The 120,160-nt window shown below is 50.2% G+C and overlaps 3 protein-coding genes and 3 long non-coding RNA genes across 12 annotated transcripts; 5 read left to right on the top strand and 1 right to left on the bottom strand.

Moving 5' to 3' along the window:
• Positions 1–9,707: 9,707 nt before the first annotated feature.
• LOC132655979 (uncharacterized) lies at positions 9,708–11,265 on the top strand. The gene is made up of 3 exons (XR_009593933.1): positions 9,708–9,923; positions 10,452–10,569; positions 10,917–11,265. It is a non-coding gene; the product is annotated as an uncharacterized LOC132655979 (long non-coding RNA).
• A 2,369-nt stretch (positions 11,266–13,634) lies between these two features.
• Positions 13,635–21,351, top strand: LOC132655743 (N6-adenosine-methyltransferase TMT1A-like). The gene is made up of 2 exons (XM_060388610.1): positions 13,635–14,166; positions 20,841–21,351. Exons 1-2 carry the CDS (start codon positions 13,657–13,659, stop codon positions 21,075–21,077), a joined length of 747 nt encoding a protein of 248 aa, XP_060244593.1. The 5' UTR covers positions 13,635–13,656; the 3' UTR covers positions 21,078–21,351.
• Positions 21,352–32,965: 11,614 nt separating this feature from the next.
• Positions 32,966–34,580, top strand: LOC132655978 (uncharacterized). The gene is made up of 3 exons (XR_009593932.1): positions 32,966–33,186; positions 33,715–33,832; positions 34,180–34,580. It is a non-coding gene; the product is annotated as an uncharacterized LOC132655978 (long non-coding RNA).
• Positions 34,581–36,897: 2,317 nt separating this feature from the next.
• On the top strand, positions 36,898–44,614 carry LOC110561546 (N6-adenosine-methyltransferase TMT1A-like). The gene is made up of 2 exons (XM_021658006.2): positions 36,898–37,429; positions 44,104–44,614. The coding sequence occupies exons 1-2, from the start codon at positions 36,920–36,922 to the stop codon at positions 44,338–44,340; spliced, it is 747 nt and encodes a 248-aa protein (XP_021513681.1). The 5' UTR covers positions 36,898–36,919; the 3' UTR covers positions 44,341–44,614.
• A 13,102-nt stretch (positions 44,615–57,716) lies between these two features.
• Slc11a2 (solute carrier family 11 member 2) lies at positions 57,717–96,886 on the bottom strand. 5 transcript variants are annotated; one of them, XR_009593534.1, is made up of 19 exons: positions 96,754–96,886; positions 85,941–86,012; positions 83,910–84,058; positions 83,066–83,191; positions 81,547–81,666; positions 79,811–79,917; positions 79,267–79,337; positions 79,101–79,168; positions 77,461–77,616; positions 76,848–77,006; positions 75,645–75,731; positions 74,928–75,047; positions 74,645–74,794; positions 73,163–73,236; positions 71,787–71,940; positions 70,262–70,315; positions 63,136–63,293; positions 61,239–61,326; positions 57,717–58,016 (listed from the first exon to the last, which is right to left on the bottom strand). XR_009593534.1 is itself a non-coding variant. In XM_021658007.2 (17 exons), exons 1-17 carry the CDS (start codon positions 96,800–96,802, stop codon positions 63,216–63,218), a joined length of 1,794 nt encoding a protein of 597 aa, XP_021513682.1. In that variant the 5' UTR covers positions 96,803–96,886; the 3' UTR covers positions 62,883–63,215. The 5 variants fall into 5 exon arrangements, 3 of the variants coding, with proteins under 3 accessions (XP_021513682.1, XP_021513683.1, XP_060244591.1); XR_002477186.2 differs by lacking the exon at positions 61,239–61,326; XM_021658007.2 differs by lacking the exons at positions 57,717–58,016; positions 61,239–61,326 and having other exon boundaries at positions 62,883–63,293.
• Positions 67,538–73,969, top strand: LOC132655742 (uncharacterized). Of its 3 annotated transcripts, none has more exons than XR_009593536.1 (3): positions 67,538–69,990; positions 71,752–71,966; positions 72,583–73,969. It is a non-coding gene; the product is annotated as an uncharacterized LOC132655742 (long non-coding RNA). The 3 variants fall into 3 exon arrangements; XR_009593535.1 differs by having other exon boundaries at positions 71,724–71,966; XR_009593537.1 differs by lacking the exon at positions 71,752–71,966.
• Positions 96,887–120,160: the final 23,274 nt, after the last annotated feature.

Here is a 120,160-nt window from a genome sequence, read left to right as displayed (position 1 = left end):
AGAGACTGTTTCTGTGGAGAAAGAAAGGAGAGAATGTCCTCCTCATCTCACCCTTAGTAATGTGAAACATTGACTCTCCAGGTGTCCACAGTTAGGCTGGGTCCTAGCAGTGGGCCAGTTGGGGCAGTCTTGCCCAGGGGTTAGCATACCATAATCCAGAGTTGCATTGTGCCCAAATCTTCTTGGAGACCTTGGGGAGTTACTGTCAGGATTTTGGGGCTCTGTCATAATAAGCTTACACATGTTAAAATGCCATATTCATCAGAATTCTGACAAGTTTGAGGGCCAGCAAATCTTGCTCATCCTATCATATTGCATTAAAACTGAACAGCAAAAAAGCATAAAGGACAAAAAAAATTTTAAGTACTAAACGGAGAACTAAACACAGCTGGCAACCTTAGCAGAGATAGACAATTCTGGCCATTTCAAACCTATCAGCCAGAAAGAAACAGCATTAAATCATTTATATAGGAACTGGCAACCAGGCATATATTTTTATAATAATTAGCAATAACTTAAATAGAACCCTGTGTGAACCTGGGCTAACACGGAGCTGCAATGAAGAACAAAAAACATTTTGTATTGAAGTAACATCAGCCTTTTAAATGAAGAGCAACGTATCTTACAGTTCTTTGTCAAATCATGCTTGCAGGTGTGAAAAAAAAAGCAAATATAGTTTATACCTTCTATAACATTCTATATACCTTCAGGTTAGGCTTTTCCCAGCTCTGTTCTTTAGATTTAACCAGACATTTTTTTCTTGATTTTCAGATCATATCAATATTTTATCATTCTGACATAATACATTATAAAAACTGCAATTTTCTTAATTGGCTCAAATAGTATGGCTTGGTTTCTTTTGGTAAAATTGACAAAATAAATACCAAAGTCTTTTGTCCTTCCCCAAAGGATTGCAAAACTGTTTCAACTTTCCTCTTAGAATGCCCATGCTCATTGTCTACAATGCCTGATAAGCTTTAAAATCTTTTATAGCCATAAACATATTTTTAAACCCGTTTTATGCACTTCAGCAGTAGCATCAATCTTAAGGTTGGATACTACAGGGGCTGGCATCCCATATATAGTCTCAAAGGGAGTTAAACCTAGCTGGTAAGGGGAATTCCTGACCCTATAAAGGGCAAAGGGGAGGAGCATCACCCAGTCAGCACCAGTTTCCAAGGTTAATTTAGTTAAGGTCTCTTTAAATGTTTTATTTATTTTCTCTGTCTGTCCTGAACTTTGGTGCCTATATCTCCAATCTGCTCCAATAAACTTAGCTACATTCTGACTTATCTTTGACACAAATGCTGGTCCCGGCTTAAAGTCTTAATTTCTTTTTCTATGTCTGGAGCGGACTGGTTAATGAAAGCCGAACAACCGTACCTGTTCTTTCAAGGAAGGCAGCTGGACTTTCATCCGTTCCCTGCCTGACATCATACATCTTGGCCAAATACACCTGGGCCGTCTTGCGGCCACCTTGAGACCTGCCAACAGAGCCTAGAGGTAGACTAGGAAACACTCCTTACCTGAAGCTGTGATATAATCCCAATTGGTCCTCTTGTAGGGAAAGTATGTATGTATGTATGAAAGTATGTATCATCAGTATGTGCTTGATCTGTGGTTGGGACTCCTGCAGTGTCTGGGACATTTTTGCACACTTCTGAAATAATGCATCCACTCTCCTCTATGGCAGATAAAACCTTTAAAAGGTGCTGACGGTCATCCCAGGTGGGATGAACAGTTTCAAAGAGATCAATCAAATCTCTAGAATTGTCAGAGAACATGGCATTCTGAGTTCTCCAGATATCTGCTTCCCCAGAGGGAGAGGCTGCCCGGAGTCTTGGGTCCTTGGTGCTGGGCCAGATGGTGGCTCCAACCTGGATAAAGGAACCAGAGCTGGCTGAGGAGTGGGAGGAGGTCTGTATGGCAGGGTGGAAAAATCGTCTCCATGGGAGTCCCATCCTGCAAACAGAGTGGGAGGGAGCAAGGGAGCCAGGGTAGTGGCCTCTGGTTTCAGAGAGCCTGTGGAAGGAGGATTGTTAGTGGGGGCCAGAAAGAGCTTAATCTATGAAGATGGATGAGTCACTAGATCCTTCCAAACTACAATATAGGACACTTGGTCTGGGTGTCCACCTGTTTTCTGAAAGATTCTGTTTCCTAATGCAAGGATGGTGGGAAGGTGGAAAGTTCCTTCTGGCAACCAGCCCACATGGAAGGTGGGCCATTCTGGGCCAAAAAAAGTCATCATTTTTCCTTTCCTCACATCAACTGAAAGATTGTGAGCTCTAGTCTTAACCTCCCTAAAATGAGTCAGAACGAAGTCAAGGGGTCTGTCCCATATTGTCAGTCAGTCTTTTCATCAAAAAGAAACCAGAGAAATGAAATGGACACTTTCAACAAACAGTAAATCATACAGAGATGGAACCCGCTGTCTCAGGCAAAAGTGAAACTAAAGATAATAAATCACAGCCTGTACCTGGGCTAGTATCCCAGAACAAAACTGTGGCTCTTTTTGAGCCACAAACATGAGACCACAAACAATCACAGAAATGAAACAATAACTCCTGGCATAATACCAAGCAAGAGACAATTAATCATGCACAGAAACGAAGTAAAACCAAAAAACCTGGACTTCTCTGCCACAAAAGTTCCAGAAGGGCTAAAACTGAACCCCACACCAGCTTCCCTGCCATAGAAATTCTGGAGGAGTTTAAACTGACTCCATTCTGGCTTCCCTGCCACAGAAGTTTCAGGTGGGTAAACTGATCACTGATGAGAGGAAGAGACGTCTCTGATGCCCCCTCGAGCAGTGGCTCCCTGGGCATCCTAAAACCATATTCTGCTCCCGGACTGAAGGTTAACCAAAACCATATAACAAAAAACTTGAGACAGACACCCAGCACAAAACATTTACCCAAGGGACTAAACTCGAGGGTTCCCAGTCAGGGAACCAATGTAATACCAGGATCATGGGACCCTCAGAGACCACCAGGAGATGACTCAATGCAAGAGCAAGAGAGCTTTATTACAAGAGGGAGCAAACTCTGGATCCCAGTCTCACTGACGCAGCAGTAGAGAAGTGGGACCCTGAGCCCTGAGTGAGCAGGGTTCTTAAAGGGAAAGACTGCAAGCAGGGGGTTTCCATGACAGCAAGCAGAGGGGTATGTTTTCCATGAGAGAAAGCAGGGGGGTTCATACCTTGACATTACAGAATTGGGTAAAAGCCATAGGGGAGAGGTGACCATTTACATAATCACAATTGCCAGGGAGATTGTCTCTATTTTTTACTAAACATTTATTCTGTGATATTTCCTGGAGGCCGTTGCTTGGAGAGCTAACTTTGTTTTCTGCCAGGTGCACATTCTGTAATATCTCCTGGTACCTGAGTTCAGCTCCTGGTCAAGATGGCTCCTTATTTCAAAATGGAGTCACCCAGGCTAACTTAAACTCTTCACTATCCTTGTTATGACATGTTTAAAAAGTATGTTTGTTACACATAGGACAGATCTGGTATGAAAGATATTTGTGGGAAGGGAAGCAGAAGAGAGTTAGGCCTGAGTGAGCCTTGAAGGCAGAGACAGAGAGAGACAGAGGGACAGAAATGGGGGTAGGTGTCACCCTGACAGAGAAACAAATCAGAAAGCAAGAGAGCAGGTAGTAAGAGAGAGAGGGGTAAGAGGCAGGGGTCCTTCTGTGCCATGCTCCTGTGAGTGGCGACCAATGATGACATCACAGTTGCCTAAGTAACCTGGAGTGGGCCAGTGCATCAAGATTTATGAACCAGCATTCCTCCATTTTCCTATAATTTGAAACAAATAGAGAGGGCTGGAGAGGTGGCTCAGAGGTTAGGAGCACTGGCTGCTCTTCCAGAGGTCCTGAGTTCAATACCCAGCAACCACATGGTGGCTCACAGCCATCAATAGTGAGATCTGCTGCCCTCTTCTGGTGTGCAGGCACACATGCAGACGGAATATTTCATACATAGCAAGTGCATAAATAAATCTTTTTTTTTTTTAAAGAAACAAATAGAGAGAGAGGAGCTGGGGAGGTGTGCTGAGGCATGAGGGTGTTGGACTGCTTCTCATATAAGGCAAGTTAAAGTATAGAAATGTAGGTTTACTACAGGCAGCTCTTGGTCGCCATGCAAGAGAGACACACACACACACACACACACACACACACACACACACACACACAGAGAGAGAGAGAGAGAGAGAGAGGAGCACCAAAATGTCCAGCTTACACAGTGAGGAGAAGGAACGCCCTGGCCTGGTATGTTTAGGGTGGAGTGAGGTTGCCATGCCCAGCAGGAGATAGGACTGAGGAATGCTGGGAGAGCCTGGAGCTGTTGGTGCTGGGCCTGGAGCAAACCATTGTAGCCTTTTGTTGATAATAAGTAAATAATAGGGAAAGAAAGCATTTTCTTTAGCTACTTTCTGCCGACAATGGGGCAGCAACAGGGAGTCCAAAAGCCTGAAAGTTTGGCCAGGTCCAGGAAGAGCAGGCTGTCGAATTTGCTGTCCAGGATCTGAGGATATCTGCAGCTGGGGGGAAAGTGCAGGTCCGACTTGACAAAGTCTGACAGGTTAGACTGAGCACTCTGGGTAGCTGCTTTGCCACTGTTGTGGATATAGGAAACACCTGGCAGGGTACTGGAGCATAGATGTGGGCAGAAGACAAAGTCAAGGAGGCTAAGGAGCACATTTCTTTTAGGTGTGCATTTGAAACTCTTGGGAGAGTAAGCAGAAACAGAAAAAAAAAGAGAGAGAGAGAGAGAGAAAAAAAAACTAGAACATAGGGACCCTCCATTTTCCTGATCCCTGGCAGTTATGAAAAGGTCTCCTTTTGGATTTGCCATCTAAGCCATGCTAAGGCCACGTTTGTTTGCAGAGGCCTGTGAACTGAGAGCCCCTTAAAGCAGGTGCTAAATGAAGGCATCTCAAATTATCTAGGAGAGAGCCTAGAGTAGAGCCTGGGGGTACAGTGGAAGATGTGATTCCATGGGCAAGGAGAAAAGTAAATCAGATCTGCTAGACTTTGGGGTGTCCCCACAAGGTCCAGGGGAACTGGAGATGAGATGGCACAAGCTGGCAGAGCAGGTTGTCGCGAGCTGTGCCAGGGGCCATGGGGGAGACACCAGGAGACTGAGCCTCACCTTGTACTCAGCTTTTGTACTTAGACTCTCGAACATTTTCTTGAATCACCTTGGACATTTCAACCTTCAAAACTCGATCTCTCAACCATAAAACACCTTCTTAGACCCTCAGATGCGTTCTTCAAAACTTCCTAACTTAAACTTCTGTATCCTTAGGCCTTGTATCCCATTTACCACGAGACAGAGGCGAGACTGCTCAGAGCAGTGACTGGAACATCAGCTCTTCTAGTAAAGGAACAGTAAAATCTTACCGCTGAGACCTGATTTTGAGTCTGGTGACAGAGTAGACTGTGTCTAGACCTGACAGGAACAGCTTTAGGAGGAATGCTTACAGCCTGGCCTCCTGCATATGAGGGCTGAGAAGGCAGCTGATGCCTCCCACAACAGAGATTGGCGACATGAGTGTGGGACCCAAGTGTGAGTTAAAGGAGACCTGCAGCCCGGGGCTCCGTGAGGCTGGTGGAGGTCTCTGAATCTGGGAGTCTTCCGTCCCCTGGGAACCCGAGGGGCTCGAAGGCTGAAGGGTCTGCAGCGCTGGCACTGGTTAGGCCTCCGTGTCTGTGCACAGAGGGCTGACCTGCTTGGGAGCGTTTCTGCTTCCAGAGGCCAGTCTGTGAGCAACAGGGTATGGCTGGATGAGGCAGCTGCGGGACGGGTGTCCTTTGTGGCTGCTTTTGAAACAGGTCCCTGGCAGAGTTGACCTAGGCAGGAACCCTGTGGGATGGGGCATCGAGAACCTTCTGTTTCCTCTGCAGAAATGCCTACAGCCTCAGAGCAGCAGCCAAGGTCTGGAGGATAGGTTTGTGCTGGAGCTGAGCCTGTCGGGAAGGCTCCTCTCGGATTTAAAACCATCTCCACCAACTCGTGTGTGGAGGTCAGGGACCACCCTCAGCTGTTTAGGAAAAATGGCAGTGGGCTGTGTCTGCATCTGTAGGACTATAAATATATTCTGGACACCTAAAAGGGCTTGATCATCTACAAGACGACCGACTACTAACTTGTCATTTGTTAAACACTAGACTTTAGATTTCATCCCTTTAAGCTGGCTCACTGCTCTGCCTCTTGAAGAAAAAGTCAGCCTTGTTGGGGCTCCGTCGCCTCCCTCTTCAGCTCTGGAAGGTGAGGCTCCTCCTCTCCTCAACTTCAGACCTTCCTTCACCCACACCTTTACCACTGGCTTCTGTTGGTCTGATGACTGAGAGGTTGGCCAAGTTACGGGCATACCTCATAAAGTGGACTTGTTGCATTGGAAAGCAACGGTCCGTGCAGAGAGGACCAGCCAGGTCCTTGTCTGAATGGCGGGTCAGTTGGCCTCACTTCTGCTATAGAACATCCAGAGAAACACAGCCCGCAGCCTCTTACAGTTGCCTCGTGTTACTGAGAAAGTTCCAGAAGCCCCAACTTCCGAGACTGCAAACTCTTGAGTGACAACCGTGTCAGCCATATTATACATTTTCTCCTCAGTCTCAGAGAACGCCCACTCAAAGCCACTGGGAGCAGGGCTGGAGAGATGGCTCAGCAGTTGAGAGCACTGGCTGCCCTTGCAGACAGACACCTGGGTCAGGGTCCCCACGCCCCCGTGGTAGCTCACAACCTCGTGAGGACTGACACCCTTTTGTGGCTTCCAAGGCCCCTGCCCTTGTGTCTCCCCCGCCACAGGCCTGTGGTAAAGCTGTGGCCCAGGCAGTTCTGGGCTGAAATTTAAACTCAGCTCCTGGTTCTTTCACCATCTCCAGCCCTGGTCTGAACTTCAGTCGGTTGCTCCTTCCATTTCATTTAAAGCCTGAATTATGCTTTTCGTTTATTAATCTCTGGTGTATCAGCTTAATCCTGAGCTTCCTCTGGGACCTTAGGAGGATGTAGGTGGAATTTTCAACCGCTAAATTGGTTTTGTTGAGTATGGTCTTGGGTGAGCTACTTCTAAATCCCCAAACTCACCTGCCTCCCTGTGCTGGGATTGAAGGCTTGCACCAGCACACAGCAGCAGTGATTCGGTTTTATAAAGACCCCAAGTCTACGGCTGGCCAGGAAGAAGCAACTCAGCAGACAGCGCCTGGGGTACAAACCAGTGTCTTCCTGGCCAGGCCCCAGGCTCTGACCCAGCTGGTCTCTGATGGGAAAGTGCTCTGAGGGCTGTAGGTGACAGACACCTCACAGCTGCTGGCGACGGCCTGCCACGCCCACACGCCCACCACAGTGTTTGCCCACACCTGTGCCAGGAGCAGATTCCTAAAGGATTGACTTGTTAGGCCCTCGCTGGCCCCAGACCCAGGGCTTCGACTTTCTTGTGGTGCTCTGTAGACTAGAGAACAGCGCTCAGGGATGGCTCTCTCCTGTCACCTTGTGGGGCCTGTGGCTGGAAGACAGGCTTGAACACAATTGCCTCTATGGGCTGAGCCATCCCCAAGGCTCTTGCACAAGTCTCTCACTTGGCTGTTTCTACACTCAAAATTACAAAGATACGATCTCATCCCTCGTAACAATGAATTTAAGCTGCTTATCTCGGCATTTAGGGCCTTCTGTCCACTGATTGTTCAACAGTTTTCCCTGCTTTGTGGGTGTGGCAGTGTGTGGGTGTGTGGGCAGCACCTGAACTCAAATCCAGTCTCTCTGTCTGTCTCTGTCTCTCATTCTGTCTGTCTCTCTCTCCTGAGAAGGGTTTTCTCTGGCCTTGGCTGTCCTGGACTCACTCTGTAGACCAGGCCTCAAGCTCAGAGATCCCCCTGCCTCTGCCTCCCGAGTGCTGGGATTGCAGGTGTGCACAATTGTTACTGGCTCAATTGTTACTTCTATTAGTTTAGCTCTTTGTCTGCCTGACTATCTACCTATCTGTCTATCTACTGTCTATCTATCATCTATCTATCTATCTTCAATACAGGGTTTCTCTGTGTAGCCCTGGCTGTCCTGGAACTCACTGTGTAGACCAGGCTGGCCCTGAACTCACAGACTCACCTGCCCCCGCCTCCAGAGTGCTGGCATTAAAGGTGTGCCCCACCATTGGCCGGCTCCGACCTTATTTTAGAGACAGCATCTCTCGCTGACCTTGTAGCTCACCGTTTCAGCTAGACTGATGGCCATGGCACTGGGATTGCAGGAGTGTGTCATCTGCTTGGCTCTGACCAGCAGGTTCTAGATTAGTAAAATGTTCTCACCGTCTGCTGGAGAGGACGTGAGAGTGAAATGAGACAGTGCCAAGAGCGCTTTGTAAACCACCCGTGCTGAGGACCAACGGGGCTCCCGGGTCACCTGCCCACCTTCACCCCTCAAGCACACAGGCCAAGAATAGGACGACAGTGGTTTTCCCGCCAGAAAAACATTCTTCTCTAACTGTAGCTTAGGAATCCAAACATGTGAGTCATGCATTAGGGTCCGGTTTTTACTTGAGCATTTTATTTCCTTTGGAGCACGCTTTGACTCCTCACTGAAGTACAGCAACTGTGGACATGTATGAAGCAGTGTGGCATTCAGCACGTGGCACAATGTGGACTGCTAGTGCATTTAGCATCTATTCTCTATGCGTGCATGCGTGCCTGCATGTGTGTAGTGGGAAGAGGGCCTGGGGTCCCTGGAACTGGAGTTAGAGATGGCGCTGAGCCTCCAAGTCGGTGAACCCGGGTCCTCCGAGAGAGCACCCAGTGCTCTTACCACAGTGCTTAACCACTGAGCCATCCCCAGCTCAGGGATAGACTCTCCACGAACACAGAGCGCTGGAGCGCCGTCGGCCTTCGTGGCTGAGGTGGGAGGGGATGCTGGACAGAGCCCATGACCGACACACTGGGGAAACCCCAGACCTGTCACAGGCCTTTAGTATCACTGCAGAGGCAGAGGCAGGGGGATCTCTGGAGTTGGAGGCCAGCCTGGTCTACACAGCGAGTTTTGGGACAGTCAGGGCTACATAGTGAGACCCTGCCTCAAAAATAATAAATGAATGAATAAATTGATAAATAGATTAAGCAACACAGTGATTGGTAAACTGTCAGTCCACGTGTTTTCTGTGTTGCCCTCATTTTCTTCTTTTCATATTCTGGGGAAGATTTAGAGGATTCTAGACTTCTAGGAAACGCTCTAAGAAGAAACATTTGCCATGTGTTGCCATATGATCACACAGAGACAGCAAGCGTGCAGGAAGGCGTCGGACTTTTGCTAAAAGGGTAAAAACTGGGTCCAATCCTTAACTTTCATGGAGAGAACAGATAACCTCGGGAATTTGAAAAAAAAAATCACCTGTGTTTCCTGTTGGTATTTAGTACTAGCTTACACAGACAGGAGAAACCGTGTTTCAGAGAAGAAAGAAGAAAACATGAAGACAGCGCCAGAGCCATGCAGCTAAGAGCACGGGGAAGGCATGGAGGGAGCAGAGGCCATAAATAACCACAGGAAGAGAATATCAAACTGTTTTGGACAAGGAAGGAAGGAAGGAACCAAGGAAGGACGGGAGGGAAGGGAGGGAAAGGAGGGAAGAGAGGAAGAGGGAGGGAGGGAGGGGGAAGGAAGGAGGGGGAAGGATGGCATTGAGGTTTCTGGCAGAGGGCTGGGTCAGTTGACAGGTATGAGGACTAAGACAGCAGGACGACTATGGACAGAAAACGGTTTTCTAGGTTTGCACAGGGCAGCCTCCTGCTCTCGGTAGTTGACAAGCCAGTGGAGGCTTCACAGCTGACTTTGAGGCCGTTTGCACAGAAGCCTGGAAGTCTGGAAGCTGCACCCAGTGTGTCATTCATCTGGGAGGTACCACAACCCTACTCCAAAGTGAAAGTACTACCTGCCAGTAAGTGCCTTTAGAATATTTACGGTACCTCTAGGAAACCAGAAAGAGCCCATGGGAAGGAGGGGAGAGGAGGTTTTGATACCAGTGACAGCGTAAATGGACAAAGTGACAGCCAGGCGTCCTGCCGTGGTGAGCAACCTTCAACCCAGCACTCCCGGAGAAGAGAGCAGGGTGGGTCTCCAAAAGTCCGAGGCCAGCCTGGTCCACACAGCGCCTGCTGCACAATGGGAGGTGGAGAGCACAGCAGCTCTGAGGCCAGCTAGCCTGGAAAGTGCAGAACATTAGCAAGGTGGAATGAGAAAACAGATCCCAAACACACCCCAGCTCAATCTCTCCCCTCCCCCTTCTTTACTCCATACGTTCAGAAACACAAACACACGCTCGCTCCTGTGCACAGTAAACTACGTCAAATTTTAGAGTGTTTATTGTTCAGCGACAGCGATAGTTACAGCTGAAAAGGAAGCGCTTTGACGTGAATCTATGCCTCCATTCTACTTATTTTAGTGTTTCACTCTAACCTTTTTGCAGCCTCTGCCTCAGCTTACTCTCATGTGGACTCATAAGAATTCAAAGAGCCTTTACTCTCCGTGCACCCTAGGAAGACAGCAGTGCGCAGTCTTGAGGAGGTGAAGGATTCAGACACCAGGTACCTGACGCTTGACAAGGGAGAGGGGGCAGCCATGGGAAACAGCTGAGTCTTGACGCCCCTTGCTGGTGAATGTCAGGATTTACCAACATGCCAAGGATTCACAGACCTCCTCTCTCCCGCCTGTCAGCTTCCCTCTTTCAACTCAGCCCCAGGACCTTGTAGAAGCCACAGCAGCATCTGCCTCCTCTGACAGCTAATCCCCTCTGGCTGAACTCCCCAGAGCAGGGATTCTGTCAGCCACGTGTGTCCGCAGAATCTGTCCAGGTGCCCGGTTAGGAAAGATGCCCGGATCTGGTCAAACTTGCCAGGCATTTCCCAAGACTTGTTTCGTTTTCTCGAGGCAGGATTTCACGCAGCTCAGGTCGGCCTCCAAGGATGGTGCAGCCGAAGGCCACACTGAACTCTGACCCTCCTGTCCTGCTCACCAGGTGCTACAACTGCTGTCATGCGTCACCGACTCCAGCTTGAACTCAGCCGACCGAGGTGATGCACATCTTTAATCCCAGCACCCAGTGGGCAGAGGCAGGAGTATCTCTAGTTCAAAGCCAGCTTGCCCTATCTACATGGTGAGTTTCAGGACAGCCGAGGCTATGTAGGGAGACCCTGTCTCAAAGAGCCAACAACAGAAACTTAAACTTGAGGACAGCATTGTAATGGCCCAAGTTCAGAATATGGTTTTTAAATAAAAACTGTTTGTACAGAATTTGCATTTTTATGGAAGTGTTTGTGTTGGTGTGTGCACATGCTCGGCCTGTAAATACTGACCTAAAAGATTCATCATCCCTTGATTCTACGGCTGCTGCATGAACCCCAGCTGCTGGGAGGGTTCCTCTGTCCCTTCATGTTGCAATGCTGTGACAGTCTCAGGAACACACGAGGACCAATGTCAGGGCGTGCTTCTCGTGGGCACTGCTGGCGTGTGGCTGCCTGTCTGTTGCAGGTGTTCGCTCCTCTATGGACGAGGATTGCGTTAGACCTGGGTTCTGCAGTGTACCCAGAAGACAAAGTCAGAAGCTGGAAGCAAAGCCAGCTGCCTGTGAGTGCTGGCCGTCAGAAAAAGGGCCTCTCCCTGTGTCCCCAACCACACTGCACTAATGTTGCCCACCCAGAATCCTTGTAAGTCTGTGTGTTCCGTCTCAAGGGTTGTGAAGAAGTTGCTTCCTAAATCCATGAGCAGTTGGCTGAAACCTTCCCTGCTGTTGTCTTTCTCTGACGTAACCCTGGAGTCAGGACCTTGTGCACACAGGCAGCAGCTCTGCTCGTGTGGTTCTGAGTTCTGCTCTGTCCCTCGGGGTGTCCCTTTGAGTCTGAGGTCAGCCTGGTCTCAGGGAGAGTTCCAGGACAGCCAGGGCTATGCAGAGAGACTCGGTCTCAAATACCAAAGACCAAATAGAAACTGAATACTAGCTGCCCCTGCTCTCACAGCCGTTGGTTCACTGAGCTGCATGGAGACAGTGCTGAGCAAAGCCGGAGCTGACGGCACCCAGGGTGACCCTGGGCCTCACAGAGGGAACAATTAAACGCGGGCAAAGAAGCCGAGAGGACAATGTCCTCCTCTGCACCGCTGTGCAGCCTTGCTGTGAGGAGCGCAGGGAGGAGTGGCCAGGTGTCTCTGCTCCTCAGCTCCTCAGCTGCCCAGCATCCTGGGAGAGAGCTCAGAGCGGTCCGGACCATGACTACTGAAGAACAGGGGGAGTTTGAAGACATGGCAGAGGCTGACAAGTCTCGCTATGGGAGAGAAATGAAAACCTAGAGGGGAGGAAATGGGGAGACCAGAAAGAAGGACCCCAAGGCACCCAAGAGGGCTCCTTCCTCCTTCCTCTTGTTCTGAGTTTCACCCCCGGATCAATGATCATCACCCGGCTTATCCCCTGGTGATGTTGCAAGGACACGAAGAGCCGTGGAGCAGCACTGCTGAGGACAAGCAGCCTGAGGAGTGGAGGCTGCCCCATGGGAGCAGAAGGACAGAAGGACCCTGATGCCACAGAGTGAAGAAAAACCTGATGCAGAAAAACAGGAAAGGACAAGAAAATAAGAAAGAGGGAGGACAGGAGGAGGAGGAAGAGGGTGAGGAAGAGATTAAGGGAGACGAGGAAGGCAAAGATGATAAGTTGGTTCTAAAACACTTTATTTCTTGTCTATAAAGCATTTAACCCCATACACAATTCACTCCTTTTACAGAAGAGAATTGAAATATAAGGCTGTGTAAGTTTTATTTAAAGGAACAGTGTCTTTTTCTGTGTGGTGACCACAGTCCCAAATGTGCCATCAGATAGGCCTGTCTGGTGGATTTGTCTTTTCTTTTCTATTCTTAACAAAAAAAGAAACAAAGAAACAAGAAACAGGGCTTGGGATGTGGTGTGGTGCGGAGAGGAAAGGGGGAGATTTAAGTGTGATAAAGGGGTCCACACTGCCATCTTCCCTGGTGTCTGACCCACTCCTCAGAATGCCTTTTCCTAGAAAAAGCCTTGGAGGGTGGCGTGAAAGGGCACACTGCAGGCTGGGGAGATGGCGCAGAGGTTGGGAGCACTGTTTCTGCTTCCAGAGGTCCTGAGTTCAATTCCCAGCACCCACACGATGGCTCACAACAATCTATAGTGAGATCTGCTGCCCTCTTCTGGTGCGCAGGTCTACCTGCCCTCGGAACCCGGTTTATACAACAAATAAATAAATCTTAAGAAAAGAAAAAGAAAGAAAGGAAAAAGAGAGTACACACTGCACACAAGCAACCCCAGCAAGAAACTAGCTGCAGCCTCCAGACCTGGCCCCGGCCAGGTAGGACCAGAGTCAAACTCAGACTGTGACCCTGTGAAGAAATGTGGGGCACAGCCTTGGGCCATTGCTTCTGAGCTGGGCCAACTTCTGTGCCAACTTCTGCCAGAGGAGGTAGAGGTCAGGGTGTGGGTAGGGGATTCAGAACCCTGTATGGGTCTGGGTTTTTGGCTCAGTCAGGGCCTCCTTCCTCCCTGATTGGCACTGGAGCATTGCCAGGAGCCTGCGCCTGGCTTCTTCAAGAGCCTGCACCCTGCTTGTCCAGGACCCGGTGCCCTGTTTGTCCTGGCTCTCATTGTGGCTCTTCCTCCTATGCCGGCAAAGATGACCCTCGCCATCCAGGTCCTCCGGCTGGTGGTTGGCATGCTGCTTTTTCCCATGTTCCTGCTGAACCTTCTAGGCCTGTGGAGAGAGAGATGCAGAAAGTGGTTTCCCTCCTTCATGTGGAGGGCGACCAGGATATACAATAAGTACACACTGAGAACAAAGCGTGAGCTCTTCAGCAATCTGCAGGAGTTCTCAGGCCCCTCGGGGAAGCTGTCCCTGCTGGAGGTGGGCTGTGGCACGGGGGCCAACTTCAAGTTCTATCCCCCTGGGTGCAGAGTGACCTGTGTCGACCCCAATCCCAACTTTGAGAAGTTCCTGTTCAAGAGCGTCGCAGAGAACCGGCACCTGCAGTTCGAGCGCTTCGTGGTGGCGGCCGGGGAGGACATGTCCCAGGTGGACGAGGGCTCAGTGGATGTGGTGGTCTGCACCCTGGTGCTGTGCTCCGTGCAGAGCCAGGAGAAGTTTCTGCGTGAGGTGCGCCGCGTGCTGAGGCCGGTGAGTGACAGATGTGAGAACAGGCTAGTGGAGGCTAGCAGGAGCAAGGATGGTCCTGCCAGGTTCAGGGGAACTGTAAACCAAAAGGCAAAAGCCTGGAGAAGAACCTATAGAAGGAAAATAGTGGCAGAGAACTACGAAGGGAAGCGAGGGCCAAGAAATCAGAAAATAGAGAATTCCAGGCTGCTCCAGAGTGAAGAGCCTGCTGACAATTCCCATGTCCGACTTGGTAACCGAGGCTCCCAGGGACAGCTGAAGGCTTCATGCCACTCCTTTCAATAAGTTACAAGTCCCAGCACTGGGGAGGCAGAAGCAGGCACATCTCTGAGTGCCAGGCCAGCCTGGTCCACACAGTGAGAGGTCCAGGCCTGACAGGGCCGCACAGCGAGACCCTGTCTCAAAGCACAAAGCATTTACAGGCCCCTAAGAACAAGGCTGTTTCCTAGAGCTGGTGAGAGAGAACGATAGCAAAGATGAGCAACGGGGCGGTGACAGGATATAAGTTAAAGCAGACAACGCATAAAGACGTATAGATCACAGCCTGTGACACTGCCAGAGGCTTACGTCTATAGGTTCTTGGGAGGACCTGGGAAGGACCCCTCACCCAGGAAGAGGTTTTGAAGGCTCATTTACTAACATCAAAGTGTCCAGTGAACATGCTTTCTCTATCGGAAACGCATCTACAGCTACTCGTGTGCCAAACCTCGTCTCTGGAGAAAAGGTTCCTTAGAGCACACCTGCCGACTGGAAAGGACCCGTCTGCATGAAAGCTTGTCACAGAGTCAGGAGCTCTGGAGCCATTTCAGAGAGCAAGAGCTGGGTGTGGCGGTCCAGACATCCAAACCCAGCTCTGTCTCAGTGTCTCAGAGGCTGAGAAGGATGGGAAGGCAAGCCTCAGCTATGTGGCAAGCTCAAGGCCAGCCTGAATCATAGAGTCAAAATCTATCAAACAACAAAACTAAACAAACCCCAACAACCCACCGGGTGAGTGGGCACACACACTTAATCCCAGCACTCAGAGGGCAGAGGCAGGTGGAGCTCTGTGAGGCCAGCCTTGTCTATAAACGGAGTCCCTGACTGCCAGGGCTACACAGAGACTCTGTCTTGTAAAACAAACAAACAAACAAACAAACAAACAAACAAAACAACAACAAAATCCAGCCAACCAAAATGAAGAAAAAACTTCCAGAAGTGTGATCTCTGCTATATAGGAAAGAGAAGATGGTCAAGAATATGTTAATGTGTTCATGCAAAGGTAGAATAGTCCAGGAGTTACCTCTGGGGAACAGCAGGCAAGAGCAGCCGTCACTTGTGCCTTTCTGAAAGTCAGAAGAAATTCTTTTGACTGGTTCTTCCTCTGTGCCAGGCAGGTAATGCCCTTGGCTTTCTTCCTTAGCCTGTCTGATCACCAACTCACCACTTGATGGAGCCAGCTTCAGGACAGCCTCGGTTGTCCTCACCAGAAGCCTCTGAAGTGGACATTTATGACCGTCGTGTTCTAGAAAGGGTCGAAGACTCAAAGACGTTAGGAAATGTACCCAAGCTTACACAACCATGGCTCTAACCTTATTTTATTTTGTAAAGACCAGGTCTCATTCTCAGTAACTAATGCTTGGCTAGACTGACACTTTGTATGTAGATCAGGCTGGCCTGGACCTCACAGAACTCTGCCTGCTGCTGCTGCTGGATTAAAGACGTGCACCCACAGCCGGCCAGGTCTAGTGTTCAGGGAGAATATTGCTGCCAATTGGTGCTTGTCATCTTCCTCACCTCAGCATTCCTTAACCTTTAATTGTGAGGGTGCTAATCATCACTAGGCCCAAGAAGAGTCTCCAGGCTAAAGCTGCTGGAGTTACTATTCCATTTCTGCCACAATACAATGTTTATATTTCATATACCTGTAGAATTTACTTATATGTCTAATCTTGGTGTTTTATTTCCTTCAGTTTAATAACACCACAGTGGCTCTGTATGAGTCAACTTTTCCCAAGAAAGAGAGGTCTTAATATTTTATTCTTTTGTCATTTGTCCTCACCATTCTTCATCCATCTGTAGCAGGAAGAGACTTTTAATGTGATCTGCTGCCAGCTTCTCTAGCCTACCGAATATTGTTTGCCTTTTAAAGGTTACTTTGCTCTGATTATCCTGTTCCTGAGTAAGTGAAGGGAAAGATGTGCCAGGAGTGTCTTTGAGTCAGGGCCTCACAAGGAGGTCTCTGGCACAGTGGTTTGAATCACAACCTCCAGGTCATGAGGAAGGCCTAGAATTAGCCCCAGAAAAGGACATTCCCCTAAAAGAAGGAGGGATGGTGTGGTCAGGACATCCCTGGGGAAACTTAGAAGCAGTACTCCTGGGAGGAGGTGTAAATGATTCATTAGAAATTTTCCATCCATCCAAAATTCCCCAAGTTTACAAATAATAAAAGTCCCTAAAGCATGTGGTTGTAGAAATCAGGATCAAAAGAGTGGGAGACCGCACCACAGAGATTGCGTCACTCGGCTCAGCTTTGCTGGAGCTTTGAAAAGCAGCTGTGCTAAGTTTATGACTTTCACTGTTCCCATTAGATATGGCTGTGCCAGTTTACCCTGCAGCCAGTGCCTGGGAACAAGTTGTTTGTGAATTAGAGGTTTTCTTTTTTCAAAAAAAAAAAAAAAAAATGTTGCGAGGAGAGACCAGATGTGATAGAACAACATAAAATGCCAACACGAGGGAGGTGGATGCAGGGGCATGAGGAGCAGCTGGCTACACAGTGTGTTTGCCAAGTACCGAGTTTCAGAGCAACGTGGGTGCTGTGACTGTTTCAAAAGTCAAGCAGCAACAACAAAAAGGTAAAAGGAGGTGGACGAGCGAGCTAGCTCAGACAGTCAAGACATCTGCCGTCAACTCTGCTAACGTTAGGTCCGCGTGACTGAAGGAAAGAACATGCTCACACAAACATGCATACAGTTGTGTAATCACACTCACACTAAATTAGTTAAATGCAGTGAACGTTTTCAACAGAAAGAGGGACAGAGTAGTAGTAATTCAGTAGTAAAGCATTTACAGCAGACATGAGAGCTGGAGTCAGAATCGCGAACCCCCCCAAAACCCAGCAACAAAAGGCTAGGTTGTTAAGAAGAGATCACAGATATAAAAGTAACAGACCACACCCCAAGAGGAGATACTGTGTAGACTCTCTCTCTCTCTGAGAAAGGATCTTATGTAGCCCAGGCTGGTCCTCCACTTCTGCATTCTATTTCTTCCTCCTCCTCAGTCCCTGTGCTGGACATGGAAGACACCTGACCCTGTAGCTCCCTGGGCCTAGAAGATACTGTGTCCACTGGCTGACCTCAGTCCTCCCGCCTCTGACAGCCCGAGGGCTGGGATTACACGTGGGACTCACCACACCACTGATATAATCCTATTAGAATAAACTTCCTACTGATCAGTAAGGGAAACAGCAGTTATTTCCATGAACGATGGAATAATGGATATCCACAGGCAAGTACACAAACTTCCTAGTAAAAGACCTTGTATCTGTGAAGAATCTTTTTTTTTTTTTAAGATTTTCCTTTTTACTACGAATACAGTGTTCTGGCTACATGTAGATCTGCACAAGAGAAAAGGGAAGGAGATCTCATGATAGATGATGGTGAGCCTCCATGAGCTTGCTGGGACTTGAACTGGAGCCTCTGGAAGAACAGCCACTGTTCTTAACCTCTGATACTTCTCTCCCAGGATCCTGTATTTTCCCATCCCACACCGAGGATTACAATCATGCACCATTACACGCCGGCTAATAAATGAATGAATGAATAAATAAATAAACAAACAAACAAACATATTTAAAAGAATGTGGGTCCAGGCATGGAACTTGAGACTATTTACTGTACAAACTGATTTGCCTCCCCAACCTCCAGGATACACGTATTTTTAAAGACAAAAATACCACCTAGCCAAGCAATTGAGAGATTTTGTGTTCTTTAAAAAAAGTGTTAAGACAGGTATGTTGGTCCATGCTGCTATTCCAGCACTCAGGATGTGGAGGCAGGAGGATCAGGACTCCAGGGCCATATTGTAAGATGTATTTTATTGTCTTATGGGCACGGATGTTTTGCCTGCACAAATGTGTGCCCCACGTAGTGGCTGTAACAGAGATGGAGCAGAAGGGGGTGTTGAGTCCCAAGTAGCTAAATTTGCAAAAAGTTGAGAGCTACCGAATGGGTGCTGGGAGTTGAACCTGGGTCCTTTGGAAGAGCAGACTGTGTTGTTCACTGATGAGCCATCTCTCCAGCCTCTTGAGGTCCTTTCCAGCTATTCAGTGAGTTGGAGGGCTCTGGTACAGTCTTGTAATCTCAACACTGAGGACTCTGAGGTAGGAGGATGGCAAGTTTGATGCCAACCTGGGCTATAATTGTAAGACAGTTTGTCAAAAACATTGTGGTGTGTGTGTGTGTGTCTGTGTGTGTGTGTGTGTGTGTAGAAAGTGTTGGCACGCCTTCATTGGAAATGCACGCTTTCGTAGTCATTTCTAGTTAAGGACAATTTGAAAACTTCTGCCAAGGTGTTTTAAAAGGCACCTAGCCCTGACTCAACTCTGGTTTTTTTTTTTTTTTAAATATAGGATTTTAGCCTTGCTTATATCAGGGCTGATATGAAATAAAATGATATGGGGTGGGGATACCATGGGTGGCCCAGGCTGAAGTGTGCTCCCTGAGAAATTACGCCACGAAACAGATCTGGTGTAAGGTTTATTTGGCAGAGAGAAGAGGGCCTAGAGAAAGGGTAGAGGCAGAGAGCGAGCCATGCGGGCAGGCAGACTGACAGGAACCGAGCCACGAGGACAGAGAGCAGAGAAGTGAAGGTGGGGCGCAGAGAATGATAGAAAGGGAGAGATAAGAAAGGAGAGAGGGGGTGTCTGGGTGTGGGGTGTGGACGGTCCTTTTATGGGCAGCATACCTTTTGCACCTGGTTGTGGGCAGGTGATGATGAAAGCGATTGCTAGGTCCCTGAGGTCAGGCCAGCAGAGTCCCCTGTATGCTAACAATACCAATTTGGCAGTAATTACAGGTGCTCCCAAGAGTGGTGGATGCTAATCCTTGTTATGCTAAAACACAGTAGAACCTAGCAATTACAAAATAACATAAAGACAGTTACAAGTACTGTGTGTTACAGTAAAACACTGGAAAGAGCCTAAGAGATACAAAGTAACATGAAGACGGTTACTAGCATTGTGTGTTACAGTAAAACACTGGGAACTGCCTAACAGAAACAAAGTAACGTGAAGACAGTTACAAGCACTGTGTGTTACAGTAAAACACAGGGAAGAGCCTAACAGATACAAAGTAACAGAAAGATGGTTACAAGCACTGTGTGTTGCAGACTTAATTTTAGGAAAAGCCGCAAATTTTCATATAGTAGTACAGGGTCTGGTTTTCTCTCTTCCATCTGTTTTTTTGAAAAAATGTGTTTATGGTCGTGCGTACCTGCATGAGTTATATGCACAGTATGTGTGCAGGTCCATGGAGGTCAGGGAACACTGGATCCCTGAACCGGCAGTAATGGGTGGCTGAGAACGACCTGATGTGGGTAGTAGGAACCGAACCTGGGTCCTCTGTAGAGCAGGCAGCTCTCTTAACCTTGGAACATCTCTCCAGCCATTTTTTTGTCTTTTTTAAGACGGGGTCTTATGTTGCACAAACTGGCCTCAAACTCACGGTATTGCTGAAGAAATGACTTTGACCTTCTTATGCTGCTGCCTCTGCCTCCTAAGTGATGTCCTTACAGACAGGTGCCACCATGATTTGGCTGTCAAACATTTCTGTATTTTCTAAACTTTCTAAGATAAGCATGTGGCTGAGAAGGTTCTGGAACCACATAGAGAGGTTTAGAATCTCCTTCTGACGTTTACAAACTGCCAGCTGGGGCTCAGTTCCCTCAGTAAAAGCAGTGATGTGCTGGGCTTGGCTGCATATTTCCTTGAATCCCAGCAGTCAGGAGGCAGAGGCAGGCAGATCTCTGAGTTTAAGGCCAGTCTGAGCTGTATCAAGTTGCTGGCCGGGCAAGTTGCACAGTGTGATCCTGTCTCCAAAATCAAACAGAAGCCGTGGCCGTAAGAAAACGTGTGTAACAATGATTGTGCTGTGTTGTTTGTCCAAGACAGTGTCCATGTAGCCCAGGCTGGCCCTGAACTAACTCTCACAACCCAGGCTGGCCTCACGCTTGCACCAGCTTCCTGAGTGCTGGGATTGTTGGTTTGTTCCACTGCAAATAACCCTGTTGGGAAGATGAAGGACCGTGATGTGCTGTGAGCGAGCTCCGCACTTGGCTCTGTAGGCTCAGTAACTACGAGTTCTCGATCCACAAACATGTCTGTTGCTTAGATTGGCAGCTCCGTTTAAAGGTTTGTTTTAGGAGAGGGTCCCACTGTGGCTGGGCTTGTAATTCATGATCATCCTCCCTTAGCCTCCCTGGTGTGGAGATTCCAGGCATGGGCTATCAAGCTCAGCGAGCTCTGTATCAAATGTGACAGAAATTCAAACTGCCTCACCCAGATAATGCCTTACTCCATTTCAACCCACCTGGGTCTTCTCAGAGTTGGCTTCAGGCCACTGAAAGTTTTAACTTTAAGCATCTTGTAGAGCTGCTTCCCCAAAGCCAGCATCTTTGAAAGATGTGTGTGTTTTCTTTCTCAGGGAGGGGCTTATTTCTTCTTGGAGCACGTGGCAGATGAAAGATCCACCTGGAATTTCTTCTGGCAGCAGGTCCTGGATCCTGCCTGGAACCTTTTGTTTGCTGGATGCAACATCACAAGAGAGAGCTGGAAGAGCCTGGAGCAGGCCGGCTTCTCCAAGCTGAGGCTGCAGCATATCCAGGGAACTCTACCCTGTCCTTTACTGAAGCCCCATATTTATGGGTATGCTGTGAAATAGGGTGAGGCAGCGGGAGCGCTCTGAATGGCTCCAGCGGTTCAAAATTTCAGGTTTAGATGTAAGAGACCCTGGGAGAGGTGAAGTCAAATTCATCCTTACAGGTTTCTGTTTGCCTATTTCTATCTCCTCTCCCATCAAATCAAAACCAAATGAAAGTATCTTTGGCCTCTCCCTCCAAAGGAACCAGTGGTGTCTCATGAGCCTTTGATAATGAAGCAGTACAGGAGACTGACAGCTTGCCAAGCGAATAAATAAATACTTGACGAGTGAAAAATCCATGCCTGACTAACACAGAACACCCCCCAAAGCCACCTGCTCCCACCTCTGAAAAAAAAGAAGTATGAACCCACTTGCTATTGTAATACCAGGATCACAGGACCCTCAGACACCACCAGGAGATGACTCAATGCAAGAGCAAGACAGCTTTATTATGAGAGCGATTGAACTCAGGACACAAGTCTCACTGACACAGCAGTAGAGAAGTGGGACCCTGAGCCCTGAGTTAGCAGGGTTCTTAAAGGGAAAGACTGCAAGCAGGGGTATCCATGACAGCAAGCAGAGGGGTATATTTTCTATGAGAGAAAGCAGGGGGGTTCATACCTTGACATTACAGAATTGGGTAAAAGCCATAGGGGAGAGGTGACCATTTACATAATCACAATTGCCAGGGAGATTGTCTCTATTTTTTACTAAACATTTATTCTATGATATTTCCTGGAGGCCGTTGCTTGGAGAGCTAACTTTGTTTTCTGCCAGGTGCATAATCTGTGATATCTCCTGGTACCTGAATTCAGCTCCTGGTCAAGATGGCTCCTTATTTCAAAATGGAGTCACCCAGCCTAACTTAAATTCTTCCTTTCCCCTGTTTTTGTTAATAAAGAGGCCAATCTTGGGCTCATACAGTCCATGGCCAGCCTCAAACTGATAGTACTGGATTCTCATTACCATCAACTGTATAATCCCTAATCTTTGTCTAATATATCCTAACAACTTGTTAAGCAAGCATGATCCAAAAATGACCAAAGACAAAAGATTCTGCCTTTGAGCCGTTATAATTCTGGCTCTGTACATCCAGTATTACAATACTAGATTCTGCTTCAGCTAAGCAGGTCCCCAAAATAATAGCTAATGTCAGGGAGCCCCTTTGACTTAGCATTTCAGCCTGTAGGTGGGACTTTGGTCCAGTGGTCTCTTTTTCTGACATTGCTTCCATTCTGACAATAGGACCATTGGCATCAGGGGCTAGGAAGGCTGAAATGTCAGCCAAAGGCTGGGCAATGGGGCAGTCCTCAGAAGCGTCTGCCTAGCTGATCCATCTGAGGAGGCAGTGAGCAATCATGTCAGCTTCCAGCAAGTTCAGGTCTCAGCTTGCAGTCTCAACCAGGTGAAAATCTGCTGAGACAAATTCAAACTAGAAACAGAAGTTAAAATTTGTCTAATCAATGGTAAAAGTCAGAACTTCCAAAACCAAGGAAATAACTCATCTGGGGTCCGTTTGAGCTATGTCAGATTCAGGTCTCATGACTTTTTGATTCCCTGAAACTCATATAAATTTTTAGTTTGCAAAAGGAAATATATAAAAAAGACTCGGAAAAATAATATATCAATAACTTTTGTGACTAACAGGTAAACCTGCATCCAACAGAATGAGTGTCAATTCTTAGTGGTTTGTTTTGAAACCTTCGTAAGTAATTTAAATGTGTCCATGGTCTGACCCTTTAACATTTGACTGTGGGTACAGCTGTTGGTGATCAGCCATCATGCCATTTCTTATCTGCTGAAAAGTTAGGCAGAAGTACATTAACAGCTTTAGTGCTAAATGCTACATACTTGAATTTTCCTTAGCAAAGCAATTAAATAAGGCAAACCTTTTTGCCTTTTAAATAGAAGACTTAGTACTTAATAATTTTAATTAACTAGTATATCAACCAATAAACTAACAATAAATCGAATTATCTGCTCTTTAGCTGTAAGGCTACCATTAGCTTAGCTTAGCCATCAATGTGATCAGAGACCTAAGAAGGATAAATTATGAGCCAAATAAATGTACTGATCCATGTATCAATCAAAATGACAGTGACAACTAGTCAGTCCCTCACCCTAGGCATCTGTCCCTGGCTCCTGTGGTCTCCTGGCATCATGAGCAGGGGTGGTCCAGTGACCAGGCACAGGAGATGAGAGACTGTTTCTGTGGAGAAAGAAAGGAGAGAATGTCCTCCTCATCTCACCCTTAGTAATGTGAAACATTGACTCTCCAGGTGTCCACAGTTAGGCTGGGTCCTAGCAGTGGGCCAGTTGGGGCAGTCTTGCCCAGGGGTTAGCATACCATAATCCAGAGTTGCATTGTGCCCAAATCTTCTTGGAGACCTTGGGGAGTTACTGTCAGGATTTTGGGGCTCTGTCATAATAAGCTTACACATGTTAAAATGCCATATTCATCAGAATTCTGACAAGTTTGAGGGCCAGCAAATCTTGCTCATCCTATCATATTGCATTAAAACTGAACAGCAAAAAAGCATAAAGGACAAAAAAAATTTTAAGAACTAAACGGAGAACTAAACACAGCTGGCAACCTTAGCAGAGATAGACAATTCTGGCCATTTCAAACCTATCAGCCAGAAAGAAACAGCATTAAATCATTTATATAGGAACTGGCAACCAGGCATATATTTTTATAATAATTAGCAATAACTTAAATAGAACCCTGTGTGAACCTGGGCTAACACGGAGCTGCAATGAAGAACAAAAAACATTTTGTATTGAAGTAACATCAGCCTTTTAAATGAAGAGCAACGTATCTTACAGTTCTTTGTCAAATCATGCTTGCAGGTGTGAAAAAAAAAGCAAATATAGTTTATACCTTCTATAACATTCTATATACCTTCAGGTTAGGCTTTTCCCAGCTCTGTTCTTTAGATTTAACCAGACATTTTTTTCTTGATTTTCAGATCATATCAATATTTTATCATTCTGACATAATACATTATAAAAACTGCAATTTTCTTAATTGGCTCAAATAGTATGGCTTGGTTTCTTTTGGTAAAATTGACAAAATAAATACCAAAGTCTTTTGTCCTTCCCCAAAGGATTGCAAAACTGTTTCAACTTTCCTCTTAGAATGCCCATGCTCATTGTCTACAATGCCTGATAAGCTTTAAAATCTTTTATAGCCATAAACATATTTTTAAACCCGTTTTATGCACTTCAGCAGTAGCATCAATCTTAAGGTTGGATACTACAGGGGCTGGCATCCCATATATAGTCTCAAAGGGAGTTAAACCTAGCTGGTAAGGGGAATTCCTGACCCTATAAAGGGCAAAGGGGAGGAGCATCACCCAGTCAGCACCAGTTTCCAAGGTTAATTTAGTTAAGGTCTCTTTAAATGTTTTATTTATTTTCTCTGTCTGTCCTGAACTTTGGTGCCTATATCTCCAATCTGCTCCAATAAACTTAGCTACATTCTGACTTATCTTTGACACAAATGCTGGTCCCGGCTTAAAGTCTTAATTTCTTTTTCTATGTCTGGAGCGGACTGGTTAATGAAAGCCGAACAACCGTACCTGTTCTTTCAAGGAAGGCAGCTGGACTTTCATCCGTTCCCTGCCTGACATCATACATCTTGGCCAAATACACCTGGGCCGTCTTGCGGCCACCTTGAGACCTGCCAACAGAGCCTAGAGGTAGACTAGGAAACACTCCTTACCTGAAGCTGTGATATAATCCCAATTGGTCCTCTTGTAGGGAAAGTATGTATGTATGTATGAAAGTATGTATCATCAGTATGTGCTTGATCTGTGGTTGGGACTCCTGCAGTGTCTGGGACATTTTTGCACACTTCTGAAATAATGCATCCACTCTCCTCTATGGCAGATAAAACCTTTAAAAGGTGCTGACGGTCATCCCAGGTGGGATGAACAGTTTCAAAGAGATCAATCAAATCTCTAGAATTGTCAGAGAACATGGCATTCTGAGTTCTCCAGATATCTGCTTCCCCAGAGGGAGAGGCTGCCCGGAGTCTTGGGTCCTTGGTGCTGGGCCAGATGGTGGCTCCAACCTGGATAAAGGAACCAGAGCTGGCTGAGGAGTGGGAGGAGGTCTGTATGGCAGGGTGGAAAAATCGTCTCCATGGGAGTCCCATCCTGCAAACAGAGTGGGAGGGAGCAAGGGAGCCAGGGTAGTGGCCTCTGGTTTCAGAGAGCCTGTGGAAGGAGGATTGTTAGTGGGGGCCAGAAAGAGCTTAATCTATGAAGATGGATGAGTCACTAGATCCTTCCAAACTACAATATAGGACACTTGGTCTGGGTGTCCACCTGTTTTCTGAAAGATTCTGTTTCCTAATGCAAGGATGGTGGGAAGGTGGAAAGTTCCTTCTGGCAACCAGCCCACATGGAAGGTGGGCCATTCTGGGCCAAAAAAAGTCATCATTTTTCCTTTCCTCACATCAACTGAAAGATTGTGAGCTCTAGTCTTAACCTCCCTAAAATGAGTCAGAACGAAGTCAAGGGGTCTGTCCCATATTGTCAGTCAGTCTTTTCATCAAAAAGAAACCAGAGAAATGAAATGGACACTTTCAACAAACAGTAAATCATACAGAGATGGAACCCGCTGTCTCAGGCAAAAGTGAAACTAAAGATAATAAATCACAGCCTGTACCTGGGCTAGTATCCCAGAACAAAACTGTGGCTCTTTTTGAGCCACAAACATGAGACCACAAACAATCACAGAAATGAAACAATAACTCCTGGCATAATACCAAGCAAGAGACAATCATGCACAGAAACGAAGTAAAACCAAAAAACCTGGACTTCTCTGCCACAAAAGTTCCAGAAGGGCTAAAACTGAACCCCACACCAGCTTCCCTGCCATAGAAATTCTGGAGGAGTTTAAACTGACTCCATTCTGGCTTCCCTGCCACAGAAGTTTCAGGTGGGTAAACTGATCACTGATGAGAGGAAGAGACGTCTCTGATGCCCCCTCGAGCAGTGGCTCCCTGGGCATCCTAAAACCATATTCTGCTCCCGGACTGAAGGTTAACCAAAACCATATAACAAAAAACTTGAGACAGACACCCAGCACAAAACATTTACCCAAGGGACTAAACTCGAGGGTTCCCAGTCAGGGAACCAATGTAATACCAGGATCATGGGACCCTCAGAGACCACCAGGAGATGACTCAATGCAAGAGCAAGAGAGCTTTATTACAAGAGGGAGCAAACTCTGGATCCCAGTCTCACTGACGCAGCAGTAGAGAAGTGGGACCCTGAGCCCTGAGTGAGCAGGGTTCTTAAAGGGAAAGACTGCAAGCAGGGGGTTTCCATGACAGCAAGCAGAGGGGTATGTTTTCCATGAGAGAAAGCAGGGGGGTTCATACCTTGACATTACAGAATTGGGTAAAAGCCATAGGGGAGAGGTGACCATTTACATAATCACAATTGCCAGGGAGATTGTCTCTATTTTTTACTAAACATTTATTCTGTGATATTTCCTGGAGGCCGTTGCTTGGAGAGCTAACTTTGTTTTCTGCCAGGTGCACATTCTGTAATATCTCCTGGTACCTGAGTTCAGCTCCTGGTCAAGATGGCTCCTTATTTCAAAATGGAGTCACCCAGGCTAACTTAAACTCTTCACTATCCTTGTTATGACATGTTTAAAAAGTATGTTTGTTACACATAGGACAGATCTGGTATGAAAGATATTTGTGGGAAGGGAAGCAGAAGAGAGTTAGGCCTGAGTGAGCCTTGAAGGCAGAGACAGAGAGAGACAGAGGGACAGAAATGGGGGTAGGTGTCACCCTGACAGAGAAACAAATCAGAAAGCAAGAGAGCAGGTAGTAAGAGAGAGAGGGGTAAGAGGCAGGGGTCCTTCTGTGCCATGCTCCTGTGAGTGGCGACCAATGATGACATCACAGTTGCCTAAGTAACCTGGAGTGGGCCAGTGCATCAAGATTTATGAACCAGCATTCCTCCATTTTCCTATAATTTGAAACAAATAGAGAGGGCTGGAGAGGTGGCTCAGAGGTTAGGAGCACTGGCTGCTCTTCCAGAGGTCCTGAGTTCAATACCCAGCAACCACATGGTGGCTCACAGCCATCAATAGTGAGATCTGCTGCCCTCTTCTGGTGTGCAGGCACACATGCAGACGGAATATTTCATACATAGCAAGTGCATAAATAAATCTTTTTTTTTTTTTAAAGAAACAAATAGAGAGAGAGGAGCTGGGGAGGTGTGCTGAGGCATGAGGGTGTTGGACTGCTTCTCATATAAGGCAAGTTAAAGTATAGAAATGTAGGTTTACTACAGGCAGCTCTTGGTCGCCATGCAAGAGAGACACACACACACACACACACACACACACACACACACACACACAGAGAGAGAGAGAGAGAGAGAGAGAGGAGCACCAAAATGTCCAGCTTACACAGTGAGGAGAAGGAACGCCCTGGCCTGGTATGTTTAGGGTGGAGTGAGGTTGCCATGCCCAGCAGGAGATAGGACTGAGGAATGCTGGGAGAGCCTGGAGCTGTTGGTGCTGGGCCTGGAGCAAACCATTGTAGCCTTTTGTTGATAATAAGTAAATAATAGGGAAAGAAAGCATTTTCTTTAGCTACTTTCTGCCGACAATGGGGCAGCAACAGGGAGTCCAAAAGCCTGAAAGTTTGGCCAGGTCCAGGAAGAGCAGGCTGTCGAATTTGCTGTCCAGGATCTGAGGATATCTGCAGCTGGGGGGAAAGTGCAGGTCCGACTTGACAAAGTCTGACAGGTTAGACTGAGCACTCTGGGTAGCTGCTTTGCCACTGTTGTGGATATAGGAAACACCTGGCAGGGTACTGGAGCATAGATGTGGGCAGAAGACAAAGTCAAGGAGGCTAAGGAGCACATTTCTTTTAGGTGTGCATTTGAAACTCTTGGGAGAGTAAGCAGAAACAGAAAAAAAAAGAGAGAGAGAGAGAGAGAAAAAAAAACTAGAACATAGGGACCCTCCATTTTCCTGATCCCTGGCAGTTATGAAAAGGTCTCCTTTTGGATTTGCCATCTAAGCCATGCTAAGGCCACGTTTGTTTGCAGAGGCCTGTGAACTGAGAGCCCCTTAAAGCAGGTGCTAAATGAAGGCATCTCAAATTATCTAGGAGAGAGCCTAGAGTAGAGCCTGGGGGTACAGTGGAAGATGTGATTCCATGGGCAAGGAGAAAAGTAAATCAGATCTGCTAGACTTTGGGGTGTCCCCACAAGGTCCAGGGGAACTGGAGATGAGATGGCACAAGCTGGCAGAGCAGGTTGTCGCGAGCTGTGCCAGGGGCCATGGGGGAGACACCAGGAGACTGAGCCTCACCTTGTACTCAGCTTTTGTACTTAGACTCTCGAACATTTTCTTGAATCACCTTGGACATTTCAACCTTCAAAACTCGATCTCTCAACCATAAAACACCTTCTTAGACCCTCAGATGCGTTCTTCAAAACTTCCTAACTTAAACTTCTGTATCCTTAGGCCTTGTATCCCATTTACCACGAGACAGAGGCGAGACTGCTCAGAGCAGTGACTGGAACATCAGCTCTTCTAGTAAAGGAACAGTAAAATCTTACCGCTGAGACCTGATTTTGAGTCTGGTGACAGAGTAGACTGTGTCTAGACCTGACAGGAACAGCTTTAGGAGGAATGCTTACAGCCTGGCCTCCTGCATATGAGGGCTGAGAAGGCAGCTGATGCCTCCCACAACAGAGATTGGCGACATGAGTGTGGGACCCAAGTGTGAGTTAAAGGAGACCTGCAGCCCGGGGCTCCGTGAGGCTGGTGGAGGTCTCTGAATCTGGGAGTCTTCCGTCCCCTGGGAACCCGAGGGGCTCGAAGGCTGAAGGGTCTGCAGCGCTGGCACTGGTTAGGCCTCCGTGTCTGTGCACAGAGGGCTGACCTGCTTGGGAGCGTTTCTGCTTCCAGAGGCCAGTCTGTGAGCAACAGGGTATGGCTGGATGAGGCAGCTGCGGGACGGGTGTCCTTTGTGGCTGCTTTTGAAACAGGTCCCTGGCAGAGTTGACCTAGGCAGGAACCCTGTGGGATGGGGCATCGAGAACCTTCTGTTTCCTCTGCAGAAATGCCTACAGCCTCAGAGCAGCAGCCAAGGTCTGGAGGATAGGTTTGTGCTGGAGCTGAGCCTGTCGGGAAGGCTCCTCTCGGATTTAAAACCATCTCCACCAACTCGTGTGTGGAGGTCAGGGACCACCCTCAGCTGTTTAGGAAAAATGGCAGTGGGCTGTGTCTGCATCTGTAGGACTATAAATATATTCTGGACACCTAAAAGGGCTTGATCATCTACAAGACGACCGACTACTAACTTGTCATTTGTTAAACACTAGACTTTAGATTTCATCCCTTTAAGCTGGCTCACTGCTCTGCCTCTTGAAGAAAAAGTCAGCCTTGTTGGGGCTCCGTCGCCTCCCTCTTCAGCTCTGGAAGGTGAGGCTCCTCCTCTCCTCAACTTCAGACCTTCCTTCACCCACACCTTTACCACTGGCTTCTGTTGGTCTGATGACTGAGAGGTTGGCCAAGTTACGGGCATACCTCATAAAGTGGACTTGTTGCATTGGAAAGCAACGGTCCGTGCAGAGAGGACCAGCCAGGTCCTTGTCTGAATGGCGGGTCAGTTGGCCTCACTTCTGCTATAGAACATCCAGAGAAACACAGCCCGCAGCCTCTTACAGTTGCCTCGTGTTACTGAGAAAGTTCCAGAAGCCCCAACTTCCGAGACTGCAAACTCTTGAGTGACAACCGTGTCAGCCATATTATACATTTTCTCCTCAGTCTCAGAGAACGCCCACTCAAAGCCACTGGGAGCAGGGCTGGAGAGATGGCTCAGCAGTTGAGAGCACTGGCTGCCCTTGCAGACAGACACCTGGGTCAGGGTCCCCACGCCCCCGTGGTAGCTCACAACCTCGTGAGGACTGACACCCTTTTGTGGCTTCCAAGGCCCCTGCCCTTGTGTCTCCCCCGCCACAGGCCTGTGGTAAAGCTGTGGCCCAGGCAGTTCTGGGCTGAAATTTAAACTCAGCTCCTGGTTCTTTCACCATCTCCAGCCCTGGTCTGAACTTCAGTCGGTTGCTCCTTCCATTTCATTTAAAGCCTGAATTATGCTTTTCGTTTATTAATCTCTGGTGTATCAGCTTAATCCTGAGCTTCCTCTGGGACCTTAGGAGGATGTAGGTGGAATTTTCAACCGCTAAATTGGTTTTGTTGAGTATGGTCTTGGGTGAGCTACTTCTAAATCCCCAAACTCACCTGCCTCCCTGTGCTGGGATTGAAGGCTTGCACCAGCACACAGCAGCAGTGATTCGGTTTTATAAAGACCCCAAGTCTACGGCTGGCCAGGAAGAAGCAACTCAGCAGACAGCGCCTGGGGTACAAACCAGTGTCTTCCTGGCCAGGCCCCAGGCTCTGACCCAGCTGGTCTCTGATGGGAAAGTGCTCTGAGGGCTGTAGGTGACAGACACCTCACAGCTGCTGGCGACGGCCTGCCACGCCCACACGCCCACCACAGTGTTTGCCCACACCTGTGCCAGGAGCAGATTCCTAAAGGATTGACTTGTTAGGCCCTCGCTGGCCCCAGACCCAGGGCTTCGACTTTCTTGTGGTGCTCTGTAGACTAGAGAACAGCGCTCAGGGATGGCTCTCTCCTGTCACCTTGTGGGGCCTGTGGCTGGAAGACAGGCTTGAACACAATTGCCTCTATGGGCTGAGCCATCCCCAAGGCTCTTGCACAAGTCTCTCACTTGGCTGTTTCTACACTCAAAATTACAAAGATACGATCTCATCCCTCCTAACAATGAATTTAAGCTGCTTATCTCGGCATTTAGGGCCTTCTGTCCACTGATTGTTCAACAGTTTTCCCTGCTTTGTGGGTGTGGCAGTGTGTGGGTGTGTGGGCAGCACCTGAACTCAAATCCAGTCTCTCTGTCTGTCTCTGTCTCTCATTCTGTCTGTCTCTCTCTCCTGAGAAGGGTTTTCTCTGGCCTTGGCTGTCCTGGACTCACTCTGTAGACCAGGCCTCAAGCTCAGAGATCCCCCTGCCTCTGCCTCCCGAGTGCTGGGATTGCAGGTGTGCACAATTGTTACTGGCTCAATTGTTACTTCTATTAGTTTAGCTCTTTGTCTGCCTGACTATCTACCTATCTGTCTATCTACTGTCTATCTATCATCTATCTATCTATCTTCAATACAGGGTTTCTCTGTGTAGCCCTGGCTGTCCTGGAACTCACTGGGTAGACCAGGCTGGCCCTGAACTCACAGACTCACCTGCCCCCGCCTCCAGAGTGCTGGCATTAAAGGTGTGCCCCACCATTGGCCGGCTCCGACCTTATTTTAGAGACAGCATCTCTCGCTGACCTTGCAGCTCACCGTTTCAGCTAGACTGATGGCCATGGCACTGGGATTGCAGGAGTGTGTCATCTGCTTGGCTCTGACCAGCAGGTTCTAGATTAGTAAAATGTTCTCACCGTCTGCTGGAGAGGACGTGAGAGTGAAATGAGACAGTGCCAAGAGCGCTTTGTAAACCACCCGTGCTGAGGACCAACGGGGCTCCCGGGTCACCTGCCCACCTTCACCCCTCAAGCACACAGGCCAAGAATAGGACGACAGTGATTTTCCCGCCAGAAAAACATTCTTCTCTAACTGTAGCTTAGGAATCCAAACATGTGAGTCATGCATTAGGGTCCGGTTTTTACTTGAGCATTTTATTTCCTTTGGAGCACGCTTTGACTCCTCACTGAAGTACAGCAACTGTGGACATGTATGAAGCAGTGTGGCATTCAGCACGTGGCACAATGTGGACTGCTAGTGCATTTAGCATCTATTCTCTATGCGTGCATGCGTGCCTGCATGTGTGTAGTGGGAAGAGGGCCTGGGGTCCCTGGAACTGGAGTTAGAGATGGCGCTGAGCCTCCAAGTCGGTGAAGCCGGGTCCTCCGAGAGAGCACCCAGTGCTCTTACCACAGTGCTTAACCACTGAGCCATCCCCAGCTCAGGGATAGACTCTCCACGAACACAGAGCGCTGGAGCGCCGTCGGCCTTCGTGGCTGAGGTGGGAGGGGATGCTGGACAGAGCCCATGACCGACACACTGGGGAAACCCCAGACCTGTCACAGGCCTTTAGTATCACTGCAGAGGCAGAGGCAGGGGGATCTCTGGAGTTGGAGGCCAGCCTGGTCTACACAGCGAGTTTTGGGACAGTCAGGGCTACATAGTGAGGCCCTGCCTCAAAAATAATAAATGAATGAATAAATAAATAAATAAATAAATAAATAGATTAAGCAACACAGTGATTGGTAAACTGTCAGTCCACGTGTTTTCTGTGTTGCCCTCATTTTCTTCTTTTCATATTCTGGGGAAGATTTAGAGGATTCTAGACTTCTAGGAAACGCTCTAAGAAGAAACATTTGCCATGTGTTGCCATATGATCACACAGAGACAGCAAGCGTGCAGGAAGGCGTCGGACTTTTGCTAAAAGGGTAAAAACTGGGTCCAATCCTTAACTTTCATGGAGAGAACAGATAACCTCGGGAATTTGAAAAAAAAAATCACCTGTGTTTCCTGTTGGTATTTAGTACTAGCTTACACAGACAGGAGAAACCGTGTTTCAGAGAAGAAAGAAGAAAACATGAAGACAGCGCCAGAGCCATGCAGCTAAGAGCACGGGGAAGGCATGGAGGGAGCAGAGGCCATAAATAACCACAGGAAGAGAATATCAAACTGTTTTGGACAAGGAAGGAAGGAAGGAACCAAGGAAGGACGGGAGGGAAGGGAGGGAAAGGAGGGAAGAGAGGAAGAGGGAGGGAGGGAGGGGGAAGGAAGGAGGGGGAAGGATGGCATTGAGGTTTCTGGCAGAGGGCTGGGTCAGTTGACAGGTATGAGGACTAAGACAGCAGGACGACTATGGACAGAAAACGGTTTTCTAGGTTTGCACAGGGCAGCCTCCTGCTCTCGGTAGTTGACAAGCCAGTGGAGGCTTCACAGCTGACTTTGAGGCCGTTTGCACAGAAGCCTGGAAGTCTGGAAGCTGCACCCAGTGTGTCATTCATCTGGGAGGTACCACAACCCTACTCCAAAGTGAAAGTACTACCTGCCAGTAAGTGCCTTTAGAATATTTACGGTACCTCTAGGAAACCAGAAAGAGCCCATGGGAAGGAGGGGAGAGGAGGTTTTGATACCAGTGACAGCGTAAATGGACAAAGTGACAGCCAGGCGTCCTGCCGTGGTGAGCAACCTTCAACCCAGCACTCCCGGAGAAGAGAGCAGGGTGGGTCTCCAAAAGTCCGAGGCCAGCCTGGTCCACACAGCGCCTGCTGCACAATGGGAGGTGGAGAGCACAGCAGCTCTGAGGCCAGCTAGCCTGGAAAGTGCAGAACATTAGCAAGGTGGAATGAGAAAACAGATCCCAAACACACCCCAGCTCAATCTCTCCCCTCCCCCTTCTTTACTCCATACGTTCAGAAACACAAACACACGCTCGCTCCTGTGCACAGTAAACTACGTCAAATTTTAGAGTGTTTATTGTTCAGCGACAGCGATAGTTACAGCTGAAAAGGAAGCGCTTTGACGTGAATCTATGCCTCCATTCTACTTATTTTAGTGTTTCACTCTAACCTTTTTGCAGCCTCTGCCTCAGCTTACTCTCATGTGGACTCATAAGAATTCAAAGAGCCTTTACTCTCCGTGCACCCTAGGAAGACAGCAGTGCGCAGTCTTGAGGAGGTGAAGGATTCAGACACCAGGTACCTGACGCTTGACAAGGGAGAGGGGGCAGCCATGGGAAACAGCTGAGTCTTGACGCCCCTTGCTGGTGAATGTCAGGATTTACCAACATGCCAAGGATTCACAGACCTCCTCTCTCCCGCCTGTCAGCTTCCCTCTTTCAACTCAGCCCCAGGATCTTGTAGAAGCCACAGCAGCATCTGCCTCCTCTGACAGCTAATCCCCTCTGGCTGAACTCCCCAGAGCAGGGATTCTGTCAGCCACGTGTGTCCGCAGAATCTGTCCAGGTGCCCGGTTAGGAAAGATGCCCGGATCTGGTCAAACTTGCCAGGCATTTCCCAAGACTTGTTTCGTTTTCTCGAGGCAGGATTTCACGCAGCTCAGGTCGGCCTCCAAGGATGGTGCAGCCGAAGGCCACACTGAACTCTGACCCTCCTGTCCTGCTCACCAGGTGCTACAACTGCTGTCATGCGTCACCGACTCCAGCTTGAACTCAGCCGACCGAGGTGATGCACATCTTTAATCCCAGCACCCAGTGGGCAGAGGCAGGAGTATCTCTAGTTCAAAGCCAGCTTGCCCTATCTACATGGTGAGTTTCAGGACAGCCGAGGCTATGTAGGGAGACCCTGTCTCAAAGAGCCAACAACAGAAACTTAAACTTGAGGACAGCATTGTAATGGCCCAAGTTCAGAATATGGTTTTTAAATAAAAACTGTTTGTACAGAATTTGCATTTTTATGGAAGTGTTTGTGTTGGTGTGTGCACATGCTCGGCCTGTAAATACTGACCTAAAAGATTCATCATCCCTTGATTCTACGGCTGCTGCATGAACCCCAGCTGCTGGGAGGGTTCCTCTGTCCCTTCATGTTGCAATGCTGTGACAGTCTCAGGAACACACGAGGACCAATGTCAGGGCGTGCTTCTCGTGGGCACTGCTGGCGTGTGGCTGCCTGTCTGTTGCAGGTGTTCGCTCCTCTATGGACGAGGATTGCGTTAGACCTGGGTTCTGCAGTGTACCCAGAAGACAAAGTCAGAAGCTGGAAGCAAAGCCAGCTGCCTGTGAGTGCTGGCCGTCAGAAAAAGGGCCTCTCCCTGTGTCCCCAACCACACTGCACTAATGTTGCCCACCCAGAATCCTTGTAAGTCTGTGTGTTCCGTCTCAAGGGTTGTGAAGAAGTTGCTTCCTAAATCCATGAGCAGTTGGCTGAAACCTTCCCTGCTGTTGTCTTTCTCTGACGTAACCCTGGAGTCAGGACCTTGTGCACACAGGCAGCAGCTCTGCTCGTGTGGTTCTGAGTTCTGCTCTGTCCCTCGGGGTGTCCCTTTGAGTCTGAGGTCAGCCTGGTCTCAGGGAGAGTTCCAGGACAGCCAGGGCTATGCAGAGAGACTCGGTCTCAAATACCAAAGACCAAATAGAAACTGAATACTAGCTGCCCCTGCTCTCACAGCCGTTGGTTCACTGAGCTGCATGGAGACAGTGCTGAGCAAAGCCGGAGCTGACGGCACCCAGGGTGACCCTGGGCCTCACAGAGGGAACAATTAAACGCGGGCAAAGAAGCCGAGAGGACAATGTCCTCCTCTGCACCGCTGTGCAGCCTTGCTGTGAGGAGCGCAGGGAGGAGTGGCCAGGTGTCTCTGCTCCTCAGCTCCTCAGCTGCCCAGCATCCTGGGAGAGAGCTCAGAGCGGTCCGGACCATGACTGCTGAAGAACAGGGGGAGTTTGAAGACATGGCAGAGGCTGACAAGTCTCGCTATGGGAGAGAAATGAAAACCTAGAGGGGAGGAAATGGGGAGACCAGAAAGAAGGACCCCAAGGCACCCAAGAGGGCTCCTTCCTCCTTCCTCTTGTTCTGAGTTTCACCCCCGGATCAATGATCATCACCCGGCTTATCCCCTGGTGATGTTGCAAGGACACGAAGAGCCGTGGAGCAGCACTGCTGAGGACAAGCAGCCTGAGGAGTGGAGGCTGCCCCATGGGAGCAGAAGGACAGAAGGACCCTGATGCCACAGAGTGAAGAAAAACCTGATGCAGAAAAACAGGAAAGGACAAGAAAATAAGAAAGAGGGAGGACAGGAGGAGGAGGAAGAGGGTGAGGAAGAGATTAAGGGAGACGAGGAAGGCAAAGATGATAAGTTGGTTCTAAAACACTTTATTTCTTGTCTATAAAGCATTTAACCCCATACACAATTCACTCCTTTTACAGAAGAGAATTGAAATATAAGGCTGTGTAAGTTTTATTTAAAGGAACAGTGTCTTTTTCTGTGTGGTGACCACAGTCCCAAATGTGCCATCAGATAGGCCTGTCTGGTGGATTTGTCTTTTCTTTTCTATTCTTAACAAAAAAAGAAACAAAGAAACAAGAAACAGGGCTTGGGATGTGGTGTGGTGCGGAGAGGAAAGGGGGAGATTTAAGTGTGATAAAGGGGTCCACACTGCCATCTTCCCTGGTGTCTGACCCACTCCTCAGAATGCCTTTTCCTAGAAAAAGCCTTGGAGGGTGGCGTGAAAGGGCACACTGCAGGCTGGGGAGATGGCGCAGAGGTTGGGAGCACTGTTTCTGCTTCCAGAGGACCTGAGTTCAATTCCCAGCACCCACACGATGGCTCACAACAATCTATAGTGAGATCTGCTGCCCTCTTCTGGTGCGCAGGTCTACCTGCCCTCGGAACCCGGTTTATACAACAAATAAATAAATCTTAAGAAAAGAAAAAGAAAGAAAGGAAAAAGAGAGTACACACTGCACACAAGCAACCCCAGCAAGAAACTAGCTGCAGCCTCCAGACCTGGCCCCGGCCAGGTAGGACCAGAGTCAAACTCAGACTGTGACCCTGTGAAGAAATGTGGGGCACAGCCTTGGGCCATTGCTTCTGAGCTGGGCCAACTTCTGTGCCAACTTCTGCCAGAGGAGGTAGAGGTCAGGGTGTGGGTAGGGGATTCAGAACCCTGTATGGGTCTGGGTTTTTGGCTCAGTCAGGGCCTCCTTCCTCCCTGATTGGCACTGGAGCATTGCCAGGAGCCTGCGCCTGGCTTCTTCAAGAGCCTGCACCCTGCTTGTCCAGGACCCGGTGCCCTGTTTGTCCTGGCTCTCATTGTGGCTCTTCCTCCTATGCCGGCAAAGATGACCCTCGCCATCCAGGTCCTCCGGCTGGTGGTTGGCATGCTGCTTTTTCCCATGTTCCTGCTGAACCTTCTAGGCCTGTGGAGAGAGAGATGCAGAAAGTGGTTTCCCTCCTTCATGTGGAGGGCGACCAGGATATACAATAAGTACACACTGAGAACAAAGCGTGAGCTCTTCAGCAATCTGCAGGAGTTCTCAGGCCCCTCGGGGAAGCTGTCCCTGCTGGAGGTGGGCTGTGGCACGGGGGCCAACTTCAAGTTCTATCCCCCTGGGTGCAGAGTGACCTGTGTCGACCCCAATCCCAACTTTGAGAAGTTCCTGTTCAAGAGCGTCGCAGAGAACCGGCACCTGCAGTTCGAGCGCTTCGTGGTGGCGGCCGGGGAGGACATGTCCCAGGTGGACGAGGGCTCAGTGGATGTGGTGGTCTGCACCCTGGTGCTGTGCTCCGTGCAGAGCCAGGAGAAGTTTCTGCGTGAGGTGCGCCGCGTGCTGAGGCCGGTGAGTGACAGATGTGAGAACAGGCTAGTGGAGGCTAGCAGGAGCAAGGATGGTCCTGCCAGGTTCAGGGGAACTGTAAACCAAAAGGCAAAAGCCTGGAGAAGAACCTATAGAAGGAAAATAGTGGCAGAGAACTACGAAGGGAAGCGAGGGCCAAGAAATCAGAAAATAGAGAATTCCAGGCTGCTCCAGAGTGAAGAGCCTGCTGACAATTCCCATGTCCGACTTGGTAACCGAGGCTCCCAGGGACAGCTGAAGGCTTCATGCCACTCCTTTCAATAAGTTACAAGTCCCAGCACTGGGGAGGCAGAAGCAGGCACATCTCTGAGTGCCAGGCCAGCCTGGTCCACACAGTGAGAGGTCCAGGCCTGACAGGGCCGCACACCGAGACCCTGTCTCAAAGCACAAAGCATTTACAGGCCCCTAAGAACAAGGCTGTTTCCTAGAGCTGGTGAGAGAGAACGATAGCAAAGATGAGCAACGGGGCGGTGACAGGATATAAGTTAAAGCAGACAACGCATAAAGACGTATAGATCACAGCCTGTGACACTGCCAGAGGCTTACGTCTATAGGTTCTTGGGAGGACCTGGGAAGGACCCCTCACCCAGGAAGAGGTTTTGAAGGCTCATTTACTAACATCAAAGTGTCCAGTGAACATGCTTTCTCTATCGGAAACGCATCTACAGCTACTCGTGTGCCAAACCTCGTCTCTGGAGAAAAGGTTCCTTAGAGCACACCTGCCGACTGGAAAGGACCCGTCTGCATGAAAGCTTGTCACAGAGTCAGGAGCTCTGGAGCCATTTCAGAGAGCAAGAGCTGGGTGTGGTGGTCCAGACATCCAAACCCAGCTCTGTCTCAGTGTCTCAGAGGCTGAGAAGGATGGGAAGGCAAGCCTCAGCTATGTGGCAAGCTCAAGGCCAGCCTGAATCATAGAGTCAAAATCTATCAAACAACAAAACTAAACAAACCCCAACAACCCACCGGGTGAGTGGGCACACACACTTAATCCCAGCACTCAGAGGGCAGAGGCAGGTGGAGCTCTGTGAGGCCAGCCTTGTCTATAAACGGAGTCCCTGACTGCCAGGGCTACACAGAGACTCTGTCTTGTAAAACAAACAAACAAACAAACAAACAAACAAACAAAACAACAACAAAATCCAGCCAACCAAAATGAAGAAAAAACTTCCAGAAGTGTGATCTCTGCTATATAGGAAAGAGAAGATGGTCAAGAATATGTTAATGTGTTCATGCAAAGGTAGAATAGTCCAGGAGTTACCTCTGGGGAACAGCAGGCAAGAGCAGCCGTCACTTGTGCCTTTCTGAAAGTCAGAAGAAATTCTTTTGACTGGTTCTTCCTCTGTGCCAGGCAGGTAATGCCCTTGGCTTTCTTCCTTAGCCTGTCTGATCACCAACTCACCACTTGATGGAGCCAGCTTCAGGACAGCCTCGGTTGTCCTCACCAGAAGCCTCTGAAGTGGACATTTATGACCGTCGTGTTCTAGAAAGGGTCGAAGACTCAAAGACGTTAGGAAATGTACCCAAGCTTACACAACCATGGCTCTAACCTTATTTTATTTTGTAAAGACCAGGTCTCATTCTCAGTAACTAATGCTTGGCTAGACTGACACTTTGTATGTAGATCAGGCTGGCCTGGACCTCACAGAACTCTGCCTGCTGCTGCTGCTGGATTAAAGACGTGCACCCACAGCCGGCCAGGTCTAGTGTTCAGGGAGAATATTGCTGCCAATTGGTGCTTGTCATCTTCCTCACCTCAGCATTCCTTAACCTTTAATTGTGAGGGTGCTAATCATCACTAGGCCCAAGAAGAGTCTCCAGGCTAAAGCTGCTGGAGTTACTATTCCATTTCTGCCACAATACAATGTTTATATTTCATATACCTGTAGAATTTACTTATATGTCTAATCTTGGTGTTTTATTTCCTTCAGTTTAATAACACCACAGTGGCTCTGTATGAGTCAACTTTTCCCAAGAAAGAGAGGTCTTAATATTTTATTCTTTTGTCATTTGTCCTCACCATTCTTCATCCATCTGTAGCAGGAAGAGACTTTTAATGTGATCTGCTGCCAGCTTCTCTAGCCTACCGAATATTGTTTGCCTTTTAAAGGTTACTTTGCTCTGATTATCCTGTTCCTGAGTAAGTGAAGGGAAAGATGTGCCAGGAGTGTCTTTGAGTCAGGGCCTCACAAGGAGGTCTCTGGCACAGTGGTTTGAATCACAACCTCCAGGTCATGAGGAAGGCCTAGAATTAGCCCCAGAAAAGGACATTCCCCTAAAAGAAGGAGGGATGGTGTGGTCAGGACATCCCTGGGGAAACTTAGAAGCAGTACTCCTGGGAGGAGGTGTAAATGATTCATTAGAAATTTTCCATCCATCCAAAATTCCCCAAGTTTACAAATAATAAAAGTCCCTAAAGCATGTGGTTGTAGAAATCAGGATCAAAAGAGTGGGAGACCGCACCACAGAGATTGCGTCACTCGGCTCAGCTTTGCTGGAGCTTTGAAAAGCAGCTGTGCTAAGTTTATGACTTTCACTGTTCCCATTAGATATGGCTGTGCCAGTTTACCCTGCAGCCAGTGCCTGGGAACAAGTTGTTTGTGAATTAGAGGTTTTCTTTTTTCAAAAAAAAAAAAAAAAATGTTGCGAGGAGAGACCAGATGTGATAGAACAACATAAAATGCCAACACGAGGGAGGTGGATGCAGGGGCATGAGGAGCAGCTGGCTACACAGTGTGTTTGCCAAGTACCGAGTTTCAGAGCAACGTGGGTGCTGTGACTGTTTCAAAAGTCAAGCAGCAACAACAAAAAGGTAAAAGGAGGTGGACGAGCGAGCTAGCTCAGACAGTCAAGACATCTGCCGTCAACTCTGCTAACGTTAGGTCCGCGTGACTGAAGGAAAGAACATGCTCACACAAACATGCATACAGTTGTGTAATCACACTCACACTAAATTAGTTAAATGCAGTGAACGTTTTCAACAGAAAGAGGGACAGAGTAGTAGTAATTCAGTAGTAAAGCATTTACAGCAGACATGAGAGCTGGAGTCAGAATCGCGAACCCCCCCAAAACCCAGCAACAAAAGGCTAGGTTGTTAAGAAGAGATCACAGATATAAAAGTAACAGACCACACCCCAAGAGGAGATACTGTGTAGACTCTCTCTCTCTCTGAGAAAGGATCTTATGTAGCCCAGGCTGGTCCTCCACTTCTGCATTCTATTTCTTCCTCCTCCTCAGTCCCTGTGCTGGACATGGAAGACACCTGACCCTGTAGCTCCCTGGGCCTAGAAGATACTGTGTCCACTGGCTGACCTCAGTCCTCCCGCCTCTGACAGCCCGAGGGCTGGGATTACACGTGGGACTCACCACACCACTGATATAATCCTATTAGAATAAACTTCCTACTGATCAGTAAGGGAAACAGCAGTTATTTCCATGAACGATGGAATAATGGATATCCACAGGCAAGTACACAAACTTCCTAGTAAAAGACCTTGTATCTGTGAAGAATCTTTTTTTTTTTTTAAGATTTTCCTTTTTACTACGAATACAGTGTTCTGGCTACATGTAGATCTGCACAAGAGAAAAGGGAAGGAGATCTCATGATAGATGATGGTGAGCCTCCATGAGCTTGCTGGGACTTGAACTGGAGCCTCTGGAAGAACAGCCACTGTTCTTAACCTCTGATACTTCTCTCCCAGGATCCTGTATTTTCCCATCCCACACCGAGGATTACAATCATGCACCATTACACGCCGGCTAATAAATGAATGAATGAATAAATAAATAAACAAACAAACAAACATATTTAAAAGAATGTGGGTCCAGGCATGGAACTTGAGACTATTTACTGTACAAACTGATTTGCCTCCCCAACCTCCAGGATACACGTATTTTTAAAGACAAAAATACCACCTAGCCAAGCAATTGAGAGATTTTGTGTTCTTTAAAAAAAGTGTTAAGACAGGTATGTTGGTCCATGCTGCTATTCCAGCACTCAGGATGTGGAGGCAGGAGGATCAGGACTCCAGGGCCATATTGTAAGATGTATTTTATTGTCTTATGGGCACGGATGTTTTGCCTGCACAAATGTGTGCCCCACGTAGTGGCTGTAACAGAGATGGAGCAGAAGGGGGTGTTGAGTCCCAAGTAGCTAAATTTGCAAAAAGTTGAGAGCTACCGAATGGGTGCTGGGAGTTGAACCTGGGTCCTTTGGAAGAGCAGACTGTGTTGTTCACTGATGAGCCATCTCTCCAGCCTCTTGAGGTCCTTTCCAGCTATTCAGTGAGTTGGAGGGCTCTGGTACAGTCTTGTAATCTCAACACTGAGGACTCTGAGGTAGGAGGATGGCAAGTTTGATGCCAACCTGGGCTATAATTGTAAGACAGTTTGTCAAAAACATTGTGGTGTGTGTGTGTGTGTCTGTGTGTGTGTGTGTGTGTGTAGAAAGTGTTGGCACGCCTTCATTGGAAATGCACGCTTTCGTAGTCATTTCTAGTTAAGGACAATTTGAAAACTTCTGCCAAGGTGTTTTAAAAGGCACCTAGCCCTGACTCAACTCTGGTTTTTTTTTTTTTTTTAAATATAGGATTTTAGCCTTGCTTATATCAGGGCTGATATGAAATAAAATGATATGGGGTGGGGATACCATGGGTGGCCCAGGCTGAAGTGTGCTCCCTGAGAAATTACGCCACGAAACAGATCTGGTGTAAGGTTTATTTGGCAGAGAGAAGAGGGCCTAGAGAAAGGGTAGAGGCAGAGAGCGAGCCATGCGGGCAGGCAGACTGACAGGAACCGAGCCACGAGGACAGAGAGCAGAGAAGTGAAGGTGGGGCGCAGAGAATGATAGAAAGGGAGAGATAAGAAAGGAGAGAGGGGGTGTCTGGGTGTGGGGTGTGGACGGTCCTTTTATGGGCAGCATACCTTTTGCACCTGGTTGTGGGCAGGTGATGATGAAAGCGATTGCTAGGTCCCTGAGGTCAGGCCAGCAGAGTCCCCTGTATGCTAACAATACCAATTTGGCAGTAATTACAGGTGCTCCCAAGAGTGGTGGATGCTAATCCTTGTTATGCTAAAACACAGTAGAACCTAGCAATTACAAAATAACATAAAGACAGTTACAAGTACTGTGTGTTACAGTAAAACACTGGAAAGAGCCTAAGAGATACAAAGTAACATGAAGACGGTTACTAGCATTGTGTGTTACAGTAAAACACTGGGAACTGCCTAACAGAAACAAAGTAACGTGAAGACAGTTACAAGCACTGTGTGTTACAGTAAAACACAGGGAAGAGCCTAACAGATACAAAGTAACAGAAAGATGGTTACAAGCACTGTGTGTTGCAGACTTAATTTTAGGAAAAGCCGCAAATTTTCATATAGTAGTACAGGGTCTGGTTTTCTCTCTTCCATCTGTTTTTTTGAAAAAATGTGTTTATGGTCGTGCGTACCTGCATGAGTTATATGCACAGTATGTGTGCAGGTCCATGGAGGTCAGGGAACACTGGATCCCTGAACCGGCAGTAATGGGTGGCTGAGAACGACCTGATGTGGGTAGTAGGAACCGAACCTGGGTCCTCTGTAGAGCAGGCAGCTCTCTTAACCTTGGAACATCTCTCCAGCCATTTTTTTGTCTTTTTTAAGACGGGGTCTTATGTTGCACAAACTGGCCTCAAACTCACGGTATTGCTGAAGAAATGACTTTGACCTTCTTATGCTGCTGCCTCTGCCTCCTAAGTGATGTCCTTACAGACAGGTGCCACCATGATTTGGCTGTCAAACATTTCTGTATTTTCTAAACTTTCTAAGATAAGCATGTGGCTGAGAAGGTTCTGGAACCACATAGAGAGGTTTAGAATCTCCTTCTGACGTTTACAAACTGCCAGCTGGGGCTCAGTTCCCTCAGTAAAAGCAGTGATGTGCTGGGCTTGGCTGCATATTTCCTTGAATCCCAGCAGTCAGGAGGCAGAGGCAGGCAGATCTCTGAGTTTAAGGCCAGTCTGAGCTGTATCAAGTTGCTGGCCGGGCAAGTTGCACAGTGTGATCCTGTCTCCAAAATCAAACAGAAGCCGTGGCCGTAAGAAAACGTGTGTAACAATGATTGTGCTGTGTTGTTTGTCCAAGACAGTGTCCATGTAGCCCAGGCTGGCCCTGAACTAACTCTCACAACCCAGGCTGGCCTCACGCTTGCACCAGCTTCCTGAGTGCTGGGATTGTTGGTTTGTTCCACTGCAAATAACCCTGTTGGGAAGATGAAGGACCGTGATGTGCTGTGAGCGAGCTCCGCACTTGGCTCTGTAGGCTCAGTAACTACGAGTTCTCGATCCACAAACATGTCTGTTGCTTAGATTGGCAGCTCCGTTTAAAGGTTTGTTTTAGGAGAGGGTCCCACTGTGGCTGGGCTTGTAATTCATGATCATCCTCCCTTAGCCTCCCTGGTGTGGAGATTCCAGGCATGGGCTATCAAGCTCAGCGAGCTCTGTATCAAATGTGACAGAAATTCAAACTGCCTCACCCAGATAATGCCTTACTCCATTTCAACCCACCTGGGTCTTCTCAGAGTTGGCTTCAGGCCACTGAAAGTTTTAACTTTAAGCATCTTGTAGAGCTGCTTCCCCAAAGCCAGCATCTTTGAAAGATGTGTGTGTTTTCTTTCTCAGGGAGGGGCTTATTTCTTCTTGGAGCACGTGGCAGATGAAAGATCCACCTGGAATTTCTTCTGGCAGCAGGTCCTGGATCCTGCCTGGAACCTTTTGTTTGCTGGATGCAACATCACAAGAGAGAGCTGGAAGAGCCTGGAGCAGGCCGGCTTCTCCAAGCTGAGGCTGCAGCATATCCAGGGAACTCTACCCTGTCCTTTACTGAAGCCCCATATTTATGGGTATGCTGTGAAATAGGGTGAGGCAGCGGGAGCGCTCTGAATGGCTCCAGCGGTTCAAAATTTCAGGTTTAGATGTAAGAGACCCTGGGAGAGGTGAAGTCAAATTCATCCTTACAGGTTTCTGTTTGCCTATTTCTATCTCCTCTCCCATCAAATCAAAACCAAATGAAAGTATCTTTGGCCTCTCCCTCCAAAGGAACCAGTGGTGTCTCATGAGCCTTTGATAATGAAGCAGTACAGGAGACTGACAGCTTGCCAAGCGAATAAATAAATACTTGACGAGTGAAAAATCCATGCCTGACTAACACAGAAACACCCCCCAAAGCCACCTGCTCCCACCTCTGAAAAAAAAGAAGTATGAACCCACTTGCTATTGTAATACCAGGATCACAGGACCCTCAGACACCACCAGGAGATGACTCAATGCAAGAGCAAGACAGCTTTATTATGAGAGCGATTGAACTCAGGACACAAGTCTCACTGACACAGCAGTAGAGAAGTGGGACCCTGAGCCCTGAGTTAGCAGGGTTCTTAAAGGGAAAGACTGCAAGCAGGGGTATCCATGACAGCAAGCAGAGGGGTATATTTTCTATGAGAGAAAGCAGGGGGGTTCATACCTTGACATTACAGAATTGGGTAAAAGCCATAGGGGAGAGGTGACCATTTACATAATCACAATTGCCAGGGAGATTGTCTCTATTTTTTACTAAACATTTATTCTATGATATTTCCTGGAGGCCGTTGCTTGGAGAGCTAACTTTGTTTTCTGCCAGGTGCACAATCTGTGATATCTCCTGGTACCTGAATTCAGCTCCTGGTCAAGATGGCTCCTTATTTCAAAATGGAGTCACCCAGCCTAACTTAAATTCTTCCTTTCCCCTGTTTTTGTTAATAAAGAGGCCAATCTTGGGCTCATACAGTCCATGGCCAGCCTCAAACTGATAGTACTGGATTCTCATTACCATCAACTGTATAATCCCTAATCTTTGTCTAATATATCCTAACAACTTGTTAAGCAAGCATGATCCAAAAATGACCAAAGGCAAAAGATTCTGCCTTTGAGCCGTTATAATTCTGGCTCTGTACATCCAGTATTACAATACTAGATTCTGCTCCAGCTAAGCAGGTCCCCAAAATAATAGCTAATGTCAGGGAGCCCCTTTGACTTAGCATTTCAGCCTGTAGGTGGGACTTTGGTCCAGTGGTCTCTTTTTCTGACATTGCTTCCATTCTGACAATAGGACCATTGGCATCAGGGGCTAGGAAGGCTGAAATGTCAGCCAAAGGCTGGGCAATGGGGCAGTCCTCAGAAGCGTCTGCCTAGCTGATCCATCTGAGGAGGCAGTGAGCAATCATGTCAGCTTCCAGCAAGTTCAGGTCTCAGCTTGCAGTCTCAACCAGGTGAAAATCTGCTGAGACAAATTCAAACTAGAAACAGAAGTTAAAATTTGTCTAATCAATGGTAAAAGTCAGAACTTCCAAAACCAAGGAAATAACTCATCTGGGGTCCGTTTGAGCTATGTCAGATTCAGGTCTCATGACTTTTTGATTCCCTGAAACTCATATAAATTTTTAGTTTGCAAAAGGAAATATATAAAAAAGACTCGGAAAAATAATATATCAATAACTTTTGTGACTAACAGGTAAACCTGCATCCAACAGAATGAGTGTCAATTCTTAGTGGTTTGTTTTGAAACCTTCGTAAGTAATTTAAATGTGTCCATGGTCTGACCCTTTAACATTTGACTGTGGGTACAGCTGTTGGTGATCAGCCATCATGCCATTTCTTATCTGCTGAAAAGTTAGGCAGAAGTACATTAACAGCTTTAGTGCTAAATGCTACATACTTGAATTTTCCTTAGCAAAGCAATTAAATAAGGCAAACCTTTTTGCCTTTTAAATAGAAGACTTAGTACTTAATAATTTTAATTAACTAGTATATCAACCAATAAACTAACAATAAATCGAATTATCTGCTCTTTAGCTGTAAGGCTACCATTAGCTTAGCTTAGCCATCAATGTGATCAGAGACCTAAGAAGGATAAATTATGAGCCAAATAAATGTACTGATCCATGTATCAATCAAAATGACAGTGACAACTAGTCAGTCCCTCACCCTAGGCATCTGTCCCTGGCTCCTGTGGTCTCCTGGCATCATGAGCAGGGGTGGTCCAGTGACCAGGCACAGGAGATGAGAGACTGTTTCTGTGGAGAAAGAAAGGAGAGAATGTCCTCCTCATCTCACCCTTAGTAATGTGAAACATTGACTCTCCAGGTGTCCACAGTTAGGCTGGGTCCTAGCAGTCTTGCCCAGGGGTTAGCATACCATAATCCAGAGTTGCATTGTGCCCAAATCTTCTTGGAGACCTTGGGGAGTTACTGTCAGGATTTTGGGGCTCTGTCATAATAAGCTTACACATGTTAAAATGCCACATTCATCAGAATTCTGACAAGTTTGAGGGCCAGCAAATCTTGCTCATCCTATCATATTGCATTAAAACTGAACAGCAAAAAAGCATAAAGGACAAAAAAAATTTTAAGTACTAAACAGAGAACTAAACACAGCTGGCAACCTTAGCAGAGATAGCCAATTCTGGCCATTTCAAACCTATCAGCCAGAAAGAAACAGCATTAAATCATTTATATAGGAACTGGCAACCAGGCATATATTTTTATAATAATTAGCAATAACTTAAATAGAACCCTGTGTGAACCTGGGCTAACACAGAGATGCAATGAAGAACAAAAAACAATTTGTATTGAAGTAACATCAGCCTTTTAAATGAAGAGCAACGTATCTTACAGTTCTTTGTCAAATCATGCTTGCAGGTGTGAAAAAAAAAAGCAAATATAGTTTATACCTTCTATAACATTCTATATACCTTCAGGTTAGGCTTTTCCCAGCTCTGTTCTTTAGATTTAACCAGACATTTTTTTCTTGATTTTCAGATCATATCAATATTTTATCATTCTGACATAATACATTATAAAAACTGCAATTTTCTTAATTGGCTCAAATAGTATGGCTTGGTTTCTTTTGGTAAAATTGACAAAATAAATACCAAAGTCTTTTGTCCTTCCCCAAAGGATTGCAAAACTGTTTCAACTTTCCTCTTAGAATGCCCATGCTCATTGTCTACAATGCCTGATAAGCTTTAAAATCTTTTATAGCCATAAACATATTTTTAAACCCGTTTTATGCACTTCAGCAGTAGCATCAATCTTAAGGTTGGATACTACAGGGGCTGGCATCCCATATATAGTCTCAAAGGGAGTTAAACCTAGCTGGTAAGGGGAATTCCTGACCCTATAAAGGGCAAAGGGGAGGAGCATCACCCAGTCAGCACCAGTTTCCAAGGTCAATTTAGTTAAGGTCTCTTTAAATGTTTTATTTATTTTCTCTGTCTGTCCTGAACTTTGGTGCCTATATCTCCAATCTGCCCCAATAAACTTAGCTACATTCTGACTTATCTTTGACACAAATGCTGGTCCTGGCTTAAAGTCTTAATTTCTTTTTCTATGTCTGGAGCGGACTGGTTAATGAAAGCCGAACAACTGTACCTGTTCTTTCAAGGAAGGCAGCTGGACTTTCATCCGTTCCCTGCCTGACATCATACACCTTGGCCAAATACACCTGGGCCGTCTTGCGGCCACCTTGAGACCTGCCAACAGAGTCTAGAGGTAGACTAGGAAACACTCCTTACCTGAAGCTGTGATGTAATCCCAATTGGTCCTCTTGTAGGGAAAGTATGTATGTATGTATGAAAGTATGTATCATCAGTATGTGCTTGATCTGTGGTTGGGACTCCTGCAGTGTCTGGGACATTTTTGCACACTTCTGAAATAATGCATCCACTCTCCTCTATGGCAGATAAAACCTTTAAAAGGTGCTGACGGTCATCCCAGGTGGGATGAACAGTTTCAAAGAGATCAATCAAATCTCTAGAATTGTCAGAGAACATGGCATTCTGAGTTCTCCAGATATCTGCTTCCCCAGAGGGAGAGGCTGCCCGGAGTCTTGGGTCCTTGGTGCTGGGCCAGATGGTGGCTCCAACCTGGATAAAGGAACCAGAGCTGGCTGAGGAGTGGGAGGAGGTCTGTATGGCAGGGTGGAAAAATCGTCTCCATGGGAGTCCCATCCTGCAAACAGAGTGGGAGGGAGCAAGGGAGCCAGGGTAGTGGCCTCTGGTTTCAGAGAGCCTGTGGAAGGAGGATTGTTAGTGGGGGCCAGAAAGAGCTTAATCTATGAAGATGGATGAGTCACTAGATCCTTCCAAACTACAATATAGGACACTTGGTCTGGGTGTCCACCTGTTTTCTGAAAGATTCTGTTTCCTAATGCAAGGATGGTGGGAAGGTGGAAAGTTCCTTCTGGCAACCAGCCCACATGGAAGGTGGGCCATTCTGGGCCAAAAAAAGTCATCATTTTTCCTTTCCTCACATCAACTGAAAGATTGTGAGCTCTAGTCTTAACCTCCCTAAAATGAGTCAGAACGAAGTCAAGGGGTCTGTCCCATATTGTCAGTCAGTCTTTTCATCAAAAAGAAACCAGAGAAATGAAATGGACACTTTCAACAAACAGTAAATCATACAGAGATGGAACCCGCTGTCTCAGGCAAAAGTGAAACTAAAGATAATAAATCACAGCCTGTACCTGGGCTAGTATCCCAGAACAAAACTGTGGCTCTTTTTGAGCCACAAACATGAGACCACAAACAATCACAGAAATGAAACAATAACTCCTGGCATAATACCAAGCAAGAGACAATCATGCACAGAAACGAAGTAAAACCAAAAAACCTGGACTTCTCTGCCACAAAAGTTCCAGAAGGGCTAAAACTGAACCCCACACCAGCTTCCCTGCCATAGAAATTCTGGAGGAGTTTAAACTGACTCCATTCTGGCTTCCCTGCTACAGAAGTTTCAGGTGGGTAAACTGATCACTGATGAGAGGAAGAGACGTCTCTGATGCCCCCTCGAGCAGTGGCTCCCTGGGCATCCTAAAACCATATTCTGCTCCCGGACTGAAGGTTAACCAAAACCATATAACAAAAAACTTGAGACAGACAGACAGCACAAAACATTTACCCAAGGGACTAAACTCGAGGGTTCCCAGTCAGGGAACCAATGTAATACCAGGATCATGGGACCCTCAGAGACCACCAGGAGATGACTCAATGCAAGAGCAAGAGAGCTTTATTACAAGAGGGAGCAAACTCTGGATCCAAGTCTCACTGACGCAGCAGTAGAGAAGTGGGACCCTGAGCCATGAGTGAGCAGGGTTCTTAAAGGGAAAGACTGCAAGCAGGGGGTTTCCATGACAGCAAGCAGAGGGGTATGTTTTCCATGTTAGAAAGCAGGGGGGTTCATACCTTGACATTACAGAATTGGGTAAAAGCCATAGGGGAGAGGTGACCATTTACATAATCACAATTGCCAGGGAGATTGTCTCTATTTTTTACTAAACATTTATTCTGTGATATTTCCTGGAGGCCGTTGCTTGGAGAGCTAACTTTGTTTTCTGCCAGGTGCACAATCTGTGATATCTCCTGGTACCTGAGTTCAGCTCCTGGTCAAGATGGCTCCTTATTTCAAAATGGAGTCACCCAGGCTAACTTAAACTCTTCACTATCCTTGTTATGACATGTTTAAAAAGTATGTTTGTTACACATAGGACAGATCTGGTATGAAAGATATTTGTGGGAAGGGAAGCAGAAGAGAGTTAGGGCCTGAGTGAGCCTTGAGGGCAGAGACAGAGAGAGACAGAGGGACAGAAATGGGGGTAGGTGTCACCCTGACAGAGAAACAAATCAGAAAGCAAGAGAGCAGGTAGTAAGAGAGAGAGGGGTAAGAGGCAGGGGTCCTTCTGTGCCATGCTCCTGTGAGTGGCGACCAATGATGACATCACAGTTGCCTAAGTAACCTGGAGTGGGCCAGTGCATCAAGATTTATGAACCAGCATTCCTCCATTTTCCTATAATTTGAAACAAATAGAGAGGGCTGGAGAGGTGGCTCAGAGGTTAGGAGCACTGGCTGCTCTTCCAGAGGTCCTGAGTTCAGTACCCAGCAACCACATGGTGGCTCACAGCCATCAATAGTGAGATCTGCTGCCCTCTTCTGGTGTGCAGGCACACATGCAGACGGAATATTTCATACATAGCAAGTGCATAAATAAATTTTTTTTTTTAAAAAGAAACAAATAGAGAGAGAGGAGCTGGGGAGGTGTGCTGAGGCATGAGGGTGTTGGACTGCTTCTCATATAAGGCAAGTTAAAGTATAGAAATGTAGGTTTACTACAGGCAGCTCTTGGTCGCCATGCAAGAGAGAGAGAGAGACACACAGAGAGAGAGAGAGAGAGAGAGAGAGAGAGAGAGAGAGAGAGAGGAGCACCAAAATGTCCAGCTTACACAGTGAGGAGAAGGAACGCCCTGGCCTGGTATGTTTAGGGTGGAGTGAGGTTGCCATGCCCAGCAGGAGATAGGACTGAGGAATGCTGGGAGAGCCTGGAGCTGTTGGTGCTGGGCCTGGAGCAAACCATTGTAGCCTTTTGTTGATAATAAGTAAATAATAGGGAAAGAAAGCATTTTCTTTAGCTACTTTCTGCCGACAATAGGGCAGCAATAGGGAGTCCAAAAGCCTGAAAGTTTGGCCAGGTCCAGGAAGAGCAGGCTGTCGAATTTGCTGTCCAGGATCTGAGGATATCTGCAGCTGGGGGGAAAGTGCAGGTCCGACTTGACAAAGTCTGACAGGTTAGACTGAGCACTCTGGGTAGCTGCTTTGCCACTGTTGTGGATATAGGAAACACCTGGCAGGGTACTGGAGCATAGATGTGGGCAGAAGACAAAGTCAAGGAGGCTAAGGAGCACATTTCTTTTAGGTGTGCATTTGAAACTCTTGGGAGAGTAAGCAGAAACAGAAAAAAAAAAAAGAGAGAGAGAGAGAGAAAAAAAACTAGAACATAGGGACCCTCCATTTTCCTGATCCCTGGCAGTTATGAAAAGGTCTCCTTTTGGATTTGCCATCTAAGCCATGCTAAGGCCACGTTTGTTTGCAGAGGCCTGTGAACTGAGAGCCCCTTAAAGCAGGTGCTAAATGAAGGCATCTCAAATTATCTAGGAGAGAGCCCAGAGGAGAGCCTGGGGGTACAGTGGAAGATGTGATTCCATGGGCAAGGAGAAAAGTAAATCAGATCTGCTAGACTTTGGGGTGTCCCCACAAGGTCCAGGGGAACTGGAGATGAGATGGCACAAGCTGGCAGAGCAGGTTGTCGCGAGCTGTGCCAGGGGCTATGGGGGAGACACCAGGAGACTGAGCCTCACCTTGTACTCAGCTTTTGTACTTAGACTCTCGAACATTTTCTTGAATCACCTTGGACATTTCAACCTTCAAAACTCGATCTCTCAACCATAAAACACCTTCTTAGACCCTCAGATGCGTTCTTCAAAACTTCCTAACTTAAACTTCTGTATCCTTAGGCCTTGTATCCCATTTACCACGAGACAGAGGCGAGACTGCTCAGAGCAGTGACTGGAACATCAGCTCTTCTAGTAAAGGAACAGTAAAATCTTACCGCTGAGACCTGATTTTGAGTCTGGTGACAGAGTAGACTGTGTCTAGACCTGACAGGAACAGCTTTAGGAGGAATGCTTACAGCCTGGCCTCCTGTATATGAGGGCTGAGAAGGCAGCTGATGCCTCCCACAACAGAGATTGGCGACATGAGTGTGGGACCCAAGTGTGAGTTAAAGGAGACCTGCAGCCCGGGGCTCCGTGAGGCTGGTGGAGGTCTCTGAATCTGGGAGTCTTCCGTCCCCTGGGAACCCGAGGGGCTCGAAGGCTGAAGGGTCTGCAGCGCTGGCACTGATTAGGCCTCCGTGTCTGTGCACAGAGGGCTGACCTGCTTGGGAGCGTTTCTGCTTCCAGAGGCCAGTCTGTGAGCATCAGGGTATGGCTGGCTGAGGCAGCTGCGGGACGGGTGTCCTTTGTGGCTGCTTTTGAAACAGGTCCCTGGCGAGTTGACCTAGGCAGGAACCCTGTGGGATGGGGCATCGAGAACCTTCTGTTTCCTCTGCAGAAATGCCTACAGCCTCAGAGCAGCAGCCAAGGTCTGGAGGATAGGTTTGTGCTGGAGCTGAGCCTGTCGGGAAGGCTCCTCTCGGCTTTAAAACCATCTCCACCAACTCGTGTATGGAGGTCAGAGACCACCCTCAGCTGTTTAGGAAAGATGGCAGTGGGCTGTGTCTGCATCTGTAGGACTATAAATATATTCTGGACACCTAAAAGGGCTTGATCATCTACAAGACGACCGACTACTAACTTGCCATTTGTTAAACACTAGACTTTAGATTTCATCCCTTTAAGCTGGCTCACTGCTCTGTCTCTTGAAGAAAAAGTCAGCCTTGTTGGGGCTCCGTCGCCTCCCTCTTCAGCTCTGGAAGGTGAGGCTCCTCCTCTCCTCAACTTCAGACCTTCCTTCACCCACACCTTTACCACTGGCTTCTGTTGGTCTGATGACTGAGAGGTTGGCCAAGGCACGGGCATACCTCATAAAGTGGACTTGTTGCATTGGAAAGCAACGGCCGGTGTGGAGAGGACGAGCCAGGTCCTTGTCTGAATGGCGGGTCAGTTGGCCTCACTTCTGCTATAGAACATCCAGAGAAACACAGCCAGCAGCCTCTTACAGTTGCCTCGTGTTACTGAGAAAGTTCCAGAAGCCCCAACTTCCGAGACTGCAAACTCTTGAGTGACAACCGTGTCAGCCATATTATACATTTTCTCCTCAGTCTCAGAGAACGCCCACTCAAAGCCACTGGGAGCAGGGCTGGAGAGATGGCTCAGCAGTTGAGAGCACTGGCTGCCCTTGCAGACAGACACCTGGGTCAGGGTCCCCACGCCCCCGTGGTAGCTCACAACCTCGTGAGGACTGACACCCTTTTGTGGCTTCCAAGGCCCCTGCCCTTGTGTCTCCCCCGCCACAGGCCTGTGGTAAAGCTGTGGCCCAGGCAGTTCTGGGCTGAAATTTAAACTCAGCTCCTGGTTCTTTCACCATCTCCAGCCCTGGTCTGAACTTCAGTCGGTTGCTCCTTCCATTTCATTTAAAGCCTGAATTATGCTTTTCGTTTATTAATCTCTGGTGTATCAGCTTAATCCTGAGCTTTCTCTGGGACCTTAGGAGGATGTAGGTGGAATTTTCAACCGCTAAATTGGTTTTGTTGAGTATGGTCTTGGGTGAGCTACTTCTAAATCCCCAAACTCACCTGCCTCCCTGTGCTGGGATTGAAGGCTTGCACCAGCACACAGCAGCAGTGATTCGGTTTTATAAAGACCCCAAGTCTACGACTGGCCAGGAAGAAGCAACTCAGCAGATAGCGCCTGGGGTACAAACCAGTGTCTTCCTGGCCAGGCCCCAGGCTCTGACCCAGCTGGTCTCTGATGGGAAAGTGCTCTGAGGGCTGTAGGTGACAGACATCTCACAGCTGCTGGCGACGGCCTGCCACGCCCACACGCCCACCACAGTGTTTGCCCACACCTGTGCCAGGAGCAGATTCCTAAAGGATTGACTTGTTAGGCCCTCGCTGGCCCCAGACCCAGGGCTTCGACTTTCTTGTGGTGCTCTGTAGACTAGAGAACAGCGCTCAGGGATGGCTCTCTCCTGTCACCTTGTGGGGCCTGTGGCTGGAAGACAGGCTTGAACACAATTGCCTCTATGGGCTGAGCCATCCCCAAGGCTCTTGCACAAGTCTCTCACTTGGCTGTTTCTACACTCAAAATTACAAAGATACGATCTCATCCCTCGTAACAATGAATTTAAGCTGCTTATCTCGGCATTTAGGGCCTTCTGTCCACTGATTGTTCAACAGTTTTCCCTGCTTTGTGGGTGTGGCAGTGTGTGGGTGTGTGGGCAGCACCTGAACTCAAATCCAGTCTCTCTGTCTGTCTCTGTCTCTCATTCTGTCTGTCTCTCTCTCCTGAGAAGGGTTTTCTCTGGCCTTGGCTGTCCTGGACTCACTCTGTAGACCAGGCCTCAAGCTCAGAGATCCCCCTGCCTCTGCCTCCCGAGTGCTGGGATTGCAGGTGTGCACAATTGTTACTGGCTCAATTGTTACTTCTATTAGTTTAGCTCTTTGTCTGCCTGACTATCTACCTATCTGTCTATCTACTGTCTATCTATCATCTATCTATCTATCTTCAATACAGGGTTTCTCTGTGTAGCCCTGGCTGTCCTGGAACTCACTGTGTAGACCAGGCTGGCCCTGAACTCACAGACTCACCTGCCCCCGCCTCCAGAGTGCTGGCATTAAAGGTGTGCCCCACCATTGGCCGGCTCCGACCTTATTTTAGAGACAGCATCTCTCGCTGACCTTGTAGCTCACCGTTTCAGCTAGACTGATGGCCATGGCACTGGGATTGCAGGAGTGTGTCATCTGCTTGGCTCTGACCAGCAGGTTCTAGATTAGTAAAATGTTCTCACCGTCTGCTGGAGAGGACGTGAGAGTGAAATGAGACAGTGCCAAGAGCGCTTTGTAAACCACCCGTGCTGAGGACCAACGGGGCTCCCGGGTCACCTGCCCACCTTCACCCCTCAAGCACACAGGCCAAGAATAGGACGACAGTGGTTTTCCCGCCAGAAAAACATTCTTCTCTAACTGTAGCTTAGGAATCCAAACATGTGAGTCATGCATTAGGGTCCGGTTTTTACTTGAGCATTTTATTTCCTTTGAAGCACGCTTTGACTCCTCACTGAAGTACAGCAACTGTGGACATGTATGAAGCAGTGTGGCATTCAGCACGTGGCACAATGTGGACTATTAGTGCATTTAGCATCTATTCTCTATGCGTGCATGCTTGCCTGCATGTGTGTAGTGGGAAGAGGGCCTGGGGTCCCTGGAACTGGAGTTAGAGATGGTGCTGAGCCTCCAAGTCGGTGAACCCGGGTCCTCCGAGAGAGCACCCAGTGCTCTTACCACAGTGCTTAACCACTGAGCCATCCCCAGCTCAGGGATAGACTCTCCACGAACACAGAGCGCTGGAGCGCCGTCGGCCTTCGTGGCTGAGGTGGGAGGGGATGCTGGACAGAGCCCATGACTGACACACTGGGGAAACCCCAGACCTGTCACAGGCCTTTAGTATCACTGCAGAGGCAGAGGCAGGGGGATCTCTGGAGTTGGAGGCCAGCCTGGTCTACACAGCGAGTTTTGGGACAGTCAGGGCTACATAGTGAGGCCCTGCCTCAAAAATAATAAATGAATGAATAAATAAATAAATAGATTAAGCAACACAGTGATTGGTAAACTGTCAGTCCACGTGTTTTCTGTGTTGCCCTCATTTTCTTCTTTTCATATTCTGGGGAAGATTTAGAGGATTCTAGACTTCTAGGAAACGCTCTAAGAAGAAACATTTGCCATGTGCTGCCATATGATCACACAGAGACAGCAAGCGTGCAGGAAGGTGTCGGACTTGTGCTAAAAGGGTAAAAACTGGGTCCAATCCTTAACTTTCATGGAGAGAACAGATAACCTCGGGAATTTGAAAAAAAAAATCACCTGTGTTTCCTGTTGGTATTTAGTACTAGCTTACACAGACAGGAGAAACCGTGTTTCAGAGAAGAAAGAAGAAAACATGAAGACAGCGCCAGAGCCATGCAGCTAAGAGCACGGGGAAGGCATGGAGGGAGCAGAGGCCATAAATAACCACAGGAGAGAATCCTCAAACTGTTTTGGACAAGGAAGGAAGGAAGGAACCAAGGAAGGACGGGAGGGAAGGGAGGGAAAGGGGGGAAGAGAGGAAGAGGGAGGGAGGGAGGGGGAAGGAAGGAGGGGGAAGGATGGCATTGAGGTTTCTGGCAGAGGGCTGGGTCAGCTGACAGGTATGAGGACTAAGACAGCAGGACGACTATGGACAGAAAATGGTTTTCTAGGTTTACACAGGGCAGCCTCCTGCTCTCGGTGGTTGACAAGCCAGTGGAGGCTTCACAGCTGACTTTGAGGCCGTTTGCACAGAAGCCTGGAAGTCTGGAAACTGCACCCAGTGTGTCATTCATCTGGGAGGTACCACAACCCTACTCCAAAGTGAAAGTACTACCTGCCAGTAAGTGCCTTTAGAATATTTACGGTACCTCTAGGAAACCAGAAAGAGCCCATGGGAAGGAGGGGAGAGGAGGTTTTGATACCAGTGACAGCATAAATGGACAAAGTGACAGCGTCCTGCCGTGGTGAGCAACCTTCAACCCAGCACTCCCGGAGAAGAGAGCAGGGTGGGTCTCCAAAAGTCCGAGGCCAGCCTGGTCCACACAGCGCCTGCTGCACAATGGGAGGTGGAGAGCACAGCAGCTCTGAGGCCAGCTAGCCTGGAAAGTGCAGAACATTAGCAAGGTGGAATGAGAAAACAGATCCCAAACACACCCCAGCTCAATCTCTCCCCTCCCCCTTCTTTACTCCATACGTTCAGAAACACAAACACACGCTCGCTCCTGTGCACAGTAAACTACGTCAAATTTTAGAGTGTTTATTGTTCAGCGACAGCGATAGTTACAGCTGAAAAGGAAGCGCTTTGACGTGAATCTATGCCTCCATTCTACTTATTTTAGTGTTTCACTCTAAACCTTTTGCAGCCTCTGCCTCAGTTTACTCTCATGTGGACTCATAAGAATTCAAAGAGCCTTTACTCTCCGTGCACTCTAGGAAGACAGCAGTGCGCAGTCTTGAGGAGGTGAAGGATTCAGACACCAGGTACCTGACGCTTGACAAGGGAGAGGGGGCAGCCATGGGAAACAGCTGAGTCTTGACGCCCCTTGCTGGTGAATGTCAGGATTTACCAACATGCCAAGGATTCACAGACCTCCCCTCTCCCGCCTGTCAGCTTCCCTCTTTCAATTCAGCCCCAGGACCTTGTAGAAGCCACAGCAGCATCTGCCTCCTCTGACAGCTAATCCCCTCTGGCTGAACTCCCCAGAGCAGGGATTCTGTCAGCCACGTGTGTCCCCCGGCACAGGCAGAATCTGCCCAGGTGCCCGGTTAGGAAAGATGCCCGGATCTGGTCAAACTTGCCAGGCATATCCCAAGACTTGTTTCGTTTTCTCGAGGCAGGATTTCACGCAGCTCAGGTCGGCCCCCAAGGATGGTGCAGCCGAAGGCCACACTGAACTCTGACCCTCCTGTCCTGCTCACCAGGTGCTACAACTGCTGTCATGCGTCACCGACTCCAGCTTGAACTCAGCCGACCGAGGTGATGCACATCTTTAATCCCAGCACCCAGTGGGCAGAGGCAGGAGTATCTCTAGTTCAAAGCCAGCTTGCCCTATCTACATGGTGAGTTTCAGGACAGCCAGGGCTACATAGGGAGACCCTGTCTCAAAGAGCCAACAACAGAAACTTAAACTTGAGGACAGCATTGTAACGGCCCAAGTTCAGAATATGGTTTTTAAATAAAAACTGTTTGTACAGAATTTGCATTTTTATGGAAGTGTTTGTGTTGGTGTGTGCACATGCTCGGCCTGTAAATACTGACCTAAAAGATTCATCATCCCCTGATTCTGCGGCTGCTGCATGAACCCCAGCTGCTGGGAGGATTCCTTTGTCCCTTCATGTTGCAATGCTGTGACAGTCTCAGGAACACACGAGGACCAATGTCAGGGCGTGCTTCTCGTGGGCACTGCTGGCGTGTGGCTGCCTGTCTGTTGCAGGTGTTCGCTCCTCTATGGACAAGGATTGCGTTAGACCTGGGTTCTGCAGTGTACCCAGAGGACAAAGCCAGAAGCTGGAAGCAAAGCCAGCTGCCTGTGAGTGCTGGCTGTCAGAAAAAGGTCCTCTCCCTGTGTCCCCAACCATAACAGGTGCTTAGAAAGGATGAAGCCTCCACACACTCAGCAGGCAGTTCAGATCTACGGTGTTTTCCTAGAAAGTGGTTGCGGGTCGGCAAGATGGTTCAGGGAGTCAAGGTGCTTGCTGGCAAGCCTGATGACCCCCGGAAGCTGAATAGTGGAAGAAGAAAATGGATTCCCGAGCTCCCCACAAGGGTGTGTGCCCAACAAATAACTGTAGAAAAGAGGTGGGATTTGCTCTCAGAAGACCAGGGGTCCCAACACCCACACGGCAGCTCACAGCAAGCTGCACAGGAATGCATCCATTGTACGTACATACAGGCAGGGAAACCCCACAAACACACACAAACAAATACATCTTTAAAAAGAGAAGAAAAATGGCCTTTATAAAACTGGGTGTGATGGCGGCCAATAACCCCGGGAGCCAGAGGCAGGAGGGTCACAAGTTCCAGGCTGGCCTGGGGTATGTTGTGAAACCCACTCTGGTGGGTGGGTGGGAGACTTTACTATGCAGTACTGTCTCTGCTCAAAACTGCAATCCTCCTGCCTCAGCCCTCCTGCATGGAAGACACCTTCTCTTGGGAAGCCTACTTTGTAATGTTCCGGAGTGAATGAAGAGTATCTTTATTGCTTAAAAAGCAATGCCAAGATTGCTGGTAGCAACCCATGCACACTTACAAACTCAGACGACACTGAGCCGTGGAGTGGCATTTAAAGGAGGATGGAAGGGCTCGGGAAGCTCATCTGTTCCCTTCAGCTGGGCTAGGGGAGGCCCCCGGGAGGAACGCTCTATAAACAAATACCACTGAACGCCCGGCTCTTAAGATACGGCAGGGGACTAACCCCATGGTGGGTTCGCAGGCTACCATGTCACAAGCCTGCATGTTCTCCGCCTGTCCTTCCCAGTGAGGTGACACGCAGCTATGCAGCAGAAACTCAGTAACAGTTACTTAACGGCAGGGCACCCTTTCACAAGTAAACCTCACAGGGTTTAATCCCGGGAATGTAGGTTCACGTAGACTGTGCTAATACTTGCTATCATTTGAATACATCCCCCAAATGTCCGTGTTCGAAGCTTGGTCCCAGTGTGTGAGGCTGAGGCGGGAGGAGTCTCTGAGCAGGTGTAGTGAGAGGAGGTTAGGCCATGGGGAGAGATGGAAACAGCTCCGTGGAAGCTCATTTTCGTGAGGGCAAGGTGTTGCCAAGGGCAGCCCTTGTAGGGAGCTAAGGTGATGACTGAGAGGGCGGCATAAACTCCATTTTGTCTCCATTGTTGGACCAGGCCCGACTTTAAAGTCATCAGCCCTAGGAACTAGACCATAGGTCTCCAATTCCAAGAGCAGGACCCTACAATCCCCTACCCAAGGAACAGCCTGGAGATAAGCACAGGGGAAGGTATCGTACCCCAGGATGGGGCCTCTGAGCCAGGCAGCCTTGCCTCACCCTTGCTAGAATTCCCCCGGTGGAAGAAGGCCTGCGCTCCTTCGCGTAGGGTCGACATTTTGTAGGATGGTTTGACCCCTGCGTGCAGGCTTTCTTGAAATAAATCACACTCGCCAGTTGCATATGTGAGTGGGGCCTCCCTGCAGTGACTTCGGACCTAACAATAGTCATGGGGTTGAGGTCAGCTGGGGTGGAGGCAGGGAGAAACTATGAATGAACCTATCTCGTCTCGCTCCTGGTTTCCTGGTGTGTCCTCTTTCCCAAGCCAGTGGGCCCCCTAAGTGTGGTCACCCTGGGACACAGACAAGGGCCCCCAGTAAAGAGAAGTGATAGTGCCATGTCTGTGAGCTGGTCTGTGGGCTAAGGAACTCTCTTTTCTGGCAGAGTCCATTGTTCTCCGCTATCTTATAAGAAACAGGCTAACACTGCTGTATAATGCCACAGACCCCAGACTTGTTGCCACACAGCAGAAAACGCTGCTCCTGGCTCACTTGTTTCCAAACTTATATTGTTGGTGTCTAGGGTATTATATTGTTAGTGTCTAGGGTATTATATTGTTGGTGTCTAGAGCATTTTGCCTGTGTGTGTATATATATGTGTATGTGAGTATGAGAGTGTCTGCATGTGTGTGCATGTGCACGTGAGAAGCTGGAAGAGGGCATTGTGCTCCCTGGGAAGATGGGAGCAGCCAGTGCTCTTGGCCTCTGTGGTCCCTTGTTTTGAGACAAGGCCTTGCTATGGCCTTGAACTCGGGACCCTCCTGACCCTCCATAGGCTCAGGCTCCTATGCTCTGAGGCTGCAGGCACAGATCACCACATCCAGCTAAGTGTTTAATGTGCTCCTGTTATTCTTTAGGTTGTGCTTTTGTTTGTGTGTGTATGGCCATGTGTACAGGAGTCATGGCGTGAGTGAGACTCAGACAGTGACTTGTGAGGTTGGTTTTCTCTTTCTACCACGTGGGTCCCCAGGGTGGAACTCAGGTCATCCGCCATGGTGCCACGCATCTTTACCTACAGCATTTACATTTTTTTATTTAAATGTTTTTAGAAGTTTTTTTTACGTGTACATTTTGCCTACATGTATTGAGTGTGCACCACACTTGTGCCTGGTGCCTGGAGTCCAGAAGAGGGCGCTGGACCCTGGAACTGGAGATAGGGATGGGTGTGAGCCTCCGGTGGGTGCTGGGAACCAGATGGAGACCCTCTACAAGAGCTAAGAGCTAACCCAGCAAGCTCTCTCCCCGCACCCCCACCCGCCTTTCAAAAGCAAACCGCCCAGCCCTGGGGTTAGAGCTGGGCACACAGGAGGAGCCTGGCCTGCTGCCCTCGACCCTCCCTCCAGAGTGCGGGACTGCTGGTGTGCACCACAGGCCTGGGGTCACACTGTGTTTACTTTGTGAGCACTGGGCTGCAGTGAGGGCTCCCCGAAGGCTGCCGGGCCGTCCAGCTCCAGCTCTGACACGCCCACCCCAGGCTCCCTCCTAATCGCCAGTCTCCTGATGGACTTGGTCGCCTTACGTCTCCTGCTGACGAGAGCGCAGTGCGGCCTCAGGTGATGCTTGTGAGTATGTGGCAACTGATCTTGGCTCGTGCTCACACACAGTGACCTACAGAAACCCTCAGGAGTTCCTGACCTCTGTCCAACCACCTCACCTCTGTATGAGCTGTGAAACAGGGGTCGTCTTATCATCAGCCTTTCTTCTCCAGAATCGCCTCCCAGGGGACGTGCCGAGAAACAGAACTGGGGGAGGGGTGGCTACGTAAGAAATCGGTTCATCGAGGACCACAGCTGGTGCACACGAGACTGACGCGCAGACGTCGATGACCACGGAGAACACGCCAGTGGCGCCGACTCTGCCTCAGCTGTTAGGTCAGAACTGTGACCTGAGCTCGTCTCTTACTCGTGAGGCGTTTGCGCAGGCATAGTGAGCACGCCTTAATCTCAGCACGTGGAGGGGCTGAGGCCGCGGGAGCTCTGTGAGGCCAGCCTGGTCTACATAACAAGTTCCAGGCCAGCCAGAGCTACATAGTGAGACTGCCTTAAAAAAAAAAAAAAAAAAAAAAAAAAAAAAAAAAACGGGCCGTGAAATGGGAGTGAAGAAACTGTAAAGTGTCAATTTAGAAAACTCCCTGGAGCCAGGTATGGTGGCACACACCTTTGATCCTATCGCTCAGGAGGCAGAGGCAGGAGGATATCTGTGAGTTCCAGGCCAGCCTGGTCTACAGGGTGAGTTCTAGAACAGCCAAGGCTACACAGAGAAATGGTGTCTCAAAAAAAAACAAAACAAAAAAACACCCCCAAAGAAGATGGTTATGATAAGTATATGTGTGTGAGTGTGTATGTGTGTGAGTGTGTGCCCCCGGCCTAGCCTAAGATAAGCAAGCACTCTACAGGTGAGCAGTAACCCTAGACAGAGCTTTTAGTTATTAAATATGAACTTTATTATAAAAAGCTTAGCAACTGGGACTTTAAAGTCTACAGCCTGTGCACAGGCAGGCGTGTGGACTGACCGCCTGGGTTCCCATCTAGTCCAGGCCTCACCCCACTGCCACGCACATCCTGAGATGCCTTACACAGAGCTGGGACCTAGCTGCGACGTGCGGAGCGTCAGCACTTCAAGCAGAAAGCCAGGACACCGCGATGACACGGACAGAAAAACCCGGTAACAAACTCAGCCGCGTGAGCACAAGGACGGAAGACCGGGGCTGCGGAGGCGCCGCAGGGGCGAGGCGCCCGCCCAGCGAGAGCTGGGTGCGGGCCCCGGGCACCGCGCAAACCCGGGTGTGGCAGCAAGCCTGGAACCCAGTGTTGAGGCCCAGGGGCAGGAGGATGCCCGACTCACTGGTCGGCCAGCCCGGCCAACCGGTGAGCTCCTGTGGCCGCCGCAAGCACACACGTGCACAGGGACACATGAGCGTGCACACATGCAAACACACATACACACGCACACACAGAAATGCGCATGCTTGACACACACCTGCACGTGTTTTTTTTTTTTTTTTTTGAGACAGGTTTCAAAAAAACCTGTGCAGCCCTGGCTGTCCTAGACTTACTCTAGACCAGGCTGGCCTTGACCCCCAGAGCTCTGGGATTATAGGTGTGCGCCGCTGCCGGCCACACACACACTTTTATGAGCCAGTATCAAAGAACCAGTCTGTGGGTGACGATGAACTGAAACAACCAGCGCAGTAAAACTGCTTTAAAGACAGTCAGTTTGGAAAGCTCGCTGTGAAGAGCGCCTCATTCCTCTTCTCACTTTTCATTTAGACAGAACAAACACCTAATTCATCCGAGCATTTAAAAAAAAATCTATCAATTTTTATAAGCTTAAAATCTTACCCAAACTGGCACGTTTGGGCCTACATAAATATATATTGGTACATTTTAAACCCCAGAAGGGCACATACGTGTGTGGGGCGCTCGGCGGCAGCCCACTGCTGGCCGCTGGCCCCCGGTGACCGCTGGAGGCGCGAGTGTCTCTGAGCGCGCACAGCTGTGAGCCGACCCCAGCAGTCTGCCATCTTCATTCAGACACGTGAGCAAACTCACCCCGGAGCTAACGGGTTTGCTGACGCGTCCTTGGCACCGGAGTGCTCAGATTGTGTTCTTAAAGTGTCCCGGGCCGCTGGTCATCTGGACACAAACAGGTCCAGATCCACGTTGTTCAGAAGGTAGAGCTCAGGCTGGGCAGTCAGCCCCAGGTAGCACTGAGGGAAAAACACAGGAGAGAGTGAGTGCGTGGTGAGCTGACATAGTATTTTGGTTTCTTTTCTCAATTTTATTTCAGGAGAGAAAATGGCTTGCGAGCGTATGAGGCTTTTATTTACTTGTTTAAAGTTAAGGACATTTAGATTTTATTTATGTTAGATTTTTATTTATGTGCATCAGTGTTTTGCCTTCAATGTGCAGTGTGCACGCGTGCCCACAGCGGTCAGAAGGAGGCCACTAGGTCCCTGGAAGCGGAACTATAGATGGTTGCGAGCCATCATGTGGATGCTAGGAACTGAACCCAGGTCCTCCGCACGAGCAGACAGTGCTCTTAACCACTGACCCATCTCTCCAGCCCATCGGGGACAATTTTAGAGTCTAAAAGAAAAAGGCCAGGGCAGGCAAGCTGCCGGTGGGGAACGTGGAGAAGCAGGGAAGAGCCTTGAAGTTGAGTTAGGGCAGCACGGAGGTCTGCCCCTCGACGGCTAAGGAACCAGGAGGCAGAGAGGGCGCTTTAGAGAAAGGGAGAAGCCCAGGACGTCAGAGAAGGTGAGCTCTGAACACGCACAGGAGCTGAGGTGCTTCGCCCGCGCGCTTAGTGTCTGCCCGAGTGCTTTCTAGTCCTTAATAACGGAGCGGAAAGAGTTAAGGGTGGAGACTGTGCCCAATGGATTCTGTCTGGTGACGCTGTAAGGCTGGGGTAGAACTTTAGAATAATGTGACCAAACACACACAACGCTTTTGTGCTTTAGCACTGCGTACTGGAAACCTGATCTGAGGAGAGGGGAAGCCTGAGCCCTTAGTCTGGTCCCATTGCCCTCAGGAGCCTCCCCGGGAAAGCAGAGGGCTCCGGGCCCTCTGCTGGCGAGCCTGAGTCGGGACCTCAGCGGCCTTCCTGCCAGGCACTTTGCTGAAGATGCTCCTGACCCAGGACCAGCCCCGCTGCCACCTGTGTGATTCCGGATGTGACCCTGACCCTCCAGACGCTAAAAGGCATTTCCAGAGCTCGGCCCTGTGAACCAGATGCGGACGCTTGCTGGGATCTGTGAGCCCGTGCTGCTTTTCTCCCTAAGCAACCCTGTCGGGCCTGGAACTCGCTATATAACTAAATCGGCTGGCCTCGGGCTCAGAGATGTGCCGCCTCTGCTCCCCAGAACTAAAGGGGTGCTCTGCCATACCTGTTGTGCTTATCTGTCCATGATGCATTTTGGGATGACTGACTTTCATGTCAGTCGGGGCGTTAGGAAGACTCTTGGTACCGACAGTCTTGTGTTACTGTAGTGTGCAGCCTGCAAATCTGTGTGAAGGAACTACAGCCATATACCCACGTGCAAAAAGCACTGGAGTGTGTGAGAGTGTGGAGGCCCAGCTTTCGTCCTTCCCATGTGTCCTTTGGGTTTCCCCTTATATTCAGAACTGGAGACCACACCCAGGCCATCTGCATGACAGCCACACGCTTTACTGCCTAGCTAACCCTAATCCATGGGTTTTCAGGTCTCTGTCTGCAGCCCTGGCTGTCCTGGAACTCACAGGCACTGGGATCACAGTCAGGCACCACACACGCTCTCCTGAACCTTTCCTTTCTTGTGTGAAAACGGGAATGTGCGCCATCTGGAGATGGCGAGCACACGGGTGAGACCTCCCCCCAGCCTTCAGGAAGTTTCTAGTGAGCACATCACACATTACCCCACATCACCTCACAGGAGCGCCGTCAGAGTGTGTGAAGGAGACACAGACCCTGTGGTGGCCTGGATCAAAGCGTTCCCAGCCAGTGTGGGAAGAAGACCCTGGCACTTCAGGTCTGGCTTAAGGAACGAATAACTATTGATGGACTCATTGACGATTCATGGAAACCTGTCCCAAGCCAGCAGACGGTGGGTTTCCTCACTCCCTGACATTAGAGTATTTCCCTGTAGGTATCTTGACTGGAGAATTGTTTTGCCAGTTCTGAGACACTGAGGTGTGGTTCGTATGGGTTAAGATGCTCTGGGTGTGTTCGGGCGGCACACACACAGACCTGTTATTGGTTCTTACCTATACAGAGCCCTGTCTGTCCTCTAAGCCTGACACAAGCACCCGGAATTGCCGCCATGCTGGAACAGGTTTCCCTGTGCAGCCACCGTGGCCCTGAGCTGGCTGTGTAGCCCGCCGTGGCCCTGAGCTGGCTGTGTGTGTAGCCCGCTGTGGCCCTGAGCTGTGAATGTAGCCCATGGTGGCCCTGAGCTATGAATGTAGCCCGCCGTGGCCCTGAGCTGTGTATGTAGCCCATGGTGGCCCTGAGCTGGCTGTGAATGTAGCCCGCCGTGGCCCTGAGCTGGCTGTGTGTGTAACCCACGGTGGCCCTGAGCTGGCTGTGTGTGTAGCCCACGGTGGCCCTGAGCTGGCTGTATGTAGCCCGCTGTGGCCCTGAGCTGACTGTGAATGTAGCCCACGGTGGCCCTGAGCTGGCTGTATGTAGCCCGCTGTGGCCCTGAGCTGACTGTGAATGTAGCCCACGGTGGCCCTGAGCTGTGAATGTAGCCCGCCGTGGCCCTGAGCTGTGTGTGTAGCCCACGGTGGCCCTGAGCTGTGAATGTAGCCCGCCGTGGCCCTGAGCTGTGTGTGTAGCCCACGGTGGCCCTGAGCTGTGTGTGTAGCCCACGGTGGCCCTGAGCTGGCTGTGCAGCTCTGCTGCCTTCCTCTGCCAGGCCTCTCAAGCGTAACTCAAGGTTCCGAGTATGCCACCACAGCTGACTGAAATGGTGCGGTGTTGAGAGCCCTGCCCACGCTGGGGAGCACTTGAAGGCCAGGCTGTGCACTGCACACGGCGGTGTGGGGATGTGGGGACAGGTCCTCTGGCCGAAAGCTGCTCAGGTTCTACCGACAACCACACACTTATTGGCAACATGAATCAGAAAAGCTTTAAGCCCTTCGGTCGCCTCTCACTATAGAGGGTAAGTGCCTTGACACGAGAACTTTAAGCCGGTGGTGGCACACACCTTTACTTCCAGCACTCAGGAGGCAGAGGCCAGTGGGTCTCTGAGTTCAAGGACAGCCAGGGCTACACAGAGAAACCCTGTCTTGAAAAACCAAAAAAAAAAAAAAAAAAAGGAAGAAAAGACATTTGAGAAAGAGTGAGCAAGCAAGCATGAGAGAGCGAGAGAGAGAGAATGTGCAAACATGCAGATACCTACAAAGGCCAGAAGAAAGCCCTGGGTCCCCTGCGGTTGGAGTTACACGTGGCTGAGAACCACGTGATGCGGTGTCAGGCCTGATGCTGGGTCCTCTGAAGAGCAGCCCCTGCTTTGAGAACTAGCACTCAATTTCAGTGACTGCCACTTTTCTCTACACGTGAGGTTACGGGAAAGCCTAACTTCGGGTTCCGGAAATTGCTTTCATTTCTAGATTAGCTCTGAAATGAAGCCAAAGTTATGGGAAGTTTCGTGAATCAAGTCTGCGCGGATCATTCGCAGAGGCAGGGAGGGGCTTCGACAAGGCAGCATGAGGCTTGCCTGCCTGCCTGGGGATAGCCAAGTAAGGCCATATTCCCCCGCCACGGGCCTGGTGACAAAGCGGCTGGCTCACTGTGCCCGAGGCTCGCCCCCTTCACATAGGGCGATGGCGCCACTCTGCATTGACACGGGTCAGCCAGCCCACGCATCATCTGGCTTTAAGCTAAGTGACTCTGGTTTCTCTCATTACATTTTTACTGTTTGGCAACAATACATATTGTAAGAGCCTTCCTGGAGGGTGAGGCAAGACGACAGAAAGGCAAACACTCCCGAGCAGACAAGTTTTCTCTCTCAAAATGGTAAAGTTATGGCTTAACCACAACAAAATTCTTTAAATGGGGAAATTAAATTAATTTTCATTAAGCAAAGAATTGTAAGGTATTATTTGATGTGCATGCACGTGGGATGGGTGTGCGAGTGCCACAGAGCACGTGTGGAGATCTGAGACAACTCTCTGGAGTTGGTTCTCCTCGCCCCAATGTGAGGTGTGCTGGCATCCATACCCTTGACGCCATCTCTCTGCCCTTGAGGTGAGATTAGCGTCTTGGTGTCTACAACTAACCAGCCCTCCAGGAGGACTGAAATCATTTACTTCTCTGTCCCTTCAGGAGCCGAGCACTGACTCCGGTGCCTCAAGTATGTCACTCCTGATGGCTGACATGCCTGTCTGTGTTTCTAAGTTGTTCAGACACTCTCAATAGTGTTTTCAATGTTTAAAAAAACACAGCCAGGAATCCAAACAGGAAAAAGGAAAGTTTTGTTTTGTTTTAATCACAGATCAAGTGTACAAGCTGTTCAAGGTTCACTGAGAGCCTTACTGCAGCCACTTGCTGCCCCCACAGGACCTGGCAGGCAAGTGCCAGAGCACTGAGGAGTACAATTAGTTCATATCACACGACAAGGACCAATTCAGAGAAGGAACAAAGATGGCTCACAAATACACTGCCAGACCACACTGGCGTGGAGGGCTAGGAGTTTTTACACACTGTAACGGCGAGACAAGATTACAGAAAGCCAAACGTTTGCTTTAGAGCAGAGGAAGGAAGGACAAATTTCATCTCACAAAATGGTAAAGAGTACTGTACAGAAAACTGCTGGAAGTACACTTTTCCTGGGGAAATCAAATGAACAGGGAGCTTTGTTTTCTTTTTCTGACACCATAAAATATGACAGTCACAGTTTAAAAAGATCACGTAACACAATCAAACCTTCTACCACTGTAAACAAATATAACACAGAAGCATTCTGGGCAGGGAGTGAGCGCAGCAGAACCTAGCACACACAAGGCCCCTCGGAGCTTTGGGCTGACTGTAGGTAGATCTGTGAACCTGGATACACCCGCACTCCCCCCCCCCCAAGTGTAAACGCTTCTAGAGCATCTGTGCAAGAATCCTGCTGCCGTCTCCCCAGCCTTTGCGTATTAGAGCCAGACAGCTTCCAGAGGTCAGTCTCAAGTGTGCTCAGAGCCCCGCCCGCTCGGTGTCAGGAGCGATGGTGGCAGGAGGGGCAGGTGAGAGAGGGCTGGAGGGCAGTGTTCTCAGCCCTTCTGTGCTGCGGCCCTTAACGCACTTCCTCATGCTGTTTTGGTTGCTACTTCAAAACCGTAACTTTGCTACTGTTATGAATCGTAATGTAGATATTTTCGGAGCCAGAGGTTTGCAAACGGGCAGCGACCCACAGGTTGAGAACCAGTGCTGCAGGGCACTGTCACCTGTGTCAGCTGAGGGGCTAAGGTCAACGCCAGCCAGGGAGAGCCTGCATCGGGAATCTATGCTGAGCTTTGACTGGAAGATGTTGCAATGATGCCACAGGGGCGGACAGCAAAGGTCAGTTGTTAGCCAGCCAGGGAGAAAGCTTCCAAGCCGAGGACGCCCTTCCGAGCCGCTCTCACTCCTGCTGCCCAGGACAATGGTCACATGCTTGTACTCATTCATCCCGCAAGGCAGCCAGACAGGTCTGCTGCGACAGCGCCCGGCCCAGGCTTGTCACTGAGCAGTCAGAAGTGGCCGCAGTGAGGGCAGCAGTCCCGGGCTGAAGACTCCAGAGCTTCGCCTGGCCTCAGCAGGCTTCTCTCTGAGGCAGCAGCCTTGCCCTACCTTGCCGGGAGAGAACCTCACAGCCACAGTGACGCCTACCGACTTGGCAAAGGTTAGGTCCAGAGCTCGTGGGGGGGAGTCATCTTGGACGTGAAACGGTGGCGGGTAAGAGGCATGGTTTGGTGGAGGGCGCTTTCGGGGAGAGCACCCTTCTGGGCGCAGTCTCATGACAGAGTCAGCTCACGAGCGCTGCTCTCTCGGAAGAGGAAGGCAGAGACTCCATGACGGTGTGTACTTAAGATTAAATACTATCGGGAGCGCCTCATACTCCACAAAAGCTGCTGCCCTCGGGGCAAGGAGAAAGCCTGCTGCGCTCCACTCTGGAAACAGCTTCTTTAGGTGGCGGGCAATGACTGGTGGGCAATGGCCGGTGGGCAGACCATCATTTGCCCACATCCACCTTAGCCCTACCCTTCTTACTTTCCACTGAGCAATTAAAAGTGGAAATAAACCCCTGAATTTAGCAGGGTGGTGGCGGCATACGCCTTTAATCCTAGCACTTGGGAGGTGGAGGCAAAGGCAGCCATAGCTCTGTGAGTTCGAGGCCAGCCTGGCCTACAGAGTGAGCTCCAGCTAGGGAGAAACCCTGTCTTGAAAAACGAGACAAAACCAAAGAAGCAAACAAAAACTCTGACCACACAGAAAGTAGCTGTCTCTAATTAATAATAAAGGATTAATCACTAGTTGGATTTTTCGTAATTAAAGTAACTTGAAGGGGAATCTAAAAGCACTTTATATTCCTTTCCACATCCAGTGTCTCTTGATAACATTTGTATGCCCGGAGCTACTATATCCTAAGTCACCTATGAAAAACCTAACTGCAATTCCTCATATTAAGAACATAGTGTGATTAATACATACAGAATTTGCTCTCAAAATCATAAAAACAAGCTATTAGCCATTAGGCAGCTACTTAGGAACTTAGTGTTGAAAACAGCTCACGGGAATTTTTTCAAAGTGCTCCAGCGTGAGACCCGCCCCCTGCCAAAACTAACCATCTTGTGAGCACACAGGGAAAGCCGGGAGTGACAGTGCACACCGCAGTCTCAGCACTCAGGAGGTGGAGACAGAAGGACTGCTGTAAGTCTGAGCGCAGCCTGGGCTACACAGTAAGTTTCAGCAAGATCCTATTTCACAAAAACAAAGCAAAGACCACACACACACACACACACACACACACACACACAGTGTTTCCCAACTGACAGTTGAGTCCTAACTGCAGCCTGTGCAAAGCACATACGTGTGGCTATGTTCACACAGTAAACCATAGAAACACACTGGCTCTGATGGCTCCCTGCAGAGACAGACAGACTGACCCAGTGTTTACTTAGAATTGCCACCGCTGGTGTCTTCGCTCAGCAGGACTTTAGAGATGCTTACCGAGCGCCCACAGTCCAGGAAAGACATGCCCAGCGCAATCAGACACTGCCAACCCTGGAATAGAAAACAAGAGCGTCACTCCACCAACACAGCACATGCAGTGCTACGCAGAGGCACGCCTGCGTCCTCCCAACACCCAGCTCTGTCCAAGTCAGGCTCTCCGACCCTCTGCTGCTTCAGAACATCCTGGAGTTCTCCCCAGCAAAGCCTTTCAACACTGGCTTCTCTGTGCTCCGGCGGCCATTTTCCCAGTTTCCCAAAGACACAGGTTTCGGCTAGAGAAGCCGCCACACAGCTGCTCCATGACACTCTTGGGTTTGACCTAAACAGCTGTTAGCAAGATGTGGACTGGGCCTACCTCTAAGACCAGGCTTGGACAATCCCTTGCCTTAGGGCCTGACTAACCCAGCCCTTCACACCTGATTTGCATAGAGGAACAGCTGGCGAACCTCTAAGGGAATTTGAAAATCATTCCTGCCAAGAACACACGCAACTACCAGGTGTCCAAGGTCTTTCGGTGAGCAGCACAGCCTTGTCGGCTCAAGCTGTGCTGGAAAGGAGAAAGATACACGGATCCAGGCCACATATTAAATACCCACTGAGGCCATTTCCTCAAGCAGGTTCTGTGGTAGACAGAGCATGTGAAGTGCTGCAGAGAGGAGAGGGCTCTAGCCCCATCGCTAACATTCTCCACAGCAGAAATGGCCTGGGCTCTGCTGCTTGTCATCTCCAACCTTAGTTTTTTCAGAACTCTGTGCCAAACAGATACTTGAATCTGTTCTTACTGCTATAGCTTTTTTTATAGCTTTTTAACTAGTAAAAGTCATGGGAAGGGCTAGGAAATAAGCAGCTCCGCTTTTGCCCTCTGCATGTGGGTCCCCATGTTTCCTGCCGTCACTCATTCCTTTGAGACAGGCTCTCTTGCCTGGAGCTAGGCTGGCAGACCTCTGTGATTCTCTGGTTGCTGTCTCCCTGCTGCGGTGCTGGGGTTACAGACAACCACAACATTCCAGTATTTTTATGTGGGTCCTGGGGATTTGAACTCAGGTCCCCTTATGTTTGCTGTGCAGCCCCTGAGCACTCTCGTTTCGCAAATATGACTTTCTCTTTAGGAGTTAAATATTGGATCCTTATAAAAATCAACAGAAATAGAAAAGTACCAGGTATGAAAAATTAAAATAAGCTAGGTGTGGTAGCCCGTGCCTTTAATCCCAGCATTCAGGAGGGAGAGGCAGGAGGATCTCTGTGAGGTAGAGAGAGGTCAGCCTGGTCTACAGATCAAGTTCCAGGTCAGCCAGGGTTACACAGAGAAACCCTGTCTCAAGAAACAACACCCCCTCACCCCTGCTCCACCACCAAACAACAACAAATAAATGAAATTTCAGAAACAGTTGATCTGACAATGCCATGCAATCGGCCTCAGTAAACTGCTGAGCTCTTTGGGGAACCTTTGTTTCTGAAGGACGGGTACCCCTCCTGTGCCATCCCAGGCCCCGGCGCCCTGCTCCCTTCACATGGGACTCACCAAGTAGAACACGAAGCCCAGATAAGCCACGCTCACCACTGCGGCCACCACGTACAGTGCCACGTGGCCGAGCTCCTGGACATAAACCACGACAAAGTACATGTTGATGGAGCAGACGATAAGGACCAGGATGCCACCTGCGATCCTCCAGCCTCTGCAAGAGGAAGGACTCATGTGACGGTCAGCTCACCACACACACTGCACTGTCTCACGGGGTGACCCGGACACGGTTGAGGGCAGTGTAAGGAGGGCGCCCTGGTGGTAAAGCGCGAGGAAAGGGGCTGCAGCAAACAGAGCCTCGTGTTTGCACCCCTGACTTAGGTGTGCACATGACGGAGTGCAGGTGCGGACACAGGTCTACTGCAGCGTGTGTGAGGGTCGGGGACCACCTCTGTGCGCTCACTGTTCTCCCTCCTCCTTTACGCGAGCCCCAGAGACCGACGGAGCTCAGGCTGTCAGGCTTGTTGGCAGGTGTTTACCCGCTGAGCCATCTCTCTGGCACAAAAACCTAGCGCGTAAGACCCTAAAGCTCAGACAGTCCTACAAGTGACTGAGCCATCTCATTACATGCTGGAACATGGTCCAGGAATGAGGTTGTGCGAGGGGCACAGAGAGAAAACTTGAGTGTCAGGAGCCTTGTGACCACAGTTTCTTCAGAAGAGTTCTTGTGAACACTGAACATGCTTTTGTGCCCTCGCATGTAGTGACAGGAGCGAGCTTACTTCAGATCGCTCACTACTGCTTGCTGGTATTTACTCAATTAAATGCTTACACTCTCCTCTCCATGCCTCTATAGAAATTCTCCACATCAGGCCAGATTGTGGGCACATCTGTAGGGGCTGATGTGGGAAGAACCGCCCAAGATGGGAGGCACCATCGCCTAGACTGCGCACCCTGACCCCTACAGGAAAGCCGCCGTCGGGCCTGAAGCAAACTTGCAGCAAGGATGTGCGCAGCAAGGATGTGCTCATCACGGCTGCTCGCGGCTGTGACGGGATCAGCTGCTTGCATCTGCCTGACTTCTCCCCAGCTTCCCACCCTGGGCTGCTTGTTGGCAGGGTGTCTGTCATGGCAGCAGAAACAAACAGCACACCCCACAGACCCTGTCAAGATGTGCACAAGATGCCACTAGCTGGTGCCTCTCCTGGACATCTGAACACACATTTTAAACTGCAGCGGCTGATACTGCGGGGCTTTAGGTCTGAAGGAGTGTTTTCTCCTCCCTTCCCATAACTCAACCTTTTCTTTCTAAGCCAAAGAGAAAGCAGACAGCAATTGCTTCTAGAAAGATGCGAAATGTGGACACATTTCCGAATGCCTGCCCAGTAAAAACCCCCCTCCCATGCCGCTCTGGAGAACGCTGACAAAGTACTCACATTCCGTTGGAAAACTCACTCATAACTGGCCGCAGGCTTGTGAACGTCAGGATAGGTATGAGGGCAAAGGGGAGCTGGAAAAGAGTCGATTGGATTATGTGGGTGTATCAGGTGGGATTATGTGGGTGCATTAGTTCTATCTTTTAAGCTGTGATAAGACCCTATGATGAAACCTGGAGAGGAGAAGGGTATTGGAGAGGGATTATCTGACTTACACCTCCAGGTCACAGGGTATCACTGAGAAGTCAGGGCAGGACCTGGACAGAAACTGGAGGAATGCTGCTTATTGGCACTGGCCTGGCTCGAGTTCTCCCTCTCCCCCTCCACATCAATCGTGGAAACTATTCTTCGGTTGAGGTTCTTGCTTCCCAGAGAGCACTGGCTACTGTACTGCCACAGCCAGCAGCGTGGTCCATGAAAGCAAATCAGAAGCCCTATGTCACCTATACAATGGGTAACAGTTCTTCCCATCACCTTGCCTTGGCCAAACATTACCTTTAATCCAGCACTAATCACAAGTTTAAGTGCCTTTTTTTTTTTTTAAAACACAAAACCACAACACCCTGGAGGCTAGGGACGGCTCAGTGGTTAGGAACACTTTGCTTGGCTGTTCCTGCAGAGGAACCAGGTCCAGTTCCCAGCGCCCACACAGCAGCTCACAACTGTCTGTAATGCCAGTTCCAGGGGATCTGATGCCCTCTTCTCAACTCTTCAGGTTCCAGGCATACACATAGTGCTCATATATACATGAAGGTAAAACACTAATACACATAAATGAAAATAAATAACATTTTGGATGTGACTTAATTCATAAGCTCCATAGGAGTTAGTGGTATTCTTAGAATTCATTTAATGATTTGCTCTTGCTGCATTAATGAGCTATAACACTGTGGATTTTTATGTATCACTAATTTACTTATTTATCTGTCTGTGTGTGTATAAGAGAGACAGAGACTGAGTGGGGAGAGGGAAGAGATGAGAGGGAGAGATGGATAGATGGATGGGTGGGTGGGTGGATAGATGGATGGGTGGGTAGATGGATGGGTGGATAGATGGATGGTGGATAGATGGATGAGTGGGTGGGTGGGTGGGTGGGTGGATAGATGGATGAGTGGGTGGGTGGATAGATGGATGGTGGGTAGATGGATGAGTGGGTAGATGGATGAGTGGGTGGGTAGGCACACCCATGTCATGGCTCAATGTGGAGGTCAGAGGTTGACTTTGTGGAGACAGTCCTTCCTCCTGTGTCTGCAGGGACCAGTTGGGGCTTTATGTTGATACAGTGCAGACACCACTTTATCCACCAAGCCATCTCGGTGGCCTCAGTTCTGTGCTTTATATGTTAAGCATAGCTCATAATTTCCATTTAATCAACTCCATGCCTCTTCCTCTCAGCCGCCCCTAGTGCCCAGCCTCCAGCAAGAAGCCTGGGCCCAAGGGTAGGACTGAAGGTGGCGTGATCTCACCCAGCTTCCCGCTCACCTGTAAGCTCTGCAGAACATTCAGGAAATCATTCATTCCTGTCAGATGCTCTACATCTTGGAAGACAGCAACAAGCAGAGTGGGGATGATGGCAATGGAGCGCGTCAGAATCACTCGGGCAAACCGTGACCATTTTAGGTTCAGGAATCCCTGAAAGGAAGCATGGGGGCTGGTGACCAACTGCATGTGACAGAAGGGGAGATGCTTGGGGGGTGGGGGCTTAGAAGCATGAGGTTAGCATGCAGGAGCTGTGCTATCTCCCCCCATGCAGCTCTGCACTCACCTCCATGACAAACTGGCCAGAGTAGGTTCCGGTCATGGTGGAGCTCTGTCCTGCAGCCAGGATGCCCACTGCCCAGATGTAGAGTGCCGCAGGCCCGAAGTAACATCCCAGCACAACACCCTGGACAGAGGGACACAGAAGCTGGTTGGTGACCTGCTCAGACAACACCAGCACGGCAGCACAGGGGACCTCCCTCCATCGTGAACACCAGCACCAAGTACCGTGCCGGGCACTGTGCATGATGAGGTTCTGCGCTGGCTTAGCGGCCTCCAGTCTCGCTCTGCTGGGTGGCCCTTCTTTCCTCAGCGCGGCCCTCCTCCCTCCTCCCTGTGCTCCATCACCTTCGCCTTTAACCTCCACCTTAAATACCGAAGGGCAGAACCCCACACTTCCCAAAGCGTGCTCCCTGAAGCTCCATTCTGAAAAATGGAGGGAGGGGTGCAGACAGTGAACCCCGCATGGGGAATGCAGCACAGGACCCTCTGTTCTTGGGGTCACGCTGGAACCCACCAAGGCCCAAGAGCACAGCACCAAGCTCTTCTGTCACTCCATTCGATGTGCGCAGAGCCCCTCTCCTACCCACCCTGGCTCCAAACGTGTACCTGGCATATGGGCCTGCCGCTCGGGAGCTACACATAGATCAGAAATGAACTCACAAAAGGGCCAGAGAAGCGGCTCCCGTCTCCCCGAGAGCAGAGACTGCAGCCGTGTGCTCACCCCTTTGTAGATGTCCACAGCCAAGGTCGAGTTGTCGTCAGGAAAGAGGTTAGTGTGGGGGCTGCTGCTGTTTCTACAGACATCAACCTAAAACCCAAAGCAGTTTAAAGTTTTTGTTTTAGGAAGAGCCAGAGAAGCAGCCCCCTCCATCTCAGTAAATTCCCCTGCATGAGATAAGCGGGAGGAAGCGCTCTCCAGGGCCACCATGCAGGTACAGCTGCTCCCGGAACCCTCCCCAGGCTTTTAACGCCCTAGAGCTTGCATGGCAATAAACAAATGCTGGAGCGTCAGATGAAACTAAGAGGAGAGAGCTCTAGGAAGGCATCTGTGGAGCATTCAAGAGGCTGCAGAGGGGGAACCTATCATGGTGGCGCACCCCTCTAATCCCAGTGCTCGGGAGGAAGAGGCAGGTGGAGTCCTGTGAGCTCCAGATCAGCCTGCTCTACAGAGTGAGTTTCAACTCTCCAGCCAGGGCCACACAGTTAAGACCCTATTTCAAAAACCAACACCCAATTCAAAACAAAAAAGAGAAAACAAAACAGAAGACTTCAAATGTGAGAGAACCAGGAATCAGGACACCTCAGCAAACAGAGCTAGGAGTCACAAAGGTCCTGTAGGAACAAATGATGGTCACAACTCAACAGGCATCTGGCCTGGAGCTCTGTGGTGGAGGGCCTGCTTAGCACTGAACTCAGGTTAGGTCCACCCCGGCATCTTAAAAGAAACTCCCCCAAAAACAAACAAAAACCCCTAAAAAAAACCAGAACAACAACAACATCCAACCAACCAACCAAAATACAGGGGCAGCAGCAGGCATTAAGGGGACTTGGAACTCACACAGCCCATGTCTGCCCTGCCACAGCGTGTGCTTCTTTTTGCTGAGTCCTAACCTGTCCTCAGCTTGGCCGTCGGGACGAGCACACAGGCAGGCAGGGGTTAATACAAGGGAAAGAGACATGAGCCAAAGAGCCAGGATGCTCTGTCTGTGAGAGCATGAGCAAGTGTGAGCCCAAGGCCAGCTCCTCCTACCCACCCCAGCAGGCGCCACAGCCCCACACCACAGGCGGGCTGGTGTGTCCCGACTGGAGGAGTGGGGTTGGGGGACGCCAGGCTGCAGGTAAACTTCCTTGGGTCCCACGTCCTGGCTCATTTGTGCTCCACTGCAGTATGCAGCCCTGGAATTCCCCACCCTGGCTTACTCACCACCTGATCGTTGGTTTTCCCAAAAAATGCTTCAGCAAAGACAGAGACGACGAAGACATTGATGATGAAGGAGACGAAGAGCGCAATGCAGGACTCGATGAAGAAGTACTTGTTGGCCTCTCGGACCTCCCGCTTGTTGGCGCGGTTGACCTGTCTAGACTGGAGAGAGCGGAGCGTCATCCCACCAGCTGCGGAGAGTGCCCTGGCCCAGCTCAGAACTCCGGAGTCAGCCGAAGGACTACGAGGGCAGACAACTGACTTGGTGAAAAAGGAGGCCTGAGCTCATGAAGCAAGAGGCTCCACAACCTTTGACAGCATTGCACAACCCCAAAACGGGGGAGCCAGTGGCCGGGCGACCACAGACGGAGCTCAGTCCTACGGCTGCCGGACCAAGGATCACACCTCTGAACTACCTCAGCAGAGGAGCTCCTGACTTGTTGGTAAAGCCCACCTCTTCTCCCGACCTCAAGACTTGCAGGCCCTTCATGAAGAATACCAGCCTGCAGTCTGTGGGTCACTTATCTTGGTCAGTCTGGCCAGGAACCTCAGAAGTAACGTGCCCCCAGCCTAGGTTCACACCCACGCTGTAGTTAAGGGGAGAGGCTCTGCTCACCTTGACGAGGGCAGAGTGCAGGTACATGTTGTGTGGCATGATGACGGCTCCCACGATCCCCACAGCCTGCTCCACCTGCGGGGTGTGGCACCCTGAACAGGACGGCACGAACATGCCCCTGAGAACTTGGCTTTGGCTGGGCTTCACTGTAACATACTACACAGCAACATAACGCCTGTTAGCCTGGACTGCACCACGGAAAGGGGAGAACAGCACGGGGGACACCCTGCGTCCTCTGCGCCTTTGCCACCTCGGTGACAACCACCAGGACCGCGAGGACTGCGGCATCAGTAGGCACTCGCCGGCATGCCCGAGGTCACCCCAGCAGCACCAGCACGAAGGGAACGACGGGCTGGTGCGCTCTGAATAAACGGCCCGCCACAGGCTCTGGCTGGACTCAGCGCCCTCTGGGTGCACCGCTGGCCACGTGGAGGAAACGCTGGCAGGCGAGCCTACCCGCAAGAAGCAGGGCAACAGGGCAAGCCGTCCTGGCCGAGCCATGCCCGGCCCCTCTGTGCTTCCTGTCTGTGCCGAGGGGGGGGTCTCCCACATAAATCTCCTGACACCAGGGTATCCTGCCCAAGGAACTGCGGGCCAACCTGAGCCCTCTGAAACCCTACTTAAGTAGACCCTTCCTCCTCCTGCTATTTTCCTCAAGTATTTTTGTTACAATTACACAAAGCTAGCTAATGCCAGGGCTGGTTGCCAGGGGTCGGAGCACTTAGGACTGTATATTCTGAATATCGTACATTACACTCACAACAGAGCTATGAGAGAACATTCTGAGGTAACTGGCTAGAGGCCTTGTGTTCTCTCTGTCACTGTAACTGCTCACACAGATCCGAGGATAGTTCTGTCCCGAACCCAGCTCCTCAGGCTGCTGTTCACCTGCTCATCTGAACCCACCCACGCTCGCCTGAGGGGCAGCTCAGCACCTCTCCTCACACTTCCTCCTGGGCCAGGGTTTCTCTTGCAAGCCTTGGGACAACCTGGGAAAACCGACTCAGAGACTAGATGTCTTCTTTCTGTCTAGGCAGGCCTGTAAGTGGAAACTAGTTCACGACAACTGGACATGAAGGAGTACAAACAATGTGCTCATCCCTAGGGGTGGGCGAGGCACAAGCCAGGAAGGTCAGCCATCGCCTCTAACCGTCTACAGAGCCTTGTCTTCTCTGTAGCCCTCGCTGGCCTGCACGGGGCCAGCCAGCCTCAAACTCACAGAGACCAGCCTGAGCCTCTCCCTAGCTAGCATCAGAGGTGTGCACCAGCTCACCCAGCTCAGCGTCAGCTGTTTAATTAATTTCATCCACGATGAGTGTAAGCGGAACTGGTTTGAGTCAGCGTCAACAATGACCCTGCAGTCCACTCAGAAGCTCTTCTGCTGCCGGGGCAGCTGATTTGGTACCTAAAGTGATGGTCCTAAAGGGTCCTGCAGAGTCTAGTCATTTAGGCCTTCCTGCACATGAATCCTTGCCTCAGACTACAGTCTCTCAAAGCTGCCCCGACATGCCTTGGCTTTCTGTTGATTCAATACAGTTTAGCTATTCTGCCATTATTACTGCTTTTTATAAGAAAAGATTACAAGCAAAACAAAATGAAGCTTTCATTTTAAATAGTTCCCAACAGCCTGCCACACTTGCCTCATATCCAAATGTGAGGGCCATAATAGTGATGAGAAAGCCAAAAAATGCTTCCAGCTTCCGCAAGCCTGGAGGGGAAATGCAGCAGTGAGCAGAGGCAACCCCCCCCCCAGCATGGGCCTGCGCTGGCTCCCTCGGCTCACCCCACCAGCTCCACTGGCCTTACCATATTTGTCCAAAAACAGAAATACAAAGGTGTCTGCGATGGTGATGAGGACGCCGCCCCACAGGGGAACCCTGGGTTAGAGATGAGAACAGTGATCAAAGACCCAGTGAGGACCCTTTCTTCATACCTTATACACCTGGAAGAGCTGGGCCCTCGGGGAGGAGCCGGGCGGGAGCGAGCGATGGCTGCTGAGCCCCAGTGTCAGCGGAAGCCCACCCCCTCAGCACTCCCTGCGCACTGTCTGCGTCAGACCCATGGGACACACAGACGAAATGCACGGGTCCCACCCAGAAGAACTCCCTAGGCAGTGGGACAAGCAGTCTTACAAATGAGTAACTGTGCTACGACACACCCCACACTCCATTTAAACACAAGTGTGTGCGACCCACTGTGGAACTGGGGGAGGCACACTATGTCTGCCAGGAAGGATAAGGTGGTTCCAGACAGTTCGAATCTTGACTGTCAAAAAGAAGCTGCTTTTCACTTCCAGTCCGGCTCTGGAAGCCAGCTTAATACTGACAGTGTGCTAGAGGGAAGGCCCCACCTTCCTGCAGACAGGAGATTGATGGCGATGGCCGAGCCAATGACTTCCTGCATGTCGGAGCCGATGATTGCCAGCTCCACCATCAGCCACAGGATGATCCGAGGGACCTACAAAGCAATGGTGGCTCTGGTTATCCATCCTAACCCAAAGTACCAGAACTCGGCCACACACAGCACCCCACAGAGCAAAGAACTGCTTCCTGTGGCAGACAGTGAGCCAGGGTCAGGGAGGGACCCAGGCCCTGGCTCTCCTTAACCGTCTCCGGAGAAGAGTGGAATTTCTGGTCATTACCTTCCCCTTTACCCTCTGGCCTAAAAACAATCTAAAAAGTCACAGGGGAAAATAAATATACAAATATGGTCAAAATGGGAGTCAACAGAGAACATGAGCGAGTAAGAAAACCTCTGTCTTGTCCACAGCTAAGTTTACAAAGCACATCAGAGATGAGCTGTAGTATCTTGAGTTAAATAATAATATGCAAACAAGTGAAAAAGACATATGCAAAAGCATTCAGGGTAAGGGGCAGGAAAGAGGGCTCGGTGGCTAAAAGCACAAACTGCTCTTGCCAAGGGCACAAGAGTAAATCTCAGTTCCCAGCACCCAGGCAGCTCACGACTCCTTCAAGAGTCCATGGCCCCAAATCTCCGACCTCCGCAGATGACCGCACTCACGGGCACACATCCAAATACATACACATAATTAAAAATAAGTCTCGACCTCAAGTGTTCAAGGCAAACCAGCTGAGAACGGACGGGGTATAGCAACAAGGAAACTAAATCTGGACCAACAGATGAGTAGAAAGACAAATTCAGTTAATCTGGTTTCTGAGGCTAGAAGGCCTCTGGATACTTACCTATTAATATGCACAAAGAAAAAGAAATTAAAGGGAATTATAAAACAGCAACTTTTTCTCCAAAGTTGGTAAAAATAATTTATATTTATCATGTATAGTGGCACACGCCTATAACACCAGCACTCACGAATTCCAGCAGGATGATCAAGATTTCAAGAACATCCTATGCTACAGAGAGAGAGAGAGAGACGCAGACAGACAGACTGACCAACCAACCAGCCTAGGAGAATAGAAAGAAAACAACACAAAACCTGTATGCTCACAGTCAGAAGTGAGATTCACAAGTAGGGCTCACTCAAGCGACGCCTGTTTCAGATCTAAAATGAAACCAACTTAAAAATGTTTTTCAGCCATGACAAGAGTATGTCTGTCTCTAGGACACCAGTTAAGTGATCGTGAAGGCTGAGTTTTTCCTCTGAGCACCCATCCCCCAAAGTCTTCCAACAGAGGTCATTTCCATTTTAGGTGGCAGTGAGAGAAAGATACTTAGAAGGAAGCTATAGGGACAAAGTAAACTGAAAGTAATCAGTAAATCCTACAGCATACTTGTAAAAAATGTGTTTTTCAAAGTGATGGTGACATTAAACAATAAAAGAAGAGGGCTGAGTGCTTACGCAGAACGTTCCCAAGCCTGTACTTCCAGGCTCTCAGAAGAAACAGACATGAGCCGCTCCAGGCCATCCATCCTTGACTAAATATAGAGTTCAATGCCAGCCTGGTCTAGTGAGCCCGTCTCAAAATAGCAACAAAAAGGTGAGTGAGGGGGCTGGGCTGACAGCAGAGGCCGAAGGATCCGCTTGGTACTTCTGGTTTCACTCTTGCATGGCGGTCAGCCTGGGGCCAGCACACAGGGGACAGACAAGCAGGACAGCGTGCCGCTCACCTTGGGGTACTGGCGGTGACACACTTCAGCAAGGTGCAGGCCGGTGACCACTCCAAGTCTGGCTGCGAGGCGCTGGAGCAGCAGCCCCACGACGGTGGCCAGCAGAAGCACCCAGAGCAGCTGAGGAGAGAACAGCATCACTCGTCAGGCAGCTGCAGGCCTTCTGCCTGGTTGCTTGGGAGTGTTAGTGGGAGCAGCTCAGTCAGGACACAGCCAGGTCAGGAATACGGCCAAACGCTGTATCAGGCCCTACACAACTACCGTTTCCCCTAAGGAAATTATGTAGATACAACAAAAGACCACATAGCACTTTTCACATGAGCGTCACAGCCAATGATGACCCTTGCACCCTGGAACAGTGAGGCAGGCGTGGTGGCTAGAATGAGACGGCCATGGGCTCGCTGTGAAAACAGTCGGTGGAACTGTTCCAGAAGGATCAGTGCAGAGGCCGCAAAGCCTCGGGCCTTTCCCAGTGTCCTCCCTGCCTACCTGGCAATGAGGGCGAGCAGCTGCCCTGCTGCCACACCTTTGCTCCGCCATCATGGACTCTAAACCCTCTGACTGGTTGCAGTGTCTTGTCACAGGATTGGAAAAGTAAGATGCGAGACTGAAGACACCTGGCTCCCTGCTCCTCTGCCAGGCAGCAAAGGTTTCTCAGAGCTCTGCACCCTACAACTTCACTGGACCCCATCAGAAGCTTCCCAATAACAGCCACTAACACCTACTTCACACCTGCCCTAAGCCAAAAGGCCAAGAAGCAATTGGCATAAATACACTGACAACCCAGAACCGCTTTTTCCTGACCTACATGGCTTCCTGGAGAGAAAAGCTCTCATACGGAAGTGACCGGCCACACAGCGGCGTAAGCAATTACAACGGAGCTCAGGAGAGCGACAGCTGGCAACAGCTGCAGCTAACCAACCTGTTCAGGGTTAGCGGCAGTCCTACATTTGCCTCCATTCCTCCACCATGAACTACGTGCGCACAGACGGGACACATTTTAACTTTTCTGTGGGATCTTTACATCCTGGGTAAGTTATAAAAACATTATGCTTTGGGCCTGGCATGGCTGCCAACGCCACGCAGTTGGAAGGCGGAGGCCAGCCTGTTCCGCAGAGTAAGTTCCAGGACGGCTATGGGGCTACAGACAGAGAGACCCTGTCTGGAAAAAAAACTAAAATAAGTAAATAAAATAGATCATTATCTATATATATTTTATTCATTCACGACATACCTAACTTTTAAATTTTCAGTATTTCTAAGCTATGCAGTTCATCTGTGGCCTTTACAAGTTGCTACGAAGCTACAAAGAACCCACTCGAAAGCAGACATGCCCATTCAAACTTATGCTGTTCAAAGGGTCAGCTCTGCCCTCAGTACGAGCTAGGGAAGGGGGAGAGTGTGGCGAGTGCTGGAGGATAGCATGGCGAGGCCTGGGCCCTTCTCTGTGCTGCGAAAGTAAGAGGGACAGGACCGATGATGAGAACCTGTTTTCAGGCAGGGCTACACCTGAGCGCACCTTAAATCCAGCCACTGCTCCAGACTGCAAGTCAGACTCGATGTTTCCTGGATCCAGGTAGGCAATGCTCATAAGGAAGCCAGGTCCCGTGAATGCCCAGAGCTTTCGAAAGCTAAAACAAGAGTACTGTAAAGAGAGAGGGAAAGCGGCCTGAGCGTCACCTGTGCCAGCGTCTCTCCCATTTTATCACATCAGGGAGCAACACACGCTGCACAGTGACAGCTTCCTTTATTTGCTCTCCATCAGCAACCCAGTCTAAAATGAGGCAATATGGCACTCTGTGCTCACCGGCTCCCCACACAGCAGCCGAGCCACATTTGAGAAAGGAGTGCTGGCATGCGCCTGTGATCCCAGCACTCAGGGAGGCAGAGGCAGGCGGATCTCTGTGAGTTTGAGACCAGCCGGGTCTACAGAGTCAGTCCAGGACAGCCAGGACTGTCACACAGAGAAACCCCGCCTTGAAAAACAAAACACCCAGTAATGCCACCCAGCATTGCGTCTGAGGCCTTTCCACGGCAGCTGGTTTTCTCTGATGACAGAAATGTAGCTGCAGGCTGGGGAGATGGCTCAGTCAGTGGTCAAGGTCACTGACGGCTCTGGCAGAGGGCCTGGGTTTCAGATCTCAGCACCCACATGGCAGCTCACAACTGTCTGTAACTCCAAGATCTGACACCTTCACACAGACACACATGCAGGCAAAACACAAATGAACATAAGATAAAGGTAAATAAATTTCTAAAAAATAAGCGGGACCTGCGGTTGCTGACAGTGCGAGCGGCAAGCAGATCTCTCACTCGCGGGCTCTCCCCAGGACACAGGGTCCCCTGCCGGAACTGTCACTAACCTCCTCCTCCGGGATGGGGATCTTCTCATCAAAGTAGGTGGTGAAGGGCTCCTCGGAATCCCCGGTGGACAGGGGGAGGGAGGAGTTGCTGTAGGCAGGGTTGATGGCGCCAAGGCTGCCAGAGTCTGCGTGGTCCCCAGAAGCGCCATCTGAGGCAACAGAGCAAACCTCGCTAATGAGCACCCTTAGCAATGCAGCGACACAGCCCTCCACCCTGACGGAGAACCACCCCGCGTCTGGAACCCGCGCCCCCTCACTGAGCAACAGCGTTAGACCCAAAGTTAAATGACCTTAGACCGTGCACACAAGAGACCAGCCCGGCGTTAGTATATCCTATTCCGTTCACTATTTAGTATCCCCTTATCCTATCCAGTTCAGGCATCTACATTTTCAGTGAATGTGCACACACGTATTTACTAAGAGACAGGCTCCAGTAAGTAAAGAGCAGCCTGAAGCCCAGGAGCACTCTCAACTTGGTCCTCTTCCTTCCACCTCCCGAGTAACAGATTTCAGCCACCGTAACTGCTTTTATGTGGTGCTGATGACTGAGCCCAGGGTTCACGCATGCCAGGCAAGCACACTGTAACTGAGTTACGTAATGTGTGCACATGGTTAAAAACAGAAGGACACAGAGACCGTGGCATAAGCCTGTGATCTTAACACTCAGAAAGCCAAGGAGAGAAGGAAGATTGAAAGTTCAGGGTCAGGCTACACAGCTACACCCTCTCTCAAAGGAAAGACAAAGAAGCTCAAAAGCCTCCAATGCCGCTCCCTCAGGCTTAGATCACTTTAATACACTATTTCATTAATCTTTTGAGACTTTCATACAGCGTATTTTGATCCTGTTCACTCCCTATTCCTTCCTTTAACCCCACAGCTCCACATCCTGGACAATTTAACAAGACTTTGACTTAAACAAAGAACTCATGCCTAGAACTCCTCATTGACAAACTAGCCCCACTGGTAACCTAGAATTCTTAATTTTTAAGAGAACATAAGTTAATCAGCTGGATATCCTCCCATCCCATCATTCATTAGGACTCACTCTAAGAATCATCCTTGGGGGGCTGGAGAGATAGCTCAGTAGTGAGCACAGATGGTTCTTCCAGAGGACCCAGCTTCAATTCCCAACACCCACATGGCAGCTCACACCTGTCTGTAACTCCAGTTCTAGAGGATCTGACACCCTCACATAGACACACATGTGGGAAAAACACCAATGAACATAAAATAAATTGTTTAAAAAAAAAAATCCTTGGATACAACACAACAAAAGAGAGAACTGGAAAATCCTGACAGAGTCCACGCTCACGTGGACACTAACAGGAAACCACTGAGCAGGAAGGCTGGGGCTCTGACTAAGGCTATGCACAGGAACAAGAGCTGGTGGTCACGAGTGCTGGCACCTCCTGGCAGCAGTGTGCCCCCGAGGGCGGCATTAATCATAAATGTAAGGAGGGAAGGCCTGGCAGAAAAGGGCCAATCCACCAGAAGCAGGCAAAGTCCACTTAGCTGCCGGCATCAGATGGCCAGGTTGAACCACAAAGCCTTCTTCTGTTTCCCGTAAGCCCCTACAACCAACTTAAAAAAAAAAAAAAAAAATCAGAGCTCTGACTCTCTTGGAAGCTGGTCCATGTCATCTTCACTCAGCAGAAAGGAACAGATCTAGAGGGGAAGCTCAGATTCAGAAGGGACTCAGCGGAAGACAGAGCGTGACTCAGCCCTGTGTGCGTCCGCTCCGTGCCTGAAACGTTGGCAGACCCAGCGGGCATGATGGACGTCGCTGCCAGGTCTAAGAAGGGCACTGTCCTTGAAAGCATCACTGAGCCAGAAACCAAATTAGCTAGTCATAACTCAGGTGGCAAGAAACACGCTATGAGGCGGAATTCTGCGGCTGTAAATTCGTTCTCATTCATAGCCTGTGACCAGACAAGCCTCTGACCGGCCTTCTCAGGGCAGGCGGCGAAACGACAGCCTGTCCCTGCCGCGCACCCAATCCCGTGCAGATAATGCCACGAAGCTGGACGTTACCGTCTGGCGTCTTTTCTTCAGGATCCAGCACCATGGCAGACACCCGAGTGTCCGTGTTCTTAGAGTAGGACTCTGAAAGGGACAAAAAGGGGAGGACACAACACTTGGTCACTGTGTGGCTGTATGAAAGGGACAGTCCCTCTACTCAACTAGCTACCCCCAGATAATCACAGCCTTCAGGGTGACAGGCATCCACAAGAACAAGGGAAGGTGAGGCCAGAAGATGGGAGACTGGGAGCCAGCCCCAATGCCTGCAGTGAGTGCACCCGCCTCACTGCTACGGGTCCAGACAGCCCCAGAACCACACTCGGCTCTCATGTGGGTGCTGGTTCCACTCATGCAGGCCCTGTGCAAGCACAGCAAATGGTCTGGCGCTCCAGGCAGCCAGTGTGTTAATGCGCACAGCAGCTGCCAATCAACAAGACTTCGCCTTTGCTCAATTCCAACCCACATATCTAACACCGGAACAGTCTCCTTCAGGAACAGAAAGCAGGCAGGGTTGGGAACAACAAAATTTGGGAGGCAGAGGCAGAGGCAGAAGGATGGGAAAATCAGCAGCAGCTATAAAGTTCAGCTTTAGGTCAGCCTGGGATACATGAGCTCCTGTCTCAAAACAAAACAAAGCAAAACAGCCACAACAATGAATAAAAAATAAACAAGCCTAGAACTTTCTGCCTATCTAACAACTTAAACACTGGTTTGGTTTGCTGAAAGGGCAGGGAAGGCACCTTTCAAGCGGGCCAGTCTTCCCCGGAGGGGAACAGCCACTTCCAGGCTCAGTCCTGGCCCCTTGACTAGCCTGGGTCTCCAGGACTGCTGGTGCACAGACAGGCCTGGGGAGCACAGTAAGCCGACACAGTCCATCCACAGCACACCCTCAACCAAATAGGCAGAACTCTTTTACTTATTTATTTTGCAGGGAGGGGGCTTGGGGGAAGCATAACTTGCAGGAGGTGGCTCTCTCCTTCCACTACGTGGGTCCCTGGGATGGCATGCAGGTCTTTAGGCTTGGAGGCAGGAGCCTTTCCCTTGTCAGAGACATCTCACTAGCCCTAAAAAGGCTGAACTCTTAATCCTGGCCTACTTACTATGTAATCCTTGTCTCAGCTGATCCCAGATATTTATACTCCCCTAAATCCCTGGCTGGAAAGGGGATAGAACCCTTCTTTCCTGATTTTCTCCTTTTATCCAGTCTGCTCCCATCTGAACCACCCTTTATTTTTTAAATACTCTTTGGTTGGTTGGTTGGTTTTTTTCAAGTCAGGGCTTCTCTGTGTAGCCCTGGCTGTCCTGCAACTCACTCTGTAGATGAGACTAGCCTCGAACTCCTAGACCTGCCTCTGTCTCCCCAGTGCTACCACCGCCTGAGTGGATATCCTTTACACACCAATGTATTCTGTCTTATTGGATTCCATCATGTAGACCCAAAAGCGGAGTTTAGGTATAAGACAACCGTTCCATGTTAATTTAAGAAACACTGTCTTCCCGCAGCCGGCACCAGGGCCAAGCATTTTGCTGCAACAGACAACTGCCCCTGTCAGCCAGCAGAGGCCCCCAGCACCCCTCACTCCAGCCTTGTCCCTCTCACGATGGCCCGCATCCGAGGGACAGCCGCATCTGACCAGGCAGGCATGGCTGCTTGGCAGGCCTTTTTCCCTTTTGTCTTTCTGTGTAAATAGGCAAGACTCCCAGTTTTCCTAACCCACAAGAAACTAGAAACCACAGGTCAGGTCAGGTTCTGAGGCTCTCATGAGAAAAGGAACCAGCGGACAGCAAGCAGCGCCCAGGGAGCTCTGGGCCACGTGATATTCGGAGTCCTTCCCTATTCTTTGTTCAGTTCTGAGAACTGTCACCAAGACTGATTAAATCAGACTGCTTCCTGATGAGGGCTGAGATCCCGTTTAACAACGGCCAGGGTGTGTATTTTACACTTGAGATGTTTTTCATACAAAACAAGTTTTTAACACTTATCCTTAAAAAGGAAAGTGAGCCATTGAGATGGCTCAAGTGGTAAAAGTACTTGCTGCCACACCCGATGACCTGAGTTCACGTCCCAGAATCCACTGGGTGAAAGGACCACTCCCCACCCACACAAGTCCTCTGACCTTCCACACTTAATGTGCCAAACACACACACATACAACTTAAAAAAATAATAATAAAAATCAAACAAGTGAGGCAGTTGTGTATATTTGCCTAATACAAGTACTCGGGTAATTAAACTGGAAATATTTTAGGATAAGTTTTGGTTTGTGTTTCAGTTTTGTTTCTGTTTTTGAGATAGGGCTTTACACTGTGGCCCAAGCTGGCCTGGCACATGAGGCCTGGCCACACCTCAGTTTCCCGCCTGGCGAGGTTAAACTCCCCAAGTTTCCTGCAGCAGTCTAGTGGTTTCCTACCCCAAGCGCACAGCCTGAGCTCTTCTCTCAAGTCTGCAGAGCACACTAGTCAGAACAGCCTCCAGCAGTGCTCACTCGGCCCCAGCTCCACGGCTTCCCACCTGCAGGCCCCACCGGAGCAGAGGCAGAGAGGGAAGGCAGGCTTGGTGCTGCCCAGTGCCGAAGCCCGTGAATGACCACCGGCAGCTCCGCCCTCCGGGACCACTTCACCCCTTGTTTCAGTCATCCCCCTGCATCAAGGTCACAGCAGACACCCCAACCAGCAATGCTTAACTACCACAGACACCTCAGGGCAGGGAGACCTCTGCGAGCTCACCGCCAGCCTGGTCTACATGAGTTCCAGGCCAGCCAGGGTTCACGGTGAGGCGCTGCCTACAAAATAACTAAATAAAGATGTAAGGCTGGTTTACAAGTAAAGACAATGATCACTTTACTTTCCTATTACACGTTTTTATTTAAAAATTCAAGTTTGCATATCCCTTGGCACAGCAATGAACCCTAAAAATGCACACAAGGGAAACACATGCATTTGTGCTGCAGCCCAGCTTCTAGCAGACTGAGAACGCCCGGCCCGAGTAAGCCGAAGCATGGACGAGCTGTGCTCTCGCGCACACGCGGGGCGAACACCATGTCTGCCCATCCCGGCAGCCTATCTCACCGGGTGAAAACAGCTGGTTAAATGAGATGCTATTACTTACACAGCACATGGGAAAGGAACAGAGCAAAGCCTGGTAACCACGCCTCACGCCTGTGCGGTAAAGAAGGCGGCTGCTTGACAAGGCTTGACCGACCTGAACGCCGCCCTCAGGACTCACGTGGTGGATAGCGGAAAAGCAGAACCGACTCCTGGAGTGCCAAGTGTTCTCCCCCCACCTCTCTTTCTCTCTCTCTCTCTCACACTCTCTCTCTCACACACACACACACACACACACACACACACACACACGCAAATTATGTTTAAGAATAAATTTTTTTAAAAGAATAGAAGAGCCTGGCAGTGGAGGCACATGCCTGTAATCCCAGCACCCAGGAGGCAGAGGCAGGTAATCTCTGAGTTCAAGGCCAGCCTGGTCTACAGAGCGAGTTCTAGGACAGCCAAGGCTACACAGAGAAACCTTGTCTCAAAACCGGAAAAAAAAATTAAGGAAAGGAGGAAAAAAAATTAAGGAAAAAAAATTAAGAAGAGGCAGTTGGGAGCCAGGTTTAGTGGTTCACACCTGGAACCCAGTGCTTGGGAAGGGAAGCAGGAAAATGGTGCGTAGAGAGGGCAGGGAGAAGGAGGGAGGCGTAGGAACAAAGGACGGGCGCGGCGGAGAACTGAGCTCACGCAAGTCTCTCTGGCAACAGAAACGCCTCCCTGGGCCCTTGTACTGCTTTTTCTTGTTGAGTGTAGTGCCGAGCACTAGCATGAGTACTAAGGCGCAAACCCAGGCGTCCTGTGACAAACAGCGACAGGCCTTAGTTCATTTTCAACGGAGCTCACCACAGACGGCCACAGCTTTCAGAACGGCTCTCCCTGGGGACGCTCTGCCAAGCTGTCTGCGAGGAGCTTCCGAGGGGTGATGAGCGCTGAGGCTGCCTGGCGGGCAGGCACGGCCGGCCTAAAGCTAACGTAACCCTCCCTCCTTCGCCTGAGTGTGCACACCGTGTTCAGGTTGGGAAATGATGGTTTCCACTCATGTACAAAGAACGCAACACCCCTTGCTAGAAAGCCACTCCAGGCTCCAGCTCTGGGCCAAGCAGTTTCGCACCCCCACCCCCCCAACCCGATGCCCAGTCCCCAGCACCCACCCCAGCCCCCACCTCCACCCCAGCACCGGCTGCCCAGCCTCCAGCCCCCGCCACAGCCACCCAGCTTGACATCTGTTCAGGAGAGCAGCTCCCTGCCTGGGCTCTCCCTGTAACCCTTCAGCAACTTTCGTTAAGAAAGCCTGATTACCTTAAACACCACCTTCAGTCAGGTGTGGTGGGGCACGCCTGCACTCTCCAGCACTCAGGAGGCAAAGGCGGAAAGTTTGAGGCCAGCCTGGTCTACCTCGAAGTTCTAGCCCCCTGGGGCTGCACAGTAACACCCTAGCTTAAAGAAACAAAATCAAGTATGAAATACTGTATGCATGTACAGTTAAGCTTAAATAATGACCCCAGGAGGAGACAAAGGCACCAGAGCCACTTCATTAACTTGAAGAGACAGAGAAGAAAGTTTCTGTCATTCCCACCCTCATCCTGGGGAGAGGACGGTGAGCTTTGGACACAGCCTCTCATCTCCCCATCTCCCAGACCTCCTTTTCCCTTCCTGCCTTCTGTTTCATTACAGCAACCAAACTCAGTCTGTAATTCCTTCACAGTACCGGATTCCGTAACTCTGAACAGGACTGCTTCGGGTAAACGGCTAAGCCTCCTCTTCTGAATGCTTTCCTCAGACACTAATGGTCACAAAGTACAAATTACAAAGTAATAATAATCCAGAAATGGCACTGAAGTGTTTAAAACCTTTTGTATATGTACGTGTGCGCATGTGTTGGTAGCATTCATGTGTGCACCTGTGCAGGTCAGAGGACAACTGCAGGGTCAGTTCTATCCTTGTACCTTGGGGACTTTGGGGATCAGACTCAGGCTGGCAGTACCTCTCTAACACAAGCATTTACAAGGAATAAGGACCTGTAGTTAACGGTTAGGATGAGGCAGGTCGTCACAAGTTCAAGGCCAGCCTGAAGCTGCTCATCAAGATGCTATCTCAAAAAGGTGAGTAGGGGACCCACAGAAGAGAGCAGACAGATTTTCAAATCTCACCCAGTCTTTTCCCTGAAAGTCTCCTTTGAGGCTGAAGAGGACAGTCATTCCTACTCAGCCACGTGCCTCTCCAACGCCCACTTCTCGTGAGAATTCCATAAGTGAACTCTTTCCACTCCAGTGGCTGAGAGCAAACTGCTGCCGCTGCTGTTTCCATAGTTTCGGGCAGAGCCAATTGCGAGATTGCTAGTGTCTATTGAGCCCACCCTCTTCCAGTGTCGGAGGCTGACCGGGAGCCCCGAAAACATAAGGCACCTGTGTAAGGTGTTGAGCAACGCCCCCTCCTCCCTTTAAGGACACAGTGTTCCTTTTCTGTTAAAATCCTAGACTAATGAAGCAATCCCATTCAGAGACTTCCCGCAAAAGGACTTCTGATGACCTCCAGGAGTCTATCTGTACCTCCTGGGAGTGAAGGGAAAGAAAAAGATGCACACAGTCATCCCAGGAGGACTCAGTTTAGGATTATGTAACCTAAAAGAGGCGTGCTGTCCATACCTTCACACACACTGCAGGAGGAGGACTTTGAATTAGAGACCAACCTGGTCTCCACAGCCACTGGTACATAGAGACTGGCTTGACACACACGCAGACACACACACACACAAAGGCAAACCTGTGGTTCACACATACGGTCACCGGAATGACTTAGAAGGTATAGGCGAGGATCCGGAATTTAAGAATTCAAGATCACCTTTAGCTACCTAGTAAGCTAAATACCAGTCCAGTGTACATGAGACCCTGTCTCAACAAAGGAAAAAATACAGTAACAATTTTTATTCTACTTTCTGTAATGAAAGTGAATTTGAGGGCTGGAAAAATGACTCCGAGACAGAGTGCTTACCTAGCAAGCACCAGCGCGTAGGTTTGATCCCAACCCCCTAACACAAACACAAAAAGAACTGACATGAAACAAAAAATGAGGGAAAAAAAACAAGGGTGGGTTCTGATTTCTGTCTACTTCTCAAGAGGCCTTTTGAGGAAAGGCCTCAGGGCTTCTGAGGAAGCTCCGTGATTAGAGCGCGCAACCTGGGCTGATCCTCAGTGTCTGATCACAATCACGGCTGCCTGGTGGCTTAGGTCACCACACTTGGTAGATGAATCCAAAGTCATCCTTGGCTACGGGGTACCCTGCTTTAGAAAATGACCTTAAAACCATAATCCACTCTACCTGCCTGATTCTGCTCTAATACCTTGAATTCCACACAACACACCTAGGTCACAGAGCACACACGGTGCCCCACCACACAAGGCCACTGCACCTGAGCCAGGGCCAGCTCGCTCTGACGGCAGGTCAGGCACCGGGACTGTATAATTCATCTCTCCTCCTACTTTCTCCTGCTTGAGAACAATTTCAGCTCAATACCCAGGATGCTTTTCAGTTCTCTTTGAGACCGAAAGAAAAACTGTGTGTTTATATGTGTGTGTACCAGTGAAGGCCAGAGGTCAATGTCAGGTTTCTTCCTCAGTTGTTCTCTACTCTTATCTTTTTGTTTTGTCTTGTTTTGGAGATAGGATTTCTCTGTTTCTCAAGAAGCCTTTAATCCCAACACTTGAGAGGGAGGCAGAGCAGGCTGTGTGAGTTCAAGGCCAGTGTGGCCTACATAGGGAATTCCAGGATAGCCAGGACTGCAAACAGAGACTCTGCCTCAAAGAAACAAACATTTAAAAAGCAAGAAAAAGGAAAAAGCCAGCATGGTGACTGACTCATGCTTATAACTCCAGCTTTCAGGAGACTGAAGCAGGAGGCAGAGTTCAAGGCCAGTCTGAACTAGACAGCCAGATCCTGTCTGGAAACACACAGACCCAGGCAGAGAAAGACAAGAGGGGAGAGGGGAGGGGAGGGGAGGGGAGGGGAGGGGAGGGGAGGGGAGGGGAGGGGAGGGGAGGGGAGGGGAGGGGAGGGGAGGGGAGGGGAGGGGAGGGGAGGGGAAGGGAGGGGAGGGGAGAGAGAGGGGTGAAGACCTGGGAGAGGAGTCCAGTTGATAATGGAACTGCCTGCTTGGGTGTCAAAGATAAGAACAGAGAAAACTGTGGCCCAGCTGTCAAGTACTGATCTGCTAGAAGTTTATTTATCAACCATGACTTTAGAAATAAGGGCCTGAGCTAGGCATGGCTTAGGTTAAAGCATTCACTGCTCTTCAGCCCCCAGAGGTGAGTCAGGTGGCCTGGCCCTCCAGCTCCTGGAGCTCTGACACTTCCAGCCTTGGTGGGCACCTGCGTGTACTCTTGTGCACGTGCCCCACGCAGGCACACACATACTCATAATTAAAATAATAGAATAAAACCTTCAGGAAAAAAGAAGGGCTGGTGGACAGCTGGCAAGTGGCAGGTTGAAAACCTTCCTGACTGTCAGCAGACAGGGCCACTCCTGGCTTACGTGGACCTCTTCCAGGTCTTTGTTCCTCCCAACTCTTGACAGAGAGCTTCCTGCAAACCTCCTTCTAAATGGCTTTATAGCAGTGTTTCCTGGTCACCTGGCTTGGACTTCAAAGGTCCCCTATACCGGAAGAAAAAGAAACCCACCAAAAGCATATTACCTACCTCTTGACACCCAAAAGATATTTTGCCTGCCTTTTTTGCCACTTATATTGCTTTTCTCCCAAAAATCTGAAGAATGATTTTTGTTAGATCATATCCAACCCACTTATCATAATAGGTATTACCTTCAAATGGTACCTTCTTTTCTTAAAAGAAAAATTATGTGTCAGACAAATGCACAGTAAAAGATTCCACAGCTTCTGCTCTTTGGAACCTGATAAAATTTTAATAATTAACTTGTGGCCTCCTCATCTTATACATGAATTTTAATATATTTCAACCTAAGGAAGTATTAAACCATCTTAATACAAAGATAAGCCCTGCTGTGAATGGCCAGTGGGCTTGCTGCCGTACCTGTGCTTCTCCACAAAGAAAGTCTCCCAGCCAGCAATGAGCTAACAAGGTAGCTGAGTGAATAAGGAAAGCCAGCCTCTACTCAACTCCTGCGCTCTCCAACACCCAAAAGAAATCAAGAGGCTCATGTGAAGACCTGCTTGCATAGCAGAAAATGAAGACCTCCAGCAAAACAGGATACAACAAAGAGCTTGGCTTCAAAGTCAAAGAGAATAAAGACCCTCCTTTATTGAAACAGTTCTCTAACTGCCTCTCACCGATTCACACCTGAACCAAAGCTGCTCACTAGCTCTGCTGAGGAACACAAGGACCTCTGCTTTCCTCAGGGCAGAATTAGAGTCACATCCAGCTTCCCTCAACCAGAATGCTGGCGGGAGGCTCAGGAATTCCCCTTCTGAGTCCCACAGGCCTTCCCGGAATGTGAGAAAGAAACCATGTGAGAAAAGGTGGCAGCCATGGCCTTGAAGGTCTGTGTCCAAAATAAACTCTCAGCTCAAGCAAGACTGAGAATGAAATATCTAATAAAAAACACCAGTGAAATCTCAAGGTTCCTTTTACCAACAGAGGAAGTACAGGAAGTAACCTAGAACATTACTTTCCAATCTCATTTAATAAGCTCAGCAGAAGCAAAGCTTGAGTAGTAAATATTTCTATCGCTACAGAGGCAGAAGGATCCCTGCAAGCTGGAGGCCAACTTGGTCCACACATCAAGCTCTAGGCCAGTTAGAGATACCTAGCAAGATGTAGACTCAAAAAGAAAAGCCAAGGAATAAGAAGGAACTGTCAGCACAGCGTCCCTCTTCTCCTGTAGCTGACTGCACTTGCAGACTAATAACATGGCTAGAAAGCACTGGCCTGGGGGATCTTTGGCAATTGCCCAAGGGATTCTGAACAAGAAGTAGAAGGTCAAAGCCTTTAGGAAACAGCAGACTCCAGCAATAATAAAAACGCCTGGTGGAGGGGACAGGCCTGAGCACTTTACAGGTATTAACTGACTTCACACCAGCAGCCCTGTAAGATCCCGCCATCGCCCTCACTAAAGTGTGAGGAGCAGACGAAAGCCTGAGGAGCCTGAACAACAAGCTAACACAGCAAGAAGTGATGGAACTCGGTGAGGCTGGAGATGCCACGGTGCCCAAGGTGGGCAGCTTCCGTGCTTTCCCCACGGGTCACACGGAAGCTCCTCGCCAGCTCCCCTGCCATATGTTTGCTTTTGCTGCCTTAAGCCAAGAAAAGCAGAGGACATCGGAGTGTCTCCATTTCACTCAGAGGAAACTCAACTTCTGTCCTGAGGACGCCCTTCCCAATAGTGTGGTGAACCGACCAAGTCCTGGAAACGGACAAAGAATCCAAAGGTGGAGTTTCACACGAGCGAGTTTCCCAAGTACCGGGCCCCGGAAGCCGCAGAGAAGGGGCGGCTTGCAAGCTGTCCCTGAACGAGGCCGGGAAGGCGCAGGGACCCGGGCCGCAAGCTCAGCCGGGCGACCGAGCATCACTCAACCCGAGGCCTGAGGCCTTCGGGCGGACCGCTGGGCGGCCAGGGCGCTGCGCTGCAGGAGGCGGCGGGGAGCCGGGCCTGCGCACCCGGGACCCGGGTCCCGCCGCCCGTCGGGCCCGCTGGGGAAGGGGCGGCGGTGTGCGGTCCCGGGGAAAGGCCGAGGCCCGTGACCGCCGGCCTGTGCCGAGCCCGGAGCCCTGCGCGTCTCCTCGGGATCCGGGAGCCCTCCGCCGCCCGCCCGCCCGCCCGCCGGAACCCCCGACCCCGCCAGCGCCTCCGCTTACCGGCTCCACCGCCACCTGACACGCCGCGCCGGCGACTCCATATCCCAGGAGCCCAGCACAGAGCGGGTCAACCTCTTCCCCTCCCGCGATTGGCCGGCAGGCGGGAGCTCCGCCCCTCTGATTGGCCGGTCTCCCGCAGCTCAGAGCCTGCGTGGCCGCGGACTGGGGGCGGGGCTCCGCCCACACGGCACGGGCTGGGGCGGGGCCTGAGTGGGGCGGGGCCGAGGCGGAGGCGTGGCCGGCTTCCGCCCAGCGCGCTACGGTGCTGGCGGTTCAAACCCGCCGAATTCCACGCTTTGGCAATTCCCAGTCCGGGAAGGTCAGGGACGTAAAATTTCGTCCTAGTTCCCGCCATCCCTCTTTAGGCAACGACAGGCCCATTTCCTCCTAGGAGATGACGGTTACGAAATACAGCCACAGCGATAATAAGGCACCGCGGCGGGCTTCTTGGGCCAAGGACACCCCACGTCTGGGAGGAACCGAGAAACTGCGACCCGTGGAGCCAGTTCTGCCGCCTCCGCCGTCCAACTGCCAAGCCCGGCAGTGAGTCGTTCTCCACCCGGCTGGCTGTCCTCCGACGCCTTCTGCCCTGCCTGCCCCAAGGCGGCCCCGCTCCGTCCCCCGCGCCGGCCCCGCGCTCCAGGGTCGGGCGACTCGTCCCCAGCGTGCCGCCAAGTCCTGAGAGCCACCGACGGCAGCGGTGACCGGCGCTGCTTTCTGCTTGTAAACTTGCTGAGGACGGAGACAGGCGGCGGGGCGAACCCCAGACGTGGAAAGTCAAACGACACAAAGTGAATAAACTGTAATAAATGGAGCTTTTGAAAAAGAAGAAGAGCGACAGTGACAGCAGAGGCAGCCGCGGAGGAGCAGAAGGAGCCGCGCGGCCCGCGGCCCGCCCCGGGAGGCTCGCGGGGGAGGGCGGGGTGCGCGCCGGCCCCGCTGCCCACTTACTGAGTTCACAGTTGGGAGCAGCCGCCGGCCTCGGCTGCTTCTTGCCCATAGTGCGGAGCTGCTCTGGCGGCCCGGGGAGGCGCAGCCTTATATACGCGGCCTAGAGCGCCTCCCTCGCGGGAGAGGACGCCCAGGCCGGTCCAGGCAGAGCGAGCGCTCCAGACCGCGCCCTCCCCAGCACAATCAAATGTCATCTTTGGCCGGCCTTGAGAAGGAGGCATTGTATTGCGGCCACTCCTGGTTATTAATGGAAATTAATTGAGCTAAAGGTTTTCCCGTGAGACCTCGTCTCTGTGCGGGTCGGCAGGGCAGGACCCGGAGGCGAGCGATGGGTGGCGGCCACCGGGATGTGTGCAGCGAAAAGCGAACGCTCTACTCTGATGCCACTCCCAGGGGACTCCTTCCGCCGTGCTCAGGACTCTGCCCCTCTGAGATAGGAGGTGAAACCGATTAGCCCAGAGCCGCCTGGATTTTCCACAGAGTACGTGCCGTGCTGGTGCAATTACGAGGAGGCTCATAGCGTTGGTGAAAACGGCGCCCGGCTATCTCTCCGGATCTGAAGGAGCCGCGGGTGCTAGCTGGTCACTGGTGATCCGCAGGCAGACAGCAGAGCGAGGCGGGACCAGAACTTAGAACCTGGCGGAGAAGGAAAGGTCCTGAGGCAGCAACACAGAAATCCGGGGCAAGAGTCTCTTGGTGCAGGGGCAAGAAAGCGTGAAGAATGGGGGGAATTTGCCTCCTGGAAACACTGAGGCTACCACAAGCAAATGGAAAGAAAAGCGGTGGTGTCGAGTCACCAAGGTGGCTGGACATTTGGGCAGCGTGTCAGTGCCGGGAACCGTGGCCTTCTGAGCAGCGTCCCAGGGCAAAGAGTTGGTGCCCGGCTCACTCAAGCGCAGAAAGCTAAGATGTGATCTGCCTCCAGCCCTGGTGGCTATCAGACCGTCCCCTGGGGCAGCGCTGCCTCTGCAGATTAAGCTGGGCACAACCTGTCCTCAGAAAATAGAAGTACCCATAAAACCTTCCACGGAGAAAACCTGGCAGAGAAGAGAGCTGAATGTAGGAACTCGAGAAGGAGAAGTGGGTCTGGACCTGGCTGGGTGGTGGAATGGGGGCTCTGGATTCCATCGTTACACACCACACACACACACACACACACACAACACACACAAATTGAAACAAAAATCATTCCAGGCATGGTGGTGCACACCTTTAAGCCCAGTACTAGGGAGGCAGAGGCAGGTGGATCACTGGTTGTTTGAAGATAGTGTGATCTGCAAATCGAGACCAGGACAGGCAGGGCTACGCAGAGACAAAAATAAAAAAAAAAAAAATCAGGAAAGTAGGAATGGGTTTTACACACCGCTGGTCCGGTGTTCTCCAGCAGACTCACCCCAGTGAGCCCAGCTCGGCTCCTGACCCCCGGGCTGGGCTGGAGAATACTGGGTGCTGGGAAGTAGGCCCCGCCCTCCAGAGAGTACGGGCCTTAATGCCAGCCCTGCCTGCAGCCTGAGGTCCAGGCCTTGGTCCAGGCACCCTTTGTGGGAGAGGTTCTTCCTCAGCTTTTCATCACCACGGCAAGGGTTTCTTCATGCTTTCATTTTCTCTGCAGATTCCTAAAACTAGCTACCCCTGCTATGGACCATCTTCACCTGGAAAATTATTCATGGCTTCTTAAAATACCTGCTGGGCCAGGGAGATAACCGTTCTCAGCAAGAAAAGTGGGCAAGCAAACCCGGTGGGCTGGGTTCGAGCCTAGGCCCCACGTAAAGGTGAAAGGAAAGAAAGGATGCTCAGGGGCTACCTCTGTCCACACAGGCCTGAGCACACTTACCCAGTACAATGACTTAAAAAGGCAACTCTGGCTATCCTGACTCCTTTCGCAAGGTCCCCAGAGAAGCCCCAAACCCACGGGACCTGGCAAAGCTCCCTCTGGTCCCTGTGGGAATGTTCAGGAAAGTCCAGCAAGCACTGGAGCTTCCGGGAGCTCAGCCTGAGACTGCTCCCCTGCAGAGACCTCCCGCTTAGCAGAGCGGCTAACCTTTCTCTCCTGTCCTAATAGACGGCTCTGGACTGCTGCCCGGCTGGTCCACCAGCTTTCCTGCACCTGTGTCTTCTCTTCCCTGTGGCCCCAGCCAGGTTTCCAGCAGGGCCAAGCCATGCAGGCCTTCCAAGCGCTTCTCACCCCTCTTAAATTGCCTCATTTTACATCCCTGTCCTGAGCTTGCTCTGTTCCCACGAGCTGGGTGCTGCACACAGCAACAGCACAAGTACAAACCGTCACAGATTGCTGCTGTTGTGCTTTTCAAACAGACGAGCCACATGAGGTGGTGCTCCCCTGGGATCTCAGCCCTCGGGGCAGGGGCAGGGCAGGGGCAGTCAGACCTCTGAGGTGCCAGGCTAGCCAGTGCTAGCCTGTAAGCTGGGGGAGGGGCTGTCCTATCATATAGCTGGAACGAGGAAAGACCAGGTGCACGGGGGTGTCCCATGAATGTTTTACATGTAGGTAAAGGATGGGTTTTATACTATGAGAAACCTGTTGTAACTGTAAGGTGATAAGAAATGATACTGTTACTCCTGTATATGAAATTATTTCCAAAACTGGGCTTTATCTACACCGAAAACATTCTTCCCTAGAAGCCGCTAGCCTTAGAAAATACTCCTTCAAAAAATGCCAAAATGCGGCTCAGACCGCCTTTGAGAATAAGGGACTTTTTAGGGAAGAGTTGAAACAAGGTCTCATGTGGCCGAGCATGGCCCTGGACTTGCATGTGGTCCAGGTTGGCCCTGTGACCTTCCTTCCTGTCCTGCTGTGGACAACTATGCTTTTTCAGGAGGCTCGTTTTGTGGAAGCTCGGCGTATAGGGCAGGCTGGCCTCCAGCTCACAGATCCGCCCGCTGGCCTTTGCCTTCTGAGCACTGGGATTAAAGTTGTGTGCCGCCGCACAAGGCTGTGAAGGACTTTTTATCCTCTCTGTTGGTAGCTGAAGTGCTGCTGGTAGATGGCCTTGGGCTGCCCGGCCACACCCCGTTCCCCCCCAGAGCCTACATCCAGTGGGCATGGTCCCAAGTCGCAGGTCAGCTGCTCCCGCCCAGCCCTGCTCCCTTCCACTCCCCCAGCATCCATCCCAAGTTTTCTTCCTAATAGACTTCCTTCGGGTTCCGTCTTGGGGGTGGTTTTCCCTGCTCTTCTTCTAGTAGCTCAAAGTCAAAGTTAGCTGGAAAGTGAGCTGCTCCCACAATACCACACTGCTCCCGTGTGGCCCCACCCTTGTCACCCTCTGGAAACTGTTTTCTGAATTGAGAACATTCAGACATGTAGAGCAGATCCCCCATGTTGGCAAACTGTTCCTCTTCTGCCTCTGGCTGGCCCTCCTGCTTTTCTTATTTCTCCTCTTCTTCTCACATGGAGGCATTCCTTGGCTCCACCCTTAATCCTCTTTAATTCACACCATTTCTATTCCATCACGAGAGACGCTGCAGGCAAAGGGTGAAGCTGTGGAAAAAGCACATCTTAAGATATATTCCTGAACCGAATCCCCCCCACCCCCAGCTGAGAAAATAACGCGGGCAATTCACTCTGCTTCTTATCTGTATTTCTTTGCTTTGGTTGAGACAGGTTCTCATGTAGCCAAGACTGGTCTTGAACTCCCTACGTAGCCCGAGGCTGGCCTTGATGGGCCAGCCTTCACCTCCCAAGTGCTCGGACGGCACCATGCTAGTTTATTTCATTTCCCCATCTGCGCTGAGCGGCTGCCTCATGCGGATGTTGGTCTTAGTTTTCCTCATGCTCCAGTGTCCTCTGTTCTGGACATTCTTGCTCTGGCCAGGGTTCTCTGAGCTAAGCCTTGCTCACTCTCAGGATCTCATGTCAGACCCTCCTATGGGAGGAAGAGCCTCGCATGGCCAGCGCACCTGCAGGAAGCCATGCTTTGCAGTGCTGTGTCCTGCCTGCCCGCAGCTCTGCCGTGCTTTGCTTCTGCACACAGCGCCCCTGTGTCCTCACCGGGCCTTTGCCCTGTGTCCTGCTGCATCCTCGGGGAAGATGCTGCAGCCTCCCTCCCTAACGGCAGCTCCGCTTTGCACGTGTGGTAGCGACTCCGGGCTGTCACTCTGCAGCCGCTGTCCAGGGGATGCAATGGCCTCTTCAGGCGTTTTCCGTGCAGACCTCCAGCTGCTGCCAACAAACCAGGTCCGAGGTGATCCCCACACACAAACAGGCAGGTTCTTGGCATTTCCCTAGATCTCCTGCCTCCAAGCGTCAAGCCTGGAAGTTCTCCCGAGCTTCTCATCCTCCCTCACCCCGATCTTCTGTCTTCACTAGGCTGGTTTTCTGTTTCTACTGCCACCTTCTTGCTTGGCCTTTGCTGATCAACTTAGGGTTTCTATTGCTGAGATAAACGCCATGACCAAAAGCAAGTTGGGGAGGAAAGGTTTTGTTTCAGCTTGCAGCCCTCAGGTCACGCGCTATCACTGAGGGAAGTCAGGGCCGGAGCTGGAGGCCGGAACATGGAGGAGTGCTGCTTACTGGCTTGCTTCACGTGGCTTGCTCCTCTTCAGCGGGACTCTACCTCAGTCCTTAATCAATGTCCTACAGACTTGCCTCCAGGCAATGTGATGGAGGCATTTTGCCAACTGAGATTCCTCTTCCCACAGGACTCTAATGTGTGTTAAGTTGACAATAAACTACCCAGGGTGCTCTTAATGACTGCAATGTCTCTGTTATTAACTGGTCTCCCTCACCACTTAGAAGGGTTTAGCGGCTCCCAAATAGCTTTCGGGCAAAGAAGGAGGGGGGTGAGCTCACAATGAATGCCTAATTCCTGAAAATGTGTGCTAGTTCACACGTGTGTGTGTGTGTGTGTGTGTGTGTGTGTGTGTAGGGTCTCACTATTTAGCTCAAGCTGCCTCCAAGTTGCAATCCTCCTGCCTCAGACTCCCAAGTGCTGGAATGACAGGTATGTACCACCACGCCACGTCCAGATTCCCCACAGCAGAGCACCAGCCTTCCGTGCACAAGCCCAGCATTCTCGTTCCGCAGCTCCCTCTCCTCAGGCTGTGCTCTGCTCTTGTTGCTATTTTTTCCACACTACACTGTGAATATCATGAAGATTGTGACTGTACAGAACTTGGGAGGCAGAAGCAGGTCGATCTTTGTGAGTTCAAAGGCAGCCTAATCTACATAGTGAGTTCCAGGACAGTAAGGGCTCAAAAAAAAAAAAAAAAAAAAAAGAGGGGGGCTGGGCATAGTGTTGCACATCAGTAATCCCAGCGCTCGGGAGGCAGGGGCAGAGGGATCTCTGTGAGTTCAAGGCCAGCCTGGTCTACAGAGTGAATCCAGGACAGCCAGGGCTACACGGAGAAACCCTGTCTTGAAAAAGCAAATAATAGTAGCCTAAGGATTGTTACTGTACATAACAACATCATTGCACCTCACAATTTACATATCACAATTTACATATCACAATTTACATATCACAATTTACATATCACAATTTACATATCACAATTTACATATCAGTTGTACTCCGTAGTTATGGCAGCAAACTTTAGGTTAGATTCGACGTTGTATGTCAGTGAACTGTATTAGTTTCCTTCAGACCTATGTACACTATGAATTATGTTTGTTTTTCAAGACAGGGTTTCCCTGTGTAGCCCTGACTGTCCCGGACTCGCTCTGTAGACCAGGCTGGCCTCAAGCTCAGAGATCCACCCGCCTCCTGAGGGCTGGGAGTAAAGGCGTGCGTCACCACCACCTGGCTCTTTATTGATTTCTTACTCTTTAAAATCGTGTGTGTGTTTATTACGTGTGTGTGGGTGTAGGTGCATCTGGGCCAGAGCATTGTGTGGAGGTCACAGGTCAGCTCCTGGGACTCGGCTCTCTCCTTCCACCACGGAATCCAGGGATCCCACTCGGTTCCAGGCTTGTGTATCGGGCACCCTTCCCTGCTGAGCCACCGCAAGGGCCCAGGAACAAGTTTGTTGTTGTGATATCAGTTGTATGAGTCCCGGGGTGTAGCTCCCTGATAGACAGCTTGCCTGGCATTCAAAAAGCTCTGGGCAGGCTTTCTGCGGCTTCCAAAAGACACAGAAGACAGAGTAAAGTAGAAAATACCATGTACTCATGATGCTTTTGAAAGTGAGGCAGGAGGATGACAGCTTTGAGACAGCCGAAGCTATGTAACAGGAACCTGTAGCCAACTAAATAACTAAACAGGCACATAAAAAGATAACATCAGAAAACACCTCAAGTGGCGAGGAAGCTGCTGCTGTGCATGCGAGAGCCTTATGTTAATTATGGGCATATATAAACCAAGTTGATTTAAACTACCTTTTTCTTTTTTCAAGACAGGGTTTCTCTGTGGAGCCCTGGCTGTCCTGGGTGCTGGGATTAAAGGTGTGCGCCACTGCGCAGCTTAGAATGTCTTCCTTGTCCTGACAAATCCACCAAAAAGGTGGGAAAGCCGCTGTAACGCCTATGTGCTATGTGGCTCATTGTTCTGGCCAGCTAATTCCAGGGTCTTTGCTGAGGGAAATCCGACCTGAAGGCAGCCTGATGGTGCCACCTGAGTCTGTCCGCTCTGGACGCGGCTCCACGTAAAGCTCAGACAAGAGCCTGCCCACCCGGAGAGCCTGCCCCCCCGGAGAGCCTGCCCACCCGGAGCCTGCCCACCCGGAGAGCCTGCCCACCCGGAGAGCCTGCCCACCGGGAGAGCCTGCCTCCCCGGAGAGCCTGCCCACCCGGAGAGCCTGCCCACCCGGAGAGCCTGCCCACCCGGAGCCTGCCCACCCGGAGAGCCTGCCCACCCGGAGCCTGTCCACCCGGAGCCTGCCCACCCGGAGCCTGCCCACCCGGAGAGCCTGCCCACCCGGAGAGCCTGCCCACCCGGAGAGCCTGCCCACCCGGAGCCTGCCCACCCGGAGCCTGCCCACCCGGAGAGCCTGCCCACCGGGAGAGCCTGCCTCCCCGGAGAGCCTGCCCACCCGGAGAGCCTGCCCACCCGGAGCCTGTCCACCCGGAGCCTGCCCACCCGGAGAGCCTGCCTCCCCGGAGCCTGCCCACCCGGAGAGCCTGCCCACCCGGAGCCTGCCCACCCGGAGCCTGCCCACCCGGAGAGCCTGCCCACCCGGAGCCTGCCCACCCGGAGCCTGCCCACCCGGAGCCTGCCCACCCGGAGAGCCTGCCCACCCGGAGAGCCTGCCCACCCGGAGCCTGCCCACCCAACCTCCTCGGAAGAGGGAAACTACACACACGACAAACCCGCACAATTGAAAAAGCGGCATGGGCTGCACTGTGCAGTGTGGTGCAGTGTGGTGCGGTGTGGTGAAGTGCAGTGCGGTGCAGTGAAGTGCAGTGCGGTGCAGTGAAGTGCAGTGTGGTGCAGAGCAGTGTGGTGCAGTGTGGTGCGGTGCAGTGTGGTGCAGGGCTGTGTGGTGCAGTGTGGTGCTGTGTGGTGCAGTGCAGTGAGGTGCAGTGCAGTGCGGTGTGGTGAAGTGCGGTGTGGTGCAGGGCTGTGTGGTGCAGTGCGGTGTGGTGCAGTGCGGTGTGGTGCAGTGCAGTGCAGTGTGGTGCAGTGCGGTGTGGTGCAGTGCGGTGTGGTGCAGTGTTGTGTGGTGCAGTGTTGTGTGGTGCAGTGTTGTGTGGTGCAGTGCGGTGTGGTGCAGTGTGGTGTGGTGCAGTGTTGTGTGGTGCAGTGTGGTGAAGTGCAGTGTGGTGCAGTGTGGTGCAGTGTGGTGCAGTGTGGTGCAGTGAAGTGCAGTGTGGTGCAGTGTTGTGTGGTGCAGTGTGGTGCAGTGTGGTGCAGTGTGGTGCAGTGTGGTGTGGTGCAGTGTGGTGCAGTGTGGTGCAGTGTGGTGCGGTGTGGTGCGGTGTGGTGCGGTGTGGTGCAGTGTGGTGCAGTGTGGTGCAGTGTGGTGCAGTGCAGTGTGGTGCAGTGTGGTGCAGTGTGGTGCAGTGAAGTGCAGTGTGGTGCAGTGTGGTGCGGTGTGGTGCAGTGTGGTGCAGTGTGGTGCAGTGTGGTGCAGTGTGGTGCAGTGTGGTGCAGTGAGGTGCAGTGTGGTGCAGTGTGGTGCAGTGTGGTGCAGTGTGGTGCAGTGTGGTGCAGTGTTGTGTGGTGCAGTGTGGTGCAGTGTGGTGCGGTGCAGTGTGGTGCAGTGTGGTGTGGTGCAGTGTGGTGCAGTGTGGTGCAGTGTGGTGCAGTGCGGTGCAGTGCGGTGCAGTGCGGTACAGTGTTCTGTGGTGCTGATTTTTGAGGCATAGTATCGCCGTCGGCACAGGTTGGCCTTGAACTCTAGCTCCTCCTGCCTCAGCCTCTGGATCTTGTGCCTATGTACTCACACATGGTCAGACTCAGAATCACGAAGAGCACATTAAAGTCCCGCTTGCGTGACGCTGGATAAAGTGCTTGGTTTAGTGAATGAAGAATACAGGCGCTGGGCGTGATCCTGGACACTTGTAACCCTGAGACTGGGGAGGCAGAGGATCTTAAGGTCAGGGTTAGCCTGGGCTACATGATGAGTTCCAGGTCACCTCCTCTCAAAAGGAACAAACACACAAAAAACGAGGATACCGGCTGAACCCCAGCGCTTGGGAGGTAAAAGCAGGAATATTCAGGGTTCAAGGTCATCCTCAGCTACATAGTGGGTTTTAGCCATGGGCTGTATGAGAACCTGTCTCAGAACAAGCAGGAAAAACCCCGAACACTTTACCCCTTGTCACTCACAAGTTAAAATTACATTCTGTGTACATGGGTTATATTGTGACGTGCTGAGGCCCTGCGGAGACCAAGCAAACGAGCAAAGCCTGAAACTGTCAATTACACAAATGGACAAGAGTCTTGACCAGGAGTTTTGGTTTTAAAGGCACATTGTCCCCACAGAGTTCAGGCTAGCCTCTCCTGCCTCCATCTCCTTGCTGTTTATTTCTGCTTTGATTGTCCGCAGCAGAAACCAGTTGAGACTGGTTGTGCTGGAAAGAAACTGAGTCACTCACAGGATGGGGAAATGAAGTGCAGCGAGTTTAGGGCAGGGCTTAGCGAGGGGCCCAGGCACCGCCGAAGCCGCTGCCCACCTGCGACTCTCGGGCTTCACCTGCCTCAGAGCCAGCATGGCTTCACGCTTAGGCAGGCTTCCACCGAAGACACAGGCCGCTGGCTCTTCCCCGGACAGCGCACAGTGAATATTTCACTTCCTGCAGTCCGGCCAGAGTCCTGAGAGGGCTATGTCTGACATCTCTCTTGGGTCATAAGGCTAATGGCAAACCAGAAACAACCACCAGGGGTACCTGGAACACAAGCAGATGCCCGGGCACACAGGAGGAGTCCCCCAGACTGAGGCCTGCGGAGTCCTCAGAGAGGACCCTTGGAATGTCCAGCTCCTAGTACTGAAAATGGTTGTTTTAGAAAGACCTCACAGCCTTTAATCGCAGCACTGGGGAGGCAGAGGCAGCTGGATCTCAACGAGGCCAGCCTGGTCTACATGGGGGTTCCAGCCCTACATTGGAGCCTCTATCTCAAAAACAAACCAGGGCCAGTGACGGGTCAGCAGGTAAAAGGTGCCCATCCCCAAACCTGGTAACCTGAGGTGGATCCTCAGAACCCACATGCCAGTGACTGACTAACTCTCACAAGTTACCTCTAGCCTCCGTACTCACACTGTGGCGTGTGACACACACGCAAATAAGTGTAAAATAATCTAAAGGGTGGATTAGTCCGAGTTCTCTAGAGTAACAGACCCTCCAGAATGAAGCTCTCCATACAGAGAGGAGCTTTGTTAGAATTGCTCACTGGCTGCAGTCCAACTCCTCCAACAGTGGCTGGCTGCAAACAGCAGGTCCAAGAAGCTGGTAGCGGCTCAGTCCCCAAGGCTGGGTGGCTCAGGGGCTCCTCAGCTCGCACTGGAACCCTGCGGAAATGGGCTCTATGACCATTGAAGGAGGTGATGTGCCCGAAAGGCCAGAGCGAACAGGCCAAGAGCAGAGGCTTCCTTCTTCCAAGTCCTTCTGTAGGTTTCCACATGAAAGGTGTGTCTTCTGTCTCAAGACCCAGATTAGAATCCCTCACTCACATGCCCTCCATTTCACGCATGTAGCATACATATAATACATGTACGCTATATGTATACATGTGTTTATTTTTCTCTTTCTTTCTTTTTGAGGAGCAGGGTTTCTCTGTGTACCCCTGGCTGTCCTGGAACTCCCTAGACTAGGCTCACCTCGCTGTCCTGGAACTCCCTAGACTAGGCTCACCTCGAACTCACAGAGCTCGGCCTGCCTCAGGCAGGATTGAAGGTGTGCGTCACCGCGCCCAGATTTACCATCTTATTTTGAGACAGCTTCTCTCACTGAAGCCGGACCTGGAGCTCAGCGGTTGAGCCGGACCGACAGGCCAGCAGGCTGTCTTCACAGCCCACCACTGGGATTACGGGAATGTGTCACCAACACCTCGCTCTGGTCTGACAGGTATCAGGCTCAAGTCCCACGCCTTGGAGGCCAGCCCTTTACCAGCTGAGCCCTCTCTGCCTCTGCCAATGATTTGGAGGCACAAGCCTGGCGGAACTACTTGAGTAATTGACACGAACACCTGTCTGAGGGGGAACCTTCGGGTAGACGGAACAAGTGAAAAACTCCAGAACAAGCTGGGTGGCGGTGGCACACACCCAGTCCCAGCACCCGGGAGGCAGAGGCAGGGGATCTCTGAGTTTGATGACAGCCATATTTGCCGTTCATTATTGAAGGAAGTGAGGACAGGAACTCACGCAGGGCAGGAACCTGGAGCAGGAGCTGACTCGGAGGCCATGGAGGGGGCTGCTGACTGGCCTGCTCCTCATGGCTTGCTCAGCCTGCTTGTTTAGAGCTCCCAGGGCCACCAGCCCAGGGGTGGCTCCATTACAAGATGCCGGGCCCTCCCCCATTGAGCACTAATTGAGAAATGCCTTACAGCTGGATCTCACAGGGGCATTTCGTCAGCTGAGGCTCTGTCCTCTTTCATGACTCTAGCCTGTGCATACAAAACCAGGCAGTACACCCTGTGTCAAAAAGCAAATGTCAAAAAAGAAAGAAAAAAAGAACAGAACAACTCTAGAGCAGGGAGGGCAACTTGTGGGAGCAAATTCGCGCATCTGTTAGTGCAGGTGTTGGCACCTGGTGGGAACACCCTATTCAGGGACAGGATGATCACTTTCCTCTGTTTCTGAGACATGCTTACATTGTAGCTGAGTGTGGGCTTGAACTATAAACCTTCTTTTGCCTCTGCCTCACAGGTGCTAGGCGTGCAGGCACGAGCCACCATCATCAGATGAAGCAATGTTTTTCCCAAAGGCAATACCAAACTGTGAAGTCCTTGAGATATCTTCAGGCTTAGAACGTTGCTCAACGCGTAACAGGGCATGGTAACGCACACCTGTGATCGCAGCACTCGGGAAGCAGGGGCAGGTGAATCTCTGGGAGTTCAAGGGCAGCCTGGGCTATAAAGCAAGTCCAGGACAGCCAGGGCTACATAGAGAAACCCTGTCTGGAAAAATGAATGAACGAATAAACAAAAAGAAAGGAAAGAAAGAAAAGAAAAGAAGAAAGGAAGGAAGGAAGGAAGGAAGGAAGGAAGGAAGTTGCTCAGTGTGTACAGCCTTGAATTTAATCTCCAGGGAAAAAACACCCGAGTTTGTTCACTAATTCACTTCAGCAGGTTCACGAATCTTGCTGTGTGTGCAAAGCTGCTATGTGGAGATCGCTGTGAGGCAGGAGCTCCTCCGGGCACCAGATCTAGGAGCAGCTCAGTGTGACCCGCCACACACCAGGGCCAAACCAGGCCAGTGCTGGCTCAGGACAATGTCCCTCATCCCTCGAGGTTCCTGAACTCTGGCCCTTTGCTCTAATTGCTGTGGACGTGACAGGCAGCAGTAAGTGGCCCCCGGGTGGTTCCTGCTGAGGCCGGGTAAAGGTCCCCTATGAGTGCCGGGACACAGAGAGTAAAAATTCCTCTGATCTCAAGCCTCAGCAAGGCTTGTGCTGCCAGGGAGAGGAGAATCTCAGTGGAGCACATGTGAGCGTGGTGGGAGAGATGGGAGCTGTCAGAGGCAGACACGCCCTCCCAAATCAGCAGTCCCAGCCCCCGCACCAACCTGCACTAGCGCCGCTCCTCCCCAGCCACAGCTCAGCCTTCCTGCACACCGACTCCCGAAGGGTTTGGTTCTTTTTTTTTTAATTATTACATTTATTTATTTATGGGAAAGGTGATATTCAGAAGGCAGCGTTGCTCTTTCTTTCCACACTGCGGGACTCATGCTCAAACTCAGGAGGACATCGGGCTGGGCAGCAAGCACCTTTACCTCTGAGCCATCTGTCTTAGGGTTTCTATGGCTGTGATGGACACCAAGACCAAAAGCAATTTGGAAGGAAAGGATGTATTGCAGTGACCCTTGCTGCATCAGACCATTGAGAGAGGTCAATGAACTCAAACCAGGCGGGAACAGGTGGCAGGAGCTGGTGCAGACGCCAGGGACGGGTGCTGCCTGCTGCCTTTCTCCTCATGGCTTGCTCGGCCTGCTCTCCTTTAGAACTCTGCTGGGCAGCTGCGGTGGTGCACACCTTAATCCAAGGCAGAGGCAGGCGGATCTCTGAGTTCGCGGTCAACTCAGGTCTACAGGCCCTATTTAAACAGCCAGGGCTATACAGAGAAACCTTGTCTTGAAACACACACACACACACACAGAATTCAGAACCACCATCCCAAGGGTGCACCCAACCACAATGGGCCGGGCCCTCTCACATCAATCACTGACTAAGAAACTGCCCAGCTGGGTGCGGTGGCACACGCCTGCACAAAATCAGAAAAAAATAACCACACAAAATCACAAAGACTTGGTGACACAGATTATGAGCACAGAGATTTTAGAGAGGGTTCACAGGCTCATGGCAGTTGCTGGCACTCTAGAGGACACGGGTTCAGTTCCCATCATCAGGGCCAGGTGGCTCACAGCCATCTGTAGCCCCTGTGCTACACAAAATAAAACAGACACACAGATAAAATAGTTAAAAACACAGTGACTGAAACGGAAGACTACTTCCTGCACTTTGGCCCTTTAAGAATCAAACCTCATTCTGTCTCTTACTGGTGTTTGCCCCGAACTGTGTCACTTTTCTTTCTTGAACTGTGGAACCAACAGCCAGGCCAAACAGCCCTGAGCGGCGGTGCGGGCTTTCACTCTTGGCTGACGCACTCAGCGGCAGCCCTGCAGGTCTGCTTCTCAGTGCTTGGGGTCTGGAGACCTCAGAGTAAAGGCTGAGGGAAAGCTGACGGGCTAGCGGCTGCAGGAATATTTGTTTTCTTCTCGGAATTTGGCAGACAACAGGTTTCACAACGCTTATGGTTCCTTTAGCCTTGACCACCTGGAGGGTAGTGCTTAAACAGAGAGATGGGATGAAGCTCCCAGCTGTCTGTGCTCCCGCCAGCAGCCTATCTGCCACCCTGCCTTCTGGGATCTTGTTCTCCCTACAGACTGGGGTCTGCCAGCATAGGCAGGTCCTTGGAATGAAGGGCGCAGCAGCACCGGCCTCATTCCTCTGCAGGGATTGCTCCCAATGGCTCCCTCACCTCAGTCCCCATGACTTGCTCAGACATCTTTTCCACCTGCTTCTCAGGCCTCAGAAGGCTACAAACCTGGAACCTCCTTCACCTTCCTCCTCTCCTCCCCCAGAAAGCCCCAGGGATAAGCCAAGATGCTTAGAATAAGAAAGGTCATAGAGAGCCACAGGGTGAAGCCCAGACGCTGGGGAGCACCCAAGAGTAACGGGCACAGATAAACTCTAGCCACCCTTCACAGACCAGGCTGGCCTCAGGCTGAGCCATCTGCCTGTCTCTGCCTCCCAAGTGCACCCTCCACCACCTGGTCAGAAGGGCTCTGAGGGTCCTGACCCTGTTTTCTTTCTCATTTATTCTTTTATGACTCCTAGGAGTGATGGCACACACCTTTAATCCCCGCACTTGGGAGGCAGAGGCAGGTAGATCCCTGAGTTTGAGGCTAGCCTGGTCTACAAAGAGAGTCCCAGGACAGCTCGGGCTGTCTTAAACAAACAAACAAACAAACAAACAATCACAGAATTTGCAGTTGCGCATGGAGGCACACACCTCTAATCCCAGCATTACACAGAGGGGACCCATCCCCCAGAACGGAAGTGAAAACATTTTGTGTGTTTTGTTTTAGTTCAGCAGGGTGGTGCAGGCCTGTGACACAGACAATGGGTGTGGAATGGGGAGCGGAGGTGGAGATATAGGCAGATCCCTGAAGCCCGAGGGCACCCTAAAGCATCCGAATCTATGTCTCTCAAGAAAAAGAAAAGAAAAGAAGAAAAGTCCAAGCCGGATGTGGTGGCACACGCCTTTAATTGCAGCACTAGGAGGCACAGGCAGGTGGAACTCTGTGAGTTCAGAGTAACAGGAGCCAGGGCTCTGTAGAGAGAGACCTTGTCTCAAAACAAAACAAAACAGAGACATTGAACCTTTGGCCTTCATACATGTGTATTCACACCTATACAGCCATGTGCACATGTACATTAACAAGTACATACATGACCTACACACACACACACACACACACCAAGTCACTCCCCCAAAAGCAGAGCAAGATGTGCCCGTGAAACGCTTGCCTTGTAAGTATGGGGGTTAGTCCCTAGAACCCACACTGTGATGCGGGCACCGCGGCTCATGCGTGCAGTCCCAGGACTTCGGAGGCCGAGGAGGCTTGCTGGCCGCTGGCCAGCCTACTGTGCGAGCCCAGACCAGTGCGAGCTCCCATCTCAAACTCTCAGATTACTGAGATGAAGCGCCACGACCCAGGCAACTCGTAGAGCCGCTCACTTGGGCTTGCGGTTCGGAGGATCAGCGCCTATCCCCTGGGGAAGCATGCGGTCGGAGGCAGGCCTGAGGCCAGGGCGCGCAAGTCTGCAGAGCATTCCACTCCCAGAGAAGCTGTTCACCGCCACGCCTGCTCCCGGGTATAAGCATCCTCAGCCAAGCACCACCAACTAGTCAGCGCCACCAACTGGACCGAGTACCAAACTGCCAGGGACGGCTCCTGGAAAACGACACTCACAGTCACACACACACACACACACACACGTTGTCCAGCGGGCACCCCTGTGGGGAGTTGCCTTGACTATGTTAACTGAGGTGAGAACACTTGTCCACAGTGGGCGGCACATTCCCTAGGACCCTGAACTGACAGTGGAGTGAGTGAGCAGAACGATCGTCTCTCCACTTCCGACCGTGGGTGTAACTTCGACCATCCCCCACTTCCCCAGGATAACCTGGAACGAGGAGCTAAAATAAACCCACTCTCCCTAGATTGCTTTTGCCACCCCCCGCCCCCTGCGCTCAGGCCAGTTTCTCTGTGCGGCTATGGCTGTCCTGGAACTATGTAGACCAGGCTGGCCTGCCTCTGCCTCCTGAGTGCTGAGTTTAAAGGTGTGCGCCACCAACACCCAGCTTTTGTCACGTATTTTTCTCAAAGCAGTGGAAATGAGACCAAGACAGTCGGAATAACTTAACTTTACAAAGAACAGAAACTTTTAAAACCTGCTATACGAGCAGCAGAAGTTGAGGGCTGGGTTTTGTTTGGGCCCATAAACGCAGAGTGTCAGGTAAAGCACGTCTTCTCTGCAACTGTGCTTGGCTGAATTTATGAGTGGAAGGTTCCTGTCACTTCTCCGAGTTTCCCGGCAGTAACTGAGACCTCAAGCCACTGCCCTAACTGCATTCCTGTGGTGACCTTGGCCACCTTGGTGTCACGGTGTCGCAGTTCCGGCTGCTGGTGCCACAGGGACCAGAGACTCTGCCTCTGAAACTCTCTTTTTCCTGGGTTCAGAAGCTGAAGGCCGATTGCGAAACTGGCAAAATCACTGTGGCTTCTACTTTCAAAACTGCTTCCATCATTGTTGGAGTCAGTTTTCAAAACTCTTTTATTTACATTTCTTTCATCTTTTTCTCCCTACTCCACCCCAACCCCTTCCAACACCCCAACACCAGGGAGGAGAGAGAAAGGGTTAGTGGGAGAAGGGGCTCAGTTCTTTCTTAGTTACTTCCTGCTGGTCAGGGCCCTCAGGTTCCTTGGAGCCAGTCCAGTCCTCGTTTCAGGAGATCTCCAACCTCTTGTCTCACAAGGGTAGCCAGGAGCAGGGGGAAGCAGCAGCCTTGTTCTTTCTCTTCTCTACATTCCTGGGCTCTAGCATTTATTCTCTCTCCAGACTCCTCAGATTTAAACTATCTGCAGCTGGCAAAGAGCCCCTCTCAGAGCCCACTTGAGGCAAATAGTCTGCTGCTGTGGACCATCCGAATCAGCCACATCCCACACCTGGGACCAAAACAAACACGTTTTTGTCCACAACACATCATTACCAATCCAGTCAGCCATTCCCACTGCCACCATGGCCAGAACTATGACCACTGAAGCTTTCTCCATCCATATCACTGCTACCAACGTTCCCAGAACCATTTTGACCTCTGGTTCCACAATGCTTCCTTACATTCACAGTTGCATTCAGCTCTTCCAGGGTGGCTTAAGTGACGAACCTAAAACCCTTGGACTGCTTTTGCTTGCTTGCTTTTGTTGTTTGACAGGGTCTCTCTGTGCAGCCCTAGCTGTCCTAGAACTCACTCTGCAGACTAGGCTAAGCTCAAACTCAGAGAGCCTCCTGCCTCCCAAGTGCCGGGATCGAAGGCGTGCGCCACCGTGACAGGTAGAACTCTATTCTTGATCTAGGGTAGTGGTTCTCAAGGACCCTTTCAGAGGGGCCTAGGACTGTCAGAAAACAGCAACATTTACATTACCGTTACAACCGTCGCAGAATTACAGTTATGAAGTATCAGTGAAAATGATTTGGGGCTGGAGAGATGGCTCAGAGGTTAAGAGCACTGCTTTGCTCTTCCAGAGGTCCTGAGTTCAATTCCCAGCACCCACATGGCGGCTCATGACCATCTGTAATGGACTCTCATGTGCAGGTGTACATGCAAGCAGAACGTTGTATACATAATAAATAAATCTTTAAAAAAAAAAAAAAGAAAATGATTTTAGGGTTGAGGGTCACCACAACATGAGGAACTGTATTGAAGGGTCAGCATTAGGAAGGCTGAGAACCTCTGGCTTAGGGGGTTTGCACAGAGAGATGAGAAATGGACTTGTTTTTTTTTTATTCTAACAGCACTTGGAGACTGTGTTCCCTCCTCCCCCCTGACCAGGGTAAAATCTCACAATCTTATTTCATTGCCTAGTCTTAAAAGAACGGGGGCATAGGAAATAAAGGAGGACGGAGATCGCAAACCCAGGCATCCAGTTCCTGGTACGCAGCAGGGGCTTTTGTGCAAACGAAGTTTTTACCAGCTAAGGGGATTAAAATATTTGCACAAAAGTCTTACAAGGTAAGAAGGTTCTAGTTCTAGACCTAAACACAAGGTCTGTAGCATTTCACAGAAAAGACTCTCGTTTCTCATACTGTCAGACATGCTAACCACTGAATAGCAAGTAAACAGTGAAGGTTGCGCTGACCTGCTGTTCCCATGGCAACCAAACTACATCCCCGTAGGTGGCAATCAGAGTGATCCAATCAGTAATCTTCAGAAGTTCCACACGTCAGACGTAACAGCTCCCGCCTTTAATCCCAGCACTCGGAGGCAGAGGCAGGTGGCTCTCTGTGAGTTCAAGGCCAGCCTGGTCTGTGTAGACACCCTATCTCAAAGAAGTTTCATACATGGACCGTGGAGACTCAGAGTTTGAGTTTGCCTTGCTGGTTTTCGGTCTTGTGTGGTCTAGTATTTCCTCACTATGCTCCTTTTCCTTCCTTTGGAGTGGTAATGAGTATTTTTCATTGCATATTAAAAGGATGCAATTTCTCCTTAATTCTGATTTTATGGGGGTTGTGCTTAAGAGACTGCCTTGGGTCTCAGAAGAGACTTTGAACTTTGAAGCAGTGTTGAGACCAAAAATGGCATTTCACATTATGATTATAAGTCTTTGTGGGCCAGGGACAGAATGTGGTGGCTTGAATGAAAACAGCCCTCATGGGCTCGCTTAGTTCCCAGTTGAACTGTCTGGAAGGATTAGGAGGTGTGGCCTTGTTGGAGCAGGTGTCCGACTCTGAGGGCTCAAATACCTCCCCAGCCCCAGTGTCTCTCTGCCTACTGCCTGTGGGTTGGGCTCTGAGGCCCTCAGCTGCTGCTCCAGCACTATGCCTGCCTGCCTCCCACCCATGGCAATCATGGACCAACCTCTGAAACTATAAGCAATCTCATAAGGAATTGCTTTCTTTTATGAGAACTGCCTTACCCAGGTGCACACCTTTAATCCCAGAACTCAGGAAACAGAAGCAGGCAGAGCTCTGTGAGTTAGAGGCCAGCCTCTTCCAAGATATCCAGGATTAATTACAGAGAAGCCCTATCTAAAAAAGAAAAGAAACAGCAACAGAACAGGAACTAAGATAGGGTGCAGGGCGGGTGCCGTCACCTGGGTGTGGGTCTATCTACAGATAATTTTCAAGAGTTGGTTATCCTTGTGGCTCCTGGGACTTGAACTCAGCCCATCCAGATTGGCAGGAAGTGCTTTACCCGCTGAGCCAGTTCACCAGCCCCAACTCATTCAGTTCAAGAAGCTCAGTTTCATTCTCTAGTAAGCTGGGATGAGCTGGGAAATGCTCTGGCCACCGTGAGGTCCTTATGAAGGCTTCTGGGAAAACGCTCACACTTGGTTTGCTGTTTTGGTTGAGCCAGGGTGCCATGCTCTGGGCCCCTCTCCCATAAAGAATGGAAGAATGTGTACGGAATGGGATCTGCCTCTGGGTGGAGACGTGTCCTTCCTCAAGGGTAAAACCAATACGGCAGGTCAGGAACCTGGCTAGGTGACATCCCTAAAGGAAGAGGGCTTCACCTTGATAACACGTTTTTACTTTCCAGAATTTTGTCTCCTAATGTCCCTTCAAGGCTAGCTGCCATAGGTAGATGCGGTGGCACACGTATTTAATCCCAGCACTTGGGAGGCAGAGGCAGGTGGATCTCTGTGAGCTGGAGGCCAGCCTGGTCTACAGGGTTCCAGGACAGCCAGAACTTGATACACACAGCTAAACCCTGTCTCAAAACAAAAAGATGAGCTGCCATGAGATGTGGCCAGATCTGTCCTCCTTTATCATTCTGTGGCCTAAAAAAGAAGTAAGTGCAGTGTGTGTGTGTGTGTGTGTGTGTGTGTGTTTAATCCAAATGATGGCCAGAGCCAAAGTATGTTTTCCTCCCATTTTTATTTTTGTTTTATAACACAGGGTATCTCTGGCTGTGCTAGAACTCACCACATAGACCAGACTGGCCTTGAACTCAGAGATCAACCTACCTCTGCCTCCGATGCCTTGGGATTGAAGGTGTGCTGTTGTAGTAAATAAAAAATAAATGAGTGTCAGGCTATGTAACGTTTATTATTTAGCCCTAAGATTATCACGGCGGTATTACCTAACCCACTATCACAAAAAGACACACACCTGTTAGAGTTATAACCATCTAGTTTGCCTTGGGCCGAGCAGATGTTTCTGCCTATCCCCCCCTGAGCCTCCATCCAGCGCCACCCGCCTTAATCCTCCGCATCCAAATTGCCGTCCATACATGACCCCATTGCACTTGCTGGTGTTCTTCATCCGGGCCTTTCCACGCCATCACTAGAGTCCTTCCTCCAGCCTCACGTGGCTTCTTCACGCTAACCCACCGTGGCGTCCTCCTTCCTCCTCTCTTCCTGTCCAGCTGTTTCCCGGGAAGTGATTCTCTCTTAAACACCTCCAAGCCTGGGAGCCTTAGCCACGCCCACCCCATTCTGCCCTGTCCCGGTATAGGCTGTTTAATCAACCAATCAGGTATGTCTTAGGCAGGTTCTCAAACCAAGGATAGGTGTAACCAGATCTTGAGGGCCAGTAACACCCATCAGTAACACGCTTCCTTACACTTTATTTTTTCTAAGACAGGGTTTCTCTGTGTAGCCCTGATTGTCCTGAAATTCACACTGTAGACCAGGCTGGCCTTAGAACTCACAGGCATCCGCCTGCCTCTGCCTCCTGAGTGCTGGGATTAGACATGCACCAACACCGCCAGCTGCAAGTTCTTTTATTCACAAATTAAAAACCCCAAGAGGGGTCCCCGATTTCCCAGCTCTGCTGGGACTCTGAGGTGAGAATTCTTGGTTTCTTTCAAAACACAGACATGTTCTGTGACTGTTTTTGTTTGAATCCCGGGTGTGGGCTATGGAACTACTTCCGATGTCCACAGGAGCTGGCTGTCATTTGCCTTGTACTCTGGTGTGATCATGATTTTGCCAGCTGCAGATAGCTTGTGTTTGGAATTCTGGGGACTCTTCAGAGGGAAGATAAATCCGAGAGCCCCAAAGGGGCTGCGGCTGCTGCCCTGCTCCGAGGCTGTCTGCGGATGGCTGGTTGGAGATGTTCTGTTGACAAAGATCAAACTCACCCCCAGGAACCCAGTGTCCCCTGATCAGCAGGAAGTAATCTAACGATAGCGATGCCCCCTTTCCCCTCTTGCTCCCTTACCTAGTGTTGGGGGAGGTGGTTGGAAAGGATAGGGCTGGCATGGGGAGGCAGGGAAACGAACTCAATACAGGAGCCAAGAAGTCCAGCTACAGGACTCAAGATTTCTACTATCATTTCTTTCCCGCCTTTGCTAATTAATTCTTTAATTAGCAAAGAAAATGAACCCCTTTCTGTGTCCCTAGATACCATCAGCAGCATCTTCTGCTTCAGAGGCCAGCATAAGCATTTCAACAGAAGCTGCCTATGTATTCTGATGACACATTTAGAACGGGGAAATTACACAGAAGGGTGAAATGACACCACACTGCAGGGCTAGAAGCTGATCCCCTGTTCCCACCTTCGCTATTTTAATACACATTAAGTAATTACAGGGCTTCCATTCTCCCTATTGTTCTGCTTCCAAACTTGTTTCCAAAGTCTTGGTATTTGTATTCCTCAAATAAAATGAGATTTATGTAACTATTGTGCAAACTGTTTTTTAAGCCAACAGACCACAAAGACCTGAGAATCAGGTCCTGGCTTGAAAGAAGGAGGCTCTGCTAAATGAGGGGATCACAATGACATCGAAAACTTGTAACAATGTGTCTGTGTTAAACCCTAATTGGAAAAAGTTGTAACAATGTGTTTATGCTAAATGCTAATCACAGAAGGTCGGCTTCTGCTAAGCTTTGCTCCCTTGCAAAGGTCATGGAGGACCTATATAAGATTCTTCCTGCTGCAGTTGGCGGCACTCCTGATCCCAGGAGAGCAGGGGGTGGGGTGGGGGCGGGGGGCTAATTAAAATTCTTGCCTTGAACATTTGATCTCTGTGTTTGGATCTCAACTCTGACACTCAACACACAGTGAAACATTTTCTGCAACATACTGCCTTGATGAACTCCTTTTCAAAAAGATTTGCTTTTCTGTCTTTCTTTTTCTTTTTTTCTAAGACCGGTTCCGCTGGGTGGTGGCGCACACCTTTGATCCCAGCCGGTGCTACACAGAGAAACCCTGACTTAAAACAAACAAACAAATGAGCAAACAGAAGATTTGTGTGTGTCAATCTATGTAGACAGAGATATAAATACATGTGTGTGTAAGACACGCACGAGTGATGTGTATACATATATGAGCATGTGCGACAGGAGCTGCTCTTGAAGGGCGGAAGCTCATTATTATTCCTTGTATACAAATCTTCAATGGCAGGAAAGTCCTGCTTACCCCAAAGCTGGTTGTCTGGGACTTGGCCAAAGTATCTACCTGATTCCAGTTATCTCCAGATGATAACATTTTGCTACTGTATGCCATGGCCTGGCGGCAGGCTCCTGATGACAGGGGCGGGGGACCATTAAGTGCCTTTGAGTCTAATCTGATCAATAACCCAATTGCAGCTAATCCAAAGGCAGTTCAGGTTACATGCCCTGTTCTGCTCCCCGGAAGCCCTTCCAAACACCAGCCTGGACCAGCAGGGAAGCTGATAAATGGCCCACACGGAGCTGCTGCTCAGGCTGTGCGTGTTCGTGTGCGCCTGTGCCTGTGAGGGAGAGGAGCACAGGTGTGGCGTACCTGTACCCAGGCAGAGGACAGCGGAGGGTGTGAGAGTCTCCTCCACCGCGCTCTTGCCTTACATCCTGAGACGGTCTCTCTCTGAACCTGGCAATCGGCTGACAAGCAGAAAGCTCAAGATTCTCTTGTCCCTGAAGCCCACAGCACTGGGTCACGGACACGTGTAGCCATGCCCACCTTTTTACACAGGTGCTGCGTGTAAAAAGAAAATGCCCACACTGTCAGCAAGTCCTAACCTAGCTCGGACAGGCTTGTCTAGGAACAATTCCCAGGCACAGCAGACGTCGGTCCTCTGTCCTCTAGCAGGCACTCCTCTGGCCTGACCAGCTACTGCAGACTAAGCAGGCTCCGTTCTCCCTCAAGGGTCATGTTGGAGAGTGCCCAGTCACTTAGAGGACCACACCAGCATACGTGGACCACGGCCTGACTGCCACCTCTACCATGGAGGGCCGTCTTCCCACTTTCACCTTCCCCTTGTCCAGATGCAAACAAGCAAATAAAACCAGTAAGTAAATAGAGCAAGGTAATGTCTGGGTTAAAGGTAGGGAATGTGCCTCATTATTTAAAGGTAGGGAATGTGCCTCGTTATTTAAAGGTAGGGAACGTGCCTCGTTAAGAAGTGTTAGGTTTTCAAACAACCCAGAGAAGCCATGCATTTAACGTTAATGCTGGAAAGGAAAGCTGTGTTCAAAGTTGCACACAGGTTACAGAGTGTTAAAAAAAAAAAGTAGGTGGGATATAGAAGGAAAAGGGGATGTGGCAGTATTATGGAGTAAAAACCCATTGCTGAGGGCTGGAGAGATGGCTCAGAGGTTAAGAGCACTGGCTGTTCTTCCAAAGGTCCTGAGTTCAATTTCCCAGAAACCACAAGGTGGCTCATAACCATCTACAGTGAGATCTGGTGCAGGTGGACATGCAGGCAGGACACAATATACATAATAACTAAATAAATCTTTAAATAAAAAGTAAAAGAAAAACTAACCAAATAAATAAATAAATAAATAAATAAATGTTCTGACTGGCCACAGACCAGGTAATAAAGAATCTGGATTTAAAAAACACACAAACAAAACCGCCGCTGAGATGCAGTTCCAGGTCACTGCTCTTGACACAGGAAGGGCCATGTTGCACACCGGCTGGGTGAAGATGATCAAACCTTGACATGGGGCTGGCAACGGTCCTCTCTCAAGGGACCTGGGTTTGATTCCCACCACAGCCGTCTGTAACTCTGGTTTCAGGAAATCAGATGTCCTTGGACAACGTTGCACGAGATACATAGACATACATCCAGGAAAAACACCC

This window comes from Meriones unguiculatus, chromosome 8, assembly GCF_030254825.1.
Source record: "Meriones unguiculatus strain TT.TT164.6M chromosome 8, Bangor_MerUng_6.1, whole genome shotgun sequence".
Classification (NCBI taxonomy): Eukaryota; Metazoa; Chordata; class Mammalia; order Rodentia; family Muridae; genus Meriones; species Meriones unguiculatus.
The sequence above is the reverse complement of the archived record's forward strand: the minus strand, read 5'-3'. Positions and strand labels throughout refer to the sequence as shown.

What these genes read in the sequence shown, in the direction of transcription:
- LOC110561546 (XM_021658006.2), top strand. Translation starts at nt 36,920, where the DNA reads ATGCCGGCAAAGATGACCCTCGCCATCCAGGTCCTCCGGCTGGTGGTT. An exon ending in TGCGCCGCGTGCTGAGGCCG is followed by an intron (nt 37,430 to 44,103) that starts GTGAGTGACAGA and finishes TTTCTTTCTCAG; the next exon opens with GGAGGGGCTTATTTCTTCTT.
- LOC132655743 (XM_060388610.1), top strand. Translation starts at nt 13,657, where the DNA reads ATGCCGGCAAAGATGACCCTCGCCATCCAGGTCCTCCGGCTGGTGGTT. An exon ending in TGCGCCGCGTGCTGAGGCCG is followed by an intron (nt 14,167 to 20,840) that starts GTGAGTGACAGA and finishes TTTCTTTCTCAG; the next exon opens with GGAGGGGCTTATTTCTTCTT.
- Slc11a2 (XM_021658007.2), bottom strand. Translation starts at nt 96,802, where the DNA reads ATGGGCAAGAAGCAGCCGAGGCCGGCGGCTGCTCCCAACTGTGAACTC. An exon ending in CCCTCACATTTGGATATGAG is followed by an intron (nt 77,617 to 79,100) that starts GCAAGTGTGGCA and finishes GTTGCTGTGTAG; the next exon opens with TATGTTACAGTGAAGCCCAG. An exon ending in CTGGCCAGTTTGTCATGGAG is followed by an intron (nt 74,795 to 74,927) that starts GTGAGTGCAGAG and finishes GCTTCCTTTCAG; the next exon opens with GGATTCCTGAACCTAAAATG.